At 38.6% G+C, this 144,179-nt stretch overlaps 2 protein-coding genes across 3 annotated transcripts; both read left to right on the top strand.

The window, feature by feature from the left end:
* Positions 1–8,385: 8,385 nt before the first annotated feature.
* WWC3 (WWC family member 3) lies at positions 8,386–78,474 on the top strand. Its single transcript, XM_063305081.1, has 23 exons — positions 8,386–8,878; positions 25,247–25,356; positions 26,746–26,949; positions 36,702–36,778; positions 37,485–37,564; positions 37,989–38,118; positions 41,053–41,202; positions 49,581–49,654; positions 52,965–53,207; positions 54,478–54,567; positions 57,188–57,750; positions 62,811–62,931; positions 64,632–64,706; positions 65,565–65,651; positions 66,631–66,823; positions 67,168–67,335; positions 67,896–68,047; positions 69,738–69,894; positions 70,113–70,277; positions 71,476–71,568; positions 73,189–73,419; positions 74,407–74,534; positions 75,924–78,474. The coding sequence occupies exons 1-23, from the start codon at positions 8,604–8,606 to the stop codon at positions 75,988–75,990; spliced, it is 3,633 nt and encodes a 1,210-aa protein (XP_063161151.1). The 5' UTR covers positions 8,386–8,603; the 3' UTR covers positions 75,991–78,474.
* A 9,085-nt stretch (positions 78,475–87,559) lies between these two features.
* Positions 87,560–119,197, top strand: CLCN4 (chloride voltage-gated channel 4). Of its 2 annotated transcripts, XM_063305082.1 has the most exons (13): positions 87,560–87,648; positions 89,224–89,307; positions 94,418–94,569; positions 96,708–96,807; positions 98,293–98,480; positions 100,548–100,670; positions 100,963–101,169; positions 101,273–101,353; positions 103,568–104,113; positions 108,328–108,514; positions 111,314–111,706; positions 114,389–114,605; positions 118,920–119,197. In XM_063305082.1, the coding sequence occupies exons 3-13, from the start codon at positions 94,426–94,428 to the stop codon at positions 119,008–119,010; spliced, it is 2,277 nt and encodes a 758-aa protein (XP_063161152.1). In that variant the 5' UTR covers positions 87,560–87,648; positions 89,224–89,307; positions 94,418–94,425; the 3' UTR covers positions 119,011–119,197. The 2 variants fall into 2 exon arrangements, with proteins under 2 accessions (XP_063161152.1, XP_063161153.1); XM_063305083.1 differs by lacking the exon at positions 89,224–89,307.
* Positions 119,198–144,179: the final 24,982 nt, after the last annotated feature.

Raw genomic sequence — 144,179 nt, forward strand, 5'->3', positions numbered from 1 at the left:
TCGACTTGGACTACAAAAGGCTTGGTGGGGTCGGGGTGTTGTAGAACTGGTTCTGCTGTAAATAGGCTTTTGAGGTGATCAAAAGCCCTTTGGCAGTCAGGAGTCCAGTTCAGGAGCGCTCCCGGGTTTCGTGCCTTGCCCTTTGTGTGGAGTAAATTGGTTAGGGGCAAAACAATATCTGCTAGTCCCTGGATAAATCCCCTGTAAAAATTCGTAAATCCGAGGAAACTTTGTAGTTGCCTCCTAGTGCGTGGGTGCTCCCATGCCAGGATGGCCTGGACTTTTCCAGGGTCCATTTTGATGCCCCTCTCAGAGATTCTGTAGCCCAGATAATCTATCTGCGATTTGTGAAACTCGCACTTAGAGAGCTTGGCAAATAGCTCTGCTTTGCGGAGTTTCCTGAGTACTTGCTTAACCAAGCATCCGTGCTCCTTTTCAGTCTCAGAGTATATCAACACAACGTCTAAGTAGACGAGTAGCCCCTTGAACAAGTGGTCGTGCAAGACCTCGTTAATCAATTGCATAAATACCCCTGGTGCCCCTGCCAAACCAAATGGTAACACCTTGTATTGGAATGAACCCAGAGGGCAATTGAAAGCCGTCTTCCACTCATCCCCCTCCCATATACATATGCGGAAATAGGCTTCTCGCAAGTCCAGTTTGGAAAATATTTTGCCCTTTGTCAGATGTGCTAATATGTCTTTGATCAGGGGTAAAGGGTATTTGTTTGATATGGAAGCCGCATTCAATCCATGGTAGTCTGTACAGAGCCTTAATGTCCCATCCTTTTTTCCCTGAAGAGGGCTGGGGCTCCAACTGGCGAGTTTGCGGGCTCGATGAAGCCTCGCGCTAAATTCTTGTCCACGAACTCCCGCAATGCTGCCAGCTCCTTCTGGGTCATTGCATAAATTTTGGGCTTTGGTAAAGGTGTGTTGGGGACCAGTTCTATTGCACAGTCCGTCTTTCTGTGGGGTGGGAGTTTGTCTGCTTCTTTCTCCCTGAACACATCTGCAAACTCCACGTACCTGTTTGGCAAGCCTTCCAGGGCCGCTGCCTCCAGGTGTGTTGTTGTAGACGCCGCCCTCCCCACCGCAGCACGGGGAACTCGATCCCCTGTAGGCGCTTGGTAGAAGCCGTCTGAAAACGTGATTGTCCTGGTTTCCCAATTCATGTATGGGTTCCGTCGTACCAACCACAGAATGCCCAGGATGATTAAGGGTTGGCCCACCGGTGCCACGACAAATTGCAGTCTCTCCCGGTGGCTGCCGAGCTGCAGCGCCACTTCGTCGGTGTATTGGGTGAGTGGGCCCCCTCCCGCAGCTGAGCCATCCAACTGGGTGAATACTATGTGGTGCTGAAGTGGATAGCAGCGGAGCTTTAAATCGGCTGCCAGGTCCGGGTGCATTAGGCACGTGGAACAGCCCGAGTCGATTAGGGCCCAAACTTTGATAGACTTCAGTTGGGACTTTAATTTAACTTTGACGTACAGGGTGGGGCAGTTGGCACTCACCCAGATGTTGCTGCGCCGGTTCTCTTCCCTCACCTGCCCTCTGGCGCTTCCTAGGGCAGGCGGCTGGCGTTTTCCGCTGGCTCTTCTTTGTCGCTCTCCTCCTCTTCAATGGAGTAAGGTAAAGCTTTTACTCCTGTCTCTCCACTGGCCGCTGGCATCTTTTTGGGCGTTGCTGGTGGTTTGCCTGGCGGTTTTCTTGGTCTGTCGGTTGCCTTTGTGTTCGGGCAGGCTGCCACTTTGTGGTCCTCTTTCCCGCATCGAAGGCACTGCTCCTTGGCGAACCGTCGCTCCCTCTCCTCCCTCCAGGATTGGGGTGCTGGTCTCACCGGTCCGGGCGCGGTTCAGGGTCCCTTTGCCGTCGTTGCTTGTTGCACCGTCCTCTTGGCTTGCAGGAAGGTTTCCTGGGCATTTTCCGCCTTACCGGCCAGCCGTATCCACTCAATGAGAGTGTTTGGGTCGTCTCTGCATAATGCCCACCTCAGAACGCTCAAGTTCAGACCCTCTTTGAAGCGTTCAATTAGGGTAGACTGTGACCAGTCCTCTACCTTTCCAGCCAGTGCTTGAAATTCCATGGCATAATCTGCCACAGAACATTGTCCTTGGCTGATTCCCCTTAGGGATCTTTTTGCTCTCTCCTTCTCTAAGGGATCTCTAAAGTGTAGATCCAGCGCCCAGAGAAACTCGTCGACGTAATCGAGTTCTGGGGCATCTGCCTGGCATAGCTGTACATACCAGTCAGCCGCCCTTCCTTTGAGTTTGTTCGCTATGGCATTGATTTTGCCTTTTTCTGAACGGAAATATGGTCCATATTCTTCCATATAATTTTTTGCGTTTGTGAGGAAGAACGATAGTGTGGCTGGGTCTCCGTCGAACTTGACCCCGAGGTCTTTCACTCCCGCTCCTGGTGGGCTCCAACTCACATCTGGGCATCTGGGCATGCCTCGGGCTGCTGGGGTTCTCTGGTCTCGGTGTGGGGATTCTGTTGGCCAGGCTCCGGGCGGCGTTGCCTCCGTCTTGTGCCGGCTCCAGCCTCGTCCCAATCGTCGCGTCTCCAGGGTGGGTGGGGGGGGAAGATGGCCACCTGGCTGGTTCTGCACGGTGAGCTCTGCCCGGCGCTGCCTCAGCTTCCAGCGATCTCCGTCCTCACCCCAGTCATCGCATCTCAGAGATTGGAGGGGGGTGTGTGTGATGAGCTTCTGGTGCCTGGCTCCGGCTCACCCCTTCCTCAGGCTTCCCATCCGACCGCCAATCTTAGGAGCAGCTGTTTGATGGACTCCAGCCTTGATTCCACTGTGTTGAGCCGCTCATCTGTCTGGAAGCCCCCGTGGTCCGTCCGCTCCGGCGCCTTCCCTCAGCTCCTGAGGTTGTTGGGGACAGCTGTTCCCGCGGCTCCTTAGGCGCCCCGAACGTTCCGGGCAGGGATCCTGCCGTCTTGTCCAGGGTGACCCACTCGCCCTGCAACTCTCTGGTGGCTTCGAGAGTCCTGCTTCTCCCGGTCTCCTCCTCCTCCGACTTTGATCCCGAACCCTCCTGGGCTTCATGCCATCTTGGAGTAGGGTGCTTACCGATCGCTTGTGCCGCAGAGTCAGGTGACCTGTCACCGGTCCTCGGGTAGCTACCTCTTCGTGGGTTGATTCTTTCCATCGCCAACTTGGGTCCCTGGTGCTGGCGGGAAATTTTTTTTTCGATTCCCGTCTTTCTGTGATGGTTGCCTTGCTCCCAAAAAGACACGGACTCACTTAGATAGGGCTAAGGATTTCCGGTTTAATGAGAACAGAGTGCATACACACAAAAAGACGGGAATGAGCACATGGCGTGCGGGGTACCCCGTAAATACCCACGGTGTGGACCTGGCCCTTCTCCACCCCCATTGTCCCACAGTCTGGATCTGGATTCTTGATGGGTGATCGGGGTGCGATACCGGGGTCTAGATGGGCGATCAGGATGATTATCGCTGATCTCCTCTGTCTCCTTCCCGTGTCCGGTGCAGGTGTGTCCCCCGGGGTAATGCAGAGATGTCTGGGGGATATGATGATGGCTTCTCTGGTCAGGGCAAAGGTATGTCTCCTTTGTCCTTGTAATTGCGTTTGTGTTTGAGTGTTTAAGGGATTAGGATGATTCCTTCCTCCTTCCTTCCCTTATCCTGAAAGGCATGTTCCCTGTTGTGATGCATGATTGCATGGCAACGGGGGACATGACAAGATGAGACTCCCAGGTCGGAAGATGGTCAAAATGCTACTGGGGAGGAACAGAGGATGAGTTCAACTAGCTCCAGACATGATGACGCAGCTAGCTCAAAGCCGAAAGGACAGCTAGCGGCCAACGGTGCTGGTGATGAATGGCGAATCCGATGTTCTAAGGATCAACACACCATTGGAAGCTGGAATGTAAGATCTATGAGCCAGGGCAAATTGGATGTGGTTATTGGTGAGATGTCAAGATTAAAGATAGACATTTTGGGCATCAGTGAACTGAAATGGACTGGAATGGGTCACTTCACATCAAATGACCACCAGATCTACTACTGTGGACAAGAGGACCACAGAAGAAATGGAGTAGCCTTCATAATTAATAGTAGAGTGGCTAAAGGAGTGCTTGGATACAATCCAAAACACAATAGAATGATCTCAATTCAAATTCAGGGCAAACCATCTAACATCACAGTGATCCAATATACGCCCCAACCACAGATGCTGAAGAAGCTGAAGTAGAGCAGTTCTATGAGGATCTGCAGCACCTACTGGACAACATGCCTAAAAGAGATGTTATTTTCAAAACAGGAGACTGGAATGCTAAGGTGGGCAGTCAAATGACACCTGGAATTACAGGTAAGCATGGCCTGGGAGAACAAAATGGAGCAGGACATAGGCTGATAGAATTTTGCCAAGACAACTCACTCTGCATAACAAACACTCTCTTCCAGCCACCTAAGAGACGGCTTTATACACGGACTTCACCAGATGGACAACGCCGAACTCAGATTGACTATATCCTTTGCAGCCAAAGGTGGTGGACATCTATGCATTCGGTAAAAACAAGACCTGGAGCTGACTGTAGTTCAGATCATGAACTTCTTATTGCACAATTTAGGATCAGACTAAAGAGATTAGGGAAGACCCACAGATCAGCTAGATATGAGCTCACTAATATTCCTAAGGAATATGCAGTGGAGGTGAAGAATCGATTTAAGGGACTGGACATAGTAGATAGGGTGCCGGAAGAACTATGGACAGAAGTTCGCAACATTGTTCAGGAGGCGGCAACAAAATAATCCCAAAGAAAGAGAAAACCAAGAAGGCAAAATGGCTGTCTGCTGAGACACTAGAAGTAGCCCAAGAAAGAAGGAAAGCAAAAGGCAACAGTGATAGGGGGAAATATGCCCAATTAAATGCAAAATTCCAGAGGTTAGCCAGAAGAGATAAGGAATTATTTTTAAACAAGCAATGCGTGGAAGTGGAAGAAGACAATAGAATAGGAAGGACAAGAGACCTCTTCCAGAAAATTAGAAACATCGGAGGTAAATTCCAGGCAAAAATGGGTATGATCAAAAACAAAGATGGCAAGCACCTAACAGAAGAAGAGATCAAGAAAAGGTGGCAAGAATATATGGAAGACCTGTATAGGAAGGATAACAATATTGGGTAGCTTTGACAGTGTGGTCAGTGAGCTAGACCCAGACATCCTGGAGAGTGAGGTTGAATGGGCCTTAAGAAGCATTGCTAATAACAAGGCAGCAGGAGGTGACAGCATCCCAGCTGAACTGTTCAAAATCTTGCAAGATGATGCTGTCAAGGTAATGCATGCTATATGACAGCAAATTTGGAAAACACAGGAATAGCCATCAGATTGGAAAAAATCAACTTATATCTCCATACCAAAAGGAAACACTAAAGAATGTTCAAATTATCAAACAGTGGCACTCATTTCATGTGCCAGTAAGGTAATGCTCAAGATCCAGCAATTCATGGAGTGAGAATTGCCAGATGTACAAGCTGGGTTTAGAAAAGGCAGAGGAACTAGGGACCAAATTGCCAATATCCGCTGGATAATGGAAAAAGCCAGGGAGTTTCAGAAAAACATCTATTTCTGTTTTATTGACTATTCTAAAGCCTTTGACTGTGTGGACCATAACAAATTGTGGCAAGTTCTTAGTGGTATGGGGATACCAAGTCATCTTGTATGCCTCCTGAAGAATCTGTATAACGACCAAGTAGCAACAGTAAGAACAGACCACGGAACAACGGACTGGTTTAAGATTGGGAAAGGAGTACGGCAGGGCTGTATACTCTCACCCTACCTATTCAACTTGTATGCAGAACACATCATGCGACAAGCTGGGCTTGAGGAATCCAAGGCTGGAGTTAAAATCTCTGGAAGAAACATTAACAATCTCAGATATGCAGATGATACCACTTTGATGGCTGAAAGCGAAGAAGAACTGAGGAGCCTTATGATGAAGGTGAAAGAAGAAAGTGCAAAAGCTGGCCTGCAGCTACCTCAAAAAACCTCAAAAACCTCAAAAAAACCAAGATTATGGCAACCAGCTTGATTGATAACTGGCAAATACAGGAAGAAAACGTAGAGGCGGTGAAAGACTTTGCATTTCTAGGTGCGAAGATTACTGCAGATGCTGACTGCAGTCAGGAAATCAGAAGATGTTTAATCCTTGGGAGAAGAGCAATGACAAATCTCGATAAAATAGTTAGAGCAGAGACATCACACTGACAACAAAGGTCTGCATAGTTAAAGCAATGGTATTCCCAGTAGTAACATATGGCTGCGAGAGCTGGACCATAAGGAAGGCTGAGAGAAGGAAGATAGATGCTTTGGAACTGTGGTGTTGGAGGAAAATTCTGAGAGTGCCTTGGACTGCAAGAAGATCAAACCAGTCCATCCTCCAGGAAATAAAGCCAGACTGCTCACTTGAGGGAATGATATTAAAGGCAAAACTGAAATACTTTGGCCACATCATGAGAAGACAGAACACCCTGGAGAAGATGCTGAGTGGAGTGGAGGGCAAAAGGAAGCGGGGCCAACCAAGGGCAAGATGGATGGATGATATTCTAGAGGTGATGGACTCATCCCTGGGGGAGCTGGGGGTGTTCTGGCGTGGGCTGGTCCATGAAGTCACGAAGAGTCGGAAACGACTGAGCGAATAAACAACAACAACTGCAGAATTAGGAGCAATTATCCAGTTTTGTACCCTTCCGTGATTGTATACATGCATACAACCTTGAAGGTTGCAAGTTCAAGACCCGAGCACTGAGTGACGGACGGAGCTCCCACACTCGCCCCAGCTCTTGCCAGCCTAGCAATTTAAAAACGTGCAAATGTATGTAGTTAAATAGGCACCGCTTCGGCGGGAAGAAAACAGCCTTCCGTGACTGTCATGCTGGCCACATGACCGTGGAAGCGTCTTCTGGCTTTGGCCATGAAATGGAGATGAGCACCGCCCCCTAGTGTCAGACATGACTAAAGGGGAACCTTTACCTTTTATACAACCTTTAAATATAGGGTGAATAAGTAACTATCACGAAGGATAGCCTTTTCTGACTAATAATATGTAGAACGCTTTAGAGATACTGTTACACAGGTTTTGTTATTTATTCGTTTAGTCGCTTCCGACTCTTCGTGACTTCATGGACCAGCCCACGCCAGAGCTTCCTGTCGGTCAACACCCCCAGCTCCCCTAGGGACGAGTCCATCAAGTCTCAAAAAAACAGAATTCCGCTTAATTTCTTTCACAAAGGATCCAAAATAAGTTATTACTACAAGAGAAAGGGATTAAATCCATCATGCATTTAACCAAATTGCTTCCCCAAAAAGGAACAACCAATGAGTCTTCAAGAAATAAAAGTGGAAGCTGTAGTAATTTCATTGTTAAGCGTATAATCCTGAGTGCACTGAGTTAAAATAAATTCCACTAAACTGATTGCTAACTAAATATGCTAAAAATGCGATATAAAGGAGTTTGTATCTCCGGAATAAACGATATAAAGGGGTTTATATGCTAAAAATGCGATATAAAGGAATTTGTGTCTCCGGAATAAACGATATAAAGGGGTTTTTATTAACTGAGGTCATGACTCTTGCAAGTCTCACAGCTTCATTTACAGATCCCCGGCAACCTTCTTTTGCCTTCAGTATCTTTAAAGCGCACCGCACCTTAAACCAGTCGGACTCGTTAGCGGCACTCTTTCCACGTGACTTATACAGGGTACACCTTCGATTAAGAGGATGCCAGTATCTTGTAAGGTTCAGAAATGTACCTCTGCTTGCATATACAGCTAGGAAAGCGGGTTATTTAACAACCGCTCCGCTCTGCTTTCGTCCTGAAAGAAAACCCGGATTCTCTTTTATCTTTTTAAAGTTCCGTCCTTTCCATCATCGCTGCGGTCTCAAGGCCGGAGTTAGGAGCCGACTCGAGGAAACTTTTCATTCCGCCCCCAGCCCCACGTCTCGCTTTTTCCTTCCGAGGGAGCCTCCCCAGCTCCCCAGCTTGACCGGGAAACCGAGAAGGATTCCAGGCGGGCCTCCCGAAGCAGCAAGAGAAGGGGCGGAGTGGAGGCGGGCAGGCGGCGGGGGGAGGGCTGAGTTCTCGGGACTAGGGAGGGAGCGAAGGAAGATGGCGGGGCGGGCGCCGGCGGGATGGGAGCCGACGGGACTGCGAAATTGAGCCGCTAGGGGAGACCGCTCTCGCAGGCAGGCAGGAAGGAAGGGCGGGAAGCTCGCGGTGGCGGCGGCGGCGGCGGCTGCCGCTTCCTCGGACGGGGCCAGCGCCAGGGCCGATTTGAAGGGGCAGCCGGGGAGGCGGCGGCGGCGGCGGCTGGGCTGGTCCCGGGGCTCGAGCGGGGGTGGAGGCGGGTGGGCGAGCGAGAGAATGGTGAATCCGGAGCGGCGGCGCTGCTGCTGCTGCAGCCGGAGCTGCCTGGTTGTGGCTTCACGCGGCTGGGCCGCGCGCTAGTCAGGGCTGGAGGCGGCGGCGGCCCGGGGCACTCGGAGCCCCGCGGCCGAAGAGCGGCTGCTGAAGGGAGAGCGCTTGCCGCCGAGGCTGCGGCCCGGGAGCGGCGGCGGCGGCGGCAGAGGCAGAGCCATGCCGTGGCTCAGCGGAGGACGGAGACGGCGGCAGCAGCAGCAACAGCAGCAGCAGCAGCAGGCGGCGGCGGCGGCCCCGGGAGGACAAGGGACGGGACCGCCGCCTGTCGTGCCCGCTGCAGTGGTCGGAGGTGGAGGCAGCGGGCCGCGGGGCCGGGAGAGCTCGGAATTGCCTTTGCCCTCTGGTTGGGAGGAGGCGAGGGACTACGACGGGCGCGTCTTTTACATCGACCACAACACCCGGCAGACTTCGTGGATCGACCCCAGGGACAGGTCAGAAAGGCTGGGGGAAATGCCTCCCCTTTGAAGTCGTAGCATTTGGCGTCCTTGGCTCCCATTCTTCCCCTCCCTCCCTTTCCTTCCTGGAGCTTTGCGTCCTGACCCTGCCCTGCTTTCACACAACGGGGCCTGTGATATTTGTAAGAAGGAAAGGTTCCAGCATCCCGGGCCTGGAGTCTGACACCCCCTGCTTTGCTTTCTTGAACGGGTCTGAGTTCCCGTTTTAGTTTGAGAAAGGAGAGATCGAGCCGGCTCTCAAAGAAGTTAACTTTAGAAATAGACTTTTTTTTTTTGACCCTAGGTTCGTGTAAGATCATTTCCGCAAGCTTCGCAGTACGGGATGAACATCCCCAATTCCTGGATAACAAAACTCCATTTTGTCCTCCATCGTTCTCTTTAACCTGAATGAGATGGCCAGTTCTTTATTCAAGGCTAGTACAACAGGATTTGCGCTTTAACTGCAGTTCTTAACAGATCTGAAAATAGGAGCAGATACTTCCATGTATTGCTTTCTAGGACAGCACCTCTTGATTTTGCTGACTAGAAAGCAAAATCCTCCCTTTGTTATCAGTATCCCAGTGACATTGACAATGTATTACTTTATACTGTAGATTGATTTCTCTCCAGTGTACTTCATGGAAAATATTTTTACAATATCAAGTATTGTAGACTTTACATGAAATCTGAAATATTGCTAAATAATTCTAAGTGTCCTCTTAAAACTCTAGGTATGCATTAAAATTGGTATCAGCCTCATGTACACATCTTTATGAGCATAAGTCTGTATGTGTTTTATCACTGCAGAATTATTATAATAATGAAAATCAGGATGATGTCTACGATAATATATCTGATTGTTTTATGGGAAATTTTGGTTTTCAAACTTTGAACAGTTTAAGCAAACAAACAAATAAATCTCCTGTTAAGGCAGTAATTCTGTCCTTACACAGAAAAGGAGTTGGGTCATTTAAATGTACTGTCTAAACTTGCTAGGTCTATCTGTACTAATGACAGAGGAACCCAAAGCACATTTTCTTTGCATTTGTCAACTTTTTATTTATTGGCTTTGGATGTCAGAAAACTGCTAAGAGCCACTGACTAAATATTTAATATGAATCTAGGTATTCAAGCTGCATGTCAGCTTTTTTTTTAATGAACTGTAATTGCTTGGTTTTCTATGCCTAAAAATTGAACCTAATTACACACCAGATCATTTTAGTATTAATAGCACAATGTTACATTAACATGTTCCATGTTAATTTTCCATATTATAGAAATACTATTTAAATGATGTTATAATTTTAACATGACAATGTAAGTGGTGAAATTATCCATTGTTTGTTTTTATAGTTTTTCATATTAATATTGAAAACACATATGTAGTTCATAAAAAAGGTTAGAAAACCTGCTTGTAAGTCATAGGTGAGTTTTTATAGGTTCAGGAGTTTGTCCTTTGTGTTAAACATTTTGTTTCTTTCTAGTGATTTTGGAGAACAACATCCCTAGTTGTCACTAGGATCTCCAAGTAGTTAGGGTGAAGGGATGAAGTTATGGTTCCTGTAGAGTATGCTAATGAATTTTTAATATGCTTTCAGGGACCATGTGGAATTGATATAAGCTGAGCATGTACAGGGACATTTGATACACAAATCTTTTTTGGAAAGGCTTTGTAAGGATTTATCTAGTATGGTTGCATTCTTATCCAGTCTGGTGTTCTTTATGTGTATGATGGTGTTGCTGGTTGGAAATGGTTGGGAATTGTAGTCATAGTATAGCTGAATGACACTAGATGGAGAAAAGCTGTGTCTTGTGATCAAAATGAGAAATGTAACAAGTCATCTATATGTTCTTACCTTTTTAATATGCTTATTGAGCATTATGCTATTAAGTTTGCTTGACTATAGTTTAGAAATTAACTTGGAGGAGTGGTCTTTACAAAGAACCTCCTACCACATTTCCACTCGGTTAATATTAAGGCTGGTTAGATGTTCCTGGCCTCATTCTCCTTTTTCCAATCAATAGGACAACCTTGTGTCTGATCCACGTCAGGACTGGAAAACAGTTGGTGCTTAGGACTTAACAGCAGTCCAAGGTCTATAATTATTACAATGGTCTTTGGCAGATTCTAAGTCCTGAACATGTGGTGCATGCCAAGAATGTGATTAGGATAAGAAGGGTGTTTTCAAAGGAAATTGTGTATCCCATGTCTATGCCGAATTTACAATTTGGACAGTCTGCAAAATATCAGTATGTTTGGCTGCCAGGACAATAATTTAGAAATTACAAAATTTGGTTGCTGGGATGAGAGTGGGCATGGGATTTGACATGTGGCAGCTTGGATTCGTGTGCTATATTGTAAAAAAAAAATTGCATTGGGGAATTATTCTCTTGCTCTTAAAAAATTGGCAAATAAATATTAGGACTACTACTTTAAGATTATGTATGTCCTTTGATTTAGTGCAAGTGACTGATGTTGTTCAAAGATGTGTGACTGTATAAACACATGTATTTTAAAAAAAACCCGAACTTTTGTTAGTATTCTGTGGGTTTATGAAAGAAGAAATATTTGTTCTCATATAATGAACTATGCTTTCAAGACTACACAGCTTGGATATTAGCCACCAGTAACTTGCCAGAAATAATTATGAAATGTTAAATAATTGCCATAAATATTTGTTGTGAGTTTGTTAAAGAACGTTACAAAATATGTATAATTCCAGTTTGTATACTTTAATGAAGGAATAAGGCTAGCTAACTTCCAGTAATTTTAACATTTCAAAACAGTCCTTTCATAATATTTTTGTATCTAATACATAATTAAGTTTCATAAATTTTGTCTGCAATCAAAAGTATAACATTAGTTTAAGTGTGCCTAAGAATTGGAATAAGAAATTTACTTTGAATAGTAGGGTTTGCCGTGTCTATAATATTGAAAGCAGTTTGCCATGTGACATAGGGGACTGATATTTGAGAAATATAATTCAAAGATGTGCATAAGTAGTTGCATATTTCGTGATTTCTGCCAAATATGACATATTTACAAAATATTGTCAATATTCTGTTTTTCAAAGCTATAAATATATACCAATTTCAGAAACTATTTATAGATTCATAATATTGTATACCTTAAAAGGTGTGAAGACCAAGTACATCTTGGTCACCATCTTCCAAGTACATCAATCAACTAGAAAACCTAAAAATTTCAGATGGCAGTACTAATTTTTTAAAAAATCGCATCTTCTGTTCTCATACAAGAAATTATTTAAAAAGCTTACAAAACATAATGACACACAGCATGCAAAATAAAAGCAAAAATGAACACATTTAATAGTTAAGCAATAGCAAATACTTCTTTACCTTCATTTGGTGGTAGAACACTAGTGAAGAGAAAAAAGCTTAATCTTTTGCAGAAGAGCCTTCCATATGAGGATTTCTGCAAAGAAACCTCTTACATGTTGCTGCTGATTATGCAGAGAAGATTGAGAAGGGAAGCAGCAGTTGATCTGATGTGGGAGCATGTATTTGAGCAACACCTGATTTTGCCTGTTGAGTTTTACTCTTGTTACAGGTGAGGTGAAGGAACCTACAGTATGTTAAAAACACATACCTTGACTACTTGGAAATCAACTTTCTTTGAAGCACTTGTGTATATATTTTGAAGCCTAAGTTTGCTATCACAAGGTATAGAAAAGAGGAAGTTATCAGAATACTTACTTGTACAACCAAAGTAAGTTTCCCTCTGTAGGCATAGATGTGTACAATCTATGGGCTTAGAACCAAATTGCCACTGAATTACATTTTGAATATGATAAAAAGGGAATATTATTAAGGAAGTAGAAAAGAATAATTCTATTTAATTAAATATCAATTAATTTAAAATTACAATTAATTTTTCTCCTGGCTTTATGATGTTTCAGAATTCACTGCATTCCTCTCAGGCTATCTGCAGCCAACAGCGTGAAATATATTGCACACCTCTCTTTTAGTTGAAGTGTATCATATTGAATAGGTATAAGTATGAGTTCATACTGAGATGCTTTGGGAATAGTATGAACGTTTCCATCCATATTTTAATTTGAGGCAAGTAGTCTGCAAAAGTATATTATTACATCTGTTCACTTAAAAGCTGCACAATGCAAGTAGCCAAGAAATTTTTACAGATTCATCATCCTGTATTGGTCATTTGTGACCAAGTACTTCTTCTAAAAACATATGTAGAATAAACAACAAAGCTTCTTCTGTACTTGATCACAGTGAGGTAGTTTGCATGCTTCAGCATGCTCTGTGTAGAAGGCTTTAATGTAGCCCATAATTAAGATAGCTATATTTGTGGGGTTGTGTATTGATAAATTAATCCTAATTTGGCTCTTGCAATATAGTATAACAGTCCTGTTTCAGGCTCTGGGATGCAAACTGTAGGTATCGGTTGGGTGGGAGATTTTTTAAAGTTCAGTTGGATATATTATCAGCATATACTGAACATACAGAGAAACACTAAATGGGTGCAGATTTCATCATAACCCTGAAGTCAGCAATTAATTCAAATCACTTAACCATTGTAATTTAGAATAGCAAATTCAAGCTGGTACAGAAAAATTGTTGAAGAAATTTAATATTTACTCAGGTTGTAATCCATTTAAATTTTGGATATTATCACCTCTTTGTAATTTTAGTTGTTATTACTCTTATATAGAAGAGTATATAGACCAATAGATAGACTATTGCAAGGCGCTCTACACGGGGCCACCTTCAAAGAGTATCTGGAAGCTTCAGCTGGTCCAGAATGCAGCCACGTGGGCTATTCTTGGCACCCCTAGATTGGCACATATAACACCTTTACTGTGCGAGCTGCACTGTGTGCCAGTTTGCTTCTGGTCCAATTCAAGGTGTTGGTTATCACGTTTAAAGCCCTACATGGCATGGGGCCAGGTTATCTGATGAACCGTCTCATCCCCATAACATTGACCCGCCCCACCCGATCATGCAGAGAGGTCATGTTACGGACCCCCGTCTGTAAGAGAATTTCATCTGGCAGGGTCCAGGAAGCGGGCCTTCTCTGCAGTGGCCCCCGCCCTTTGGAACATCTTGCCCCCGGAGGTGAGGCAGGTCCCTTCACTCCTGACCTTCCAGAAAGCCCTGAAGACCTGGTTCTGTCGTCTCGCTTGGGGCGGGCAGGTGGGTAGCCATTCTTGGGGGTGGCTCGCGCCTTAGAGCCCCTCCCACTGGATTGGAAGGCTGCACTCTGAACCTCACTCAAAATGTTAGGTTGTTTTATAAATGTATTTTAATTTTGTCTTAAATTTTATTTCGTTTATTATCTATTAAGATAGATTTATAAACATTCACTGAGCACTCTACTTGTACTGGTCTATGACTGTAGGAAATTGATATTGAATTGAATTAATATTTACTGAGCTACTTTGAACTTGCTGGTCTTTATGGGAAATATTTTATGTGCACAAACTGCATCTATAGATTTCAGTGGATAAGTGGATGGGTAACAAAATAGGAAGCACTTCGTATAATTCTTTTTAAAGCTACAGTATAATACCATTTTATACAGTCCATATGAAGTTACTTTTTCTTAATACTTGATACTTCTATTAGTATGCTAAGACATGGCAGGTAATATTACCTGATGTTGCCATTTCGGTGAGCTTTGGCATCTTGGTAACTACTGTATTATACAGAAAAGTGAAATACATATATTAATTATACATCATTAAAGTTCTTTGGGGGGAGTTTTTTTAGCTGAGACATGCGTTTACAGGTTGTTTTGACAAATCTGTCTTTGCTTCTGTAGTAAGACATTAATGCACTACCTGAATGAGATGTAATTTAATTTAACTACTTGAGTTACCTGCTTTAGAATTTTATATACCTTACATGTCCATTTGGCAGCCTTTGCAAAATGTCAGAAGAAATTTGCAAAATAATTTTAAATACATTTTATATTTACTATTTATTTAGGTGACAGTGAAATGAATTCAAGTCTAGGTGACTCATGAACAAATGCATCATTGTAACCTGTCCTTAGTAGTACATGTGCAGCTCTCCCAAATACATTCCAGTAATTTCTTTGATCCCATCCACTTACCTTATCTGCTGCCTAATTCTTTTATTACCTTTAACCTTGCCAGACAGACACACACACACACACACACACGGCCATCATTCATTCCCATAACATGCTCTAAGTATGAGACTTTCTTCTTCTAGTCATTTTTCGGGGAGTTAAGGTTTTCTTTGGCTCAGGAGTTTTTGATGCTTATAGTACTATTAATAACCATGTCCAAGTCCTTAATATAAGGTATCCCCTCTTTTTCTTGCTGTGGCTTGGTGTCTAGCTTTCATAGTTATATGGAAAAGTTTAGGTGTCCCTGGTCAAACTGTATCTGTAAGTGAAGAGAAGCAGACACAAACTCTGTATGGTATACAGTTAAACCCAACATATTTCTGCATATTTATATTCATGCTTACTATTTATGTTGAATTGTTTACAGATTCCAAATAAGAAAACAGTGACTATGGCAGGTATAGAAGTTTGGATGCCTTTCAAGCAGTATCCTGGATGATCTCTTGTGGGATGTAATGAGTCTTAAATGTTGACTTTCCTTTTCTGCCAGTTATTTTTCTATTAAGTATTATTAAATGTTATATACCTACAAAATACACCTAGCTAGCCATGTATAATAACTGCTGCCAGGATATTTTATGTTTCTTACTGGAAATCACATCTAATTCCTTCATTAACAGAATTAAATTAAATAATTAAACTATGGGGGTATGCATTAAAGTCCAAAATAACTTCATACATGAAAAACAAGTCTGTGGAAAATACTACCAATTCCTTCTATCTCACTCCACATAAATTAGTTTCTAGTAAAAGTACACAAATCCTATGAAAAAGATATAGCATGTGGATGAAATAAACGTATTCAAACTATTAATGTAGCCATATCTTTTTCAGGCCCATGTGCATGCACAGAGACAGTCAGCAAGGAGCAACTTATGATGCTAGTCCCAATCTGGAAAAAAGATTCACCTACTTAAATGAATCAAAAAAGGAACATTATAAACAGTTCCGCATGTTGTGAAGAATGTCTTTTGAAGGATTTGTACAGTCCCATTTCAGACTTCTAGAGTATTAGTATTCTATCCAATTGTGACTGTTTAAAAATCTGATAGGTCCTTCCCAGTCATCATAGTCATTAATTAAGTTATATTAGGTGGCAATGCCCAATTTCTCCTTTTTGCCAAAACTTTTGAAGAAGTTGAGAAAATCACTCAGCAATCCTTGATAATCATGTTGGTTTACTATGCATTTTCCTTGCAATACTGTATTATGTTTAAAAAATCAAATTGATTCAGTTCCTTCTGTTAGCTGATAAGTTTACTGTAGAATTACACTGGGAAACTGAAGTGTATCAGGGTATTTAAAACAGTAGGAAATCGCCTTACCTGAAAATGTAGCACAACAAAAAGCTTTCAAAATCTCCAACATTAAACGGTATTAAAATCTATATTTACAGTACTTTTCCTAATAGACTAACAGTGTCATTTGAATTTATATACTAAGACTGAATATGGATGTATAAAACACATGCTTATCTTTTTTTTAAGTCTATATTAAATTTATATTTGTAACATGGATGTTAAGTAAGCAACTTTCATCAAGTCAACATGGGAAGCTTAAAAATTTGGCTATTTATTAATTAATGAATGAATTATAACTTCATGGCTGCCCGATTCCAAATGACACTGGGCAACTTATATAAAAGAAGCAAGAAAAAAAGAAATAGATCATAAGCATCCAGAAGGCATAGTCTGTGGATTTACAAAACATTGTAAAGGGGTTCAACCGCCTCTCTGTCCCAAGGCCTGGGAGAACAGCCAAGGTTTTAATGACTTTCTGAATGTCATCAGGGAGTGACTGTACAGATTTTCAGAGGGCAGGTGCTTCGACAGAGGAAGCAAGTTTCCTGGGTCCCAATAGTTGGCATTGCTTTATCAAAAGAACCTGAAGTGTGCCCACTCTGCCTGATCTCACTAGAAGGGCAGAAACAATTGCAGTTATGTGGTCCCTTAAATAGCCAGGTCCTATGCCACGACTTTATTGGTAATAACCAGCACCTTCAATTACACCTGAGAGCCAACTGATAACCCATTCAGCTTCCAATACAGTAATGTCACATGGGCATAGAATGGCATGACCATCTCTTCCTGTGCTGCTGCATTCTCGACCAACTAAAGCTTCGACATGGTTTTCAAGGGCAGCTCCTTGTACAGTGCATTGCAATAATCCATTTGTGAGGTTGAGTAACTAACTGAAGGGCCTCCAGACTGGATAGCTAGTTTGGTGTAGTGGCAAAAGTGCTGGGCTAGAAACCAGAAGACTGAGTTCTGGTCCTCCCTGAGGCATGAAAGCTGGCTGGGTGACTTTGAGCCAGTTGCTCTCTCTTAGCCGAACCCACAGGATTGTTGTTGAAAGGAAAATAGAAGGTAGGAATATTAGGTATATATGAATTGACCACAAAAATAAAGGTGGGAGATAGTGTGCGCGTGCATGTATGTGTGTATGTTTGTATATGTTTGTGTACACAGCTGCCACCTGCTCTTTGAAACAGAGCTGTGAATCCAAGACAACTCATAAGCTGGAATGATAGAAAGTCCTCAGAACCGGTAAGTGCAAATAGCCACAGCCATTCAATCATAGTAGGATTGAGCCTGAGTATATTCCTCCCCCATCAGACCTGCACAGCCTCTGGACACTGGGACAGAATCTTGACATCATCCCTTGGTCAGCCCAGAGTTAGCTGGGAGTCATCAGCATACAGATGATACCTGACTTTGAACCAACAAAAAACTTCACCTACTGGTTTCATGTAGATGTTAAACAAAAAGCAGCAGAGAATTGAAACCTGATGGACCTCACAAATAAGGGGTTGCAAGCTTGATCTCTCCTGCCTATTTAACATGAACTGGGATCAGCCACAAAGAAAGGAGGAGCCCCCTGATCCCCATCCCCACAGCCAATCCAGAAAGATGCCTGATTGATGGTATCAAAAGCCCATGAGAGATCAAGGAGCACTTAGGATGGATGCACTCTTCCCAACCTGGCTCTGCCAAAGTCCTCAATGTGTGACTATGCTATCTCTGTACTGTACTTGTCAACAACCTTTCCTAAAGAACTGTTGTGGTTAAGTTGATCCAGAAAAATTCCAAAATGCAGTTTATAATACTTTTAGGATCAACTTAAATGATATAAAATACCATGTAAGTTTTAGAATTCTTTAGACTCCTTCAACAGGCAACCCTCCAGATGTGAGCTCATCAGTAAATCACTGGTCTCCAAACATGTAACCCTTAAATCAGCTTTCAGCTACATTCAGAAACTCAGCTAGATTAAAATCTTTAGAGAAGAATGAAGTTTTAAACATACTAGTTGATTGGCCACTGCAGTGCAGCATACTCATGGACAATCTGTACTTCAGAGTTTAAACTTTACACTTCCAAGGTAAGAGCACTTGGTGGGTTCCATAGGAGGTGCAGTGAGATATGCTGACAATGACTCTCTCCAGCATGGCAACCACTGGTTCCCAGTTCATCAGCTTCATCCCTTACAGGAATATTACAAATTCAGGGAATGAGGAAGCAAAAAAGTTAAGACTTGATGTTAATGGTGTGTTTGGTTGCATTGTGTGTAGGTTGTGCTTGTTACTCTGTTATATTAGTATGTGACCAGATTATGGGATTCCAAATGTAGTGTTTACCACAAAAATATTATAATATTTCTATATTATAAAGAGACATATATAAAAATAATTATTGAATGGCATTTAGGTATAGTGCTGCCAATTATTGTAAGCTTTTGCAGGTACAGAACTGCTAGTTCTTTACCATTCAAGCTGTAATGTGTAATTCAGAAAAAGGAGTTGATGTCAAAGCCTAAATGTTTTTTAAGACTGTTTTTTCATTCTGATCCTTTAAAAATACAAACATGGGAAGTTGATATATTAAATAAACACTCCTAGAGCTTGGAAACTACAGAGGAAATAATAAGGGGAAATGGAAATGTCTATTTTTAACAATGATGCTTGGATTGGGGAGAATGGAGCTGCTGGTTGTGGAAAAAGTGCCTTAACACTGTATTGTATGAAATTGTCTTAAATCTTCTACCTGTGGAAATTAGAATGTTGATTATAAATGACTACTTGATGATCTCTACATCAACAGTTAGAAGTTATAATATTTCTTTGAAGAATGTAATTCATATAGAAATGGCAGAGAATTTAGAATTTTGTCATATTGGAAGAAATTAGGATTCTTTTTTAATAATGGAGATACATGTACAGCATGCTAGTATTACATGTGAGTCAGAAGACCTGTTAAACGTGTTCTGAAAATCTCTCACTTCTTGCTGTTGTGCTGTTAATTGTTGTGAACATGTGCTTAAAAGTAATGGAATACAAAACATTTTGAATTTATTTCTAATTGGAAACACCCTGTTTCGAGTTAGAAAGTTATTTCAGTTTCACAGCAGCTGTTTCATATTTGAACTGAGTTGTTTCAATTATTTTGTAATTGTGTTTTGAGCTTGAAACACTTGCAAACAATAGAATCAGCCCATTTTGAATTAAACAGAACTTGGTCTGAGTATGAAACAACTGTTTCAGATTTGAAGTGGGGTATTTCAATTTTAAAATATTTTACCACCCATACTTGTAGTAGTATCACCATTTTAGAAGGCACAAATAGGTGGGCTGGTTTGGGTGAAGTGTTGCGACTCAGCGCTACTAAGTCAGCACCATTTTTTCTTAAAAAAACAAACAAACTAATTTTTCTTAATGTAGCACATCTAAAACTTGTCATTGGTAAACAGTTGTTATAAGTAATATTGTAAATTACTAAATTAAACTTGTAATTGTCTGGAATAATTAAATATTTTATCAACATAGACTACCCTGTTCAAACGATTTATTTTTTTAATGATTCCATTCCTATAGCTTTATAAGTTAAAACATTAATATGTTTAATGCTAATAATTTGTATTATGATAATGTTAATATAAAATAGAATAAAACAGCAAGAAACATAAGAATCAGGGCAAATCAAGATACATAAGTCACATCCGTTTTTTGCACCAAGGTCTAGCTGATTATACTATAGCCAACTAACATAACTTCATTCCTATTTAAACTTCAGTATTTTCAGTTATGTCGAGAAAAAGCTCAGGTTTCTGTTGGTTGAAACTGGATCAGTGGTTTTATAGCTAAGCCCAATCTTTGCTGTTCAAACGTTATAATAGGAGAATATGCGATACTGCATCTATATGTCTCGGTTGAGGATTCTATTGAGTCTGTAAGGAGAGCAACAATTACTGGAGAAAATTGCCCAAATTTTAAAGATGATATAAATAAAATAACAGCAAGCATACCAGAACTCACTTTTCTTATATGATATCAAAATAACACCATGGCTGAATTTCCAAACTACAGGTACTTCTAGATCTCTGGTATACTCACTTCTTGAATCTGTCAATATTTGGAACTTATTTGGCAAGAAAATGAGGGAGGCCTTCTTGACAGCTGATTCCAAGCTTTGAAACTTTCTGCAAGTGAAACTATGCTAGTTCCCTATCACTTATGCTTCTGTCAAAAGACAAAAACATTTTTATTTCAACAAACCTTTGCTGTTTAAATGGACTTTTTCTGCTGGTTTGAAGCAGGCTAAATGTTTTTCTATTTTAATCAATGTATATTTCATTATATTTGTGTTTGATTTGTGTTATTTTAATTAGAATTATATTTCTTATTGTATTGTTAATCACTTTGAGTTCCAGTCTTGGTGGAAAGCTACAATATAAATTCAGTAAATATATCAATTTTCTTCAAGTAGGTTTGGAAATCTTACTGTGCTATGGAGGGATCCCTACTGGTGTAACACTTAAAACATTTAAGCATTGTTTAAAAAATGAAACATGGGTGCTTTTGTTACTTGTTTGTATAGTATAGTACTGTTTGGAAGAAATATGGAATAAGATATGTATGTGAAATAATGAACATATATCCACGTGGGGATACGTATTCTGAAATTTTGGAGAAGTTTGGTTAGGACAATAGAAAATGTGCCTAGCTAGGTTATAGCTACAAAAAGGTAAGTAAGTCATATAACACTTTCAGTACTATAATTTGACTTCTGAACTTCCAGCAGTAAGCAGCTTTTCTTCTGAACTTTGCGAAACAACTTAAATCCTTTATCCATGTTTCATTTTATGATCATTTTCAAAGTTTAATATAGAGTATTGATAGTTTCAGAAATGTGAGGCAAGTAAGTATGAAATTCAAAATCTGACGTTATTGTCGAGGCATATCTCTACGTGAAAGATAAATATGCAGCCACAAATGTTTTCTAATATAAAAAGACATAGTATTAGGTTTTGGCCATTTGCTCCTTTATTAAAAATCTGAATGTAATGTACAATTATCACTAAATAACGCTAATTTTTCTATTTTACTATATATGATCATCTGTAGAAATTGGTGACAGTGTAGTTTAATGCTCTATTTTGATTGGATTTAAGTAATCTGAAGCCATATGTTTGTATTTGCGTTCATGAGAGAATGTAATGAAGACATACTCAGAGTTGTTGCATTCATTCATTCATACATTCATTCATTCATTTATTTTGTCTGCCGCCCATCTCATGCACTATGACTCTGGGCGGCTTACAAATAATAAAAATGGTGGCAATCAATATAAATACATAAAAGTTATAAATACAAGTATAAAATATAAAATTCAAGATGGGAAGATCTTAACCTTGGCACCCTCATGGGGCCAACCATCCCAATGAATAGCTGTCCCCTCTCCCATCCCAGGCCAGATGGCATATACATGTTTTTACTTCCTTCCAAAAGGCCGGGAGAGTGGGGACCTGTCTTACCCCCGGGGGTAGCTTGTTCCAAATGGCGGGTGCTACAGCAGAAAAGGCCCTCTTCCTGAACTCCACAAGGTCCATAACATGCCCTCTCTGCCTGACTGGGTGGGATGAGTGAATGTAACAAAGTCAAGGTCCCTCAGGTAACCTGGACCCCTAAAACCATGTAGGGCTTTAAAGGTGATAACCAACACCTTGTATTGGACCCGGAAGCAAACCAGCACCCATTGCAGCTCGTGCAACAATGATGTTATATGTGCCCTTCTAGGGGCTCCCAAAACTGCTCATATGGCCGCATTTTGCACCAGCTGTAGCTTCCGGATACTCTTCAAGGGTAGCCCCATGTACAGCGCATTGCAGTAGTCTATGTGGGATATGACTGTTCAAAGGGACTCCCGATCCAGGAAAGGGTGCACAACTTTGTGTTGTGCAAAGGCTCCCCCGGCCACGACTGCCACCTGCTCTTTGAGGAGTAGTCGTGAGTCCAGGAGAACCCCCAGGTTCTGCACCGGGTCTGTCTGGGGCAGTGCAACCCCATCTAGAACCAAAGATTGTAAATTCCCAGATACCTTGGAGCCCCCAACCCACAGCCCGTCTGTCTTACCAGGGTTCAGCTGAAGCCTGTTTTTCCCCATCCAAACCCTTACAGCCTCCAGGCACTGCCAAAGGGTGGCAACAGCATCACTTAAGTCACCCGGGGTAGAGATGTATAATTGAGTATCATCAGGATATTGATGATACTTCACCCTGTGGTGGCAGATGATCTCACCCAGCGGTTTCATGTAGATGTTAAGGAGCGGAGAGAGCACTGAACCCTGCGGCTTTCCCAAGACATAATCTTCCTAAGTTGTCTGTTTTGTTGTGTCACTTTAGAACTTCTTAATCAATTTTTTCTTTAAAAGTGATTTTCAATGTAATCCTAGGAAACAGTTTATTTTTCTGCATTTTTCTACATCAAGAAAGATCTAAATGTTGTTTGTTAGCTTCCAATCAATATTTCTGCTACTGCAGTTGCCCTTCTGTGAAAGAAATATGCTAAGTTTATAAAAGTCCTCTAAGTTTAAAATAGTTGAGTTGCTTCCTTTTTCAGAAACTTGACATCAATTCTATATATAATGTTTTACTGAGGAGAGTACTGAAAAAAACTTTGCACATACCAACAAGCTGGAATTGCTATGAATTCCTATGTTTTCTGCTGTTGGTGTGTGGGGTGCATAGATCTTTAGACATGTGTAGTCACACTTCCTCTTTTTATATATGTAGATCAGTTGTATATAAGAAAGAGAGACTTCACATTTTTTTTGGCAGGCTATATGAATGCCTGGAAGTTCACTGTACATATATCTTGTATCTAAAAGGTGTGCTAGATTTTTCAGAGAGTGCCTGCAAGATGCAGTTTACCCTATAGATACAATATATAGGTTCTGTTTATTTGTTAATTAATCTCATAGTTGAGGGTTGGATAATACACAGCAGATTGTTTAGGATATAGAGATGGAGCCAGAAGAATATGCATTTTAATATGCCATATATTGGAGGATAGATGATAGAACTGAAGAGAAAATGATCAAAGTCGTATTGTACTGGAGTGAAAACAGAACAAGCAAAGTAGCTAGGAAGAAGAAAGTGGACCATGATGAGAACAAAGCAAAGATTTAAATGCTGGGGAGAAAAAAAAGCAAAATCAGGAGAGATTGAAAAATACGTTTGCTGGGAGAGAATTGGATATAGAACCAGAGGTATATGGGGAGTTGGAACCAGGAATCAGATGAGACCACAGATTACAGATTTAGATTCAAGGGGACACATGTGATTTGGATTGTGCACAGGCCAGAATGTAGCATGTGTCAGAAACACCTTAAAGCAACTGTGTCTTTTCCTGTAGTTCAGCAGCAGCTATGGATGGGAATGACACATTTCTTTAAGGGGTTTCCAACAGGTGCCCACACGTGTTCCGAATCGCATCTCTCCCTTTGAATCTGAAACTTAAGCTTTCAGATGAACTTTGAACTGCTAGTAGGCAAATACTATGAAAGACTGCCCTTGCTTCCTTACCACTTGTTCCAAAAGAAAGTTTAATGGGGTAATTTGTGTTTCTTTTTTGTGTTTATGAGAGCTAAAGATAGGAGTGTGATAATAAGATACTGCCTACCATCTAAATCTGTGGCAGTAGATGTAAGTATGCTTGTATGTTTAATGCAGTCACATTTCTGTTACTATTAGGGAGGAAAAACAAACTTTAGTAGTGAAGTTTTCGTTTCTAGTTTCAATACAATATTAAACTTTTAAAATTAAACCACATGTGTTTCCTGCATTATTAACTAAAATTGTTTTAGTTTTAATGGGATTTTATTCGAATTTTATTGTATATTTATTTGAATTTTATTGTATATTTATTCTGTATTGTAAACCGCCCAGAGTCCCTCCGGTTGGAGGAGATGGGCGGTGACAAATTTGATAAATAAATCTGAAAATGTAACAGCTCTGTTAATCATATATGTCAAGTCTGTTGTCATAAAGGTGCTATTATATTTTAGATTTGAAGTTGTTTGGGATTTTTAATGTGTGAAATTTGGAAGCTTTCTAAAACCTGCATTTTTAAAAGTTCTTAAGCACACAATCCAAAATGTTCTTTTTGGAAGGAATTAAGAGATCAAAGTATTTCTACTCTCTGGAAACCAGTTATGCAAGCAAAGGAGCCAAGAACGGATAGAGTTGTGTTATACCACATCAGTGTCCCAGCCAATCTAGAGAAATATCCTGGTACCATACTAAATTTGACCAGCTTTGAGTAATTTGAGGCATGTTGGACCCAGTAGTAGTACTAAAAAAGCATCCTGTACCTCTTTCCAGTAGAAGTGGTTAGATTTAACTGGCTGATATTAGCTCAGTTAGGCTTTGACCAGTGTCTTTGTTATAATTGGGCTACCTGGCTGTGGTTCTATGTAATAAGCATTATTGAACATATCAGGAATTACATTATTAATGTAGATAAAAAGATGTGTCTTTTTTTCCCTAGACTTCTGCATGAAACAAATCCAACTCCTTGAATATTGATTATTTTTTCTAAAATGTATTTTTAGTAGTGATTATTTTCAATACAGCTGTTTTCATTTAGGAAAAACTGGCAGGACTTCCAGCACAACCTTTTTGTTAAGGAAAACAGAACTACATGCCATGATAAGTAAATTGATAAAATCATTATCTAAAAGGAAAACTAGTTACTTTTGTCCTTCAGTGCATTTTCAAATTTCTTCCTATTTGAAATTGATTTACTTTATCCTATGTGAAAAGCTTTGGAATTTAAAAGGTAGTCAAGTCCTTAATTATAATTATCAATAGTACGATATAGGCAACCCCAATGATAATTTAATTAAAGGCTGCGTGTTTGAACTCTGTTTGTCTTTTTATAATACTTGTAGAATTACCAAGCCATTAACTTTTGCTGACTGTGTTGGTGATGAACTACCCTTAGGATGGGAAACTGTTTATGATCAACAGATTGGTGTTTATTACATGGACCATATAAATCGTGAGTAGCAGGTTTTGTTTTTAAGTTACTGTCACACAGTTATAAACTCAGACTTGGATCCTAAATATTCATTCACATATAGTGAAATCAGAATTGGGCAAGGGTGAAAGATATAATAAAAATATAAAGTTGTTCCTATGGTGGATACTGTTTCTACAGTATGAAAAATATACATAATTTCCATGGGTTCAGGATCATCTTTGCATAACTTGTTACAGAGATTCCTGTCATAGTTTCTTTTCTTAGAGATGCTCTGAATGTGAATTTTCCTGAAGTCCTGCCTTACATCTATATAATTAACCTTTAAACCCAAAGATATTCTTTCTGATTTTTAAATATATTTTATGCAGCTTAGCCACATAAACACTAAAAGTGTGTCTGGGTAAATGGAGTCTTAAAGATGTAAGAGGAATCAAAGTACACCCTTTCTCCTCTTTTCAGTGAGGACTGGTATTAGGAGTAGTCTGGATGAAAAGCACTCCAGGTCTGACTGATGAGTGTGTTCAATTGGCAGTTTTGTTTCCCTTTAATAAATACTTTATGTTTAAAAAGGTTTGTTCCAAAGCTGTCTCCTTCTGAATTATGAGTTCACAGAGTACAGTTGTTACACCCTCTTAAGAGTGGGCCAGCAGTCTGGGCCAAAAAGTAAGTAGCTGCAGGGTATATAATTGATCAGTATTCCTTGCTGTTTTCTACTTAAATATTTGGAAAATTATGGGCCTCTTTCACATTTCATGCATAAATTAAATGGACTTGGACAGTTCTGTTTCAGCTTTGAAAGTCAGCAAAAGCCTTGAGCAAATCAGTGACTGAGTTTGAATATGATAATAACTTCCCCCTCCTAACGTCTGACTTGACCATGAGACAATGTGCAGCATCCAATTCAGTTTTCAAATAGTTGCAGTTTGTCGTATCTAAACAACTTCGTAAGAAAAAGGCAGTTTTAAATTGAAAATCATGGTCATGGCTTGTTTAGATATAATATATTTATAATTAACTATGTTTTCCAGTTCGGACAAGATAAGAAATTATAGTTAGTTACAAAAGATGGCAGATATTCTAGTCTCTTCAAGGTTGAGCCAAAGGGTAAGAAATGGAGCAGGTTTATGGCAGCAGTGCTAAATTATGTCTAATTGTTAAGTTTGATCCAGACCATTATCAATACAGCATTACACACTGTATAGCTTGGTTACAAAGTACATTATTTTTAAGTCCTAGTAGAGTGGATAGAATACAGTTTTTTAAAGTTTAAATTAAAAGTTAGTATAGTTTTAGACATTATTTGTATTTATTTTTAATAGGAATTTGATTCACTTGCATGATATATGAATTGTATGTCCCTGTGTTTTTTCATTTACCATGTTGGAACATTTTTTTCCCTCTAATCAGAACTCACACAAATTGAGGACCCAAGAGAGCAATGGAGAAGAGAGCAGGAGCGCATGCTAAAGGAATATTTAATTGTTGCCCAGGAAGCACTTAATGCCAAAAAGGAAATTTATCAAATTAAACAACAGCGATTTGAGCTAGCACAAGAAGAATATCAGCAGTTGAATAAAATGTGTGAGGATGACAGTCACTCATACACAAGCAGTAAGTTGCATTTCCTCTTCAAATAATACAAATTAGCATGTTAGGATTTCATATATTTTAGCTGGATTAAAAATCCCAAAACTCCAAAAATGGTTCTTGGACTGCGGATCCCTTAAAAAACAAAAGGTAAAACTATTATTCTTCCGCTGCTCAGGAAGAACGGTTCTGTTGCTCAGAAAAAATGGAAGATTTTCTCTTTTTAAAAACAAATCTCTGCATGCTTTGTGGAATTAGAACCTAGTTCTTTGCTTGTATTATTTTGCTTTCAAGGGATATAAAATAATTTACGACATTATAACTTAAGGGTTGTGCATCAGCGGAACAATATTACTATGTTTGATAGCTACCTGCAATTATTTATTTATTCATTTATTTGATAACAGTTTTATTTTAATGAATTTTACTTTAACAATCCCAGAATGTTAGCCCTTACCTGAAGAAACTTGCAAAATAAAGGACCAATCTAAATTTCATGTGGAGATTGGGATGGTGTCTCACAGTATTTTTGTTTAATGCAAAGCTAGTATAAGATATACTGTTGGTAACACTGGTCTACTGGTATTGAATACCAATAGAGGGACTATTGGTCATCTTTATACAGTATAGTAACTGAGAATCATGCTTTATTTATATCATACCTTTTCTTCAGGAACTCATGATGTCTAGCATGGTAGCTAGCATGGGGAGTCAACCATTGAGTTTGTATGGCTGAGCGTACACTTGAACATGGATCCTTCCAGTTATAGTCCAGCACCTTAAATGCTAGCTCTCTGGCTTGCTACAGTGGCTGGTATACATTGCTCTGAGTGTATCTCTTTTTCATGAAAACAAGCACAGCTAACAAAGTAGGAATGACTCTGTAGTTTCTTTTAGAAATCCTTCAGAATCCCAGCTTCTTTATTAGTTTATTCTAAGCGAAACAATAGAGAAATACAGGCATTTATTTTAGCAAGTCTCCTTGATCAAACTTATCACCAACTTTTGAAACTAACTTGAAATGAACACTGCTTCCTTATGGACACACTATCATGCCAACAAGAACATGTGATAAATATAATAACATTCTGATATTTACTTTCTGGAATTCAGCATGTGATATTATTAGTTTTTATTTAGTTTAAAAATGGATTTTATCCAGACCAGGTGAACTAAAATTAAGTTAAACTACTGAAATATTTTGGAGAGTTAGTAATTGGTATTCTATGTCTCAATTAACACATTTGCTGTTAATCCAACCCAGTTGTGGAAGTTTAGAGGTATGGTTTATGCATCATTTAAGCAGGGGATACTTATATAGAAAATACTGTGCATATTCCCTTTTTTAATTTTGGTAAATGTTAACAATACATCTAAAATTTCATCACTGTCTTCTTTTTGTGTAGCAGATAGCATGTTCCACTTACAGTATCTACTAAACAATGCTTAAGGCCGTTGTTCATTCAATAATGAGCTTGAAATATAAATGGGAATTTCAAGTCTATTGCTAGCAAAATAAATAAACATTTTATATAGAATCTAAAAGTCAAGAATTTAAAAAGTTATTATGACTAGGTTCTTGGAAATCCTATTACATTTGTAAATACAGATTAGTGTGTTCAGTGTAGATGAAAATGAAAGAGAAATGCCACATATTTCAAGTGGGTGGGTGGTTTAAATAATTCAAGAATATAATTTCCAACTCAAAAATGAAAACTTATTCAATCTTGAGACAAAATTGTAGGAATATCTGAATCTTACAGGATCTTAAAAAAAGCAATAGATTAGTGGCATTTCTATTATATTTTATTTCTTTAATGGTAGTGTACGATTTTTTCTGTGCTTGTGCTGCAGCTTTTTAGATAACTTAAATTTATATTTTAAAAGCAAAATACTTAATGGTATGATTCATTCAGTTTTAAAGCATATTTTTCCCCAGTTCTATCACTTTTTCCCTAAACCTGTTTTTTTAGCAATTATTGTTGTCTTTTCCAAGGGCACTTTTTTACTTATTTCACAGAAATATTGAAATACCAAGGTTTATCTTCCCTTAATTTGATTGGATTGCTCCAAACCCCTTTTCAGTCTAGAAAAATAACTTTTTAACAACAGCATTAACTTAAACAAAATAAGTTTCACTACACAGTTGCAAATACTCATTTACTTTTAGCTGTTCTGAAAATGCCAATATAAAATGCGATTTTTTTACTAACATTATATTTTAAATTTCATTTTTAATAAATTAGTCTTGATCTACGTCTGTTTACCCAGAAGAGCATCACACTGAACTCAGCAGGTTTTACTCCACATTTGGTGTGCATAAGATTGGATTTTTTACTAGATTTTTTTCTTAAAGGTTAACTTCTACTACTTGCAATGCAATATTGCAGCTATGAAAAACTTTTCTAATTATATGTTGCTATAGAGATCATAATTATTTGAACTTTCGTATCCCAGATAACATGAAATAAGAATCCTTAAATCTTCTCTTTTTTCACATATAGTTGTCATGAACTTGCTCTGTTCAAGGGTATAATTACTCTGATTAAGGATGTAGTTGGCATTTGCAGAAATTTTGGGGGGAGGCAGGGGTGAGATAAAACTGCAAAGTAGGATATGATTGTAGTTTATGAATGGAGAATATACTGCTACACTTCTTTTTTTCTTGTATGTGTGCTTTGCTTAGTGTCATATGACAGAGCATAGTACTACACTTTCAGGAATGCACTGATGACTTTGGATGTCTTTTGCCAGACTACATGGTTGAAAAATTTGACAGTATAATCTGATTTGTCATGAAAAAGGCTCCATGTTCTATAATAGTAATTTGTGGTACTGCTTTATTCCAGTTTGTCCATTTAGCTTGGTATTATCTGAATTGACTGGAAGCAGACCCTGGGATTCCTAACCCTAATTCAGGAGACAAGGAATTAAGCCTGGGATCTTTTAAATGCAAAGCAGAAGCTCTGTCCATGAGCTACAGATAGATAGGAATTCAGATAATGCGGTTAAACTGGTCAAGATGTCAGTGGCACGGTTCAAATTCCATGCAGATGGATCAAATGCAGATTAAAGATCTAAAAAAGCTGCATAAAGAGAGCCTTTGGATCCATATATTTCTCTACTAGTGTTGTAATATCACCACTTGGTCTATAATAGATCTTCCTGGCCTAAATCCTGCCAGTTCTTCAGCTAGGATAGTGTTATCTTCAACCCAGTCATAGAACTTCTCCAGTAAATGTTTAGCATAGATTTTGCTTTTTGTATTCAAAAGACTGATTGGATGATAGTTGGACGGATTTTTCTTCTGTCCTTTTTTATAGATTGGCCTTATGATGGCGGTGCCTTAGCCTCTTGGGATGTGAATGGTATTGTCAATAAATGTGAAAAGTCCTGTGAGAATTGTCTAATATTCTAGACTGGATGAAGAAAAATAAATTGTTGCTTAATTCTTGTTAGTGTCATGCGCTGCCTACCTTTGAATAATGCTCAGACACTGGTTCGGTGGATCCGGCTCTGGTTTATTCACAGCGCAGGTACAGCATCGGGAAAAAAGCTGAGAGTGACAGGAGCGCGCCGGTGCGGGGTTTAAATACCCCGCTCCGGTCAGCGCCCCCTCACTCGCGGCCACGTCACCCCCCTTTGTCCAATACGTTGCCCTGCCGGTGGGTGAGGGGTTGCGAGGCCCCGCTGGCGTTCCGGGATCGCCCATCATCGGGTTTTCTATTCATCCGGTGATTGCTGTCAGCTGGGCGATCTCCGTTGTATTAGCGCTGATGGCTTGGGTGTGCTCCGTGATCCGTTTAGCTATTGTTTATTGGCCGTTAGTCGTTGTGAGTTGATGGCTACTTATCTTGAGCCCCTTCTCCTGTTTCCTTGCTATTGTCATGTGTGCCATTGCGCTGATGACTTCAGCTCAACGGCACTCATGACAGTTAGGTAATGCTCTTGTTTGGTCAAAAGGTGCTTCAGAGAATTGCTATTTTGTTGGGAGTCAGGATAAAATTGAAGAAATATATACATTTCCTAATTACATTTAACTATGCAATGGCATTCAGTCTAGTTTGTACTTCATTCCCCTTTCTAGATAACATCCAAAAAGCCTGGAGGTCACATAGAATCAGAAGGAGTCTGGTAGCGTCTTTTCAGATTAACCAATTTTATTAAAAGGTATATACTTTTGTGAACTACAGCTCGCTTCATGAGATGTAATTGTAACTGTAGTTTGTAAAAACAAGCCCCCTGATTTTTGATTACCATATGGCTTTCCTCCTAGAATGTTTGCAGTACATGAGAAAACCATTTCTGAAAGGGTGCCTCCATGCAATAGTGCTTCAGCACTAAGACTTACATTAAGAATAGGATATCTCACCCAGGGACCTGCTGGACCCAAAAGAAACATTTACAGCCTTGTTTAACACTGCAAGTGCAAGATACCCCTGACCCCTTCAGGCTTTAATATATTGTGTTGTTACTGAAATCAACTTCAATTCTTCTCCCACTACATTCTTCTAAAAAAGGAAAAGTCCTAATATATCAGAAGATCAGATAACAACACCCGATTGCACAATTGTTAAAAATGATTTATTCTGTCTCAAGGGGGTGCAGATCTTAGAGGGAGAGAAAAATCATACAGCTGTAGCTGAGAGCTGCTAAATCAGTCTTCCTGAGGTTATAGAGCCACCTAACACCCTATGAGACATAAAAGTGCTGGATTACCTTGTGAAGTTACAGTTTCTCCGGCACTATGCTGCTACTTTGGTGTTTGTATAGCAATGCTGTACGCTATTTGTACGAGCAGACAAGATAGCTCTTTTAAAAAGTAGAAAACAAAAAGTTAAAAAATAAGAACTGGGTTAGAAATGTGACAGACCCATATCTTTAGAAAACTGCTACCCATTCCATCAAAATTGGGGGATTTCTAAAGTGTTGTTTTGTGTGAAACACTTTTGCCCATGGCAGAGTCATCAGTACAAATGGGGCAGCTGCAGCAGCTATTGTAACGGCTCTCTGGCACCAAGTCCCTTCTTCACTGCCAAATATGATGGATCATCTTGCTACTGCCTTAGCTCAGACTAAATCGTTTATCTTAGTGAGAGTACTTCCCCTCTGACTGAATTGGGATTTTTTTTTTTTTGATATAAGCCTCAATACTGAGGAGGGCTGCAAAGTGGGTAACACTTTATTGATCCAAGCCAGTCCAGACTTGTACAACTATGCTAATGTTGAGAGAGAACTTTTAAAATTCTTTCAGACAAGTAAGAGCTGACCATGAGATTTGCTGTCTTCAATAGGATAAGCATTTAATGTTAGAATATACTACAGAACTCCAGTTCTGGTGCAGGATATGGCTGAAGTGAAGTTAGCATGTCACTGAACTGGTCTGTTAAACTGTGTGATGAGATATCGTATGAATTGGTGTTACAGGGTATCCTTGACACACAGCAATTAAATTAATCCGGATCTGTTTACGCATTGATGCTATGCTTAAGGAGTTGTGGGTGAGCACAGATGGAATGGGAAGACACCACTACTCTCTCCTATTCCCTTTTTTATCCCCTTCTGTTTGCTCACTGGAGACTTTAGTGATTGAATCATTCCAGAGCCAGTAGAACTCTAGTCTGTCCAGAAGTGGAACCATCACACATAGGACCTATACTCACCCTGTGGAGAGTCCATCCACTTCAGGCAGGGGTAATCAGCTAAGCTGACTTAAATATTGAAGTTGTGGGGGTGGAATTTGCTAGCAAAAGCCCTACCCAGCTTTGATAAGGATCTATGCCAGGATATGACATGGCCCCAGTCACCAAGGGCTCTAAGCCTGAGACAACCAAAAAATAAGTGGTGCCCAGACTTGTGGAGCAGCTCATTCACAGTCATCCAGTCATACTTAAAACCCAACATGGTGCCAGAATCTAGCTGTAGGTTCTAATAGACTTTGGTGTAGCTGGTAATTTAATAGAATCATCCACCACATGTAAATGTACCCTTTATATTGAGTTTGTTCACCATCCTGTCTTATTTAAAACAATTGGTGGTCAGCTTATATGCTTGGGCCCAATCACTGAACTTACAAAACTACTGCAACTTGATATCAGCAACAAACCAAATACATTCTCATGTTTTAGCTTCTCAAACTTTTCAGGAGTCCTGGGAATGACCTGGCTTCAGGCTCACAATCCGTATATTCCATGGGACCGTAATGACGTCACCTTTGACTCCATGGAAGATTTGTAGTCTGCAAGGAGTCAGACACTCATCAATCAGAGTTTCATAGGAGGAGGGCCTCCAACCTTGTCATCCAAATATTTGAAGTATGCAGATGTGGGGTTGGAAGAGTCAGACCGTATCCCTCTCCATTGAAATAATGATTGCACAAACTTATCCCTGGATAAGTGTGGATAACAATCAGCTTTGTTATACCAAGTGTTTGAGACACAGTTGGGTAGCCTGAAAATGTGTCTGTCTGTCTGTCTGTCTGTCTGTCTGTCTCTCTCTCTCTCTCTCTCTCTGTGTGTGTGTGTGAGAGAGAGAGAGAGAGAGAATCTACAGAAATGATTTATCTACTTATTTTCTTCTGCCAGTACATCTACCTTTTGGTCAAAAAGGAGGGCATGTTGTCTGATTTCTTAATCCCTCCAAACATTATGGATCACTGTTGGTTTTTTCTTGATCTCAAAGATCTTAGAATGGCAATAGAAATAACAAGTTTTACTTATAACTCAGGCCTCAGGGGACTTAGCAATCACCACTATGGGAAATTTGAATACACAAATTGCATTTAATTATCTTTCATTATCAAACTGCCCTTGTTCAGAAATTTGTTAATCTTATTTTCTATGATTTTCTCTACAAGTTTTTTGATTGTCTCTTTGGCTGACCTGCTCATGTATTCTGAGAACCCTTTTCAATTGGGATCAGTTCTTCAAAATCTCCACAAATTTAACCTTTGAATTAGAGGAATTTACTTTTAATCTGCCTATATTGGCTTATTTGGAATATTGCTTCTCATTTGACAGTATACAGTTATAGAGTATATACCCAAAGAACAATTTGTTATGACTTGTGAGTCTCTCCCCACACTTCCAAGGACATATAGCAATTTTCAGTTTTGGCCAACTTTTTCCATAAATTTATTCCAATACTCTCTTCACCCATTTATTCAATTTATTAAGAATAGCATCTCCTTTCAGTAGAATTTCAAAGCCTAACAAACCTTTAATTGACTCATGCAAGCTTCCAGTTCCTAGCCTGTTCCCAGTCATCCTGCCCCTTCACCAAGGGAAGTATGCCACTTCAGTCTGCTCTGATTTCCAGACTTCATCTTCCTGTACATTTCATTCTTGCCTGTCTCTCACCCACCAGATAAAACTGTGACATTTTTAAGGAGGAGTTTTGAGCTATCAAGGATGTCTTTTCACATCTACTGTATTGCACGTTACATCCAGTAGATGTTTGGACAGATCACAAAAACATGAAACATCTATAGAAGCTTGTTCTACATCCTGTTAGGTGGACACAATTTTTTTCTTGTTTTGATTTTTGGATTTCTTACATCCCAAGCACACATTGCAAGCAGGCTGTTGTGTTTTCATACAATCTAAAATAACTTGTGCCTTATGGCCCTTCTTGGGCTTCCATTCCTTCCTTGAAATTTCAGAGACTGTTTCCTCCCTGAGACAGTCTTGGGGACAGGAGGAAATTTTTGCTTTAATGAACTAGCAGGGCCTGCAGTTAATGGAATGCTTCTGGAATCCTCTAATTTGAGTATTGGATAGCTTTGACCATCACCCACAGTCTGATGAGCTGATTGGACTAGTGCCATCTTGGGGCAGTATCTTCATTGCTATGTTAATTTTCAGCAAGACAAATTGGATGGATCACTGCCTGTCATGGAATTTGTTATAAACGCTTTACGCATTCATCCACTCATTAGTCACCCTTTGTGACTACCTGTGGATGAACTTTTCCCCCCCACTTTCTCACCTATGCCTGTCCTGGAAGCCTCCCAATTCCTTCAGGAGCTTCAGGCAGCTCAGTGCCTTGTTCACATACCATGGCTTTCTACAAGTGTCCTGCTGATTGCTATCACCAGGAATCCTTTCCTGGATGCCATGAGAAATGGTCTTTTGGTTTCTATCAAGCATATCCTATCTACATAGCCATACAACCTAGATACTAAATTTAATGGACCATTCCCTTTTGGCATGGGTCAGTCTGGTGGCCTTTCACTTGCATCTTCTTGGTGTGCTGAAGATACATCAGTTTTCCATAATCATCACTGGTTCAGGAACAACATCCCAGGGCCTAGCACACCTCGACTATCCTTCCTATATTGGTGGATAGTAAGAAGCTTGAAATGGAGCAAATTTTCAATTCTCAGTGCAAGAGGGGCTGGATGGATTATTTAAGATACGTTTGACACTAGAATTCCCCTTGGTAGGAATGTGGATAATGTCAAAAAGCAGCTCTTCTTAGTACAGACCATAGAAGGTGTAAACAGGGTTTCCCTTAAACTGTAGAAAAGATGGAAAGGAAAAGAATCAAAATTGTCAGAGGCAGCAGTTGTAAATAACTTCACTTCTAGTGTTATAGTTAAGTTAGTGTGAAGATGGATTCCTAGCTATCGAGTTGAATTTAGTTTCTGGAAAGGTTCTTTATGTTTGAACCTGGTCAGGGGAGCCTGACAATGAGCATGCTCTCAATCCTTTATAAGTTACTTACTTTTGTAAATAAATTTCTGCAGTGAAGATAGATTTATATGCTAGTTTGATTTTTTCAGAAATAAACATCTGAGAGCTGAGCCAGCAATTGTGACAGATATAGAAGCAGTCCCAGTCCATGAATTACATATGAACTGTTGTGCCTGAGCAGTTTATTTATCCTTGTCCCATTTGAATGAATAATTATATTTATTTAAATCATATCCTTTCAGTAAAGATTTCCTTGATTGTTCAGTAAGTAAAATACAGAAATGAGTTATTGGATTTGAATATATTTAGTTTGAATAAATCTAGGTTTAGTACGATTTCAGGGTTGTTTATTTGATAAATATCACTTTAAGATGATTTCTCCCCCTTTATATTAATTTAACAAAAGTACTTTGTGGAAATCCTGTCACGTTATAGTATATATAAAATGCCCAGTAAATAAAATTGTATGTTTTCTACTTCTGAACCTGTTTACTGAAAAGTGGAATTTTGGAAGATAATGGATTTTTTTTTTCTTTGCTATACATATTCAAATATATTGTTATGTAAGTTTCCAGTATAGTTTAATTTTGTTCTGGGTGCCACTATTTTTATTATTTTTCATTAAGTTTATATCTTCTTATAATCTTCTTATACAATACAGTATTTTGAATTGATTTTCCTATTTTTTTCTACTTTTTATGTTGACAAAATTAACAAAATATATACAATAAAATTTGTTTTCTGGAAGTCTTCATTGGTGGACATTATTACAAGTACTACTCTTCATGTTTTTGCTTAACTCAGAAAAAATAACTTATTTCCCCTTCCTTACTGTTTATGTTACAAAATGCTAGTTTGTAATTCTTTATTGTAAAATAAATAATAACACTGTATGTCCTGATTAACAGTGGACTTAGTTTTTAGTTGAAATCATATTTTTAGATGAACAGATTATGTGCTGTCACCTTAGTAATAGCAAAATAAGAGATTCCTGTGAAACATGGAGTGAAAGATCCACGTCTTGTGCTTGCTAGGAACTTTTTCTAAAGTTTACCTTGACGCTGATCTTTTCTGTTTGTTCAGCATTTTCTGGATTTTCAGCCAACACAAAATACAACCCATCTCAGATTAAAGCAGAAATAGCAAGTCGACGTGATAGAGTGAGTAACTTTTTAAAAAAATACTGTACATTAAAAGTAATTATTTAAATTCATATAATGCCTCACTAGGAGGACTGCTTACTCTGAAGAACTGGTGTAATATTCACATCAATATTACACCAGAGTTCTACTTTTGCTCAAGAAGTACATAATAAATACTGGAAGTAATTAAGCCATTATATTGCCTTGAGTGATTTTTATTTATGGTAGCATTTTGAGAAACAATTGTAATTTAGGATGGAGAGGGGTAATTTAAGAAAGTGTGTCATTTATGATAGTAATGCTAATATTTTAGTTAATTGTTTTATATTTTATACCCTAAATTGCTAGTTACTGGTTGTAAATTTTATGGTTGTAGGTTATCTTGTACTGATCTATGACTGAAATAAAGAATTTATTATTTATTAATATAACATGACATAATAACACAGACTGAATATCTTAATGTAACATTGATGTTCATGGCAGTGCCCATACACACTCTGAAATCCAATTGCAAATTACACTGTACATTTGAAGAAGTATAATGCTATTAAGTTTTTCTGTCTAATTAGCTAATTGCAGTTAAGGACAGAAAGCTCATAGCATAATGTCAGACCCAACAGCCCTCTATTATGAAACTGAAATATGATCATCACCTGAACTGTCAATTGCAATAATTTGTTTGGTTGCTTGTGCAATTATTTCTTCATGGTTTTATCTCAAGCTTTCTAGATTAAAGAGAGAATTAACACAGATGAAGCAGGAACTACAGTACAAAGAGAAAGGAGTAGAAACACTACAAAAGTAAGTTGAAATATTAAAAGGACAGGGCTGTTGTTTATTTTAATGTTTTATAATGTAGATAACAACAAAAAGATGTTAAAATAATGCTGTTTTTATATCTTATCCTATTTTCCCTTCCTATGGCATCTGGGCATTGTATTCTTTATACGGAATTATACAGAACAGTAGCTGGCATAGATCCTTTTTTTTTTTCCCCCACTTATTCTTTCCCCTCTATCTATAGAAGGGTTGGGAGGGCAATGCCTCACCTAATTTGATGTAAATGGCCAAGTGGAAGAAGCTTTTATTACTGGCCAAATCCAATACTACTTGTGACCACCCAGCAGAAAAAAGGAAAAAATTCTTAATATCAGACTGCACGGTTTATTTGAGATTCAGTATTACCAAAAGTGAGTAAACTTCCTGGTGTATTTTTGTATATTAGGATTGATCGGAAGATGTCAAATGCTCATATGAATTATAAACTGGATGAAGCCCAAGCAATAATGAATGAACTTCGAAGCATCAGGAAAGCCATATGTATGGGTGAGAGAGAAAGGCAAGACTTAATGCAAGTAAGAAGTAAATAATAATATTTATGGTTTTATAGTGCCTGCTAACTCTTATGAGTAAAAGGATGTCCGTTTTCTTAACCAGCAAGAGAAAAGAAATATGAATCACTATATCTTGTTATTCAGTGATTCTTAGTGTATTGAAGCATGAAAATATGTAATCTATTTCATATTCTTGTAATTCATAGGCATTGATGTTGGTTTTTAAACTGACTCTTATTCAGGCTTTATCTTGGTTATAACCGTAAAGTTCCCAAATTCTCTCCTCATACCTATAATAGCTAACCATATGCAACTCTTAGACCACAGTTTACAGTAGCTATCCCGACTATAGGAAAAGCAAAGATATTTTGCAGACCAGATTCTTCTTTAATTCATCTAGAAGGGCAGTCAAAGTAATCTCCGTATCACATATCTAATGCAAGAACTGGATTGAAATGAAGGAATTATTATGAGCTATGGCTTTGGTTTACAGATCTACTATAATTTCATAGTGGCTCTGGAAGAGACACATTTTTCTTTCTCCCATGTCTCCTTCCTTGAAGATAATGCTGACCTCATGATAATTGTAAAGTTTGATAAGATAAACGCTGAAAACAACTTAACTTTGAAAGTGACCAATTATTGTTTACGTTAAAAAGTCACATATATGTATCTCTATATGTAGACAATTAACTAAATTCTTAAGTCATTATCCATTACCATACTGTTTGTCATACAGCCTTGCAGCTTATGAACATGATTGTATGTTCAACATTCTGATCATTTAGAAGTGGGCAGTGTATTAAATCATATTAATTATTTGCCATGACTACAAGATGTATATTGACATTTTAAAGTATAAAAGCAAAAAATGGTTTTAGAATGATGAATATATTAAAATGTTCATTTTTCCAAAAAGAAAAATTCGTGATTTTTTTTAAAGAAATACTACTTTAATGCTAGTCTTGGAATAGATGGACAGCATTCATTCTAATTAAAAACCTACTTATTATAAAGTTTAATGATAGTTATTTCAGGCTACTTGGCTGAAAAGTATAAACCAGGATAGAAGGGTTGGTCAAAACTTAAATTATAGTATGATGGTTAAAATGTAATTGATGGAAAAATACTGTCATTTTTCTAGTTAAATTCAAAGGAGCAATTCAGATTTTTTAAAATGATCTCTGAACTTAGGAATTGTCCATACTTGCATCGTTAACACACAATAAACTTATTTTGAAAATATTATATCTCTATGCTGTCTGTATAAAAGGGACTAGCAGCAGAGTTGCAATAGATGGATATCCTAAACTGAAGTATAAAATCTTATATTTTATTGAGGCAGTGCACCACTTAACTTTATACAATATTGGGAATCTAGTAAGCATATTAGTAAAATGAGTTGTAATTCATTTGTCTTTTTTGCTTGGTTGATATAAAAAAAGCAAAAGGAAGGCAAACATCATGTATATACATGTTTGTATGTAGGCAAGCTGTATATAAAACATATATTTTGTATATACTTAGTTGATTAAGATGAGAAAAAGAAATATAACAGTAATTTTATTTTCGAAAATAAAAATGACATTTACATTAAGCTGTTTCTTGGAGCTGTAAAGGAATAGAAAAGGAATGTTACAGACTTTCCGGAGAGAAGATGGAGAGAAACAGAATTTTTTTTCCTTTGCTGGTTCAAGTAATTTTCTTGTTATGTTAAGAAAATCAAGTTATTTGCAAGATGAATGACCTATTTCAAACCTGTAGAGTCCTGGCTAAAGGGACAAATAGAGTGACAGTTAGGGTTCCTTTAACAAAAATATGCTTAAGTTTAGGGAAGTGCAAGGGAAGACCTACAAGGAGTAATTTTGACAAAATATTGGTTTTTTCTCTCTAAAGTCTATAAGGTACTGTCTAAGTCTCCTCACTTTAAACCAATGTTTGTCAACCTCAGCAACTTTAAGATACATGAACTTCAACTCCCAGAAATCCCCAGTCGGAAATGCTGGCTGGGGAATGCTGGAAGCTGAAGTCTACACATCTTAAGTTGCTAAGGTTGAGAAACACTGCTTTAAACATTTGAACATTTGAGAAGACCTGTTCTTCCATCTACCATTTTGTTCCCCTTTTCATTGGTACTGTTGCATTCTGTGCAGCAGGGAAGTTCATTGGTTTTGTTCATGTTTTATTATATGTATTAATTTATTTTTTAAATTTTCATTAGTGAATGGTATTCTAGACAGTTAATAATAGCAAAAATATAGAGTTAACATTTAAAACGTTTAAAAATAAAATGTAATTTTACAGAATCCATCCAAATCAACATGAATTCAATTCATACACCGAGTGTTTTCCTGGATTGAAAATAAAAACAAAACAATTCTTTAGTGTTAGAAATCAGGAGGCTACGTTTTTAAAAAGTTATAAATTAATCTTTCTTCAGTTTGGTTTTGGAAGAATAATCTGCTTAAAACCAAAGTTCTGTATATATAGATGCAGGCATTGAAGTTGGTACAATAAGAAAGGGTGGGTTTTTTTATTGAAAAAATACGTTTCGCTTTTACAACAGTTAAATATACTATAGAAGTGCTTAAGTGAGCTGTAGACCACTGCTGTCTACCACCTGTCTATCCCTATTGGATGGCAGTTGCCTCAGATTAAGAAATAGAAGCAATCTTCATAGGTAGTTAATCATATTATGTTTACTGCTTAGTTTCAATTTTATCAATTGCTATTCTTATGTTTATGGTCTTAGGAGCTATTTAAAAAGGTCAGAATTCTATTCAACATTTCTTTAAGCTTCTTCTATGTAAGGATTGTGTTCTGTGTTATTTCCATACCTAAGGAAAATTTTGTGAACAATATTTTATTAATAAAATATTAATAAATATTAATTATTACACTACAAGGATGTTCTTTTTATACAGTTGTTTTTCTTAATGTTCCTTTTCTTTTAAGAGTCTGGCCAAACTGACAGATGGATTCAGAAATAGTTGTTGCATTACAGAATCTTTGCATGATCTTCAGCATAATTCTGGCTCTTTCAGTGATTCCAGCCTATCTCAACCATATTGTGATGCTTGTTCTCAAACTGACATCATTGGCGAGGTATACTATATAAATTCAATGTACTATGTTTTCTGTGAAAAAGATGTGATTATTATTGTATTAAGAGATGTAGATACTGTTGTATTGCATTAAAATACATTTTAATTGAACCAAAATAGCATTTAATACATATTAATGCAAATAAGAAAAAACTTGTTTTATTCTCTTGAAGTGAAAGGTAATTTAGAGATCTGAGTGATCCCATTCATGTCCAGCTTACACACTGCTTATAAATTTCAATCATGCTGAACTGCCTTTTTAAAAAAATCGATAAACTAAGGTTCTAATACAGACAGATTTATCCAATTCACATTTTTAAACACAATAATCAAATTAACAGTAATTTATTTTGAAGCTGTCACATGCTGGAATTGATACTGATTCCTTATTTCCTGTACTGATTTTTCGTGAATGAATCTCAATCCCTTTTTTCAGTCTTGTGCACTTTAATCTGCATAGTTCTTCTTCAGCTCTTTCTCAGTTCTTCTATGCATTCCTTGCAAAATGGGGATAATCCAGAAAGATAGCTTTATAGTGTATGTGGCAAGGTTAGTGCTGGATACATATATGAGTTTACTTATTGGGAATAGTTACTTCTATCTGTCTGGCATCTGCTCCTCATAAAAGTAGTTATATAAAAGAATTTTAGGTACACAGGTATTGTTCAATCTGCAATATTTCTCCAATATAAAGTACTACAATATTCTAATATATCATAGGCACAAAGGCATTAACTAAAAAGGAAGCACAAAAATCAAAATAAAATGCTTATCTTTTCAGGTTTCCTTAATAGTAGCATTGGGGAAATCAGTTTGGCAAACAACTACTACATTTTGAGAAACAAAACCACAGAAGTGAGAAAGAAACCCTTTCTCTGCAGTTTTCTCCTTAATATGCATGTGTACATACATTTGGTTGCTTGTTTGATTGATTTAGGTGCCCCCTGAATATTCCCTTACGTTAAGATCACTGAGAAATTTGTTTTCTTCTGATTGAAAACAGGTTGGATATAGTTCCAGTGGATCCGCAACATTTCCTCCCATTGCTGGTGCTGGAGTTCTGAGGGACAAACCAGTCCTGAAGGCTTCAGGGAGGCTGACAGGAGATCTGTAATGGAATTCCACCTCCTAGGTTGGGTTTCTGAAGATCCAGCATATTCAGTGGCCTTTAGAAATCATCCTTGGGGGTTCTAAAACTACTTGCGCAGCCACATTCTGAACCAGCTGTAGCTTACGGATGCTCTTGAAGGGTAGCCACATGTAGGGCGCATTGCAATAGTCTATGTGGGATATGACTAGGGCATGAGTGACTGACCGGAGGGACTCCCAATCCAGGAAGCAGCATAGCTGGCGCACAACACAAAGTTGGGAAAAGTCTCCCCTGGCCACGGCTGCCACCTGCTCTTTGAGCAGGAGCTGTGAGTCCAGGAGAACCCCAGGTTTCACACTGGATCTGTCTGGGGCAGTGCAACCCCATCCAGAACCAAAGATGGTAAGTTCCCGGATGCCAGGGAGCCCCCAACCCGCAGCCACTCCATCTTACCAGGGTTAAGCTGAAGCCTGTTATTCCCCATCCAGACCCCTACGGCCTCCAGGCCCCGAGAGAGGGTAGCCACAGCATCACTTAAGTCACCTGGGAAGGAGATGTATAGATGGGTATCATCAGCATATTGATGATACCTCATTCCATGGGGACAGATGATCTCACCCAGCAGTTTCATGTATATATTAAGGAGCAGAGAGAGTACTGAACCCTGCGGCATCCTGCAAAGGAGGGGCCGTGGGCTGGATCTCTCGCTCCCTATCAACACGAATTGGGACCAGCCCTGGAGGAAGGAGGTGAATCAGTGCAAAACCATGCCACCCACCCCGAACACCCTGAGCTAACCCAAAAGGATACCATGGTTGATGGTATAGAAAGCCACTGAGAGGTCAAGAAGAGCAAGGATGGATGCACTGCTCCCATCCTGCTCCCCCCAGAGATCATCGAAAAGTGTAACCAATGGTGTTTCCATCCCATATATGGGCCTGAAACCCAACTGAAAAGGGTCCAGATAATCTGTTTCATCCAGGATCCTTTGAAGTTGTAACGCAACCACTTTCTCAACCACCTTCCCTAAAAAGGGAGGTGGGAGACCGGATGAAAATTGTCCAGTATGGTGGGATCCAGCGATAGTTTCTTGAGGAGGAGGTGCACCAGTGCCTCTTTAAATGTTGTCGGAAACCCTCCCTCAAGGACTATGACTGCATGGTCAAAGCTTCTCTTTTTTATAAGCAGCACACATGCAACATACTTAAAGATGGGCAGGGCTTCAGTTGCACACTCCCAGCCTCCATATTGACTGTTTTGACCCTCTCCCATGCAGACCTTCCTATGTACTAAGCAGGACTTGTTCTTTCATAGTGGTTTAGACCCACAAGCTTTTGTGAATCAAGAATCAAAAAAGGCCATTGAGCCAAATCCCTCCCCAGTGCAGGACATAAATTCAAATAAAAACATCCAAGGCAGTTAGGTATCTGGCTTCCACTTGAAGATATTGAATGGAGGGAACCTTGTCTGGGTACTTACCTCTTCTCTGGGTAATTGGTTCCATTGTCAAACTGCTTGTACTGTTAGGAATTTTTTTTCCCTAACATTCAGTTAGAAAATGTCTTTCTGTAACTTATAGCCTTTATTCTCTGTTTTGCCCTCTGGAATGAAAAAGAACAGGTTTTGACCTTTTCTGTGGCATATTTTCATGTATCTGAAGAGTGCTATCAGTCATCTTTTCTCAAGGCTAAACGTACCCAGTTATTTTAATGTCTCTTAATAGGACTTAATTTCTAGTCCCCTGATCATTCTCACTGTTCTTATGAGAGCTAATTTCCCTGAATCCTCCTTAACGGATTAGAACCAAATACAGTACTAAAATGGGATTGCTTCCCATGATTTAGACGTTATACTTTTGTGGATACAGTGTAAAAATGCATTTGCTTTTTTTTTTTTACTGTCGTATCACTTTGCTGATTACACTATGTAACAGAAGGACGTGTCATCCAGAATGGTGTTTGTTGTTTATTCGTTTAGTTGCTTCCGACTCTTTGTGACTTCATGGACAAGCTCACGCCAGAGCTTCCTGTCGGTCATCAAAACCCCCAGCTCCCCCAGGGACGGGTCCGTCACCTCTAGAATATCATCCATCCACCTTGCCCTTGGTCGGTCCCTCTTCCTTTTGCCCTCCACTCTCCCTAGCATCAGCATCTTCTCCAGGGTGTCCTGTCTTCTCATGATGTGGCCAAAGTATTTCAGTTTTGCCTTTAATATTTCCTCAAGTGAGCAGTCTGGCTTTATTTCCTGGAGGATGGACTGGTTTGATCTTCTTGCAGTCCAAGGCACTCTCAGAATTTTCCTCCAACACCACAGTTCAAAAGCATCTATCTTCCTTCTCTCAGCTTTCCTTATGGTCCAGCTCTCGCAGCCCTATGTTACTACGGGGAACACCATTGCTTTAACTATGCGGACCTTTGTTGTCAGTGTGATGTCTCTGCTCTTAACTATTTTACCGTGATTTGTCATTGCTCTTCTCCCAAGGATTAAGTGTCTTCTGATTTCCTGACTGCAGTCAGCATCTGCAGTAATCTTCACACCTAGAAATATAAAATCTTTCACTGCTTCTGCATTTTCTCCCTCTATTTGCCAGTTATCAATCAAGCTGGTTGCCATAATCTTGGTTTTTTTGAGGTTTAGCTGCAAGGCAGCTTTTGCACTTTCTTCTTTCACCTTCATCATAAGGCTCCTCAGTTCCTCTTCGCTTTCAGCCATCAAAGTGGTATAATCTGCATATCTGAGATTGTTAATGTTTCTTCCAGCGATTTTAACTCCAGCCTTGGATTCCTCAAGCCCAGCATGTCGCATGATGTGTTCTGCGTACAAGTTGAATAGGTAGGGTGAGAGTATACAGCCCTGCTGTACTCCTTTCCCAATCTTAAACCAGTCCGTTGTTTCATGGTCTGTTCTTACTGTTGCTACTTGGTCGTTATACAGGTTCTTCAGGAGGCAGACAATATGACTTGGTATCCCCATACCACTAAGAACTTGCCACAATTTGTTATGGTCCACACAGTCAAAGGCTTTAGAATAGTCAATAAAACAGAAATAGATGTTTTTCTGAAACTTCCTGGCCTTTTCCATTATCCATCGGATATTGGCAATTTGGTCCCTAGTTCCTCTGCCTTTTCTAAACCCAGCTTGTACATCTGGCAATTCTCGCTCCATGAATTGCTGAAGTCTACCTTGCAGGATCTTGAGCATTACCTTACTGGCATGTGAAATGAGTGCCACTGTTCGATAGTTTGAACATTCTTTAGTGTTTCCTTTTTTTAGTATGGAGATATAAGTTGGTTTTTTCCAATCTGATGGCCATTCTTGTGTTTTCCAAATTTGCTGGCATATAGCATGCATTACCTTGACAGCATCATCTCACAAGATTTTGAACAGTTCAGCTGGGATGCCGTTGTCTCCTGCTGCCTTGTTATTAGCAATGCTTCTTAAGGCCCCTTCAACCTCACTCTCCAGGATGTCTGGCTCTAGCTCACTGACCACACCGTCAAAGCTATCCCTGATATTGTTATCCTTCCTATACAGGTGTTCTGTATATTCTTGCCACCTTTTCTTGATCTCTTCTTCTTCTGTTAGGTCCTTGCCATCTTTGTTTTTGATCATACCCATCTTTGCCTGGAATTTACCTCCGATGTTTCTAATTTTCTGGAAGAGGTCTCTTGTCCTTCCTATTCTATTGTCTTCTTCCACTTGCGCATTGCTTGTTTAAAAATAATTCCTTATCTCTTCTGGCTAACCTCTGGAATTTTGCATTTAATTGGGCATATCTCCCCTTATCACTGTTGCCTTTTGCTTTCCTTCTTTCTTGGGCTACTTCTAGTGTCTCAGCAGACAGCCATTTTGCCTTCTTGGTTTTCTCTTCCTTTGGGATGTATTTTGTTGCCGCCTCCTGAACAATGTTGCGAACTTCTGTCCATAGTTCTTCTGGGACCCTGTCTACTAAGTCCAGTCCCTTAAATCGATTCTTCACCTCCACTGCATATTCCTTAGGAATATTAGTGAGCTCATATCTAGCTGATCTGTGGGTCTTCCCTAATCTCTTTAGTCTGATCCTAAATTGTGCAAGAAGAAGTTCGTGATCGGAACTACAGTCAGCTCCAGCTCTTGTTTTTACCGACTATATAGATGTCCGCCACCTTTGGCTGCAAAGGATGTAGTCAATCTGATTTCGGTGTTGTTCATCTGGTGAAGTCCATGTATAAAGCCGTCTCTTAGGTGGCTGGAAGAGAGTGTTTGTTATGCAGAGTGAATTGTCTTGGCAAAATTCTATCAGCCTATGTCCTGCTTCGTTTTGTTCTCCCAGGCCATGCTTACCTGTAATTCCAGGTGTCATTTGACTGCCCACCTTAGCATTCCAGTCTCCTGTTATGAAAATAATATCTCTTTTAGGCGTGTTGTCCAGTAGGTGCTGCAGATCCTCATAGAACCGCTGTACCTCAGCTTCTTCAGCATCTGTGGTTGGGGCGTATATTTGGATCACTGTGATGTTAGATGGCTTGCCCTGAATTCGAATTGAGATCATTCTGTCGTTTTTTGGATTGTATCCAAGCACTGCTTTAATCACTTTACTATTAATTATGAAGGCTACTCCATTTCTTCTGTGGTCCTCTTGTCCACAGTAGTAGATCTGATGGTCATTTGATGTGAAGTGGCCCGTTCCAGTCCATTTCAGTTCACTGACACCCAAAATGTCTATCTTTAATCTTGACATCTCACCAATAACTACATCCAATTTGCCCTGGCTCATAGATCTTACATTCCAGGTTCCAATGGTGTGTTGATCCTTAGAACATCGGATTTGCCGTTCACCACCAGCACTGTTGGCCGCTAGCCGTCCTTTCGGCTTTGAGCTAGCTGCGTCATCACATCTGGGGCTAGTTGAACTCATCCTCTGTTCCTCCCTAGTAGCATTTTGACCATCTTCCGACCTGGCAGTCTCTCTTCCGATGGTATACCGACATATCTCTGTTTGTACTGATCCATTTAGTTTTCACGGCAAGTATAGTGGGGTGGGTTGCCATTACCTTCCCCAGGGATCGCATTTAGTCTGACCTCTCTGTTGTGAGCTTCCCATCTTGGGTGGCCCTTCACGGTTTAGCTCATGGCATCATTGAGGTGCTCAAGCTCCAGCACCACAACAAGGTAACGATCCTTTGCTGAAGATCCAGAGTGGTAACATATGATAAATAATAAATAACATTTATATATTTATCAAAGAATGCCTTCATACGGAAGTGAAATTATCATCCAGATTCCATTTCCTGCATCAGATTTCTGCTCAGTCTCGTCACTTTATGATGAAACCTCAGGCCTTAATATTCCAGAGAGAGCAAGCCAGTTTGGTCTAGTGGTTAAGGCAATGGTCTAGAAACCAGGAAACAGAGTTCTAGTTCCGCCTTAGGCATGAAAGCTGGCTTGGTGACCTTGGGCCAGTCACGCTCTCTCAGCCCAACTCACCTAACAGGGTTGTTGTTGTGGGGAAAATAGGAGGAGGAAGGAGTATTAGGTACGTTTGCTGCCTTGAGTTATTTATAAAAATAATAAAGGCGGGATAAAATTTAAATAAATCATGTTCCACTGGGAAATCATGAAGGCAAGAACGAAGGGTCAGAATTTAAGGTTGACACTCACTGAAACATATTTTTAATGTGTTCTAAATTTTTAAAGTTAGATGAATCGAATACTGAAGGAAATAGCTGATTATCTATCTAGTCTAATCCTTGTACTATCTTTGAGAAATCTTAGAAAAATAGTTAAGTGTCAGATCGTGGGAGGACAGTCCTTATCTTCAGTCTATAAACCAATTAGTCTCTCATTGGTATTTGACAAAAATTCTATAGTAGTTAATAAAAAAGCATTATGAAAATAATACAGGAATTACCAGAAATCAAAATGGGTTTATCAAGAAGAAATCTTGACAGATGAATCATCTCATTTTTTGATTGTATAACATCCTTAACAGTTTGTAGGAATGCTGTATAAATAATATATCTTGACTTTAACAAGAGCAAGTACTCTCTTCCTCAATCTCTTGGTGTATGTATTCCATAATTCCTTCCTTTGGGGCTACTTGCATCTCCTCCCATTCTTCTTCAAACCTCTCAAAGAAATCTCTCACCTTTTGGACTGAATTAAGTCAGAATCTGCTGTTTAAAAGTTAAAATCACTCCTTCCAGTTTGCCCCATCAGAATGGTATCTCCTTCTGTTTGTCAGTCAAGAAGGTATATTCTTAGCTTAGTATTAAAATGTATTAAAAGAAAAATCTTCACCAGGTTCCTCTGGAACTTTCATAGATCAAACTTTTGGCAGGATTTTTGTTTTTGATTCTTTTTCAGTCTATATAGTTACTTCTTTACTTTTACTTTAATCCCTCTCATGGAATGAAGGAACACTTACCGGTCTTCTGCTTAGAAGATCTCTGTAACTTGTAGAATTTCTCTGTTCCAAACATGCGCTAGAAAGTGGAGTTTTGGGTAAACCCAGTGTCCTTTAGCAGGCTGTGCTTGAGGCTGTGAGCTTGGTTTTTTCTCCTGTGGCTCCCCAGTGCTCGACTTGCAAATCATCTGTGTTGCAGAGTGCTGGAAAGCATTTGGCCTGAGAGATCAGAAAAAAACACACCAGGCATTTATATAAAAATAAATGTATTTAAAGAAAGCATAAAACATAAACAGTTTCCAGATCCAGATCCTTGGATAGGCAAGTCTTTAAATACAGAGAATCATATTTTACAAGCTCATGCACACGCACACATGCAGAACAGGAAAGAGAGGCTGCAGAGCTGGGCTGGAAGAGAGGGTGCAACAAGAAACAGAAACTGAAACTTCTGGTAGCAAGTCCAGGCAAGTTCCCCCAGGCAATCAGCAGCTTTTGCTTATTTGGTCATCCACACCCAAACCTGAGGTCAGTTAAGTCTGACCTTCTCGCCCTGCCTAAGTGATTTGTTACCATGGTAACCAGGCTACCTGGCATCTCTGTGAATTGCTCCTTACACAACAAAAAATACCAACGATCTGCAGGGTCCTCCTGGATTCTGCTGGTTTCCTCGTGAGGAGCTGCCTTCCAAAGCACAAGTGGGTGACCTCATGGCTTGTCCTTATCTGGAGAGCTGATCCGGCTTGCCGCCTGGATGTCAGTCTCCACCTTGGTGTTGTCCCCGCTGTTTGGGGACACGTTAGTCTGCTATCTGCTCCACTCAGAAGTCCATCCCTTAATTATATTTCATCTCAAGCTGTAATTCTTTTTCTGAGTACTGTTTCTTGTTTTTCTTTCTTCACAAAAGCTTGGATTGGAGGATATAACAAGATATCCAGACAAAATGAAATTGATCTGGCAGTATGAAGAGACAAAAAAAAGGTAAACATTTTAACATCACAAATAGTCTGTCAGTAGGGGTTTTGCATATGTGTGACTAGATATTTAGCATAGTTTACTAATCTGAAGAGTCACTGAGTCCTATTGAACTCTGCATATTTAAGATTAGGCAAACTAAAAGTTATACAGAAAATAAATTTAGATAAGAAATTATGTGCTAATTCCTTGGTTTGCCAAAACTTTTATGTTATAAAGAAAACAATATTAAAGTGGTATTATGGATTGCTTTACATTTTGGCTATAGCTTTCGAGGTAACAGATCTCTGTAGATCTTGATAGATGGAAAAGAAAAGCTAACCACGTTGTACTGAAGGAATGTGGGAATCACATGTTACAAACTGAAAAAATATATCTACTTGCACTGAATCCTTGACACACTTTTGCCTGGAATAGACACCAATTAACATTTTGTTAGAAGGTTACTCAGTTGGGTACCAGTCCTGTTAATATGTGTAGTATGTTATGTAGAAAAGATAGAGTATCCAAAATGCATATATTAGGCAGGTAGTCTGCACCAAATTGGAAAAAATAATATTCTGAACTTGAAATGAAAGCCTCATTTGAAACAATCCATTTAAGTGTTTCAGGAGTTCCTTGTGAAAGAGCAAAGGTCAAAATGTTTTGATTGTTCCAACAAAGGAAATTTTCATACTGGGCCTACAAAAATAGCTTGTAACAAAACTTGAAACATAGGATTCTTGGTCCAGGGTTGGAAGGGCTATTTCATGCTCAGAATGTTTTCATACCCCTAACCTATGGCAGATGTTGCCATGTTCATTTCTTTATAATTACACTGGTAATTTAATACCCATTGATACAGGTAGTTTCCATCACACATTCCAGAAGTGCATGTCTAAGCAAAATTTCAGTTAACATTGAAGTGTCAGTTGACAGGAAAATATACTTCCTGTTAGTTTCCAAAGTCCTTAAGCTAGAAAATGCTGAACTTTTCATGTGAAAAGAACAAAATAGGAACCATCCGAGATAATAAGTATGAAAGGTAGATGAAGATTTATCCTAAACAAATTAATACATTTTGCACTAATTTGAAATAGTAAATATTTGTATATTTTGTAAACCTGGTGGTGTTTTTCTGCCAGGACATAATCAGATATATTTATATTTATATTTTCATTCTGACTGGAAAAAAATATTCCTAATTGTAGCTTTATATTTATCTCTTTCATCTGTTCACAAATTTTTCATCTGTCCACAAATTCTATTCCCACAAATGTATAGCAAGGTCTTCAAACTTTAAATTAAAGCACTAAGACACATTTGTTTCTCGTAGGTTATCTCAGTAGTCACATTCTTCATTTATCATGCATTCCTTTCCTTTGGCTTGTTGGCATTCTGTACAGCTTTTGTCTCCACAAAGTATTTCTATGTTCAGCCTAACTTTGCTCATGAAACTCTACTAAAGTTGTACAGTGTGGGTGTAGGAATGTGCTGTGTTTGGTCTAAAGCTGAAGTTGACAAAATTAAAGTGTTACAGTACATTAAAAATATTTTCACCAGGCTCCTCATATAGATAAAGTGGCGAGAAAGCCAAGTATATATGTTACCATTTCAGCCGGCATATTCTTACACAAAATATATTTTTGTCTGTGACTACTTTTCACTGGAGAACCTACTTCACATGGTAGGTTCAAAATATAAGGATACTTTGTTACCCATTTTAGGATGTAAGTGGAATCTTAAAATTATACTTCATCTTAACCCAAAAAATGAAAATAAAATATGAGAACTTTCTTTTTCCTAGGTTGTAATAATGCAAATGCAAAAATAATATTTGGGACATAACAGGATATACAAAGAAATAGGCTTAGCAACACATTTATGGCATGCTCAGATATACAGAAAAGGCTTGAAAAAATAGTCATAATAACATACACTCCTGGTAAAGAGAATACCATACTATACCATATAATTCTGCTTGCAACTTGTGCTTCAAAACTGTTCCAGTCCAAGGGAAGAAATAATAACAAGCAATATAGATGCCTTTAATTGTGCAAATTAATAAGAAAATATTCACATCTGGCTAGAAAAATCCACAATGTCTATACATTACAGAAAATAATGCTTATGTATGCTTGCTAGTAATGTTTCAAATATTTTTTATTCTCTAAAACAATGGGCACTCGTTTTTACCTAGGTGATACTGTGAAATAAACTTGAAGGTTTGTTGATGTGGACAGAAACATACCTAGCTAGAGTATACATTAAAAGCTTTTGGTTGGAAACTGGATAAATACTACAAATAAGTTTTGTGATGTTGTTGCTTCCTTGACAGAAAATTAAACACCCCCCCCCACACACAGAGAGAGATATGAAAAACCCTCCATTTTTATAGCTGTATGTGTTCATTTTTAGCCTTTCACCACTCTAATATCTCCCTCCCTCCCTCCCTAAAATTACCTTGATAAATGTGATAATGTCATGAGTAAGGATGGCGAGCAGGGGGCTCCCATCCAGGCTGTAAAGCGCATGCGTAGCACTGAGGAATTAGGTAGCCATTCCAAGAGACACAGATCGGGCCCGCCTTAGCCTTTGGGGTTTATATGTCTGGGTTTTTCCCACGCTTCTTCAGTTTGTTAGGATTTTCTGTTATGTAGCAGTAATAAAACACTAGAGACCTATTCCTTGTCTCAGCGTGGTTCCTGGCTGTTAGGACAGATACTATGTATAATTTTTAATAACATTTCCAGTTTACTCTTTAGTCTATCTGGCCATTTGTGACACAGAATTTTGTTTTTAAATGGTTGAAGAACCGGGACTTAATTATTGCTTAGCAAAGAACATTGTGCAACAGATATCTTTCCCATAGCCATGCTTGCACATTATTACCATCATGTTCAAGAACTCTCCTTCCTATCTTTTCTACTGCTGCTTTGGTGCAGCCATAAGATCAAATTTTTCAGTTCCATTTTGATACAGTTAAGTTTGTACTCTGGCAAACTCTTTGGCGTTAAAAACAAACAAAAAACACAGAAGTGGAGATTGAGAATAAGGAAGATTCCAGAGATAGTGATATTGATGTGTTCAAGAAGATGACATGGGTCCTTCCAATCAAATTCTGAAGATACCTCTATACCTTTAACTATATTGAAAGTTCACGTGATTCAAGGTTATCATGGGTTTTCAAGCCATTTGTTACGTTATATATAGATTTTATTTTCATATCAATGCATTTCAAGTAACTCCTTCCATATCAAAAGCATATGCCTCTGTAGAGATTTTTTGGGCTTTTCTTCGTTGGTACATTAACTTTCCCTGTCCCTTTATAATTAAGGGTTCTCAGAATACAGCAACAGTTGGCTTTACAGGATCATGAATCTTGGCCAGGAATGGTGGAGGCTGACAGAGATCATCTTCAGCTTATTAAAGAAAAAGAGGCTCTCTTACAAGAACTGCAGCTTATAAGTCAACAGCAGCGTTCACCAGAAGATCTGGAACACATAGAGGAGGAAAAAAGGCGCTTAGAGGAGGATATCCAGCAGGCTCGGGCTACTTCTTCTCATGGTGCTGCAGAAAGGTTTGAGAATGAATTGCTTTTGTTATATGATTATTAATGCTAGTATAGCTACTTAATGAAGGCAAGAAAATCTAGCAGACATCAGCCATACAGAAGTTTATGGATCCCTTCTAGCTGGGTTTAGGCCCAGATATGGGGTCGTTGGTTGCATTTGTGTATGACCTCTGGAGAGAGTGCGATGCAGTTGAACACCTAACCTTGCTCTCCTTGATCTCTCAGTGGCCTTCAGTACCATCAACCATGGCATCCTTTTGAACCTGCTCCAAGGATTAGAGTTGGGAATACAGTGTTATGCTGATTCTCTTTTTCTGAGATCAGAATCAGTTCTGGTCAGTATTAATAGGTGGGAGAGGTCTGCCCAATGGCCTCTGTTACCTGGGGTGCCTCAGGATTTGACTTTCTCCCCATTCCTCTTTAACCTCTACATGAAACAAGTGGTTGAGGTTGTTTGATAGCACAGGGTAAAGTATTATCAGCATGCTGATAATGCTCTGCTATATATCTCCACCACAGATGGCCAAGTGACGCTGGGGAGGTTCTGTCTTGGTGGCTGGAGGCAACAGAATCTGGATACAGAATAACAGGCTTAAGCCCAACCCAGCAAGACAGAATGGCTTTGGGTGTTAGGGCCTCCTGGATCTGGTGATTTTTCATCCTTAGTTCTGGATGGGGTTTTGCTACCCCAAGGTGGCAGATAAGCAGGTAGCAGCCATGGCTCAGGGGCCTTTGCACAGCTTTGTATTGTGCACCAATTGTTCTGATAATTTTCAATAGAAAACTAAAGAAAAAAGGTATATTACGCATATAGGTAGCTTCATCCTACCTTAATCTGTCAAAGCAAACCTAAAAGCTAAATACCCCAGAAAATAAAAATGAAAAAAATGACCTTCCCATTTGCTTGATATCATGATTTCATTGCCCTGGTTGCCAAAACTTACAGTAAAAAAAGAAAGTAGATCTCCAGTGCAATCCCTGCTCCACCCACTTGTACTTTCCTGTACTCTAGTATATTTAAGGTGTACATATATAATAATCATCCTATAGTCTACATGTGTTTCACACAGTACAATGTATTGGCAATGTAATAAATAATAATAATAATAGTAATAATAAATAACATGCCTATATATAGAGTATGTGAAAGTTAAGAAATCAGGAAGCCATTTACAAAAGCCTTAAATGAGTTTTTTGCTACATAGTTTTCTAAGTAAGAAGTATTTTATATAGTAACTATGTTTGAATAGTAAGGAGAAAATTTACTTTATTTTAGGATACTGTTACAGGAGAAGAAGAATTGTTTGCTCATGCAGTTGGAAGAAGCAACTCGTTTAAGTTCCTATTTATGCTCACAATTGAAAAGGTTAGTATATTGGAGAAATTGACTGATATATTAGAAAGAAATCACAATGAGGATGGACCAATGTAACTAATTTTTCATTGTTTCTAAAAATATGCTGGTTTACTCCATCAGGATGGCATTTAGGGCTGGACATCACAGATTGTCCTTTTCTCTCCCTAATCTAACCCCTTTTCCCTCTGAGCTTCAGTGGAAATAGAATACTTTTATAAGCTTAATTCTTAAACATTGAAGGGGCAGATCATAAAAAGGAGGAAAAACATCACTCTCTTCCATAGTAGATTTTTACTTATGGAGTATGTAGGATCTGAGTACTATGATTGTTCAAGTATTCCTATACAACAAAACAAAATAGAATTAAATGTGGATTTTTTTGTTATATTAAACAAAGCAGGATTGGTTCCTTTTTTTCCCTCCCAATTTACTGCTATAGCAAAGAAATTAAAACCTGTTAATTGACCATTCCTTCTGGTTATTTCATCTCTGCCTTTTTGCTAGCTGTTCATTTATTAATGGTAATTATTTTTAATGTAGCTAGACTCTTAATTGTATTGTATAATAGGACTGTGCAAAGCATTAAAATGTTTTACCTAGCGTGCTAGCACAAGGAACCTCCCTCCCCCCCAAAAAAAACTCAAAATTGTAAAAGCAGTTGTGGTCTTTAGAATCTGGAAACAGTTTTCAAAGCAGCCTTGTGAGCTTTCCATGGATGTGGCTCCTTTAGCACTTAAAGGAGGTATGCTTGGCTAACATACTTTGCAGAACATATTTCTGAATGCTTTGCCTGAGCTTTCTCCTTTTTAAAATATCTATTATGTTTTCTAAAACTTCATTCATTCATTCATTCATTAATTCATTCATTCATTCATTCCGGGGTTTATGATGATTTTTCCAGGCCAAGGTTTATTGCCTCAGAGCCATACTTTCCAAAATATATTGGCTGTTGAAGTGTGATACTTTCCAGATCCAAAGGGCTCCATTCCAACTTACACTTAAAATTACAAATCAATAGGTGCCTTGTCTTCTACATTGATCGTACCAAAGTCTTTCTCTTGCTTCAGTAACTAATTATTTACTATGAAGGAAAGATATGTGGTCTCCCTTTTCTTCTTAATATTTCTCCACTGGGTCGTTTAACTATGTTACCTTCTTACCTCTTTACAAACTTACCTGTACCACCTGATGTTTGGAGTCATTCCACAAGAGCTATGGTGATTTCAACAGTGTTTGTGCAAAGTAGAGATTTGGTCCACATCTTCCACATTTATTAGACATTATGGTGGGTAAAGCATTAGAAGGACGTTTGACATGTGCTGGCATAAGCAAAGGATCTCTCCTTGAAGTTTTGAAGCAGCCACTGCATCTGGGTGGCTCAGTGGAGTTCTTCCACTGCGACAGATAGTGAAGCTACTGTGACTGCACATACATGCAGAAAAAACTTAGGAAGACCCCACAGAACGAACTATGCTAACCCTTTTGGAGGGCATGAATACTTCACTGCTTGAAAGAAGGACATGTGGATCTAGATCTTTTATATAGTTCTATCTGGATATGTAGATTAAAGTAGATGCCAACTTTGCTTTACTCCTTTTGTTCAGTATTTGCTTTAATCCCTTCATGATAGCACAGCCTCTTGCCACAATCATGGCAGATGGCTTTTCTCCAGTATGTGCAATACATAGATAGCATGAAGAATAAGCTGCTTACCTATCTGTACCTACGCTTCCTTGAGTGGGCATGTGTGCTTTTGCAAGCCACCCCTGTCCTTCGCTACATGTTCTGAGGCATGATTGTCCAGGTTCTGAGTACTGAGTACCTTAACTACATTTAGGGGGTAAAAGTCTCAGCCAGAGAGTGTGTTCCATAAATTTGATCTTTGCAGGCACAAAGGCATATGTATGAATACATAGACAACCTCACGTAAGCAACCTATTATTCTTACATTAAGGAAATATATGAGCAGCTCTTGCTATATGTGTATGTGACTTGGGAAAAAGTATACTTTGCAATTAAATTTATATGGCCACCCAACTCACACCCAGTGAGTCCAGGTGGCTTACAGATTTAAAATCCACAATATAAAAAACCCATCAACCACCCCATCCCCTGTGGCGGCTGCAAACACAATCAGATCAACCACTTCAACGGCTCCGATCGTGCAGACCCCTTCAAGTCAGAATTGCAAACCTTGCTTTGATTATAATTTGGAACTCTGTTTTTGAAGGACAAAGGTCAAATCACAGATTACAGTCACAGATGGAATGGGAGAAGAGGAGCTACAGGAGATACAAAGTGACAAAAGAATGTGTGAACTCAAGGCTGTCTAATATAATGCAGAAATCAACTCATTTTGTATAGTCTTTGGTTCTGTTATTTATATTTGTAACAAGTCTTAGTCCTTCATTGTAATTAATTTCTCCGTGTCTGGTTTTATTTTTTTACTGATGTTATTCATATGATAATAGATAAAATGAGAAAGGAAAACCATAGAGTTTTTCTTTGCAAAGCCTGCACATAGGAGTATATATTGACTATTGATTCAGCTAGTGGTCAGGCAAAAAGTCCGTATTTTGAACTTACATTTCTGAATGCACACTTAATACGTATATCTGTTGTATTCCAGCTTATCTGCCAGTTCTTTGACAATATCTTCTGGCAGCAGTCGAGGATCATTGGCATCTAGTCGTGGGTCATTGGCATCCAGCAGAGGCTCTCTTAGTTCTGTTAGTTTCACAGACATCTATGGTCTTCCTCAGTATGAGAAATCTGATACTGCTGTTGAATATGGGCATCATATGCGATATGATCCAGTTTCAGTGGATTCTCATAACAAAGATGTACAGTATCATGAGTCGATTGGATCTCCTGCTAGCGGTAAACAACGAAGATCTGTAGATACTCCTCTGTCTTTGGCATCATTGTCATCAAGGTCATCCCTTTCTTCACTATCACCTCCAAGTTCACCCCTGGACACTCCCTTCCTATCTGCTTCTCGGGATTCTCCGTTAGTCCACAGGCCAGAAGGGTATGAAGAAGTAACACACACAGGTGCCTCAGAAGTACTTCCAGCGCAGGGCTCTGTTTTGGGTGAAGATAAGGGACAAGAAATAGTGGCATCTAAGGCTACTGAATATTCCACAAGAAATGAAGCAGGGCTTCAAGTTATCAATATTCCAAATTCTGGTGGTAAGTTAATTTTTAGCCATTTATATTTTGTTTTGCTGAACCTTATAAACACAGTGAATGCATGATTGATAACTCATGCTTACAGAAACACTAAAGAATTTCAATACCAGATATAAACAAAACTAAATATATATAGGATAGTTGTCACAAGGCAGACAGCAGCTTATCTAAAAAAAATACAGTTAAATTGTTGCACACTTTTTACTTTAGAGGAGAAAGGCTGAATGAAAATGTGACCAGTTAGTATGCCTACTGTTGCAGTTGTTAAGTAAACATTAAATTATTATAATAAGTCTTAAGCAAATTAAATGTTTTGCTGGCTTGTTATACATTTTAGCTTTTTAATTTAATTTGTGGGGTTCATATGCTAAAGTTCTTCCTCTCTATTTTTGAAACTGAATGGAGGAAAATAGTTTAAGTCCTACTGGATTATAGGACAAGTTAGTTGTAGTTAGAAATGTGTAAAACATTTTTTGCTTTGAAACTCATATGCAGTGTTCTGAGCCTGAAAAAAAGAAGACATTCATTCATTCATTCATTCAGTTTTTATCCCATCGCAATCACTCGCCTCTCAGTGTTTACAGCATCATTAAATACAATGGCAGTGTTAAAACAGCACACAGTTCAAATTGCAAAACCAAAACTAAATAGGAAAGAAAAACAATAAAGATGCAGGAAACAAGAGTCACAGAAGATGTTACTGAACGGTTCTTTGAAAAAGCTCCATTTTTAATAACTTCCTAAAAGCTACAGTGGACAGGGCCCATTCCACAGTGTCAGCACTGCTGTGGAGAAGCAGCACCTTCTAGCTCTGGCTTCCCTGATCCCCTGAAAAAGGGGGACAACATTTTTGTGCTCTTAACTGGCTGGGATGAATCTGATTGGAAAAGGCAATTTTCTAGGTATCCAGGTGCCAAACTATGAAAGGCTTTATAGGTTAACATCAGCACTTTAAACTGTACTCAGAACTGAACCAGCGACCAGTGCAGGGCCCATGATACTGGTTTAATGTGCTCCCAGCCAGTTAAAACATGGGCCACCACATTCTGGACTAGCTGACTTTCTCAGTAGTTTTTAAAGGCAGCTGATGTAAAGCACTTTGCAGTAGCCTGTGTGGGTGGTGATGAGAGCACAAGTTCCTGTTGCTAGGTCTCGCACAGTTAAGGACATAATTGGGCTCCCCAGTTGCCACCTTCATGAGTCTAGAAGGATCGCCAACTCACCAACCTGGTTCTGGACAGGTATTCTCTGCCTGTCAAGGAATAACAATGGCACTAAAGGAGAACCATCAAGTACTAGCTACTGTGCATGTTTTCTTATTTTCTCTTAACTAACTAGGCTCTGAAACTTCAGCTGCCAAATTTAACTAGTGATAATACTGGCGCTAAAAAGAACCCTGGATGGAACAACATAGTATATTTATTCCAACCCCAGTGAAAGCATTTACCATTTCAAGTGTTCTGACTGTTCCAGTTGCTCTGATTGTGCCTTTTAGGAAGATTGCTTATTTTCATTTTTTTCCATCCTAGAGGGGAGTGTAGTTTGAGGGGAACACAGTAGTTGAGTTCATGTCCCAAGAAAGCTGCTTTATACAGCCACTTTTGCTATAAACTGGCCAATTATTTCCATAACTGTTGTATTTCTTTTAGTACAATTTTTACCAGCTTTGCTGCATTATAATACAGCATTTTATTTTTCAATGTTATTTGCTAGTGATTTTTTACTTATTTTTTAAAAAAACGTTTACTATTTTATCTAGTGTGAGGACAGGATAATTTTTTAAAAATGAAATATGTAGACTTGACTGTCTCATGCCCATGTGGTTGGGTTGCTTAGGCATTTCACATTTTCCATTTCCCACATTGCTGGTTTTAATATTTAAAGGTTAGGGAAATAAATGAACAGCACTGTTGTTGCTTTTAAACTTAGTGCACAGACTATAAAATGTCTGCCATCTAGTGGTGGAATATCATGAAATATGCTCAATTTCTGAAATAATTCACTTGATCTTCTTTCATATATAATTATTAAATAGTAAGTAATTATTTAAATAACAGAGAGATAGGTATCCCAACTTTCACTGAAGTTACCTGTTTGTATTTCTCTGCTCCATGGTACAAGGAAATAATAATTATTAGTAGAAATTTATTTTCCTTTTTTATTTTTTCAGTAATTTTTTTCAACAATTGTTTTCTATTTTCATATATTTTAAACATGACAAAAATATTGTTTTGATTGCAGTGTGTATTGAAAGTATCGTAAGTCTGCATTCTTAGGTTGACAAAAATGATTGCATTAAAATAATTGGTGCCTATTTTCCAGCAAATAAATATATTATTGTACATTTTTATTAAATCAATGAGGTTTAGGTGCTTCATTTATTATTTGTACATTATTTGTTTGAGATTTTGTTCCAGAAAGAACATTTCTCTTGTACTGTAGACTATTAGCTCTGATTAATAAAGTTTGGAAACTACTGTTGAATCTAATCTTCAACTTTAATTTTTTTTGCCGAGTTGCAGAATTTCAGGAGATGCTTAATTTTGTGGGGTTTTTTTTTAATGAAAATGTCAGATTTGACAAACTGGTTTTGCTTTTCACTTAAATTATTCCTTTATTTTGTTCCTTATGTGGCACAACAGAAAAAAATGCTGTAAGTGACTCTAGATTTTCTCTTTTTCTCCTGCCTGTAAAGCTCATGTATATTTGTAGAGTTTTGATTTTGTTCTGCATGTTTAAAGGTCAGAATACTTTTCATGATTTCATTAAAAAAATTCCTGTGAGTAACTGTTGGTTCCTAGCGCCTTAGGGTTAACAGTGATGTAGTGATAAATTTTGAAATAGAGTAGCTGATAGCAATCAGTATTGTTCTGTGTTTAAGGATCATCCCAGATTTAGGCATACAACCTAATAACAGCAGTTGTAATATTTAGCAGAATGGGATCAACTGAAAAAAACGTGGAGTTCTACTTCCTTGGATTACAACTTCACTTTACCTTCGGGTATTAGCTACATGTTCTCTTATTTGATATTAACTAACTAGGTTTTGTTCTTAAACTTCAGCTGCCCTTCCATATTTACTTCAGATCAGGTGGCAGCATTTAGCCAACACTGGCTGGCCGCAAGAAGCTAATATAGTTTAGGCTTGGTTCTTGGATATAAAACTACCAGTTAACCCCAGAACTGTAGGGTTGGATTGGGAACTGTGAAAACAAGCTGTGAAAACAGCACAAAAGAGTTTCACTACATTAATTTATCCATGTTGTCACAAAGAGTAAAGATCATTTCAAAAGAGTCTTTACTACTTAATCCCTTTTTTTAGAATGAAGCTTATTTTAATAGTCAATAAAATATTTAAAATTGGGAAGATAGGAACTGCATAAAATGACATATTCTCCTCAATGAAAATCTGTTTCTGTCATTTGAATAAGAAACATGTCTTAACTTGTTGGCAACAACAATGTTACAAAATTGAAACAAGATAGCAATATTTCATATTATTTTCTTTAATACTTTAGGCTAGGTAAACACCAGAATATCATATTAGTAGAAGTTGATTCTCAGTATTAGAGCATGCCTCTTATTAAAAACATACAGGAATCACTTTGAAAATAAAGACACAAGAAATTTTGTATGGCAGGCAAACAAAATAAATAAAATTGTATTACAAAAAATCTCAAGTTCTTATACTTTCTTACTGTAGATAAACAAAATCTTATATTTAAAAAGCCCAGTAATATGAAGTAATTATATATAATTTATTTATAGAAATAAACCATTTTAATATATTCCTTATAATACCTTTCCAGAATGGGAAGCTAAACGGAGTTCGGTTTGGCTAGTACTTGGATAGGGATTGCCCAAGAGAACTAGGGTTGTAGGCTAGACTAGGAAGTCAAACATCCTAAAAGAATAAAATGACAAAATACTTCCTTTGTTTGTGTTGTGCAGTATATCAAAAGTTTGCTTACTGTTTTGTTACTGATCTTAAAAATACATGGCAGTTTTTTATGGCATAATTATTTTCATGCAAGTTTCAACAAAATCATGCACCATGGAAATACTTAAAATTATAATTGGCATATGATGATCTGGTTAAAGTAAAGGGGTATAGGTAAAGATGGCTTTAAGAACACACATCAGTAACCATAATTGAATTGAAACAAATGCACATTATTTAATTACTTTCAAATTATACGGGAGTCATACTTTTGGTGTTTGATTTCACTAGCTGGTCCCTATTAATGTGCTGCACGTATATAGTTGGCATTACTAGCTTGCTAAAGGGTTCATGGGTCATTTGTTCTCGGCCATTGGCTGAATTATTATTGTGCTGTCTGCTTTGATTTCCATTCATTGCCAAACTGAATATAAATCTAAGATAAGCCATGAGTTATTTTAGATTTTTTTATCTGGTTAGCGAGGGGAGAATTCATAGGCAGATAACACAATAAGCATTAATCAATCCATTAGCAGTCATCAGAGACACATAAAGGATTGTGAGAATGTGTTGGATAGTTTATGTCATCTGAATGCATCCAGTTATCCTCTATATACCAGTGGACTATACCCATGTTAAATGGTTAACGGTACAATTTATAAATATATTCTTTATGTCTGGCTTTAGTAACATACATTATCTGTTCAGCTTGGAGTGAATTGTATGAATAGTCATGCAAGCATGTGCTCAGCTCTCAGTTAAAATTATTCAGTTCTAAAAGTTGGTTTGGATCAGGCCAGTGTGCGTTGAAAGATTTCAATACGAGTATGACACGTTTAATATATTTGTATTAGTAAATTGGAAGGAATGTTGTTTTGTTTTGTTTACAGACATGAAAACAGTTCTAGTTCTCCCTTACGTATGTAGACTGGCTGGGTGAATTTGAGCCGGTCACTCTGTCTCAGCTCAACTTACCTGACAGGGTTGTTGATGAAGGGAAAATAGGAGGAGGAAGCATTATGTATATTGCCTTTATGTTGTACAAATAAAAATGAGATATAAATCCAATAAATAAATAAACCTTCAGTGTAACTTGTCTTTGCTGTTTTCCATGTTATAGCTGTGACCCTACGTGAAGATAGCACTAGAAGAATGGAAAGGAGATCCAGGCGAGTCTCAGCATGTCTGTCCAATTATTCACTGGCTAGTGACAGTGGCGTGTTTGAAGCTTTAAGCAAAAGGTCAGGTTGTACAAATGTGTATAAATTGGAATTATACTTAATTCCCCTTAAAAGTCTCAAAAATACTTGATGAAGATCTTTTTATCTTCTACTGGGTAGGATTAATCGACATACTACTAAAACTCTCATGTCTGTTTGTAACCTTCAGTTGGGCAAAATGGTACATCATAGGGCAAAAATTTTTGAATCAAGCTACCTCGAATGGGCTAACTTAAAAGAATGTGTCCAAAATCTGGGACCCATTGTTCCCATGGGATTGAAATTTGGCAAAGTTGTGGCCACCATGCCTTCTGACTACACTTCCCAGAAACCCATAGGTTACATGGCACAAGGAAAGATGGGAGGGACGTGCCCCTGCCCTCTTTCCTTGCTCACTCTGTCCCCTGTGCCCAATTCACTGGCGTCAAGTCCTGACAGGTAGGCAGTGATTGGCTGCTTTGGAACCGATGGTGAAATTTGAAATCTCTTAACAGCAGTGGGCAGTGAGGGAGCAACTTGGATGCCCGCTGGTGAAGTAGGGCTGGCTAGGGGGCGCCAGCAGTTGATGGGTGAACCCTCCTCCTCCCTGGAGGGAGGGGACCCTTGGGGACACACTGGGATGGGTAGCAGGGGTGCAGTTTTCCTCACGGTCGATGGATTCCTTTGTTCCAACCCCGACCAGGAAAGTGGCAGGCAGTTCCGTGGGTCAGATGAAGAGGAGCAGGAGTGATTTCCAACACTCCTTGCCAGCTTCTCACAAGCAAAGTCAATGGGGAAGCTGGCAGGAAGTCAGAAGTCGTTCCTGCTTCCACTGCTTTTTTGCCCACCGTGGACATTCTGCTTTTCTGTTTAGGTAAGGAAATATCTCTGAAAGGATAACCCAACAGGTGATGATTGTCTAGTGGCTAATAAAAATCTTTTAGCAGAGTAGGTTTTTTTAATCTAGTTCTTACTATGATGTTGGTTGTTAACCGAGCTTAGTAACTGCAAACAAATACATACTTTTTCTCTTTTTTATGCTACATAAGAGACATTTTGAAATTCATTTTTGAATATTTCTAAGCTTTAAAAATGGGTAGAAATTAGAAAGGGAGAAAAGGAAATGAATTAACGGGAGAAGAGAAGAATAGCAGCTGAAACTTAGAAGAAAATTTATGAGAGGGTAAGGAAACATTGTCTTGGATCCATAGAGATTTTAGTAATGTTGGATCCTTGTAGTTTTTAGTCCTACTGTGCTCATGTACCAGCATAAAAACTTTATAACAAAATACAGCTATAATAGACCAGAATGCTACATATTAGTAGATAGAATTTAAGCAATTCTGCTTTGAATAGAAAATGCAGTCGTTTGAAAAGGACCTTGAGGATATTACAAGTATCTTCACTTTTATAACTGGGAACAGAACATGCCCCAATTTTTGATGGTTGTCCATTCTTGCATATCTGGGCATAAACATACTGATTTTGTTTTGTTTTGTTTTCAGAATAATCATATGTTCTGATGCTGGTAAATAAGGTTTAGACATTAAGTTAATCAAATGTGGACTTCCTGTATATCATTGAATTCAACAGCTTCTTTGAAATTTAAGTTTGATGAACATTTGACACATGATATAGAAAGCAGAGGCTGTGGTGTTTTTCATACTTATTAGCTAGTATTATTTATGATGATAGAGTACTACTGTAATGCTAAGTGATTAATTTTTAAAATTCTTATATAGAAATGAAGATGTTGAAGAATCGCTTTATAATGATAGTGTCAGTAACGAAGAGCCCAAAATGCAAGTTGGATTTCTGTGAGTATTTTTCTGTGCCTTAGTCAGTACTTATCATATGCCAAAATAGGCAACTTTCAGGGGCACTTGTGTGTAGTGAATGTACAACTTCTTGGCTATTTTGTCATTAGTATTTTAATTTTGTTCACAAAAAGGGAGTATGAGGCTGTAAGAAAATCCCCAGCTAGCACAAAATAGTACATTCAGAATTTATGGCTCATCACATAAACACTATTTTTAAATGGCCAAATTAATCAATTCCCCAGATTTGTGAGAATGAACTAGAATTCCTCCTAAGGTCTGCTAGATCAGACACTTCTGCTAAAATGAAGAATAATTTTAAATTAAATCAGTAGTTCTAGGTTGTTGTAGTTTTATCTGCTTCTATCATTTTAACTGTTGGAGGAAAATTCTGAGAGTGCCTTGGACTGCAAGAAGATCAAACCAGTCCATCCTCCAGGAAATAAAGCCAGACTGCTCACTTGAGGGAATTGTATTAAAGGCAAAAATGAAATACTTTGGCCACATAATGAGAAGACAGAACACCCTGGGAGAAGATGCTGATGCTAGGGAGAGTGGAAGGCAAAAGGAAGAGGGGCTGACCAAGGGCAAGGTGGATGGATGATATTCTAGAGGTGACGGACTCGTCCCTGGGGGAGCTGGGGGTGTTGACGACTGACAGGAAGCTCTGGCGTGGGCTGGTCCATGAAGTCACAAAGAGTCGGAAGCGACTAAACGAATAAACAACAACAAAATCATTTTAACAATAGTATTGCTCGTAAATGTATTATATATCAGTTAAATAAAAACAAAAATATGCCTATATAGCTTCATGTTTGAGAATAAAATGGCAGTTAATTGGTTATCTTTTTTTTCCAGGCATGACAGTGGAAGTGAATGTCTTCTTGTCCATGTGTTGCAGCTAAAGAATTTTACTGGCTTTGCCATGAAAGAAGGCTGTAGAATGTATGTTGAGATCTGTACATTATTCTAGCACTGTCTTTTTAATCTTATCAAATGTCAAGACACTGTACTAATTATGTGCCATCAAGCAACTATGTAGATAGATTTCCTCCAGGACAATTTGTCTTCAACCTGGCCTTTCAGGTCTACCAACAGTAACCACTGTAACTGAGTCTATGCACCTTGCTGCTGATCATCCACTTCTCTTTCTTTCCACCTTTTCCAGAATTATAGACTTCTCCAGAGAGCTGGGTCTTCACATAGTGTGTCCAAAGTGTGATAATTGGAGACTGGTCATTTGTGCCTCAGAACTCTGGACTGATTTGTTTGATGATATATGTATGTTTTCTTGGCTGTTCATGGTATTCTTGGAAGTCTTCTCCACCTCCAAAGTTCAAAAGCATCAATATTCTTTCTTTCCTGCTTTTTAAAAGCCCACAAGTACAATATATCTGACTTATTTGTAGTTTGGGATAATGCTGATTTACTTTTTGATTGACGTTATTAAACATGAAAATTAATATTTGAAGGGGAAAAGTGATTGAATAAGTCATTTATGTCCAGTTTTATGCCTAAACATGCAGCTGACAGCCTGATTTAACAAGAACACACCTCTAATTCTAAAGAATTAGATTCAGTAAAATATATAAATCCCCCCACCAAATTTTTTTGTACATATGTAACAATAAATATCCGAAATCTGAATGTTAGACAAAATCTCCAAAATTGCGGAGGCTGGTTATAGATGTTAGTATTAGTTACACTTGCCTAAAAAGTAACTACTTTAAACACTCATCTGGATTGTCAGCATTCATATTGACCATCCTGAATATAGTTGCTTTAGCGCATGCAAAAGACTAACAGCCCTTTGCAGTGCAATGCTGTAACGAGGAGCATCTTGGAAGATAAAAATTAAATGTATTTACCAATTTCACATATTTTACTGATACTTTTACTACTTCTGAGTTCTTCTTTCTTTCAGACATGTGAGAATATACTTACCATCTGTCGAGTCGGGCACAACAACCACGTATTGCTCTAAGGCTTTAGAATTCCAGACTCCGTTAATATTTAATGAAGTCTTTCAAATTCCTGTACAATCAAGTATCTTAAAACTCAAAGCGCTGCAACTTTACATTTGTTCACTTGGTCAGCACCAACAAGAGGAATTATTGGTAAGAGATTCCTTTCCTTGAAATGCTCTAGAATGGTCAGAACAAGCCATTTCAGACTTGAAACAAAGGTTTCAAACTTAAGATAGAGTTCTTTTGAGCTGGAAACTTTTTGCATTGAAAATGTTTAACATAGCCCTAACAAACTAGTGGAAAATCAAAGCTCATTTATCAGAAGTGATGTAAGATATCGTCTGCAGAAATGTGTAGGAAATGGGACTACTCATGTGGAACGTGATGAGTACTCCTTGAATACTGAAGCTGATGTTTTCTGTTATAACAAGTAGCTTTGAAATAGAAATGTTTTCTATGATACATTGACACATTTTGCATTGATATGTTCACAGGGCATTGCTCAGATCAGCCTAGCTAACTATGAGAGTTCTAGTGAGATGCAGCTTTGCTGGTATCCTGTTCAGACCTTCATTGGTTCAGATTGTGAACAAAAAAAAGACCAACCTAAGCGTGAAGAAAGTGCTTCTCACTCTATTGAAAATAAAAATATAATGAAAATGGTATAGTCATATATAATTTTTCTTGTGTTTCTATGTTTATGTGATACTTGATACTAAAGGAGGATATGTCTGAAATGCTAGATAAATGAGGCAATTGATAAAAAGCTGCATTGGTGAAACTTCTTTATTATCAGTGGAACTGTTTAACTGGCATTGATCTGCTGGTCATGCTAAAAGTGTGAGTATGTTCTGTCTATGCATCCATTTTGATTTGTCTGGTTATGTTTAGGTTATTTTGAACTGTATGAATCATTCCACATGCTATACAGTATTTGAGATCTGAATTTAAGAAAATACTGCCTGTTTGTTCTGGAAACAATGTAGAACAATGAACAATACCGCAGAAAAGGGTACCTTTTGGAATTCACTATGAAATGGTACCCTTTAGTTGAGAGAATTTCCCAACCAAAGTGTAGAATATATTGTATATTAGCTAATTCTAGGACTACTTCGTTATGTATGAACTCAATCCTTGTTATTGTGCTTTGAAAATATTAATTCCAGTTTGTCTGTTAAATAAAATAGGAATAATTTGATCTGAACTTTCCTTTCTTCTCTAGGATGCTGTGACTGTCCTTTTAGCTAGGACCACAGCTCAGCTGGAAGCTGTGGAGAGAGAGCTTGCAGAGGAGAGAGTAAAATTGGAGTACACAGAAGAGGAAATACTGCAGATGGAACAAAAGGAAGATCAAGGGGAAGCTGTGTCAGAGAGGTACCTTTTATAGTGAAAGATGCATACAATAAGAACATGCAGAAGTTGGAGGGCCGTGTATGTCCACCTCTGGTGTCCTAATGCTAATTCCATTTCTGATGCTTGACATTCTGAGCTGAATCCTGAGTATATTCACCTAACAGTACTATTAAGTTTCCTCCTTATTGTAGGAAGGACTTTAAGCATATTTAGTTGAAACAGACTTAAATGTTTTAGCCTTTGTGCTGAATTTGAGGCATACACAAGCACATACTCCTTTCTAAGCCAACATGCACTCATGCACATGCTTGAACAAGACTTAAACACAGAATAAATAACATTCCATACATCTGAAAGATGGTATATGCAAGCAGTAGATAGTTCTTATCTATGAACATAAAGAAGCCATCCTAGTGATTTGATTCCAAATCTGAAGAGTCTAGTGATAAAGATTACATATTTGCTAGGACTATGATGCAGTAAAAATACAATATAAAACCATTTTATTATGTTTCATTTTGGAATTGGTGTTCATAGTGTCACAAGAAGCTAGACGAGCAACAGCAATGGGCTTTTCACTATTTAAATTATAGTATTTCTGGTTTCAGGAGGGGCTGATACAAATAAATGTTAAAAATTTACGGACAATAATACAGTAAAATCTAAACACACTAAATGAAAATATTAATTACTAGAGTAACATTTGGTTGTATTTATTTAACTGATACAATCATATTGCATTGGTACTTTGCCATCCGCACTGCATGTTTATTCAGTGTAAAAGGGCCTGAGAACTTTCATATACACAACAGCAGTCTTCCTCAACCTTTTGATCCTGGAGAAGCCTTTGAAATATTTTTTCAGGCCTGGGGGAACCCCTGCACAGTCAGACTCAAATATAGGCCAGAAGTTACAAAATTATTATATTCGTTTCATGTGTAGGCCTGTATATATGCATTAACAATGTTCTTAAGCAAAAAATAAAGAATGAAACTTACTTCTTTAATGTAAAGTTGCCTGAATTTGAAATAATTTTTTAAATAAATTATGATCTCCTAGGGACCCCCTAGTGACCCCCTGTGGAACTCTAGGATTCCACGGAACCCTGGTTGAGAAACCCTGCACAACAGTAACAAAGTTCAATGTCAGTAGTAGAATATAACTGTTATCTTCAGAATATACAGTAGTATGTTAATGTCTGTTTCTGTTCTGTCTGGGTGTTTCCTTTCCATATAAGGTATTGGTTCCTCTTCCTTCTCTGGGATTATATTTCTCTGTAGCTGTCATTGTTTTGTTTTGTTTTGACCTCTTTCAAGTGCTGGGTTTAATTGTAAAACTGTAAATGATTTTGGTTACCCAAAAAAGTCTACCTACCTGACCCTCTCTCCCCAGTTATTAAGACTGTGGTTACAAAAGGTAAGGTCTTTTCAGTTATGGTGACCATCAGTTAAACACCTTCCTAAAAAATATTTATATTTGTGTTGTTTATTTTCTGCATTCAGCTGACTGATTTATTTTATTATACTATATATAAATCTTATTTTCTCTTATATATAAATGCATGGGTTTTTTTATTCCTTGCCTGCTGATTTTAAATTGTTTGGATATTCTGTTTTTCTTTAAACTACCTGTATAACTTAAAGATCAGACCACCAGTTACTGGTTTTCATAAAATAAATAACATAATAAAACAGTTTTATTTCTGCTGCAGAAGCTGGCAAGCAGAATCAGTTGACAGTGGATGTAGTAATTGCATGCAGTCCAGTCATCACCTGGAGTCCTATTGTGGTGAATCACTGCAGATTCCTGTGTTTGCATCTCAAACAGATCAGTATATTTCTGGAAAAGTTCAGGGACCACCTTTAAAGGCAAGTAAATATAACAGTTTTTCCTAAATCTTTATGGGGCTTGGTCTGGGATTTTTTATTTAAATCATGAATGTGTATTTTCTTCTTTTTAGGAAAGAAAGCATTATGAGTTTGATTTTTACTATGAGTAGTTAATGGACTGATACTTAAAATTATTCCCCAAAGTAATTGTGCTTTCTTTGCAAAGAAAAGTATTGAGATTTTGATTCTTACTGTAGGTGGATAAGGAAACCAATACAGAAGATCTTTTCCCTGAAGAAATGGTTTTGCCTCATAAAAACAGACTTGGCCGTCGATCCCGTGGTTCTGCATTTGTTCGTAATAATACTATTGTTCGCTCACAGACATTTTCACCTGGTGCACGAAGTCAGTACGTTTGCCGAGTGAGTAGAAATTTCATAACAAAAGTCATCTGGAATGCTAAATAATTCTGTCTAAAAGATTTTCAGGACCTTTTTCCCATTAATGAACACAAGCCATGGCTACTTAGAAAAGTTGTCTGACAGAAGGTACTGCATTCATTAGCTTCAAACTGCCATTCAATTTGTATCTGAAAAAAAGTGGATTTCATTTTCTTTTCTCTATAGACACATCTGACTTTCTCACATCATTTTCTTTTCTCTATAGACACATCTCACATAGTATATGTGAAATGTTATGAACTGTGATTACAACAATGAACTTACTATATGTTCATTGGAATATCTGGATACTCATTAAGATTTGAACAAGTCAGTGTATAGTAGTGTGCTACCATCTGCATGCTTGCGCTTTCTAGCTCGTATCAGCCCTTACTAGAATGGTGAAGGATAATGCCATCACAGATTTGTCAAAATCTGGATTGTCTTATATTAGATAGTGGTTTTTTTACACTAAGTACATTCTTCTGAAGAGAAGCACAGAACATAACTGAGTTAACAAGTATGTATATATTTATTTGTTATATTTATATCCATATATTCAATGTTCAGCTGATCACATATTACTATCATTTGTTTTTTGAAGATGCTGTATTTGTATATTCTATTTATACACTTGTGAGAATATTATTTAATTAGGACACCCATAGCACAAGCTACACTACAGGTACATTTTGTCTATATTTTGCCCATTATGGCCAACTGCCTATACTCACTCTGCCATTTGAGGATTTTTACTGTTGTCACAAGCATTGCTTTGATGATGAAGTTTTTCATGGGAAAGTAATGGCAGGCTGCTTCTGAAAATGCCATTCCATAATTGTGCCATACATACAGGACAGAAATCGTTTTTCCTCAACTGATCAAGGAAAGGGGTTTCTACAGATAAGGGAAGACTTAGATATGGGCAAAGTTGCATCCATTTCTAGTTCAATTACTTCATTAATTTTTAATTAGTTTTTGGAAAAAATACTGAATTATTGTTGCTATTGATGAGTCATTAGCAGAAGATGCAAGAATTATAAAACTAAGATTTACATCAGATTATCTCCAAAAGGAATCGTTTCAAATTAAGGTGGGTAACTATAATAAAATTATTGTCTGTACTACGTTAACTTGATTTAATATTGAATATAATGGGTGTTTTATTTCTTTCTGTCAGCTATATCGTAGTGATAGTGACAGTTCCACCCTGCAAAGAAAGTCACCTTTTATACGGAATACTTTGGAAAGGCGTACGCTGCGTTATAAGCAGGTATAGTCAGAATAAATTTATGAATGTCATACAAATGCTGAATTTTCACTTTTTCACCATTAAAAATTCTGTTTAATAGCCTGATGTAATAAATGTGATAGATTGTGTCACTGTAATTAATCATAAAAATGGCTTGCAATAAGGTTGTTTATCTACATGTTGATGTGTTTTATTTGTCTCATATAATCCCTTTCATTGTTGATTCTGTTCTAACATTTTTATTATATATTTGACTAGATTTTTTATTACGTTTTGTAAATTACCCTGGCATTGTCAATAATAATAATAACCACATCTTTTTATTGGATTGATATATATTTTAATGTATATTTGGTAGCTAGATAATGTCTTGATTAATATTAGCATCAAGAAGATGCAAAGAGTCTCTTACTTAACTGCATGAAGAAGCTAGCTCTTTAACATTTTTGGTAATATCAGTGTTTCTTACAGAATTCATCTGGCAATTTGTAAGCCAAAGAAATATTTCTTATATGTCCAGTGAGGATGTCTAACAGCCATACTGGATAAACAGAGAGGAGTTACAGATTGAAGAAAGCTGATTCAGACATTATGCCAAATATGATTAATCAGACAATAATATGTCTGTCTGTCTAATGAAAACATAGATTACAAGTAGGGATACGAAGGGTTGTGTTTTTTCTATATCCTTTTGTTTTCTGAAAAATTGTGGAATAATATTGCATAAATGGTTAAGATGAAATATTCATACCAAATTAGAAATCAAAGAGGAATGGGTAAAGATTATAGGCAGACTTTCAGTTTTTAGAAGGCACAAAATAATTAAAAGATAAATAGAAACTGAAACTAATAGTGGATAATAGCTCAGATTAAAAAAAACCTGATTAACTGATTTTAAAATTTCTCTGATACAGGGCACTGTGTACTTTGAACCTTGTTTCCTTTTCCATTCTCATTTTTTTACTATAATGTTGACAACTTCTGTTTTCAGAATTGAACCTTTTGTCTCCCGGTTTCTCCTAAAAGTCAGACATTAAAAATGCTTCATTTCAGAAAGTGTATCAACTTGAAGTAAAAAAATAAAAACATGAGTAATAATACGTATCAGTAACTTTAAAATTACCATTTGGATTAACTTATCAATTTTATACGTTAACCATTTTATGAACAAATCAAGTAATACATTGATTTATTTTGTAAAATGTAATATTTCAGTTTTTCTGAAATTTCCATTTGCCTCCTGAATGAAGAATAGTTTTCTTCCACTGCTTCAACATTTCTTAAAATTTAATTCCCGCAATTTTATGATAAATTCTTGTTGGCTTTAACTGGGATTGTGTCAGTGCAAATGTAAAAGTATAAAAGCAAACTAAGAAAAAAGGAAATAATTCTTAATGTAAAATCTGGTAGAAAGAATATGTGCCAGCGCCTAATTGTGCAAACATGGTTTGAAAGTTGTCCCATTTCACCTACAAGGGAACAATTTCTGCATCAACACAACTGAACCCTTTTTTTCCCCTGCTATTTTTGCTCACCTGTCACCATTTTGCAACAGTTGTATACCTGTGAAATTGTTTAGAGCCTTGTAGTTCTTCCTAAGAACATTAGAGACTTATTGCTATAATTTTTATGTTATTACAGCATTCATGTAGATCATCTTTGGCTGATCTCATGGAAAGGACTTCACTAGACCTGGAGCTGGATCTTCAGGCATCAAGAACAAGGCAGAGACACTTAAATGAGGAATTATCTATTCTAAGAGAGTTGCGGCAGCGCCTGGAGGATGCCCAGCTTGGTGGTCAAACTGATCTGCCTCACTGGGTCATTCGTGATGAACGATTCCGAAACTTGCTGAAGGAAGCAGAAAGGCAGGTATGGAATCATGCAATCATCTGAACATTAATACAGCTTGTTACTCACCTGAAGATATGGGCTTGGAGGGAAAGATATTTTACTCCATTTTTGAAATAAATGGGAAAAGTAACTAGCTATTGAATGTCAAACTGAAAAAGAAATAGATATAATTAAAAGTCTACTAATGTTGACTTGTTTCAAGCTGACATTGAATCTAGAAAACATGGAGGCACTGTTGGTAAGAAGAAGCTTAACTTGGGGTTTGAAGTGAAGCTGGTTTTGGTTGAGGTTGCACTCCCCCAGAAAGAGTAGTTTACAGTTTTGGAATGTTCCAGGAACCACCAACTGTCATTACATTTGAACATGGCAGCTATGTTTCCAATTGCATTTGCATAACTACAGCTAGTACACCAAACATGGTCCTTCCTCAACCAGTCTGACCTAGCCATGGTTATACAGATCTTGTTTTGCAACATGCTTTACCTGATGCTGCCCTTCCAAAATGTCTGAAATGGTACAAGGTAACAGTGAGCAAGGCACAGGGATCACATGATACTTGTACCAAAAGATATGCACTTGTTGTGAGTAGTTTACTGAGAAAAATTTAAGGTGCTGGTGTTGACCTACAAACTTCATAGCAACTTAGATCTTTATTATTTGAGGGACTGCTGCTCCCACTATGAACCAGCCTAGTTACTTAAGCCAGTAGGAGAAGCTGATACCACTACTGTCAGAAGCCAAACCATCTTGGATGCTTCTCTGTGTAAGTCCCAGGCTACAGGATGCACTCTGTAAGGAAACTGGCAAAAAGAGTCCTCTTTTGCCGATGTTTGTAATTATACTGATTTTTTTTAAAAATGGATTGCATTGATTTTATGGGGCAATGTTTTATATTTCATATATTTGTTTAAATGATTGTAAGCTATACCTGGAGTATTTATTATACAAAGAGAAATTTGGGGTATAAATTCAATAAATAAACAAATAAATAAATTGCTTTCTTAGACAAGGCAAACAAAATTTGAGCATCGTCAACAACAAGCAGCTGAAAAATTGCTTAAAAAAGCTTCCAAAGAGGTATATCAGCTGCGTGGTCAAAATCAAAAGCAACCTCTTCAAGTGCAGACTTTTCGGTAAGATATTAAGAATGGTTTAATTATTTCAAAAGTATTTAAATAAACCAATAGTTATGGTCATCAAATTCACTGAAAAGAGAAATCATTTGTTTTATTTCTTCTGCACATACTATTTCCTTCTGTACATAGCCTTTATGACAAGGATTTTAATAATAAAGAGTGAGCGATGAACAGTTAAAAGACTTTCCATTTATAGTCCAAAGTGATTAAGCCCAAATATGAGTTCCTACCTTAGCGATCACTAGGCCTAAGAAAAAACACAGACCCTCCCTTAATCACAGGAATAATAAAAACAGATCTAAAACATTCTGAGTACAGCTCTTGTCATACATGCTACATTTTCACATTTGGCCGTACTATATTTCTGCTTTTAGGTATAAGCAGATAAAGTATATAAAATCAAATTTATATAAAAAGATAGAGCTACAAGAACTAATGAATCTGAAATGTTTGAAATAAATATTTGGCTAATGATATTTTTACATAAACAAAGAATATATACATGTGCATGCGTGCACATATGCATGCGTGCGCACACACACCCTTATTTATATCTTACATTTCATGCAGGATTCAAAGTGATGTATATAAAACTCCCTCTGCTAATTTTTCTCCACAATAGTCCAGTCAGGTGCTTTAGGCACAGAGAGAGAATGACTGGCCCAAAGTCATCCAGTGGTCCACCCGTGCTCCTAGTCCAGTACTAAATCCATTGGCTTTGATACAGATGCACACACACTGAGATAAAGATGAACCATAAAAAAGTAGCTGTAGGGAGGGCATTTGGCAATTTGAACTGTATTTTATTTTCATTTTGCATTCATGAACCCTGAATTCTTAAAGCCTCATAGATTGCAGATATTTAATTATGCAAATGTACTGGGTACAGTTTCTGAGGTAATTCAGATTGCTTCCAGTGGGGCTATGCAGTTACTTGTAAGGGAATGATTCAGGATGTGTGGGTACTCATATAAAGCACCTCTTTTTAAATGTTAACTTTTTCTAGGCTTATGTGGCCATGTCCGGAGCTGGTCTTGGGTGTTTTCCCCTGCCTGTGTGTACACAGCCCCTTTAGTTTTTTTCCCGCAGTGAAGCACCATCCCAATATCCAGTTTGTCCAAGATAAGTTAACATCCCTGCCTAAAGTCACGGACAGGGTGGATGCTCCCTTATCTGGTCCCTTTGGTGGATTTACAGATCTGCTGTAGAGAGCTAGGGGATCTAATAGGAGAGGTTTGAAAGTGCAAAAGAGTTATAAGGAAAAATACAACAACATTTTGCACAGTCGGAATCCACTTGAATGATGCTGTATTCTGCACATAGTTTGTTAAATGAGCTAAAATGAGTACTGAAATAGTTGTACAATCTTTTTCCCACATACGACAGGGAGAAGATGGCATTCTTTACAAGGCCAAGGATCAACGTACCACCTCTGCCAGCTGATGATGTATAACATGTTATTCTGTAAAACATGAAGTATTTATCTGCCTTTTCTTATTTTAAAATGAAGTTATTAAACTACTTAAGTTTATTTTTTAAAAAATGTGCGAAGATTATTAATATACACATTTTGTAAAAAAAATATAGAAAAACATATACACACACAGACACCTCACACACACAGATAGACAGACTTATACACATATATTTTTTAATAGTGACTGCAGCAAGGCTTGGGTTTTCCTTGTTGTGAAACTGACTTCTCTGAAAACAACTTATTTTTTATTAAAAAAGAAAAAAGACTATCATGTCAGAGTGTGTAAGTTTTTTGTTTTTGTTTTTTGCTGTTTTATTTGATTTTAAAGGCTGGAAGGCAGAAACAAGGTGAGTTCAGGCAAATTCACTGTATCGTAATTTATTTATAGTAATGTGTTTTCCTTGAAGGAAAATATTTACTTTAAGATGTATTTTAAATGACATAAATTTTGTTACTTGGTATTTGTCATACAGTAGAATGGAAACATTGAGCTGGTTTTGTTTCTGATAGCTGAACTGAAAATGCTCTAAATTTGTTACTTTTTAAATCAGCTTTACTATCTGCATCTTACAACATAACATGTATTTCTGGCACTGTGTAGCTACATATCATTTGCAATTTTCTTTTTTTTAAAAGTGAAAATGTTACTGAAACATTGCAGAGTGTGACTGCATGTTCTTATTGTGCACTAGTAGATTGTTTTTATTTTATTTGTGTCAGGTGTATCTGTTATTTTAAGTAGTTTTTTGGTTTAACGAGGGAAGGAAGAAGGTGACAGATCTCTCTTTAGCTGTTGTTTTAGGAAAATGTTTTTCAGTGTACAATATGAATAATATGTGGACAGTTTCACTGTTTGTTCTGGAAATCAGTCTGAACCTCATTTAGGAAAAACTTTCAAATATCATAGGACTGTCATTTCCATACATTTCCTATTAAGTATTGCATTCCAGATTTCACTATTTCACCAAAGCTTAAATTCTTGCTGAATCCAAGTATGCAGAAAAGGACATCAATGTTATCTGTCTTTCAAACTCAGTGCCCTCCAGCTATATTAGATTTGATCTCCCATAATCTTTAAGCAGCATGGCCAAGAGTGGTATGTTTATGCCTAGATAGAACCAGTCTGGAGGAGGTTGTGACACACAGACCATTGAATTAATGCATCTCAGGAAAATGATGTGAATTCTGGCAGTGTTTAATCATATCTTTATTGTATGCAATAAAACATCCAAATTGTCTAAAATTTTCAGTTCTGAACCATTAACAGACATCACTTTTATACATTCAGATTTTCCCATTTTTTTAATGAAAAGATAAAAGCTTATTTGTTCATTTTAAAGACAAGGCTTTTCAGAATTCATATCTGCTGCTATACAAAATTGTGTAACTATGTGGACTGTGGATTATTCCTAGAATTAAGACTAATATTCCGCAAAACTGCCACTGTTCCAATAATAGCACATTTGTTACATGTTTTTATGTTCAAATTCTTAAATGGCCTTTTCTTTTTCTTGGTTACTGCTTTACATTTTCTTTATTATAGCTAATTTTTCTCAAAATACGGAAATTACAATCCCAATTTTTATAACAGTGGCAGCTTTTTCTGCCCTTAAGTTTCATGTGAATTTTAAATACTGTTCCTTCCCAGTGTTAATAGTGTTTTTAGCTGTTCAGTGGTGCAAACTCTCAAAAAGAACTGAGATAATTTCACTCAACTTAAGGTAATATTTTTAAGATTTTAAAAATATGAGCTAAAACAGTTCAATATCATCTTCAGTTAGGCACCATTGCTTTGCAAGAAAAATCCTTTTAGGGTTTTTTATAGTTAAGGGTCTGTCACCTTAAATTCCTGAGAAAGCCACTTTTTATGTCTTGCAATATATGAAATGTTTATTATGTTGTTATATTCAGCTTCAGTTACCCAAATAATATGCTCTTATATAATATAAAAATCTACTTTGGGGGGGATGTTAATAAGAATTGCAATTTTAATATAGGACACTATAAAGTCAAAATTTTGTTTTGGTTAAAAATCAAACAATGATGTAAGGAAGCCAAAAAACAAAGAAAATTGTTAACCCCAGAATAAATCAACACTATCTGTCGAGTCTGGAATTTGTGCTTCATGTTAAAATCATGAAACAGTAACCATTAAATTGTATTCTGTAGAGCTGGGCTTTGAGATGATTACAGTATTATAAACCCTATATTGGGCACATTTTAAAGTCCGGATTAAAGGGAGTTGAGCACTGCTGGAAAATCAGCAGCTGTCTTTATTGCAGTCATTAACCAGCACAGTGCTGAAAAATAAGAGCCACTAAATTCATTGGCCTAATATGATATCTGTAAGCATACTATGGTGACATAAACCTGTTAATATGAACTGTGTAAAATCAAATAATCCCCAATGTATGTTGTAAGCTTTTCCATTGATTGGCTTAATTAAAATGATAAAATTTGGTGCTGCCATCTAGTGAATCTCTTATGGGTGTGATAGTAGATTGAAAACGTGTTTGAAAAAAGTTATCCCCAAAACATACAGGAATAAATGGGTGGAACTGGATTAGAAGGGTAATGAAGTGCTTAAAAAGTTAAAATTCTTAAAAATTGTTTTATACATTAGTTGCTATAAAACTCAGTATTTTTTGCAAGCTATCATGGGCTAATCTTACGTTGCTGCATAATTTAATATATTTGGCCTCAAATGCATTTGAAAAACATAGCTGAGAAAGGGCTATCTTGTTTATTTTTGCTCTGAAGAGGAGTTGTCACTTCTCATGAACAGCACTGCCTGTCACCTGTGTCATACGAATTGTTTGTATGCATAAAGAGCAGTCAGTATAAATATTTTGTCATCTGTTATGACAAATTATGACCAGCTTTTGTGTGTGTTATGGATGGAATACATGGTATAGCTCTGTATTTGGACAGAAAATGTATTGAGGGATCCCAGATAGAAAGATGCTAGTGGGTTATAGTTGTAGTCACTATGCAGTATACATTCAGTATTTGTTTGGGGGGAATAAGAATATGACTGCCCATATGAATACTGTTACAGTATGTTATCCTCTACAGTATTCATTCCTTAATGTTGTCATTGTTTCTGAAAGATTGTGTCATTTGTATTTGAAAAGTATTCTGCGAAATTAATAAAAAAAACCCTTGATATAAAGTCTTCAACTTGTGCATTTATTTTACAATTAACTAGTATTAGGATTAATTTTACGTTATGTTTATACAGTTATTAAGAATTTGAAAATGCAGAACAAGTGATCATATGAAGAATTTGAAAATGCAGAACAAGTGATCATATGAAGAATTTTACTTATTTTGTATTAGCTACATTAAATTTTTGTTGTTGGTATTCCAAAGTGCACATTAGGTCTTGACAACTTATACACATACATACTATATGTACATACATACAGATGGTTGTCACATTACTTATAAAAACACTTTGTGCCCTCATGTCCCTCATTTTTTATAATGTCAGCCATTCTGCCTTGTGAAGGCCACTTCTTGGTCCCTTTAGTTGATTGGTAAGTATAGGTAGGAAGGAAGGTGTGCTGAGCTCTTTGTCAAGATGATGTTTATACACTGCTGTTGTTACTGTACAGTAATATACCTCTTTTTGAATTGCTGAATGACCACATCTTTTTTCCAGGCACACACAAATATTTTAGAAGCTATCTCCAGCTACTTCACATGTGGATACAGTCAAGGCAAGTTTCCAAAGCAATCATGTCAGGCAAGCAAAAGACATGGCTGTTTTAATTATTCAGAGAAAAGTTATATGTTCATATTTCAGCGCATTATGGAGTTTTTTTTATTATTCTGATGGTTTTAATCACTTGTTGTAAACCGCCCAGAGGCCTCCAACGGGAGGAGATGGGCGGGGATAAATTAGATAAAATAAATAAATGCACAAAATGTTTCATACAGCGCTAATTTTTTGTCCAATCTGGCATGGCAATATATTGACTTCACAGATAAAGTTCAACATCAGTTATGGAAGTACATGATCGGGATTTTCTATTATTAGAATTAAGAGTAATCTTCTATGGAAAGGCTGTCCAAAGATCCCTGCCCAAAGTTAAGATTTCTTTCTAAATATTTATTCTTATACCATGTGGGCTATAAATGGTTCTAGCTGCTAACATGTTCCAGATTCAGTTTCTCCTAAATGTGGAATATGTGGTTGATGATACTGCAATTTGTAGGGTTTCTCCTCCCAAGATAGCATCAGGGACAGTACCTGGTACAGTGTGAGATAAGGATAGGGGTATGAAGAGATAAGAGGTAAGAGTTGTTTGGTGGCTTAGTTTGAATCGGGGGGGGGGAGATATAGTTGGAAGGATTTGGAGGGTTAGAAGGTTTTGGAAAGCCACCAGTATGGCAAGGCTTGCCAGGCCAATAGAGGAAGTTGTGTAGTTAAGCAACCAGGAAGATGGGGGAAGGAATGCAGATTGGAAGTGAAGCTGAACAACAGTGGTGGTAATGTAGGGGTTAGGTACTGGCCAGAGAGTGGCCAGTTGGAGCCAGACAGGCAACAATAGTCATGGCAACAGCCAAGTAAACAGGGTGGCTGTTACTGTGGCCATTTTTGGACTTACTTGCTGAGCACCAATGGGAAATGGAGCCCTGATGGACTGGTTATTATGGTGGTTTTGGGGTGGCAACAGAACCAGCTAAGCAATTATAGAGAGCCATGGATGTGGCTTTGAAGGAAATACTCAGAAGCTGTTACAGAAACAACTAGGACAGCAGCATTCCTTCAGCCATGGGAAAGTAGATAGTGTTAGGAAGAGACTTAGGCTAACTCCTCCCTGACTCAGTGGTTGTAGAGGATAAGGAAAATGATCTTGACGGGAATATGCAAGAACAGGCAAAAGGGGCTGAAACATTAAGTCCAGAGCAATGATACAACATTTGGAAATGGCTGAGGCAGATACTTCCCTAATTCACTGGAGTGTAAAAACAGAAAGGGGGTACAGTATTACCAGACTTGCAAGATTCTGTTGTTTCAGCCCATCTCAATAAAAGTAGTTTAGCCTTCCTGTGGAGTCGAATTCCTGATCTTGTCTACTTTGTAGGACTAACCAGCAGAATTAGGCAACCACTGCATCCAGGACCCTGGACTGGATTTGAAGTGGCAGTGGTAACAATGGTGGAGTGGAAGTGGGGGGTGGGTGCAATATTTTCCATCTCCCAGACCTACAACTAAGGGGTAAGGTGCAGAGTCAGGCAAGTTCCAAGGGAGTGATGTTTTGTAGAACATCAGTCTGGATCGAGACCTTCCAGGAAGAAGATGGCTTCCCTGATGAAGTGATCAATTTGAGGAACTAAGTGGATTGGTTGAAAGTGGTGAGGTCAAACATTTTAAGTTCCTGAGTATCTGCCTGGATAGTTCAGCCACAGAGCTGCCTGAAAAGTGGCTGGTCAGCAGAGAGTGGAGCGTGGGGCATTCAGATTATTAGAAGTGGGGATAGAGTAGGACCACACCTAGTGGTGGCATGTATTGTGGGACTTTGATTAGTGGGATATGGTTTCCTGGAACTTCCTGTCATGCCAGTGCCTTAGATATGGCTGCTATATGATATCATGATATCCTGCTGCTGCCTGGTGGGGGAGGGATTATTCTCAATCTACAGTAGGGCAGCCCTTGGGTGAAAGTTAAGTGGAGTGACAATGGCCTGGTTCACACTGCAAGTGAGTCAAGCAAGTACGTAGTGTCCAGGACTGGCAAGAGACATTCCATGTACTATACTACATATACATAATATAGGATTAGAATGTATTGGAGGTTGTTGGAAATTGGGATGTGTTGTGGGGGGTATGGGAACTGGCCAGGTTAGGTGAGCAAGAAGATTGTAATAAGAGGGTGGAGAGTACAGCTGCTATATCCTGGTAGAGCGGGGGGGGAGACCGCTCACCCAACGGACCGAGCTGGTCACCCTGACAATGGGCACCCACAAGGAATCAATAAGCTTTGTGGTTACCCAAATAGGAAGACCCATGTATTGGGGTGTCCCGTGGCTAACACACAATAACCCCAGCATCAACTGGAGAACACGTACCATCCAGTTCAAGGATGGCATCTACCAGGCACCGGCACCAGACAAACCACCCACTCCGACAGTGGGGAGGGCTGAGGCTGTCGCCCAGGACAACGACCCCCCCCCCCAGAAGGACTGCCAGAACAATATGCCGAATTCACAGACGTCTTCGGTGAGGAGGAGGCGGACCAACTACCCCCCCATCGTAAGACGGACTGCTCAATTGAACTGCTCCCAGACGTCCCCTTACCCAAACCCAAGATCTACCCCATGACCCAGAGAGAACTAGCAGCCCTCCGGGAATTCCTAGACAAGAACCTTGCCAGGGGCTTCATAGAGCCAGCAAACTCGCCGGTCAGAGCACCCGTCCTATTTCAGGAAAAGAAGGACGGCACCTTAAGACTATGCACCGATTACCACGGATTAAATTCCGCATCCCTATCCAATAAATACCCGCTACCCCTGGTGAAGGACATGCTTGCCCACCTGTCAAAGGGCTGGGTGTTCTCCAAACTTGACCTCCGCGAGGCATACTACAGAATCCGAATCAAGGTAGGGGACGAGTGGAAAACAGCATTCAACTGTCCCCTGGGCTCCTTTCAATATAAGGTACTGCCATTTGGGTTGGCGGGGGCCCTGGGGGTTTTCATGCAACTTATAAACGAGGTGCTGCATGAGCACCTGTTCAAGGGTGTGCTGGTGTACCTCGATGATGTCCTCATATACACGAGGACACAGAAGGAACACGAAAAGTTGGTGAGGCAAGTCCTCACCAACCTGAGAAAAGCTAAACTCTACGCTAAGTTGTCCAAGTGCGAATTCCACAAATCGCGCTTGGACTACCTAGGGTACAGAATTTCTGATAAAGGCGTAGAAATGGACCCCGCGAAGGTCCAGGCAGTTTTGAATTGGGAACGCCCACGCACCAGGCGCCAACTTCAAAGCTTCCTCGGGTTCGCTAATTTCTATAGGTCCTTCGCCAGGGGGTTCGCGGAAATAGCCCTCCCCTTAACAGATTTACTCAAAACCAAGGGAGTCAGGGAGACGCGCAAAGTAAAAAACCCAGGGGCCGTACTCAATTGGACTCCAGCCTGTCAAACGGCGTTTGACAGGCTGAAAGTGCTGTTTACAGCGGAGCCAATTCTTGCGCACCCGGACCCCGAACGACCATTTGTGGTGCAGGCGGACGCCTCTGACTTTTCCATAGGTGCCATCCTGCTGCAAAAGGACTCCGCAGGAATCCTCAAGCCATGCGCCTACCTCTCAAAGAAATTCTCAGAGACGGAGAGGCGCTGGCATGTATGGGAGAAGGAGGCGTTTGCAGTAAAAGCAGCACTGGAGGCTTGGCGTCACCTTCTAGAAGGGACAACCTGCCCGTTTGAGGTCTGGACAGACCACTGCAACCTCGAGGCGCTTCGGACGCCCTGACGCCTCAGCCCCAAACAAATAAGATGGGCTCAATTCTTCAGCTGGTTTAACTTCAAACTGAAGTTCATACCAGGCAAGAAGAACTTCCTGGCAGACGCGCTCTCCCGACTGCCCCAGGACGCGGAGCCCATCTCCGACATAGTAGGGACGGTACTTTCCGAGTCCCAGCTGGGCATGGCGGCGATCACCCGGGGCCGCACTCAAAGACAACCCACCCCCACCACACAAACGACTGTGAGCCAACCCGCCACCAGACGCAGACAACCAAAACTACCGGGGGGGATACAGGCAGACCTCATAACTGCATTAAAAACTGACCCCTGGCTCCTCGCCAACCCCAGCAAGGTGACTATGGATCAGGACCTAGCATGGGGGGAGGGCAGACTATACGTACCCGACTCGCAACGGCAGGCGATCCTCAACAGATCGCATGACAGCAAGCAGGCGGGACATTTTGGCTTCTTAAAAACCCTGCACCTGACTCGGAGGCAATTCTGGTGGCCCTCACTCAGAAGGGACGTCAAGGCGTACATGGCACCCTGCCCAGTGCGCGCGATGGCCAAACGACCGACAAGCAAACCTCAGGGACTACTGCAACCCGTAGCGGAGCCCTCCCACCCTTGGGAGGAAATCTCCATGGACTTCATAGTCGACCTACCGCCCAGCCAAAAGAAAACAACCATTTGGGTGGTAAAAGACTACTTTTATAAACAGGTGCATTTCATCCCCTGTGCATCAATCCTGTCAGCCCAACAGCTGGCAAAACTGTTCCTGGTACATGTGTACAGGTTACATGGATGCCCCTCCTGCTTGGTGACCGATAGGGGCACACAATTCACCTTGAGGTTTTGGCGGGCTTTTTAAAAACTGATCGGTACCCAACAAGCCCTATCAACAGCCTGGCATCCCCAGACAGACGGCGCCACAGAGATACTTAACGCCACGCTGGAACAATTCCTCCGCTCCTACATCAATTATCACCAAGACGACTGGGTCGACCTACTCCCGTTTGCAGAGGTCGCCTACAACAACGCAATACACATAAGCATGGGGAAAACCCCATTCGAGGTGGTGTCAGGTCGCGAGTTCGTCCCCATCCCGGAACTGCCACAACCCCCATCCCCCCCAACGGCCGCATGTGATTGGGGAAAGAGGATAGCAGACTCCTGGCTGGTCATCACAGACGTGCTTAAAGAAGTGCAGACAGCCTACAAAGAACAAGCAGACAAGCACCGGCGACAGCAACCAACATTCCAGGTAGGAGATACGGTCTATCTCTCTACCAAATTCATAAAATCACCGCAACCCTCAAAGAAACTGGGCCCCAAGTACATCGGGCCATTCTGGGTGGCACAAATAGTTAACCCAGTCACGGTATGCCTGGACCTGCCACACAATTTAAAGAGGCTGCACCCAGTATTTCATTGCAGCCTACTAAAGCCGGCAAGTCCCGCCCGGTGGCACCCACGCACGCCCCCCCCACCCCCCCGGTGATGATAGACGGACAGCAACACTTCGAAGTTAAAGAGGTGCTCGACTCGCGCAAGCAGCGGGGCTCCCTTCACTACCTTGTGAAGTGGAAACACTTCCTACACCCGGAATGGGTCGCTGCCTGCCACGTCAAGGTGCCCGACCTGGTTCGCACATTCCACACTGCTTACCCCGCTAAACCCGCGGCTTAACCTTCCGAAAGGGGGGCAGTATGTCATGATCACTGTTGCGATGATTATGACAGCACAACGACTCTCATAACAATACAAGGAAAGGGGTGCCAAAGGATTAAAGGATAAGCAACTGATTAACAAAAGAGTGCAACAGACACCGGCAACAAAGTAACGACTCCAGCCGGAAAAGCAGATAGGAAAGATACAATGTTGCAAAGAATGACATTGACAACGCCCGACCACGTGGCACGCCCGAACTGTCAAGAAAAGCACGAACATTATCGCCTGGCTTAAACTCATCACCGGCCGGAGGAAACGATTAAGGAAATGCCAGGGGCATCCAGAGGGGGCTCCGCGACCCCTCACCCACCGGCAACAGGACACTCGGGGCTCGGGGCACACCCAGGGTAAGGAGGGGTGGAGCGCTGACCGGCGTGAGCTATTTAAATCCCGTTCCGGCGCATTCCACTCTCAGCTTTTTTCCTAAGGCATGCATCCTATGCTCAAATAAAATCAGAACCTAAACTCCCAACTAGCGTCTGTGTTTTATTGAGTAGCAGGCAGAGCCTGACACTTGAGTCTTGACTCCATTGGGCAGGATCTACAGTGGTGATTGGGACAATCACCAAGTTACAGTATCTGGATGTACTTTTGGGGAAGCGGATAAGTTACTCTAAAGGATGACTTCTACCACCTGTGGTCTAGACCCTTGTCCTTCATGGCTTCTTTGTATAATGGAAGGGGTTTATTCTGTGGATCTGGAAGATTGTTGTCATGTTCACTGTTTCAATGTGCCTGGTACATCGTAAACTTCACATGTCATTTGCTACTCCCGTATTTGATTTGTAACACTTCACGTGTCAGTTGTTAATTGTGTGTTTGATTTGCAGGGAAGGGAGGCTTCCATACCCTGGACCGTTATCTCTGGGCTGAGGGAATGGAATGTGTTTGGGTTTTCTCAAATGTTCAAGGTTGCTTTCCCAGGGATGGTGAAGACAGTTACTGGCACCTGGGGGGTGGTGGTGGTTAGAACGGCCAGGTGGGGGGAGGTCTTACGTTTTGAGCCGAGGGTTCTTAATTTGTATTTGGCGCGCTTTTGCTCATTCTCAGCTTTCTCTGTACTTGCATACTAATCCTTCAATAAACCAGATTTCCTAGAGTCTACTGGTGAGCCTGGTTTTGTTAGGTTAGGCAACCATTACATAAAGCTGAGAATCCTTAAACCCTTACTGCTAACCTCCATCCAGAGCAATCTGTGAGGAACCAGAGTTAGCAATGACTGAGCCTACTCCTTTCTCGGGGGAGAGCGAGTATTCAGATGCTGGGGAGCCGGATTCCACGGCTAAAAGAGGTGGGAGAGAGCCCACTCCGGAGTCGGAGGACCTGTCGGGGGTGTCGAGTCCCAGTCCTGCGATCCACAAGGCTGTGAAGTCCAAAGTGGTGAAGAAGGCGGAGGAGGTGCTGACCGAACAGGTGATGTGGGATGAGGAGCAGGGACCCCTACCAGGGACGTCAAAGACGTCTTGGAAGCCGGGGTACCCACTGTCCCCGAATGTGACCATGGCCGGTGAGAGAGGGTCGGAGGACTCTGCAACCCCCGTGAAAGCACAAGGTTGGGACGCCAGGTTGCAATCCCTAGAGGCAATGGTGCTGAAAATATCGTTGGCTTTGTGGGACCCAGTCGGGGAGAGAAGGGAGCACCACTCCCGACAGTCGTCCCCCTCTCCTCCCCCCTCCCCGGGTGCGAGGATGAAAGGTCGGAGGAGACATCGGGCGGGTATCAGCTTGATCACATCAGTAATCCATGGGACTCGGTAACTCAGGCCCCATAGACTCTAAGGCTGCTATTGCAAATGTTCTTCACACTTTGCATTCCATTTCTCTCTGGCTCCATTGGTGACAATGTCCCCACTTCCAATACATAATGGCCCAAGTATGATGGTAGTCCTGGAAAACTTTTTTATGATGTAAGGTAATTGTTAGTGTTAAGGTATCACAAGCCTCTTCTTGAATATAAAATCTCAGGAAATACAAATAGGCCCTACTTCTCTTTTTCTTTTTTTTCCTGGAGAATCATGAAACAATCCCAAATAAAAATAGGTTTGGATGTGAACGTGTCACATTTCAGCAAATACCATTTAGTTTCATAGCCACTCTTCTATTACTCTAAGCAATGAAAATTAAATTGTTCTGGGCAGGAATGCTTTTTAATTCAAAGCATTTCCTTCCCTCCCTCCTTCCCTTCTTTCCTTTTCATTGCAGCAAGCTCTGAAGATGTAGGAACATTTGATAACCTGCTTAATCCTGAAGGAGCTGAAGCCAGCTTCTTCCCTGTCTGCCTGCCTCTCTAGCCGTTCTCTAATGTAGCATGCAGTCATTTGACTAGCTGCTTCCTCTATGTGACATCACTGCCTTTGCAGACATACCAGCGAAGAAAGGAAGCTGACAGGATCTTTGGGGCAGAACTAAATGATGTTGCATTGCGGGTAAGAGAAGACCATGCTCTGTTCTATTATTTTTCGGGCTTTGCATGGGCATTATTCTGAAATCAACCATTGTCCAGAAGGGCTTTAAAAATAAATTCTAAAGCTAATTATAGGCCTTCACAAATAAGAAGGCAGCAGGTGGAGAGGCTGTTTGCTGGGTCTCCAGAAATTCTGATGGGAGGTTCAAAAACAATGCTGTTAAATGGGATCTTAAAGCTGACAAAGACAATTGTCAGCACATACTATTTGCCCTTTTTAGTATGCAGGAAGCTTTATTTCATTCCATCCAAACAGCTGAGTGGGTAGGAAACAATTGTGTTAGGATGCATGAATTGGCTTTTTGCAACATACCAGGTTATCAGAGAATATTGGTTTTAAGAGAAACATAGCTCCAGATTTCTGGCATAATTGATGTGGAAATTCAATTTAATTTATTTATGGGGAGCTGGTTGTGCACCCGTAACTGCAAAAAATCTTCCTGAACTGAATGGCGTGCTGATTCTTTTGCCTAAGGAAATGTTAAATTGCTTTTTTTATGATTTCTTCCTTTTAGTAATTAAGTAATTCAAGAAGTGTGTTTCATGATCAGTTTATGTGGAAGGATATAAGCATTAGAGTGCTTGGGGATATTTTTATAATGAAGAATGAGATAATATGCAACCTGGTATTTGTTAGAATGGATTGAATAAAAAAATAACTGTAAGAAAGTAATAAAGAGTTCTCAATTTCTATACCATTTAAAAGGCCATGGTGAAATCTGTCTCTGCATAAAGAAAAAGAATTACTTGTTGAGGTTCAGTTAAAAAGGCAGGCATTTCTCTAATCATTTTGCATATTTTGTCAAAAAAGAATTTTCAGATGTAGGGCTCTTTTTACTACAAGCAAAAAATGACCGTGCTTTATTTCCTTTCCAAAAAAACCCTATAGTTTAAGGTTTCAAGCAGAGTGAAACTTAAGTCATTTAAAAATCTTGAGTCACAGGTTTAAAAAATAATTTCCATTTTTATTTTCTGAAAAAAATTCTATTATATGTCTAATGTTGGACAGCTGAAGCAGACCCCTCTGCCACTCCTGCTAAATTCCCTTTTACTACGAAGATTGTGAGGACAATCCTAAGTAAGCCTGGGATTTGTCTCAATCGTGATATCACATTGTATAGATACAATTTTCGTTCAATTCTGCACAAGAAAGGATTACTGTGTTGCATATGCTGTGGATTGCATGGCAAAGAAGATAATTTGAAGCAGTTGACAAACAAAAATTGTGCTTATTTTTAAGCACACATCTGAAACATATTTAATATGTCATTTAAGAAAAAAATAATTTTTCTTTCAGGAATACCACAATAATTCAATCTGTAAAAGTTAACAATTAGTACACAGTTATTAATCTGATATATCCACTCAAGAACAAATATGCTTTAATAACTCCACAGAGACATTAAATGAACATTAAAACAGCAGGAATAATAAAAATGGCATTCTCTCTCTATTGAAAAAAACACTTTGATTCGTTGTACTTCATACCATTTAATGAGTTTTTCTCAGCCTTCCTTTGGATTGTTTTTCTATTTAGTATTGTGTTATTGTACTTTGAGCAAAAATTTAAGAAGAATGGAAAATTTCCATAACTGCAAGGCAGTGTGCATTCTTCTATGAGGTGAGTCTCAGGTTCGTAGCTAGGTAGGTAGGGTGCTAGTTAAGACTGGCAAAAAACACCCTGTTCCCAGATAAAATTTTGAAAAGCCACTGCCAGTGTGAGTATGATACCACACCATCTGACTTGAACTAGACCAATTTCCTATCTTTCTGAAAAAGCATTGTTTTGTAAACCCAGAGGTGCTGTTCAGAAGACCTGAATAAAACAGCCTCATAATACATCCCATACATGATTATCCCTAAATGTTAGTCACAATTATCACATGAACCTGCCAAGAGGCTATGTTTATCATCTCACTTGTATTCTGCCACTAAGGAATGTTCTGGTCCTTATTTACTATCACTGGGGTGAATGAGATTCAATTTCCAGCGTAACTCAGAAGCTACTGAGAGGGTTGTTTGAGGCTGTTTAGTGGACTGTGCTAGAAAGTCTGGGTAGGCAGGTTATAAGTGTGTTTAGATCCAAATTTAAGAGTTGGGGTTGACCTTTAAAATCCTGAATAGTGATCGAAGTGAGTGCATCAGACACATGTTCTATTCTAATCTTCAGAGATCCTGTACCATTCCAGTTGGCTCATATTAAAAATAAGGCATTCTCAGTGGTGGCCCTATCCCATGGAAATAACTTTTAATATGATGTTTGATCCTTTAGAGGAATTTTTTTAAAGTAGATGTTACAGTTGCTATGGAAAAAGGAACTGTCTATGTTCTAACCTGCATTTTTCCAGCAGGTTTGTTTTAAATCAATTAATTTGTGAGTTTATGTAATTTATCATATTGTATGAAAAGCAAGCAAGAAACATTTTTTTACAATTAAAGATTATTGTAAAACATCCGAACACTGCCTAAGACAATTTAGTAGAAAGCCTTTGTATTATAAAACTACAGATATTTTGATAAGAATTTTCCTAATCTATTTTAATTCAAGCAGGCTTTTCACAAAGGTTTGTTAAGAAAGCAAATAGTTTGTTAAGCAACTATTTCACTCCTTTGTTGTTTATTTGTTCAGTCGCTTCTGACTCTTCGTGACTTCATGGACCAGCCCACGCCAGAGCTTCCTGTCGGTCGTACACCCCCAGCTCCCCCAGGGACAAGTACGTCACCTCTAGAATATCATCCATCCATCTTGCCCTTGGTCGCCCCCTCTTCCTTTTGCCCTCCACTCTCCCTAGCATCAGCATCTTCTCCAGGGTGTCCTGTCTTCTCATGATGTGGCCCAAGTATTTCAGTTTTGTCTTTAATATCATTCCCTCAAGTGAGCAGTCTGGCTTTATTTCCTGGAGGATGGACTGGTTTGATCTTCTTGCAGTCCAAGGCACTCTCAGAATTTTCCTCCAATACCACAGTTCCAAAGCATCGATCTTCCTTCTCTCAGCCTTCCTTATGGTCCAGCTCTCGCAGCCCTATGTTACTACTGAGAACACCATTGCTTTAGCTATGCGGACCTTTGTTGTCAGTGTGATGTCTCTGCTCTTTTTTATCGAGATTTGTCATTGCTCTTCTCCCAAGGATTAAGCGTCTTCTGATTTCCTGACTGCAGTCAGCATCTGCAGTAATCTTTGCACCTAGAAATGCAAAGTCTTTCACTGCCTCTATGTTTTCTCCCTCTATTTGCTAGTTATCAATCAAGCCGGTTGCCATAATCTTGGTTTTTTTGAGGTTTAGCTGCAGGCCAGCTTTTGCACTTTCTTCTTTCACCTTCATCATAGGGCTCCTCAGTTCCTCTTCGCTTTCAGCCATCAAAGTGGTATCATCTGCATATCTGAGATAGTTAATGTTTCTTCCAGTGATTTTAACTCCAGCCTTGGATTCCTCAAGCTCAGCACATCGCATGATGTGTTCTGCGTACAAGTTGAATAGGTAGGGTGAGAGTATACAGCCCTGCCGTACTCCTTTCCCAATCTTAAACCAGTCCGTTGTTCCGTGGTCTGTTCTTACTGTTGCTACTTGGTGGTTATACAGATTCCTCAGGAGGCAGACAAGATGACTTGGTATCCCCATACCGCTAAGAACTTGCCACAATTTGTTATGGCCCACACAGTCAAAGGCTTTAGAATAGTCAATAAAACAGAAATAGATGTTTTTCTGAAACTCCCTGGCTTTTTCCATTATCCAGTGGATACTGGCAATTTGGTCCCTACTTCCTCTGCCTTTTCTAAACCCAGCTTGTACATCTGGCAATTCTCGCTCCATGAATTGCTGAAGTCTACCTTGCAGGATCTTGAGCATTACCATACGGCATGTGAAATGAGTGCCACTGTTTGATAGTTTGAACATTCTTTAGTGTTTCCCTTTTTTGGTATGGGGATATAAGTTGATTTTTTCCAATCTGATGGCCATTCCTGTGTTTTCCAAATTTGCTGGCATATAGCATGCATTACCTTGACAGCATCATCTTGCAAGATTTTGAACAATTCAGTTGGGATACTGTCATCTCCTGCTGCCTTGTTATTAGCGATGCTTCTTAAGGCCCCTTCAACCTCACCCTTCAGGATGTCTGGGTCTAGCTCACTGACCACACAGTCAAAGCTATCCCCGATACTGTTGTCCTGTCTATACAGGTCTTCCGTATATTCTTGCCACCTTTTCTTGATCTCTTCTTCTTCTGTTAGGTCCTTGCCATCTTTGTTTTTGATCATACCCATTTTTGCCTGGAATTTACCTCCAATGTTTCTAAGTTTCTGGAAGAGATCTCTTGTCCTTCCTATTCTATTGTCTTCTTCCACTTCCGCGCATTGCTTGTTTAAAAATAATTCCTTATCTCTTCTGGCTAACCTCTGGAATTTTGCATTTAATTGGGCATATTTCCCCCTGTCACTGTTGCCTTTTGCTTTCCTTCTTTCTTGGGCTACTTCTAGTGTCTCAGCAGACAGGCATTTTGCCTTCTTGGTTTTCTCTTTCTTTGGGATGTATTTTGTTGCCGCATCCTGAACAATGTTGCGAACTTCTGTCCATAGTTCTTTCGGGACCCTATCTGCTAAGTCCAGTCCCTTAAATCTATTCTTCACCTCCACTGCATATTCCTTAGGATTATTAGTGAGCTCATATCTAGCTGATCTGTGGGTCTTCCCTAATCTCTTTAGTCTGATCCTAAATTGTGCAAGAAGAAGTTCGTGATCGGAACTACAGTCAGCTCCAGGTCTTGTTTTTACGGACTGTATAGATGTCCACCACCTTTGGCTGCAAAGGATGTAGTCAGTCTGATTTCGGTGTTGTCCATCTGGTGAAGTCCATGTATAAAACCGTCTCTTAGGTTGTTGGAAGAGAGTATTTGTTATGCAGAGTGAGTTATCTTGGCAAAATTCTATCAGCCTATGTGCTGCTTCGTTTTGTTCTCCGAGGCCATGCTTACCTGTAATTCCAGGTGTCATTTGACTGCCCACCTTAGCATTCCAGTCTCCCATGATGAAAATAACATCTCTTTTAGGCGTATTGCCCAGTAGGTGCTGCAGATCCTCATAGAACTGCTTTACCTCAGCTTCTTCAGCATCTGTGGTTGGGGCGTATATTTGGATCACTGTGATGTTAGATGGCTTGCCCAGAATTCGAATTGAGATCATTCTATCGTTTTTTGGAATGTATCCAAGCACTGCTTTAGCCACTTTACTATTAATTATGAAGGCTACTCCATTTCTTCTGTGGTCCTCTTGTCCACAGTAGTAGATCTGGTGGTCATTTGATGTGAAGTGGCCCATTCCAGTCCATTTTAGTTCACTGACGCCCAAAATGTCTATCTTTAATCTTGACATCTCACCAATAACCACATCCATTTTGCCCTGGCTCATAGATCTTACATTCCAGGTTCCAATGGTGTGTTGATCCTTAGAACATCGGATTCGCATTCACCACCAGCACCGTCGGCCGCTAGCCGTCCTTTCGGCTTTGAGCTAGCTGCGTCATCACGTCTTGGGCTAGTTGAACTCATCCTCTGTTCCTCCCCAGTAGCATTTTGACCATCTTCCGACCTGGGGGTCTCATCTTCCAATGGTATACCTACATATCTCTGGTTGTACTGATCCATTTAGTTTTCACGGCAAGAATACTGGGGTGGGTTGCCATTACCTTCCCCAGGGATTGCATTTAGTTTGACCTCTCTGTCATGACCTTCCCGTCTTGGGTAGCCCTTCACATTTTAGCTCATGGCATCATTGAGATGCTCAAGCTCCAGCACCATGACTTTGTGTGAATTATGGAGCTGCAAAAATACTAGCTGGAAACATAGGAGAAAGTGTTTTTTTCAACCTTTGTATTGACGTAGAAAGATACGTACTGATTGCATTCAAAGAGTAAAAGAAATCTCCAACAGTGTTGAAACAAGAATTATTTATGGTTCAAACTGTGCTTCTTTGATTTAAGAAGGATTTTGAATTAAACTGAGAAATAGAGAGAGAAAACCTTTAACACCATTGGTATTGGGCTGAATTGTTGCCCTTAGATTATCTAGCAAAAATACAGAACCCTTTCAAGGACAAGGGCTTGATCATGTACTGCCTTTGTGAATCTTGTTTACTTCTCAGACTGCCCTAAAATTGTTTTCTGTCATGTAAAATTAACATACACATAAACTTTCTTTAAAAATGGTAAATGTTGCAAAATGTGAAGTGCAATTTGTGCACACATGCAGATCAGGAAAGCCACTGAAATACACAGCTTCCCAACAATTGTAGATGACTTAAAAACAGCTTTGGCCTTTTCTGATGTATCTTTCCTATTGGAAATTCTGAGCTATCGTGTAAAATCTTAGAAAATATGAAGCTGCTATATCAGTAATTTCTCTGATTCCATTAGTGAGGGCATATGGTTATCCCTTCGATTTCTTGTTAAATATATTTGTAGTTCTTAGTAGTTTACCAAGGATTACTCTGGACATCTTAAAATAAATTGGCTATTGGAGAATTCTTAACCTCATCTTTCAAGTTCTTATTGAGCCAATAAACCTGTATGTGAGGCATGCTTTATGATATTGCAAGCAATTTCTTCAGCTTATACTTCCTTCTTCTTTTCTGCACTTTGCAGGAAAGTGCTCGATGAGTATGTAAGTATGATGCAGAAGAAATGCTAATGTCTTAATTTTGAACACATAACTTTCTCCTTTGTTTTTCGTTTTATAGGGTCTAATATGGTTAATGCAGGAAATATGAATGGTTCTGGAAATCTGATGGATTTTTTGGATGAACCTTTCCCTGATGTTGGCACTTATGAAGACTTTCATACCATTGATTGGTTAAGGGAGAAATCTCGGGATACAGACAGACATAGAAAGGTAAGTGAAAAAGACAAACACTCCATGTAGCCGTTTAAAGTGATCAGTTTTCAGTTTTATCCCATTAATAGTTATAAACCTGAAATGATTATAGAAGTATGGTGGGAAACTGATTTAAGGAACTGACCATCTCATAGAACGCGTATTTCCAGCTTTACTTCTAGATGAGTATGACTACTCAAAATGGTCATTCTCAGAAATAATGGCTTTTATATTTCTTGCTTATAGATTCTTTGTCCTCTAAGTAAAAAACTTAGAAGCAATTGAGCAGTGCAATCTAAAATAAAGCCTTATCAAACATTAGTATAAGAAATGTCTGAGGTGATATTAGAGATGTGTTGGTTAAGGACATTAATGTGCATGTTCTTATCTCTGCAGATGATGCTGTTGCTGGTTAAGAACAGAATTATTTGTAGTTAGCATTAAATAACTATATGATGCAACAAGGGGTATAGATCTAAAATTAATGTATCAGAAACCAAGGTAGTTGTGGAAAAATGGATTGAACAGATGTAAGATATACGTAAGTGTTAAAAGTAAAGGAAATAGACACACTTACTCACCTTGATAGAATATATACCAAAGAGGGGAAATTGGATAGAAAAACTTTAAGACATTAAATTCTGATAGAAAGATAAGTAGCTTGTCGTCTGTTGAAAGGAATTAATGTTTGCTGAAAAGCAAAAAAAGGCTTTGGATAAGAGAATGCTTTTGCCTACTTTGTTATATGGAAGTCAGAGTTGGGTGTCAGGAAAGATGGTGTCAATTGAATGTAGTGGGAATAGGTTACTTCAGCGTGGGTTGTAAACAAGAAGAGATGATAATAATAATAATAATAATTATTATTATTAAACTTATATGCCACCTGACTCTCAATGACTCTGGGCAGCTCACCACAATCAAACAAAGAAAATACAATAAAACATAAAAAATAAAGAAAAAAGATGACAAGCATGATGAAGTGAGGGGTCTCACTCTCCCAAGCTGAGTGAATGAAGATCAAGTCATAATATAATTGTATGTAAAAGAGTAAATGGATCTAAAGAAAGGAAATACTGAGAAAGTTTTGATTTGGTGAAATGATGATATTCTCAAAGTCAGAGAGGAGAAAAGTTTAAAGAACAAAAGGCATATGGACTTGATGTGAGCAAGGATAGTTTGCAAGCTAGAAAAGTATAAACACATATAGTGAATGGTATTTTTGTATACTAGTTTTAGCAGCATTGCCTTTCTTTTTCCTTATCGTATGCCTTTAATTTCTTTAGCTTACTATTTTTCATTCCTTTTATGCACTCTGCATAACATTGCTTAAGAAAAAAACATTATGGGCTATATGAATATTTGATATGGGTTATTGCCAGAACATTTATCTGAGGTCAAATATATATTTATATACTGTATACATATACTTTGTATAAAAAGAGCCAACAATTGGCTACAGTTCCATTTTTGGAGAAGAAAGTTAAAGAATTATTGTTTGTATATCCCATCTATCTCCTGACTGATCTTTGATGTCTTTTAAATATGAATTTAATAAGTTTCATGCTTACAGAACAGAATTTGTATTACATGACAGTAGACAAAGATATTGAGAAAAGAGAAAGAACTCTGGTAAATCATTAGCCTTCAGACTTAAACAAGAAATGTAATATTGTCTCCTCTGTGATATAAATAGGATTCCAGATTAATCAACAGATTTTAAATGTTATTCTACATTGTGTAGTTATAATTATTATACATATAGGTTTTATATGGATAGATCATTTTCCCCCAAAATGTCAGTATTCCACACTTACTGCAGGGAAGAATTAACCTTAATTTAACGTTTTCTCTTAATAAATTGCAACTACAATTAAATCTGGATAATTAGGAAATATTCCTAGCCGGGATCACTTTGATGGAATATGCTTTGTTCATGCTCATATCCTTTGCAAATCACCTCTTCCAAATGCTTAGCCAGCTCTATTTTATATCTTGCATATTTATGTTAGGTTTATATATATATATATATATCAAATTGGTCACCGTCCATCTCCTCCCACCAGTGGGACTCTGGGCAGTTATTTGAATATATGGTGCTATACTTCATGAAATATAAACATTGCAGATTTTTCAATTAAATAGTATCTTTTTTCCAGATTACAAATAAAAGCAAGGAGTCTCTATGGGACTTCATCAAAAGTTTATTGGATGCCTGGTCAGGATGGGTAGTGATGCTTCTTATAGGACTGCTGGCAGGTAATTTCAGACAAATGTTAACTCATGTTTGCTTATTACAAAGTTGTGCTCTGTGGAGACAGCTGTTTATGCTGGGTATAGAAATGTGATATCTTCCATTTCAGCATTTGTCTAAATAATATTTTTGTTTTGGGATATGTGAAATGCAAGATATACTGTATAGGTAGAACATTGACAATAGCAGCAAAGGAAATAATACTGTTTATAATTTGAAATAGGGAATAACAATTGTGATACAGAATTTCAAAACTTATTTTAGTCCCAAATAGAACTAGTTCTACTACTACTACTACTACTACTGACAATTTCCTGTTTAATTGATAATGATTTGCAATTCTTGATAAAGATAAAAGATATTGTAGTAAGTGAGAAATTAACTAAGCTGCTAATTTAGATGACGTTGTGGCTTATTATCTCCAAACACATTTGCTTCACCATTAAGAGCAGTGTATAAAGTTCTGAGAAATGATTAGAATTGTGGAACTAAAAAGCAATCGTTGCAATTATAAATCAAATAAAATTAATAACTCTGTACATCAACTGGTGCTTTTTGTTATGAATAAGCAACAAAAGTTCTTCTAGTGTTAGACTGAGTGAAAAATGTAATTGGAGCCATGCATAGTTCATGAAGCAATATGATTTTTATTCAGGAAGAGCTCTTACAAAGTGGTCACTAAAAATGCTATTTCAGTATGTCTTGCCACCAGATACCACTTGGTGTCACTGTCGCACTATGTTATTTTAAAAAAACTGCCAACTATGTGGAATGAAAAGAGAAAAATATTACAATGATAAAATGGGAGGCATAAAAAAGCATATGTATTTATATTACAATATAAGCCAATTATAAATATTTCATACTATATATTTATAGTATTTTTATTGAATCATTGCCTTTTTTAGGTCTGTGTATTGAAACTAACAGGTATACACATTGCTTACTTCTTCATCTGGTGGCCTTATCCTGCTGTGAAATCTGGTCAATAATCCCAAACCCAACTTTGACTTCATCAATTTCACTTGCTCATGGAATGGTCTAGACAAGAACATATTTGCTTGTTTTTTAAACTTATTATTGTCTAGACTAATAATTGTATGTGGGTAATTAGGGTGCCTGTTTAAAAGTTTTTAGAAGTGAGCCAAGAAAAGCAACTGGTTTTTTAGGAGAAATATTACATTGCATAATAAAGTGCATAGAAAGATGCAAGGGAATAATTTTCATCTTTTGTTTGGCCAGATTTCCTTCACCCACTGTTGTGGGTGCTAATATGTGAGATAAATGCTCTTAAAAACACCCTGTAGCTATGAGATAGACAGTCCTCCTAACCTCTTATTTTGGTGTCCACAGGGTAACTCAATATGGAGTTAAGTATGGATCCAACTCATATTCAAGAGACACTTCAGAAGAGCACATGCAAAATCTGACTTATTCCTTAGGCTCTATAGTTTGGGTCTTTCTTTAACATCTGTTTCTCTCCCTGTTAGGCACATTAGCTGGAGTTATAGATTTAGCAGTGGACTGGATGACTGATTTGAAAGAAGGAGTCTGTTTAGTAGCCTTTTGGTATAGTCATGAGCAGTGTTGCTGGACATCTAATGAAACTACCTTTGAGGACAGGGACAAATGTCCTCAGTGGCAAAAATGGTCTGAACTTCTAGTTAACCAGTCTGAGGTATGGTTATAATTTTCCTGTAATTTTCACACTATTTGTTTAACATTTTAACATGGCATTGTCAAAAAAGCTGAAAAGAGCTTAGTGTAATTTCAGAAATATTTACAGAAGGAAGCACAAAAGCTCTTGTTTGACTACATGTTCAAAAGAAAACAGGGTTTGCAACATTCCTGAAATATGTAGGAAAGATTAGAGAAATTGAGTTGATAAATATACCAACTTTCTCTTGCAATCCAAATAATTATATTACATACATATTTATTTTTGTATATGACTGCTTGTTCTTCCTCCAAGAGCTATGGATATTATTTTCCCCTCCTGTTTACCCTAATAAGACATCTACAAAGTAGATCAGACTGAGTAGTAGTCTGATATGGTTCATGATCAAATGGAGATTTGATACCAAGGCTCCCCAAAGGATTTTAAGAGAAGAAATATAAGCATTAATCTTCACAGAGGATTAATGCACCCATATTGCCTGGGGTCACCATATATGGGCTGCAGAAATCTGGACCATTCCTAGATGGCAGCAAAGAGATACAGTAGTCCTTTAGTAATCATCTGGAGTTTTGCAGCCCATATAGGGTAGTTCTAATATTGGATCTTATTAGGCCAAAAACAAGAATTACACCACTGATTTTGGTGGTTCTATCTATCATTTATCTATCATCTGTCTGCCTGTCTGTCTGTCTATCTATCTGTCATCTATCTATCAACTATCTATATGTGTATCATTAATTTTATGTCTGTTTTTAATTTTATAGTAGTTTGTTTAGATAGTTGCCTCAGGGTTAACTGATGATGGTTCATAAGAGGAACACATGCATACCTACATAAATTTAGTTTAGCATTATGTCATCACTGTCTCAGGATACCTGTAAGTCCAAAATGTTGCTTATATGTTCATATTTCTTAATATATATGTGGTAAAATTGAGAGGAATGTTCATTGGCTTCATCTCCACGCATTTATTTACAGAGGAAAGAATGCGTATTGAAGCTATTCTCAAATCACACTCTTACAGACACTAATTTTCAAACACAGTTCATCCTGTGAAGGAATAAAGATTATTGTCATAGCTGTCTCTTATTTAAAACTATGCAAAGACAGCTGTAGCAATAAGAATTACTCAGGGAATCAAAGCATCAAAATAGATGCCATTCATCTATGTTTTGGGTTTGAATAAGCAAAGCCAGATGTCAAAATTAGCAGAAGAGTCTTCAGTCATTCATCATTCTTGCAATAGGTGAGAGATTAAGTGGGAAACCTAAATTTGTTACAGCAACAATTTTTTATTATTTGGCCAGACCTTCTGTCCTAAAATTCAAAATTTCTTGTGCCCGTGTGAAATGCCATTCCTTTCAGTGCCCCAAAAGCATCTTATTAAATGTTCAAAAAGCATTGTAAATGTTGAGCAATGGATTATACTTATTTAAAACAACTCACCAGTCTACTATTTTACAGCCTTAATTTTTTTCCTCCCCTCTTTTGTCTAAACCTTAACTTTTGCTCTCTAACTTTACCAGGGAACACAATTTTTAAAAAAGCAAAAGTGATTTGAAATGAAAGAGCCTAAAATGAGATATTTCAGCTTTTACTCCCAGCTCATTTAAAACTGTTTTAACTTGCCTGGCCCTCCTAACTTACAGCTGTATATTACTTCTGCAGTGCTCCAGACCCCAGTGATCAATGTTTTCTGTAATGCATTTGGAAAGGTGTGTTTGCCTTGTGTGTTTTTTGAAATAGGTTTTGCATTTTCCATATAAATTTCCTTATTGAGATCCCATGTTGAAGACATGCAGCTAAAAACTGTAGCTGTTTACCTGGGAGTAAGTCCTCTGACTTCAAAAGGACTTTTCAAATAGATATGCATCAGATTGCAAACTTAAAGGAAGATATTTGTGTGGCTGAATAAGCAGAATATGTAAACTGTACTGTACAAATCTTATAACTCAGCCGATGGAGAGATCCTGCCTCATACCTCCCTTGCTTATATACAGAAAGAAACATGCCCCTTTTTGGATTGACTTAACAATGATTGGTTCTTGTTTCTTTCCCCTTTCTTAGGGTGTGACTGCTTATATTCTAAATTACTTCCTATACATATTGTGGGCACTGTTGTTTGCTTTCCTGGCTGTGTCCCTGGTCAGAGTATTTGCTCCTTATGCCTGTGGATCTGGAATTCCAGAGGTAATAACTTCTTGCCAGATTGGTATATACTTTGGCACTGGGAGAAGGGGGAATAATTTTCTACATTGCAACACTTCAGGCAAATTCAGTCTGAAGTCCTGCTAAAGGAGATGGAAGTAGAAAAAGGAAAGGAAATGTTAACATTAAAGGTGGCCACCTGATACGTGTTTTTCAGCAGGGAATATTCACATATCTTGAAAAGGCAGGAGAATTGCTGACCTGTCTAGACTTCCTAGTAGTTTCACAAAAATCTGACCAGTCCACTTTTGTTCTTCTTTATCTTTTCTTCCAGATAAAGACCATCTTGAGTGGATTCATTATTCGAGGATACCTGGGCAAGTGGACACTCTTAATCAAAACCGTAACCTTAGTTCTGGTGGTATCCTCAGGACTTAGCCTTGGCAAAGAAGGGCCTCTTGTGCATGTAGCCTGCTGCTGTGGCAACTGCTTTAGCAGCCTCTTCTCCAAGTACAGCAAGAACGAAGGAAAAAGGAGAGAGGTACTACTAGTTTCCCAATTTTCTCCATTCACCTCACCTCACCTAAGATTCTATGGATATTTGCCACAGAAACCTAATTTGTGATTCAATGTTTCTATATTAGGTGCTGTCAGCTGCAGCTGCTGCTGGTGTCTCTGTTGCCTTTGGCGCACCCATTGGGGGTGTCCTTTTTAGTTTAGAAGAGGTAAGAAGTATTTTAATGTTGTCGTAAGTTGAAAGTAAATGCTTTGTAGGGCATATTTTATTGGTAGCTGTCCCTGTATTGTTTCACTTTAGACAGTGTGCGGCAGTCGGTACTCAGGGGAGAGAAGTCATTACAGAGAGAATGGAGATAGGAGACATCTCTGAGCTGAGCTCTTTCCTTGTGACTAGAGGCTGAATAAAATATTTTGGTACTGCTGCTCCTATGCTTGCAAGGCCTTACAACAATTGAAAACATCCCTAAAAGTAGGCTTTATCTCCTTCCTTTAATCTAGTGTTAGGTACTGAGGTAGCTTTTGATAGGAAAGATCTGTGAAGTAAGAGTATCCAGAAACAGTTTTTCTCTTTTATCTGCAGTCTAAACAGATAAGTAGTGACCACAATGGGGACTGACAACGTGGGTGTTAAGTGAAGCATTTGCTAAGTGAAACGGTGACTCTGCTTATGATCTTACTTCAGCTTTGCTTTGCTTTACAGACCTGCAAAGGTTGTAAATGTAAGGATTGGTCATAAAGTTACTTCTTCATCACCGTTGTAACTGCAAATGGTTGCTAACAAGGCAGTCACTAAATGAAAACTACCTGAGTTACTCAATTGTAATCTTTCTGATTTCCTTGAGCCCTTCTCTGCAGGAAGATACACTATTAAACCTGTTGCTTGCTTATTTATTTAAAATAATTCTTTGGCTGCCCTGGAAGATCAAGTCATTTACGAGGGTGTATAAAGAACAAAATGAAATACCTCAAGATACATGCAAAACATCCAGTCTTGGTATCGTAGAAACCAGTAACATAGCAACAGTGTTGTTAAGGAAGGATAACTTGCCACAGATAGAATATTGGTGGGTGTGGGGGGACCCAGCCATACTATAGGTAGAAGTGACTGCACAGTAGATATTTGGTATCTTGAAAAGGCAACAATTTGTTACATATTTAATATTCAGTTATTTTATTAAATGTGCATACAGATGCACTTTCTGTTCATTTGATCTTTAAAACAAACTAATGAGAGAGGTTGGGCTCAGGCATTGTGAATGATCAAAGTGACCTAGGGAACTGTGCTACTGAGTGGAGAGTTGATACTGGGACACACTGGTTTCACTTCAGTACTTTAGCAACTTCATCACAGTGCTTTTATTGGGACTATGAGGAAAAAGCATTTGTGGGTTTGTTTTTTTCCCTAGTGCCAACTTGGCTACTGACTATGGACAAGTGCCATTTGGTTATGTTGCAGATATATCCAGATAATATATTCCACATAACAGTCTTTTTTGTGATACTAAATAATGAATAACTAGGACTGTGCAATTTTATCAGGATGACATTTTGGCTAAGGGGATAAGCTATAGACCAGAAATTTTAGTCTTGTATCACTTTAACCACTACACATTAGTTGCCTTCAAGCAAACCATTATTTTGAGCCTCAAGTTGTTATCTTCAGCATGAGAGATAGTTTTCACCTATGTTTCACCTACTTTTTAAAAAGATTACTAAAAGAAAAAAGAGTGCTCTGAGAACTCCAAATTTGAAGTTGTGCAAATTCTAAGTTAGGAACAAATTTGTTCTTGTTTTATTTCTTGTTTTTGTAGGAACATAATCCAAAGCTACTAGTTTCCAGGAAGTAAGCAAGCCAGATGGAAAATAATGATGATAAGGAACAGAGCTAATTGTCTTTTGCAGTCCATGAACAACAGTACATGCTAAGATGACTTTCCTACGAAAGTGCATATCAATTTCAGAGTAGTATCAGACCAACCTTTATGTGATTACTAATAAAAACTGTGAGAAATGAACAATTATGTAAACTTATATGATGAAATATAAGTATGCAATTTTGTATAATGCTTTACCCACATCCCCAATTCACTAAATGGATACTGTGTACCTGTAGAATTTTACAAAGCTGGCTGAGTATTGTTGTGCATTTATGCATTGGGGGTTTTCGATAGCAATGGTTGTGGGATCCTAGTATCACCTGAAAATGTGGAAGTGGCTACATTACCTCTACTTGTGTAACTCTACATAATATATGTGAAGTCAAGATAGTATAATCTTTCATCCCTTTAACCCTTTGAAATCCTCTCCTTGGACTGCATCTTAATAAACGCATGATAATATATCATTTCCACAAATATCTGAAAAGGAAAAACCTTTGAAAGAATTGGAGATAATTACTGATTGCTTCTATTTTCTCCCAGGTGAGTTATTATTTCCCCTTGAAGACTCTCTGGAGATCCTTCTTTGCTGCACTTGTTGCAGCCTTTACCCTGAGATCTATCAATCCATTTGGAAACAGCCGCCTCGTCCTCTTTTATGTGGAGTATCACACACCTTGGTACATGGCTGAACTTTTCCCTTTCATCTTGCTTGGAGTTTTTGGAGGGTTGTGGGGGACACTTTTCATTCGATGCAACATTGCATGGTGCAGGAGGCGTAAAACTACTAGGCTTGGAAAGTATCCAGTCTTAGAGGTCATTGCAGTAACTGCAATAACTGCCATTATTGCCTATCCCAACCCTTATACACGAAGGAGCACTAGTGAGCTCATCTCTGAACTGTTCAATGACTGTGGAGCATTGGAATCATCACAGCTCTGTGACTACATAAATGATCCCAACATGACTAGACCTGTGGATGATATTCCTGACAGACCAGCTGGTACAGGAGTATACATGGCTATGTGGCAACTAGCCCTGGCTCTGGTTTTTAAAATCATCATTACCATATTCACTTTTGGCATGAAGGTAAGTTGAAAAATCAAATATAGTTCAAGAAATGTTGTGGCCACCTAGAATCTGATTCACTGAAGCAAATATGCCATTATCCAAGTAAAACTAAGGGGATGATTGCACTAAAAAAGATATGTGTCTGATTCAGTGATAGAGCATGCTCTACATAACCAAAATCTCCAAAAAGACGCTATCTTCTAGCTAGTGACTATAACACCAAGCTAGAGTGTGTTCAGTGGCAAAAGGAGGGGGGGGCAAATGATGCCAGGGGCATAATGACATCATCATGCAAATGAAGGAATCATATCTAATGCAAGTAGGTAAGTTGTGTCATTTGTATGATGATGTCATGACACACACATTGTCAATCTGTCATCAAAGCGGCTTGTTATGAACACCGCTGTCTGTGTTCTAATTTCAGAACAGTTCCTTTTTCGGGAGCATCACTTAAGTGAATAGAAGCAGCTGAAATATGTTCCTGTTTTATTTTTAGAATAGCCTAATGATTAAGACTTTGACTTGATTTGTTAAAGCTACACATTTAATGTTTATAACTGTTCTATTATTTTCTCTGAATGTATTTATTTATTATATTCCTTCTACTGCACCTTGCACTCTAGTTTAATTTGTTATCTCCTAGAGACCATTCTACCTTATGCAAACAAATTAATGTGGTATGGTTATAGAGCTCTTAAAGTAATAAATACGTAAGAATATATGAAGCTGCTATGAACCATACTAAGCGTATTAGTCAGTCTTGGCTAAAATTGGCTCTCCAGGTCATTACCAACCATACCTTGAGAGTGAACCTAAGATTTTTTTTTAAAAAAAAAATGTAATTACATTTATTCTGCTTGTAAGGCTCTACATTCCTTAATTAGAGACTAAAGGTAGAATAAGTTTTCCTTCTAATCTTGTAGATTTCTTGATTGAGGTGAGGTGGTAGTTTACAGATAACAAAGCCCATCAGCTAAATAATGTAACATTTATCTGCATTTATACTGGAATTTTTGAAGGGGCAGAAGGTTTGAATACTAGTTGCTTACAGTTTCCTAAAATCTCTGGATTAAAATGAGAGTTTTAGGGCTATTGACAGGAAGTGCAATTGTTGCATTAACAGTTTTTTAAAGATCTTTTTATTGTTATAAAAATGAAATACAAAGGAAAAAAGTCTACATTAAATAGTAACAATTGAATAACACAGCGAAACAGCTACTAAGCATAAATAAAAACATTATGGGAAATTTTTCTAGTAACACATTCTCTTTTCTTCCATTTGTTTCCCAATCACTGATCACAATTTAGATATTTATACTTTACATTGAACATTAAAGATTATTGCTAGTATCTGTTTAAATAGTTTCATCTATTATTTTTTTATCACCCTCAAACCGTTTTTTCCTAGAAACCAGATTCCAAATGTCTAACTTTGCCCTGCTGTGTAATGTGTAGTTTACATAGGAGACATCCTTGCTTAAATTTGGTTAGTCTTCCGTTATGGATATATGCAGTCAATTTTGCCATTGCTGCATATTCTCCAATTTCAGTCTCCCAGTGTGATACCTCCCGCAAGGCTTCTCTTTTCCAGTGTTCTGCCATATTCTTGTAGCTGTCAGCATATATCTCAGTAAATTGTGATATTTTTCATTTATGTTTTCTGGGTTATATCTCATAAAATGTTTGTGGTTTTAGTTCAAATTTTATTTTTAGGGTTTTCTGAATATTTTGGTGTATTTCATTCCAGTACTCTTGAATTTTTTTACATACCACCATAAATGATAAAATGTTCCTTCTTTGTTATGGCATTTCCACATTTATTGTTGTATAGTTTGTCTGTCTTGGTAATTATTGACTGAGCTATATACTGTCTTTAAAACATTTTGTAGCAAATTTCCCTTAAGCTTGAATAACTTGAAATATTTATCATTTTTCCCCATAATTTTCCCATTATTGTACTGTGGTTGTTATATGTATTATATACTGTATATATGTCCTAATAAGTGATCTTGGTTATTGTATAAATGTTTTAAATTCTGTATCTTTCTCAAAATCCCTCCTTCTTTCTTGAGATCACTTTTTATTCTTCCAGCTATTTGTAATTACATCAACCATGATAAATTCCTATCTTCACTGAGCAGTTCTTGCTGTGTCTTTGGTCAGCTGGGCAATGTTAAATGACAGCCTAATCAGCTGTCACTGGCAAGCATTTTATTTTTGTACTAAATGATGTCTAGAGAGTCCACGTTTTAGCAGAATTTAAAATCATGCAGACATTAATTGTTGACAGTACATTAATCTCTAGTAGTTGCTTTTTAATATGATTGATTACTACTTGTTTTTTTAGGGCTTTTTATTTTTGCCATTATTTTGTTTTCAAGCAGAATTGTCACCCACAAATTTCATAAACTTGTAGGGCAAGTATTAGAAATGTTGGAAGAACAGTGTAGATATTATCAAATTATTTAAGGTGCTGGACCTGATTACTAAAAATGTGCTATGTGCTATCAGTTGCTAGTTGTAAATGGTTTAAACAGGTTGGAACTGAGATTATTTGACACTAAACAAATTCATCTACAGATCACCACTGGGATCCACAGTCACTCAAGGTTCATCAAAATGACAAAGCATGCATTGTGATGTAATAAAACAAGTACCACCTTGATAATGTCATAGTACATTGCAAGGTTGTGATGGATATTTTGTCATTTATTTATTATTTATTAAACAAATTTATATGGCCACCCAACTCACACACAGTGACTTGGGGAAGCTTATAAAATTAAAATCCACAATATAAAAAACCTATCAACCCCCCATCACCTGTGACGACTACAGACACAATCAAATCAGCCACTTGTTCAGCTCCATGTCAACCATCATATGCCTCATGCTCCCCCTGTGGACATCTATGTGCAGCATACTTTTTTTCTGCCTATGTCCAAAAATAGATTTCAAAATATGCAATTTTAACAAATTGTGATTGGGGAATGAGTGATACTTCTATTTTACCTTTTTCTGGCTACTGCTTTAAAAACTGGTGTGTTGAATATACTTCAGGCAAGGAAAGCAGTAATTTAATTAATTTACATAATTCTTGACAAGCTGGGATACTTCCTGATTTCACCTGTGAAAATCAGGCTTTTGTTAATGTTTTCATTCACATTTGTTTTCATTCAAATTGCATTTGACATGTAATTTTTATCCTCTCCAAATTATACAGAGGGTTGTAACTGAGTTATAAAGTACCTCAAGTGACAGTAGCTTATTTTTATATACTTTAAACAGATAATATTGTAATCTTTCTACATATAATACACAAATTGTAATCAGAGTGTACCAAGGGAGAATAAAAACGTCCACCTACTTTGAGATATAAATTTGGGATAGATTCATTAATTACTGTAAATTGAATTAGGTTGAACATTTTAAATTAGTCTTAAATGTATTAAGTTTTTTGAAATTTGGATAAATCCTGTCTTCAGAGCAAGAAAATGTTGAACAATGAAATTACAAATAATTAGAAGTGTGCTCGACGATTTCTACAGTTTGAATTTTTTAATGAATGCATAATAAAAATAGAAGTACTGAAATATAAGATTGGTAATATTGTGGAATTATGGAATGCGGTTAAGATAATAAATCTGAGAATTATCTAAGATTTCAGATAATCTTGGACTAATGGCTTCCCACATCTACAGCAATATGATGGTTCCCTTGCTTGCCATAGTGATTGGGAGAGGCTTTTAATAATAAGTGAGAAAGAAAAATAACCTCTATAGGGCCATTAGACCTTGCTTGACACCAATTCTAAGAGAATATGGTGCAAAAACAGTTCAGTATTTATTCCTTTCCTAATACCACTGATGGGAAGGGACATCAAGCAAATTAAAACTCTATCTTTTTCATGCTTCTTCATATGTTGTCTGTTCTGTTCTGTTCTTGTTTGATTAAAAAGAGCACATTGCCCATGGCAAAAGTGATACCAACCCTGGAAAATAGCCAAGGAGTTAAGAAATAAAGGTCTCTACAGTGAACAAAAATGATGGAGTTCTCTGAAGTAGTAATGACATTTAGTAGGAAGATATTGGTAGACATGTGAAATATTTTATTAAATCTAATAAATGTAATAGATTTATATTTAAAGTAAAATTTGAAATCACCATTAAAGTATGTGCAATTAAGCTGTGCTTGTGAGAAACTGGTGGTAACCTCACTTTATGTTATTTGAGATCCCTTCAGGTCTCTTTATACCCAGTATGGCTGTAGGAGCAATAGCTGGTAGAATAGTTGGAATAGGTGTGGAACAGTTGGCCTACCATCATCATGACTGGATCATCTTCAGAAACTGGTGTAGACCAGGAGCTGACTGTGTTACTCCAGGACTTTATGCAATGGTGGGAGCTGCTGCTTGCTTAGGTACAGTGTGTTATTCCTTTACTTTAACTGTTGTTCTATTTGCATCCCTAAGTTGTTCTGTTTGCATCCCTAAGTTTTGCAGTTTAAAAATGGCTATTGTACCTAAAATTAGGTATTATCACATATGTATTTTATTATTGTATTTTATTTATTTTCTTTTTGGTATTAGACTCTGTATTTTATTTTATTTTATTTATTGATAAGGTCACAGGACTAATCAATTAATAAACTACTACTACTACTACCTAAAAATTAGATTATGGCATCATTTCACAAGTGATAGTATTATTAAGCAAGATGTTTTAACAATAGAATGTATTAATATTATAAAACCAAACATAAGCATAAAATAGTTTAGTATAAATATGATTATTTTAGTATACGTCCAAAGGAATCTATCTCTAGAACAGGAAGAGGAAGGAGTACTAGGTATGTTCACTGCCTTAAGTTATTTATAAAAATAATAAAGGCAAGATAAAAAAATCTTTTATATCTCTGTCTCTATTTCTGTCTCTATCTCTATTTATTTATCCATCCATAATCAAACAAATAGAAATTATTGTTTGGCTTCATAGCCAACTGTGATTGATTTAATAAAATTTATAAGACTATCTAGATTGATAAATACATGATATAACTTCTTAACAAAGTGTTATCTCAGATTTTGTCAGCTTTTTCTTTTCAAATGCTAAAAACGTCTTTGTATATGCAAATTAATAGATCTATGTGTAAATGTGTATAAACATTTACATGTTTTATTTCTAGTAGTCACCAAAATATAAGGTGATTTATTTAAGATCCTTAAAATAGGGTAATATAGTGTAATAACTTTTATTTCAGCCTACATGGCAAATAATATAGTCTATAGGGATGCCATCTTGAGCAGATACTACCTATCCCTTAATGCCAAAGGAGAAAATTCATTACTTCTAGGATGATGCAACGAAGAACTACTATTGTAACAAGCATATGTTAACTTTCAGAAGGTTAGTTTTTAACAGATTAAATATATCTATTCAAATAAGAACAAAAAATGGCTTTATATCATTTATAACACTTTCTACTCTCCCACTGTTTTTTTGGAATCTTCATATGTTCTTCAAGTTATAAATTTTTTCAGAAAGATCTTGGTGTTGACAGCAAAAGAATAGAATTCCTGCCATTCCCTTAAAGATTGCTGGGTAATGTGACCCCCATGATAATTATACAATCCTTTTCCCCATTTCCCCTCCTGCCCCCTACTCAAATATCTATTATATTCAAGGCCCCTATGAAATAAGTGGCTTATAATAAATATTGAACAAAAGTTGTTAGATCTCATTTTTTAAAATTTGATCATGCTTGTGATTAGCTCCAACAAGGAGATTCTTGAAGAATGTTTTGAATGCTATCATTTGTAAAGTGGAACCTACAAAGTTGGTATGTGTAATACTAGAGATATTTGGTAATTATTTATTCCTAAAGGGACTTAAATAAGTTTATTAAATAAGAAGTATTAGATCTTCCCTTCCCTTCCCTTCTAACAGCTGAAAACTGTCACAACAAACTTGTAAGATAGGTTGAGCCCAGAATCACCCATTGAACTATATGTTGAGTGGTAAGAAAGTTTCCCCTTTTAAATCCAAAACCTTGACTGTTAAACTATACAGGTATTCCTCGCTTAACAAGCATTCATTCAGTGACAAACAAATGGTACTTACACCTGGTCTTTAAAGTTATGGCCGTTGTGTTGCCCCCATGGTCCCATGATCAAAATTCAGGTGCTTCACTTACAACTGCAGGGGCTCTTCAACTCCCCCGACCCCTATAACCCCAGGGGCTCTTCAAGTCCACCTGTCTCTTCCTCATCTCTGCCCTTTTGGCTGCCCTGCACAATGGCACTCAGCAGCAACAGCTGTGGCATAGGACTTGAGGCGGTGCTCCTCAGTGCCATGGTGGCCAGCTGAGATTGCTGAAGGCCCCAGGCCTCTACTTCAGCCCTAGTGCTGCCACCGAGGAGTGGCACTGTGCAGGGCAGTCCAAAGGTCAGAGATGCGGGAAGATAGGCAGATAGGGGAAGAGGAGGCAGAGGAAGCAGTCACTTACCTTACTGAGGGTCAGCTGAGATGGACCAAGCAGGAATGGCTTGGATCGGGGTGGGTCCTTGCCTAACAACTGGTGGGATTCGGTTAATGATGGCAACGGTGACTGCTGGGTTAGCTGTCACTAAGTGATGCAGTCACGTGATGTTGTACTTTATGACCTTAGCGAGGGAAATTCCAGTCCCAACTACCATAGTAACTCGAGGACTACCTGTACTGATTACAAAAACAAAGTCTGACTTTTTTGCTTTAGCATAATCTGGGTCTAATTTTTCCTTTTAGAATGTGCTATTCTTACATATTTAAAAATTGTCTTTCCTTTATCTGGTGTACTTTAAAATAGTTTGATTATTGTTTAATTTTTATTTATTCATGTCTAAATTCATTCATCTAGAAATGCCTTAAAAGGCAAATATGAAGTATTTGAACTAACTAAATAAAATTGCTTTTGCCAAAACTTAATTCATAAACTCTTGGAATGAAAGAACCATATCCATATGGGGATGAGGAAATCCAAGGCTATATGAATGATTATAATGAATGATGCCCCTGCTACCATGTAGTACAATTGCAGAGCTGCCTTTGATCCCATGGTGATTTGGTTAATGGAAAAATGTTGTTAACATTGTAATTGATTCCACTTGAGAAACCACATGTCAGGTTGCAAAAAATCAGTGATTTCTATAACAACCTTGCTGTCATTTCTTTCTCTTGACAGGTGGAGTTACCAGAATGACAGTCTCTCTTGTCGTGATCATGTTTGAATTAACAGGAGGACTAGAGTATATTGTGCCTCTTATGGCTGCAGCTGTTACTAGCAAGTGGGTTGCTGATGCCTTTGGCAAAGAAGGGATCTATGAGGCACATATCCATTTGAATGGCTATCCATTTCTGGATGTAAAGGATGAATTTACCCACAGAACACTGGCTACTGATGTTATGAGGCCCAGGCGTGGAGAACCTCCTCTTTCTGTCTTGACCCAAGACAGTATGACTGTGGAAGATGTGGAGACATTAATCAAGGAAACAGACTACAATGGCTTTCCTGTGGTTGTTTCTAAAGAGCGTCTTATTGGCTTTGCACAGAGACGAGACTTGATTCTTGCAATAAGTGAGTTGCATCTGTTTCATGTAGATGTGATTAGTTTTATGTGCGGCCTAGAAGAAAGTTAGATAAGGAATGAGCTTAAAAGAAAAGATCCCAGTAACATGTCTTCTCAAGTCTATGCATTTATTTTTCCCTTTGAAAATTAGCCTTTAGAAAATGATTGATTCTTTTAGGAATAACAGAATGTGTTTTTTCTTGTTACTTTTTGTAACGAGAACATTATTGCAATATATGTTAATAATTGTACTAAGACAGAAATAGGTTAAATTTCTATATGACTCTTCTATCTTCCTTCTCTTATTCTAGTATACATCTTATTCTAGTATACATCTTCAAGCTGTATACATTCTAGTGTACAAGTTCAAGCTGGACTGTAGCAAATTGATGCACAGAGGAAGGTGGCATAGATGAAAGCAAACACACTGCAATTGCAAAACTGGACATAGTTACCATAAGAAGTCAAAACAAAAGTTAATAATTTATATAAAATGTAATAAATTACATGCAGGCTTGAAGGCTGGTTGGAAGATGATAGTAGCTTGGGATTTGGCAGTTTTAATTTCATGGCTGTTACAAAAGATGAGTTTAAGGGAGACATAATACAGTACAGCTCAAATATGTTAGAAATTGACACGGTTCTGTTGTTAGCAGTTAAGAGTTGGTTTCAGCTTCCTGACTGATGGAAATTAGTTCAAAGAGAGAGAGAGAAAGACTTGCACTGACAAACTCTTCTGAAGATTAGCATCAAGCAAGAGGAAATATTATTAGCATTAGTTAGCCTTTGTTTTTGAACAGAGGATATTTTTAGAAAGCCTATTAGTGATCTGGAGGTTTCAGCACATGTACACACTGGAAATCAAAGAAAAAGGTCGGAAAGGGAAATGGCTGCATTCTTCAGCAATAATCGTGTAGAAGATTGCTATGCACACATTAGAGAGGAAAGGCAATCATAATAACGATAATATATGCTTCAATTAGCTGAAAGATATATGTCAATACCGAGCTTAATGAGTATAATTGAAAAGTCAAATAGGCACTTTCCTAAAATAAGGTTTAAACTGATTAAGTTCACCCATTGGCAACCACTTTGGGAATTTGACATTTAACTCTATTCAATAATCACAGTGCTAACCCAACAACAAGCCACAGTATGGTTTCATGTTATCTATGCTACAATTAGACTTTGTAATCCTTTGCCAATTTCCCTTTTTCATTCCTTCCTGAGTCAGATTCCCTTCTATGTTCAAACAAATTAGTTTGCTGTTTTATCCAAATGAGGTTAACAATAGTTTGCTCTTCAATCAGATTTTATTCCTTCATTCAATTTACATGACTGCCCAACTTGCAAATGTGACTTTAAAAGGCTTTTCTGTGTCTGGTTTGGTTATTATGAGAAACAATAGTTTGCTGAAATAACAGTTGAATGGTGTGAAAGAAGGGTTGTGGGATTCTGGTGTAAGTCTCTTCAGTGCCCCTACAAGATATTGCTTTTATACACCTTTCACAACAGATGAAGTCCCTTGAAAGGGTTAGGGGTAAACTTTGGTGTCCATAGGTTCTACATTTTTCAGTTAAAAAGATTAAGGCATATGCTCCAGGTCCCCTGTATTGAACAATGTCATCTGGTGGGACCTAGGAGGTGGGCCTCCCCTCAAGATCGAGACGATCCCTACTCACTTAGCTTCAGGAAGGCTGTGAAAGCCTGGCTTTCCCCTCAGGCACTGGGCCACAATGGGAGTTGAGCCCAGACATGTGTATTTTGGATAGGAATGTTTTAGCACCTTGGTTGTGTGTCCTGGTTTTAATTTTGTGGAGTTTTGTTATTTTTGTATGTTGTTTTGAGCACTCAGGGTTGTATGGTAGCAGCCACATAAATCTTTTAAATACGTAAAGACATTTTTATTTATTCCTGTGAAGTTGTGGCCACATAACACTTCAAAAAGCCTTTGAGGAGCCCCTTGCTATCTGCTGCCATATTGAGTGCAGCAGAAAAGTGCTATTAAATTATACTGTCACCATGGAAACTACAGCTATGCAGTGATCCAGCTTCAAAGGGCAAAAAGTGATTCAGAATGTCATTTGACACCTTAAACAAAATGCATTCTCCTTGGGCTTGTGCAACAGCTATAAATGCAGCTGCGCAAGCCAGGAGAAGTTAGAGGTTCTTGAAGGAGTTACCAACACCTTCTAGATGAGTACCCTGCTTGCTCTGAAACACCTACCCTGTGTAGCCTTAAGGTAAATAGCTGGATTTGTGGCCAGTGGAAGCAGAAAGGCAGCAATCGACCTCATGTTTTCTCTTTTCCTCCCATTAAAGGAATTCATATCAGTTAATGTCTGCAACAGAAACAAAGCGATCTTTGCTTTTTTCTGGGTCTTTGTAGTTGTGTGAATGCATGCGGCTGGATCTCTGTAGGCCTGAACCTTATGCCCTCAGTCATGAAAAGGTGCTGATCATATAGTATAATGCTGCATTCTAGAGAAATTATTCTATATCAGGGCAAGTACAAAAGGGAGCTGGGATAAATCTGGCATCAGCATTAGTGTGTCGGGACTGTTATACAGATGCCCTTCATAGCAATCCTGATCTTGCATGAACTATTAAAGGATCATCAGAAAAAAGTATCTATTTCTCTCAGAGATGGGTGTACAATAGTCCTTATGTGTCTGACTTTTCTCGTACAGAAAATGCAAGGCAGCGCCAGGATGGTGTGGTAAGCAATTCTATTGTATATTTCACTGAAGAGCCTCCAGAGGTCCCTGCCAATAGCCCTCATATGCTGAAGCTCCGGCGCATTTTGAATCTGAGCCCCTTCACTGTCACGGACCACACACCAATGGAAACAGTGGTAGACATTTTCCGAAAACTTGGACTCAGGCAGTGTCTTGTCACACGCAGTGGGTAAGTGTATAAATTATTTTTGTTTTTAAAAGTATACTATGTCTGTTGAAGGGCAGGGAATTATTCTCTGGAAGAAATAATTCCAATTTTCCACAGATACATGTAATGTTAGATCTGGAAGTTTGATTACAGGGGATTCAAGTTTGAGTTTTTAAAAAATAGCAATGCAATTTTTGAAAAATAAGTTAAAACTAGACTGAAATAAAAAAGGTACAGGTTACATTTCAACTTCATAATTTTTCAGCAATAGCAGCTGGTGCAATACAGAGATGGGTGGGTGATTTTTTTTTCACCCTATACCAGTTATATTAAAACAAGAACTTAAGGAAGTGATACCATTGAAATATGAACTTGAGAATAATGAATTTCCCAAGTTGTTAGCTAATAATGCTTTTTAAAATGTACCCTACCCTCTGGCTCATAGCAGTATATCTTATTTTTGCTCTGTTGACTTAGAGCAGAATTTATAATTTATAAATTTATAATACATGTACGTAATTAAATTTCATATGTAGGTCAAGCCAAATATGTATTATTTTTAATCTAGTGGAAAAAAAACACAATATATCACTGTTGGGGAGTAATGCCAGCAGAATGCAATTGCTAACAAAGCATTTTAGCTTTTAGCCAGACTTACAGTAAATGTGCCTCAAACACTTATGGAAATCCCTGCATGAATGACACATCAAGGGAATTAACCAATGGAGGTTTCATTTTCTACAAACTGAAAGTCCATGGGATTTACAAACCTGTAAGAAGGTAAGGAATGAAAAATAAGAGACAGACGCTAACTCAGCTAACTCAAGTGAAACGGCGGCCTTGTAAAGAATGTGGAATATGTCCTTAAAAGCTCAAACAATATGCTGCTATGATGAAAACCAAGTTGTGGTGATGGAAATGCTGAAGTACCTACTCTATCTGTAAAGAACATTTGCAAGGTTAGAGGAATATTTAGTGCTTTTCCCAACTTCCTCATTGGCCAAAAAGCAGGCAGATTCTGGTTGATAAGCAGAATTCATATACTGATACTTATAGGTGCAAAACTTATGAATCTCCCCTGATAGTTTCCATATCATCAGTACAATTTAATTTAATTTAAATTAATGAGAATGTATTTGCCTTATACTATTCTAATAATATGGAAACTGTTGGGGAGGGGGGATTCATAAGTATAATTTGATTTAACTTAAATTAATGAGAATGTATTGCCTTATACTCAGAAGTGACTAAATGCCTGAAACATAGTGATCTTGATCTAGAACATTTAAAGATGCTGCAAACATAGCAGTATTCTTTAGTTAGAAGTAAGTGAAGGGGAAGGAGGAAAGGCTATCCATTTGTTTAGATCAATAAGTATTATATCTAGTGTATTTTTTTTAGAAATTAGATATACAAAATCTTGAGTTTTCAGGACAAAAACTCAGCAAAATCTAGTTTTATCCAAATAATATTGGATTATGGTTAAAGTTCAAGGTAGAAAGAAGCCTATAATAAATATTTTAAAATATATTATTTAAAGTATTGTTTACTTTCTGAAACTTTTTACTTTAGGATGTTGTATAACAAACAATAATTGCATATATTCAATAAAAATAAATGACCAGACTCCACAACAATGAATTTATAAGATATCAAAATATAGGTAGTCCTTGAGTTACAACCATTTGTTCAGCGACTCTTTGAAGTTACGGCAGCACTGAATGAATGGTACTTATGCCCGGTCCCAAAGTTACAGCCGTTGCAGGGCCCCTGCAGTCACGTGATCAAAATTTGGGTGCTTGGCAGCCCGCCTTCACTTACAACTGCAGGGGTACTTCAGCTCTCCCCACCTGCATATATCCCCCCAATCTCTGCCCTTTTGGCCACCCTGAACAGTGGCACTCCTCGGCAGGAGCACTAGAGCTTAAGTAGAAGGCTGGGGCCTCTCAGTGTCCCATTCCCCCCGGGCCTCTACTTCCACCCCAGTGCCACCACTGTTGAGGAGTGCCCGCTCAAGCCCTGCGCCATGACCAGCCACCTCAGTGCCACAGTGCAAAGCCCCACCACCCTGTGTTCCACAGGCCCTGCTGTGCCCAGCTGATCTTCTCCATCTTCCTGCCACTGCTGATGAGGCACACCCAGCCTGGTTCTATGTGAGTCAGCTGCTGACTGCACCATGCCTTCTTCCTGAGGCCATTCTCACTGTTCTCCAAATAGTGCACTCCATTCTTGGGATGCTTTGGAAGGCCTCAGAAGCTTTCTGAAGTCTTTTCAAAGCATTGCAAGAATGGGGTGTGCTATTTGGAGAATGGTGGGTGTGCCACTCTCACAATGCTTTGGAAGGCCTCAGAAGATTTCTGAAGACTTTCCAAAGCATCATGGAAAGCTTTCGGAAAGCTTCTGAGGCCTTCCTAAGCATTTGGAGAATGGTGTGAGTGGCCTTGGGAAGAACGCCTGGCACTGCCAGCAGCTGCCTTGTATAGGGCCAGGCCAGGTATGCTTTAGCAGCAGCAGAGGAAGATGGCTAAGTTCAGCTGGTCACGGCAGGGCCTGCAGAGTGCAGGGCAGCAGGGGCTTTGCACTGTGGCACTGGGGTGGCTGGCTGCGGCATGGGGCTTGAGGCAGCACTCCTCAGCGGCAGCAGCACTGGGGCTGAAGTTTAGGCCCAGAGCAGTGGCAACTGGCTGAGACTGCTGAAGGCCCCGGGTTTCTGCCTCATCCCCAGTGCGGCTAGCACTGCCAGTGCCACTGAGGAGTACCACTGTGCAGGGTGGTCAAAAGGTCAGAGTTCAAGGGGAGATAGGCAGGTGGAGGGAGTTCAAGGGGAGGCAGAGAAGGCAGTCCCTTATCTTACCGAGCCTTGGGGCTGTAAGAGACTGAGCTGGGAATGGCTTGGATCAGGGTGGGTCCTTGCCTAACAACTGGTGAGATTTGGTTAACAATGGCAACAGGGAGTGCTGGGATTGCTGTTGCTAGGCAGTGCATTCACATGATGTTTCACCTAATGAGCATATTGCTTAGAGACGTAAATTCCAGTCCCAACTGCCGTCATAACTCAAGGACTACCTGTATCTAGTTAAACTAAAACACTTTTTCTGGTGTCTGTACTGGTGCTTACCAAGCTTTCTTAGGGAAATCATTCAGTGGGCTGAGGGCTGTTGCTGAAAAACTCTTCACTAAAACAGCTTTTTAAAGGAACCCCAATGTTTCATAACTGCACTAAAAATAATTGCAAATAGAAATATTTGTTGAAATGATTCCCGGTAACTTGCAGTATTTAGTACTATGCATAGGACATACTGTGATATTTTTTTAAGAAGAAAAACAATTCTCCAAACGTCGTGTCACTATCATATCTTTGGTGCTGTGATAATAGAATATCTATCCTCCTTTTCTGTTTTTCCAATCCTTTGAGAAATGAAAAGGAATGATTATCTTTTACACTGCATTACTTAAGTGTAGATAAAAAATAGAATTTTTAGAACTATATGGTCAATTATTTGAAGCACTGGACTATTATAATTAGCACTGATTATTCAAAGGGTTTTGTTATCACAGTAACTTAGTAAGACTATGTTACATATAGTTAAGATTAGCTCTGCTATTTTTTTTTTACTTGTATTTTTATACCAATTGTTCTTCTCTTTTCTTAGTAGCCATAGCAACCTCCCTGTAAAATAGTTAATAAACTCATGATTTGGGACTGATAGAATGAACAGATATTTGAATGCTTGCACCCTTTTACATTCTAGCATATTTGGGAGAGAAGGGGGAGAGAGTATCATTCAGTGGTTTTGCAGGAAGCTTTCTTTAAATGTGATGCATTGGCATTCAGGTCACAGTTCAGAAGCCTTTGCCTTCCAGCCATTTGCAATACTTTGATGTACTGGTCTCTTTATGCCTCAGACTGAATTTCTTCTGCTTTGGCCTGGAGGGTCCCAACAGTTTTTGCAAATGGTTTCGGAGAGATGATGTCAAGAGGGACAAGTTCTCGCCTGCCCAAGAAACAGCCTTAACTAAGTGCATTGAGGAATGCAGCTGAATTGAATATGGCATCTTTATCCCTTTGCCAAAGGCAGAGAAAAATATAATGAAAGCTCTGTGCTCATAAAAGCAATGCATTGTGTGAATTTTCTTCTGTTCATTAATGAAAATCATTCTTTTTAAAAAATTCCCACTTCTTGGTTTTTAAAGAAGGGAGGAGTGGGGTGTCTTTCTAAAACTATTTGATTCTTTTCTGTTGTAAGTTTTGCCTGCAGCAGAATTTGAAAAATGAACAAGACAACGCGAATGATTAATCACAATTTTCCTTTCTTTTCTCCCCTTCTTCTCTAGGAGGCTTCTGGGAATTATAACCAAAAAAGACGTGTTGAGGCATATGGCTCAAATGGCAAATCAAGATCCTGAATCCATCATGTTTAACTAGGCTGTTCCCAGCAGAGAGGCCAGAATCTAAAGGCAAAAGATTCTTATTGAACTGATATAAAGGAGTTTGAATAGCTCTTCATTTTTTATTAAAATAAAATTTAAATAAACGGAACTATGTTAAGGGCAGAACCAAAGGAAGATTATAATAGATTGAACATTTGAGTTAAGTTTGGTAAAGGATTTCAAAAATTCCATTCAGCTGTGGTCTTTCAACTACGTTTCCTGGGCACTGTTTCTCTTGTCATAAAAACAGTCATTATTATGGCAAGTTTTCTGTCCAACTGCCCTGCCTACTACATCCCATAATGTAAATGACATTTGCCTCATGATTTGGGGTATCATCATACCTTTAAATTTTTGTTTCCACTATGGGTGTTGAAAACCTAATGAGGGCAGAAAACTACATGATGTGTAGTTTTACATATGAAATAGAACAGACTAGGGCTGTGCATGTGTATAAATAGAACAGACTATTTATGGGGAAATGGAATTGTACTGTAGTTCGAAATGTTTGGCAAACGTCAGGTTATCGGTTTATGGTTTAGTAATTGGATTTAAAAACTAAATTGAATTAATCAGTTAATTAAATAATTATATAAAAGGCATAGACTTACCATAGACTAGATAGAGATTATATAAATCATGTTTACAAAGACGTGGGAGCAGAGAGAAGCAATAGCAACTTGATAAAAGATACTAAAAATAGCAAGCATACAGTATGTATGCCTACAATATAGTCAAAAATGCAAAATGTTGTCTTCATTGCACATGCCCTATTTCATATTTCTTAAATTTCTATTTGTGTTCCCAAGTTAGGTTATTTTCTAAAACTGTATACTTTTGTGAAGAATTGTCTTGTTTTTACTATTTTGCAGAAGTTCATAGATACAGTAGAAGTAAAGGTGTACTTAGTTAACTTTCAGTGCTATTGTTCAGTCTGAGCTCTCCTATTCATTTTTAATATAATGAAATAATCAGAAATTGTATTTTTTTTTAATGGTGAATTTTTCTTCTTGTTGTGTTCCCACGCATGGGCAAGATGTGATGTAGAGCACATAATGTTATATGTTTTCCAGGATAACTGACATGTGAAATTGGAACCCTTGCTGCATATTTTTGTCAAAAAGTATTTCAAACAATAAGCTTCAGTATTCCTAGACAAAAATTGTTTTTTGCTTAAAGGAAAAACCCTTACCAACTTTTTAAAAAAGTATTCATTCTTATGTTGCATATCTATTTTACATCTCAAATAGATTTTACAGTACAAAATACTTTGTAAGCCATCTCAGAATCAATTTAGTTAATTCCTACGAGTTAAAAACAGTGCAAACAAGTTTGAAGTTTGGACATCAATATGAAAAATATTATATTTGCTATAGATAATGTTCATATTACGTGTCTCAGGTATACAAGTTAAATGAGACTATGTCAAAAGGATTTTTGGGATACTCAGTTATTACCAGTTCCTGGAAGAAATATGGTGAAATGGAACTCCAGGAAGCATCAAGATGGTTTCCAAGCTTGTAACCTCACTAACATTAATACATACTCAATTTTATGTGGTTTGTTGATAGATTTATTGACTGTTACGTACACAACATTTACTTCCTTTGTGAGCATGTTCGATATTTTGCCAAAAGATTAACCAACTGACATATCCATGGTTCTAGATGCCTAGAAAACCCATTTGGGTATTAACCTGCTCATGGCAACATGGTATTGATTTTAAGATTCATTAATATATGGCAGCCTGGACACATGGAGCAAAGTGTATTTAGCCTATTGTTACCCAATTTTAGAGATTGGGATAAAAATAATTCAAATAATTCCCAGGATTTTTCCAGATTGATAGTGGAGATTTACCTTTAGAGAAGAACACCAGAGAATATGTACTATGTTTTATTAAAAAATGAGAACAATAAAATTTGGAAAATAATAAAATTTAGCCAACTTTTCAAGTTATTAAACCATCCCTACCCTTTAATACAAAGAAGTAGCTCTTCTGGGAAAAAGTGTGTGAATTTGAATGAGTGCTTGGAGGTAAAATGTAGCATTTTGTGGCACAGCATCACCAAGCCACAATGCAGCCATTTTAGAACTGTATTTTAATTTGTTTTGATTGTTATCAAAATATGTCACATAATTAAACAGGGTGTGATAAAGTTTTCTCAACCAAAGTGTGCATTCAGAGAAAAAGGCAGTGGAATCAATGACTGGAAGATTGTGGCTGCCTCTTTTTAGTTTATTTTGCCTTTTCTAAATAATCGTCTTATTAAGTGTGCAACAATTGTGGTACAGTGGTTTCTGTACCATATAATGTAACCCCCCAATCTTTGAGGAGAATATTTTATTTGAAATACCAGAAATTTATATTTCTGATATCATATCCCAGATATGCTTATGTGACAAATGCTTGTCAGTTGCCAAAAATAATTAAATTAATAAAAGTTTTTATAAAGCTTTTTATTTATGTTGTTCAGTAAGCCTGTGGAGAATCAAAGCAAAGCTTTAGCAGCCCAGATATGAAATGGTTGCTATTCTTGTAATGTAAAGTAAATCCCACTGAATTCAATTATCGTGAGACTATGGTGCAAAGGATTACTTTAGTCATTCCTTTACTGTATTTAATCCTACAAACTATGATTCTGTCAATTGCATCTTATGACGTGGGATCCCTTGTATTCAGTGTGGCTGTTTACTCCCAGGCAAGGATGGATACCAAACTATGAATGGAAATATGGCTAAGAGAGAAATCATAGCCTTCTTATCAATCTACAGTTTAGTGCAACTGTGTTGGAATGGGAGTTGAGACCCTTGATGATAATATATAAATCCAATGTAAGTGAGCAATAGATTTTTGAAAAATTGTACCACATCAAAGAAAAGAAGTATCTTCTCTAAGAATGTGATTTCTTATTTTTTCAGCTTAGGTTATTTTGTCCACATCTCTGTGGCTTGTAAATGTGATATTGTCCTAGTGCTGGAAACATATCGGCTAATTAGGTGACTTTTTCTGTTCTTCATTTTTTATAGTTTTCACTTTTTCAAAATTTGTCTATACTTTTGTTGAAAAGGGACAAGAGACACCTAAAAGGGACAGTATTATTATGTAAGGTAAGCAAATTTCCATATCTTCATTACTGGAATTTGCTGTCTAGTCATGCACAACAAAGGTGATGTAGCTGCCCACTGTCTTTGCTGCTTTTTTCTTATTAGGCCTTTGTTGCTGCTGCTGCTGTTGCTATCACTTCCATAAAGCAGATGCCACACACTGTAATATTTCATGGTGCCAGTGATAGATATTGTCTCTCTTCCTTCTCCATATCAGAAAGTAATGAAAGAGCTAGAAAGCTAATAGTTGCTTTCTCTGCATTATTATAACCTATACCTCAAAAATACAAATAATTTCTGCTACATGTTTTGCAGAATATGAATTAATAAGCCTTTGTGCTATCTTGCTGGCTATAATCCTGTTTGTTCATTTTGCAGCTCATTCATTAAGGAGAAAGCCACATCCAGATGTTAAACTCACCACTTTGGCCTTTTGTTTGTGTAATGTAGTAACATTGAAAGGACAGAATGAAATTTGTGTACATCGGATTTCAGTGAACAGCCTGGTAATATCAACCACTTTCAAATGGATAGAGAAAATTAAAGGACAATGCAATACACTAATCCTGCTGAGATGAACGAGGGTCACAGATTCAAGACGGTCTTATTTTAAAACAGAACCCTCATTGCCCTCATATATTCACAGAGCCATATAAATGGTAAATAGTAAAACACTATGCAATGTGAAATAGCTCAAACACTGAGAAAATGAAATTAAAATGGGACTTTTTGGCTTGACATTCTCTTACCACATTTCATTCCTCACCTATTTTCAAGACAGCATGAAAAGAAATACAGTGTAGTGCAGATCTCAGTGCAATTTTCTCAACTGTAGGCATGAAAACTCAAGGGGACTTTCAAGATGTGATTCTATCATTCAAATGCAGAAGCCAACAGAAGGTCCAAAACCAAAAAGCATATACATTTAACCCCTTGCATGCTCAAGAACATTTGTTATTGTCATCCTTTCTTTCATGAGTTTAATATACTGTACAACCATGGATTCAAACATGTCAGAGCAGATAAGAAGTTATTGTTGGCCTTGAGCAGAAACAATTATAAACCTTTGTCAATACCAGCTGTAATAACCCTATTGTTTGTCCTGTACATGAATACAAAGGGAAAGTTTTTTTTAAAAAAAAAAATCTAAATGCATTAGGACAAAATAAAAGCCATAGCCTTAAAAAATAAGACTGGACTGGACTGGAGTGTTTTTCAAAATTGTTCCATAAAGTACAGTAGAATCTCAGTTAGCCAGAATTCAAGCAACTGGCACTCTCAAGCAACTGGCACAAAAATGAAGAAATAATACATTAAATAAAAACTTAAATTTAAATAAAATCAATTTTTAATGGAAAGAATTCCACTAAAGTTTAAACTTGGTGTGCCATGCTGCACCGATCCAATCCCACCCCACAGCAGAAAGGCAAGCCCAAACCTGGCCCTCTCCACCATACCAATCTGATCCCCCTTAGCAGAAAGGCAAGTCCAAATCTGGTGTTCTGCACCACACCACACCACATCATGCCAACCCAACCCCCCCCCCCAGCAGAAAGGCAAATTCAAACCTGGTGCACTGCGCTGCGCTGCACCAATCCCCCTCCAGCAGAAAGGCAATGTCCTGTTCAGACTATGAGACGGCCAGGCAGAGCTACTAATAAAATGCTTTATTGAACAAACCATTTACAATCATAAAAGTTCTTGCAATAGATTAGAGCATGTAATTCAATCAAGTCCACCCAGGTGGCAAAGGACACCCAGGCAACACTGCAGAGTCAGATGGAGGCAAGGCAGCAAGACAGAACTTGGACAATCCTTGGTTCAAAGTTGCAAGACTGTAAGGAACTGTGGTGCGTGGCAAAGGAGAGATGGGACAATCAGGTAGGTGCCCTGGCACACAGGCTAGATCCAGCTGACACACAAAGGCTTGTGTGATGAGGCTTGGCTGGAGTATCTCGGCAGTGCTTGGTTCTGGAAGTAAGACTGGACTGGACTGGAGTGTTCAGGCAAGGCTGCGAACTGGAGGCAAGGCTGAGCTGGACTGCAGCATTCTGGCAAGGCTGAGGTCTGGAGGCACACCTGGATCATGCTGGAGCGAAACGATGAGGCTTGGAGCTGGATGCAAGGCTATGCTCAGCGGAGATGGCAGAGAGAGACTCTATTGGAGCAATCTGTGCAGACGGAGGTTCCACGAAGGCAGAAGGCGCTGGTGCTGGTTCCACACTGGCTACAGGCAAGGCTTCTGACACTGGTAAGGATTCCCCCGCAGATGCTGTGAACTCAGAGGAGTGGCTGTCTCCGGCAGCTTGCTCTTGGCACACCTGCCGTTTTATTTGCTCCTTTTCATGCCGTTTTCCCTTACTGGCCAGTCACGCTTCTTTTTCTTTCACACGCTTCTCTGCTCTCCTCTCTCGAGCACTGATTGGAGGCTTCAAATCATCTCCTGTGATTTCTCCCGCTCTGCTGAATCACTTCCTGGTTTAGATTCCTCAAGTCCTTGCTGATAAGTTTGATTTTCCCCTTCTGACTCCGAGTAAGTTTTGTATTCAGAGTCAGAAGCAGGCTGAAACCTCACAGGCAAGTCCAAACCCACCTTTTTAAAAGTAAGCCCAAACCTACCTCTCTGCCAGAAAGGGATCGGCCGATCCATCTCTAGCAGAAAAGCAAGTCCAAGCCTGGCACACCTATGTTTAATAGTAACCCTCAAGCAATCAGAAACTACATTTATCCGGCATCTACCAATCCCCATGGGTGCCAGTTAACCGAGATTCTACTGTATATGGAAGGTAAAACAAAGGAGGAAAAAGAGAAGGAAGTGTGACAGTCCTGACTGCATTATATCACTAGGCTGTAGGATCTGTGGTGGGACAATATTATCAATGAATACTCCTTCAACCACTCCAAACCCTTCAGAGTGGCTACCAGCTTGATTCTATCATGCTATGGCTACATTACAGAAGTCCGCTGAAGAAATGCAATATAGGGAAATGAGGAATATCCGGTATCAATTGTTCCCATTAAAAACAGGCTCTCCCGCAAGCCAGAGGAACAGAGCTTAAGTTCCTAATATAACAACATTACAGGGAATGTTGCAGATGTCAAAAGATAAAGTAGCCTTTCGTCGTCTGGGAGGTGCCAAGGGACGGAAGAAATATACAGAGTTTGATATAGCAGGTCTCTCTATCATGAAAATCAGGAGTCAGGTAGCACCTTTTCTGACTAACACATTTCAACATAAATCATACGCTTTTAATAAATGTTAATGTTAACGTAAGTGTTAATGAAGTACGGTAGTCAGAAAAGACTCTTGATTTTTGGCTCCCATAGACTAACACTGTTCCAACAATGTATCATGAAAAGTGTTGCAGTAGTAGATAAAGCATCCTGTTAGCGGGCTGAAAATATCACCTAGAAAACTTCATAATCAGACATTTCTTGATACACAGCTAATGTTTCCTTCAGTCCAGCACTTAATTTTCAAAAGAAAATTTCATATTGGTTGCTAGGAAATTATCATATTGTAGGTTTCCATTAATGAGAATTGACTACCTTATGGAGACTGGGGCTGAAAAGCTGATTGTTATCACAGCAGCTTGAGTCCACTAGGTGGCATGCAAATACCCTAGATAAGAATGTCTATGCCTCTCTCTCTCACATACACACACATTATTCATTTTCTAGATAACTTCTTAGGCAATGACATTATTTATATATTGTAAAATGAAGGTATAATCATCATGAGATATCTTTATTTTAGTGTGATTATGACAAAGGAAAGTCAATAGAGAACGTTGATTCTTTGGAAAAGTTAGCAATGGCATTTTAAAATATGCATTCTGTTTATGACAAGAAATGACTTGAAGAAAGAGAAGCATAAAACCCTAGAACTATATATAAGTTTCACCCCATTTTTTTCAGCAACTTTTTTGTACAATATGTACCTTATTATATTTATGTGTGTGTGTCTGTCTGTCTCTGTCTGTCCTATCTCCCTCTCTCTTTCTCTGACACCCCCCCCCCCCCAATCATCTATCTCTCTTGCCTGCCTACCTGCCCACTGGGAATGTCTCCAAGGAAGTTTCATGATGCAAAAAAAGTTTGTGTTCAGGATCATTCAGCAACTTATTAAGGCTTTTAAGTTCAGTGTCCGTGTCACTGAAGTAAAAAGATCGAACATCTTTCTTGGCCTGTTAGCCATATGAAATGAATGGTGTAGCCTTTCTGAATCCTGTTTAGTATGACTTCTTTTTTGATTATTTGACTTTTCCAAGTAAATTAACCATTAACTGTGTAACAATTCTTATATTTATTTATGCACATGCAGTTTCTGCTGCATATGCATATCTCAAAGGGTCTATGAACTAGGTACTTTTCCAACTCTGGAAGTACAAAATAGACTCCAGTAAGATAGATCTGATATTGTATACATTTAGGAGCACCATTTAGAGAAGGAACTGGCAATCTTCCCACTGGGCAGGCTAGAAGCTGAAGTTCCACTGAAGTTCAGCAATATCTGGAGAGGATAAGTAGCCATCTTCTAAAATCAATTGGGATGATAGGACAAGAGGGAAGAAGTCACAACCATATATCCAAGCCTAATCAATTAGATCTGCTGCAACACTAGGCTTGCAAGACATTACCATTTGGGTTCTTGAAAGGAGGGAGAATTTATCTGCCTCAGGGTTCTATTTCTGCCTGAAGCAGGTATTTTATGCCACAGACTGATAGCTCCCATAGCATAAAATACTTTTCCTGTTGAGCATTAACTTGTTGGAGCAAGGTCACTTTAGATAGGAAAACAGAGGTTGAATGAAACCCACCTATGCCATGCTGTTACCACATATCAAGTGGAATCTGGGCTGGAGATATGTGCATCAGTTTAAATTGTTCTATGCCATACCATGCACCCTCTTTTTAAAAAAGGAACATCTGCAGTTGTCATAGGGCTTTTAGAATGATTGCTTGTTTAATAGACTTTGGTATGCCTTGGTATATTCTTTTGCACACAGATATTACTACTATACATTGCACAGTGATTTTGTCTGTTCTACAACTTTCCCTTGCAGTTTATTAATTGTTTCCCCATTTTTAATGTTTTTAGTAACTTTATAAATAATACTTCAAAACTACAAGCTCTTTCCAAGTAACAACTAATTTTTATGGAACAATTCAAACTGCTTTTCCAACAAATGAAAAATGATCAGCAATGGTCTTTGCTTACTACTGTCATCTGTGTTTATGTGGCAGAGTCTGCTTAGAGAGATCAGGGTATTTCATGTAAAAAAATTAAAATCCATAGTACTTTACACTAAATTTTTGCCTTACTGGACATATTACTGGATAATAGTGTTGTTCTGCCTATTAGAAGCTTAATATCTCCCATTTCACCTCAGTTAAAAAGCATGTAAATCTGCATTTTCCATCAAATACTGATGGTGGGTTCTGTGAAGACTCTGGAAACACAAAAACGGGGCTTGAAGTTGCCTCTCATGGGCTTGGGTTGCTTGTTTCAACTCTCTGAATCACAAATGCTTGGAGAACTCTTATTGTACCACTATTAAAATAGTACAAGAGAGGAAAGACAAGCCTTATTCAATTGCAGCAGTAGCACTGATTTTATCTTCTGATTTTGAGAGTTGCCATAAAATCTGAAATGCAGCAAAGATTTAGGTATGAACAGAGTGTATATGCCAGTTTTTATACAGAATGCAATGTTCTGGCACTCTGAAAGGAAAAAAAAAAGGAAGCCATCAGGATGGACCATCAGAATGAACACTTGGATTAACATTTAAAAAGGCAAGTGATTCCAGCTTTTCAAACTGAGTTGGTATCAAGGACAGCTAGACAGAATCCTTTAAATGTGCATAAAATTGATCTGTGATTCCTGTTACACATTAAGCTGATGTCGCTAACCATACAAACACGTTGAGGGTTTAAGTTTTCAGACTGGTTCTCTGCTTTAGATACTGCATGGGTGTGTGAGAGCTTATTCTTTTGCGGTAACCTCTCTCCCCTAGTTGTTATATAAAACCTAGTTTGAACACTGTCTGTCAATGCCTTGAAAAGCTCTTGCAGCAAAGATTACTTTAAAATTCTCACTGACAGACAATGAATTTCTTTCAAACTGGCTTGCTCTGCTTGAAGTCTGGAGTCATCTTCCAGATCTAGAGTGACAGTCAGTGAACAAAGATTAAAATGTCAGCACATGCCCTATGCCTGACAGTGAATGAACTCCCTTTGGATTGATCAAATCTGATAATACATATCCTGAAGAGTTTATCTTCTTCTGTGGATAAAGAAAATTGGGCATGCAGAGTGGAGGGAAAACAAATATTCTTCATTCTGGAAATGCATGTGTGCTAGTCCCTACAAAATATTTTGTGTAGCTGTGGAGAATTTGTTTGTAACATGATGCTATTAATCAGAACAGAATTTATGTGGAAACACATGACTGGGAAATCTGAAAAGACAAGCTGGTTTTTGTTAAAACAGCCAGTTGTGCATTATAGGGACAAACGCCTCTGCCCATTCTGTTGGGCAGCCCAAAACGAAAAAAAATGGCCATGCAGAGTGACTGAAGGGGAGGGATATTCCCAAAACAGCCTAAAGTGGCCGATTCAGTGTATTTCAAGCCGTGAGTGAATCAGCAACCAAATGTTCCTGGAAGTGTACCACATTATATCCTTGGCAAAGATTGTGCTGGGAGAAGAGGAAATCCTGCTTTAAAACATGAAGAGCTAAGAATAACTTTAAGCTGCCTGAGCCATGGGCTGGGAATGAGACAATGGGTTCATCCTCATATCCCACTAGCCGTTGCATGAACATCACCACCTTCTGTTTTTATGACGTATGCTCATGATATTGCCTTCATCTCATCCACAGCCCACATCTGAGGCAGTTTAGAAAGATCTGCCCTCTCAATGTGCCACAACAGCTCCCTCCCTCTTACCCCCTACCCCCCACCCCCACAATGTTCTTCTTGCCTGCAACTGCTCAGCTAGGCTATTCTTGGACTGATGGATGACCTCCCCCAGCATTTTCATGTAGATGTTAAAAGGAGGGAAAGGGCATAGAGCCCCGAGGTACCCCACAAACGAGGAGCTGAAGGTACATCCTTCTCTCCCCTCAACATCAACACTGCCTGGAACCAGCTTCAGAGAAAGGAGGAGAATCACTGTAGTATGGTGCCCCCAATTCCCAAACTCCACAGCAGGTCTAGAAGGATGCTGCAACTGATAGCATTGAAAGACACTGAGAGATCAAGGAGCACAAGGGTGGCCCCACACCCCCACCTGAGTTCTGTTAGAGGTCACCAGCAAGTGTGACCAATGCCGACTAATGTAAAAAGCAAGTTCAACGAAAAATAAAAATATTAAGGTGTGATAACAGGGGACAATATTGCAACAGAGAATTTGAAAAACATTTGAAAAATAAAGGCATAAAACATTAAGTTATAATCTTGGATAAAATGGGGTTGCAAAAAGAAAGAATCAAAGCTTACTAAGCACAATGAAATCTCTTCTGTTGAAGTAAGGTTACTAGATAATTTTTTGTGAAGAAGCACTTAACACTGCTACTTATCTGCAAAACTGTTTAGCAACAAAGGGTGTAGATGAAACCTCATATGAGTTACGGAATGAAAGCTAACCCAATCTGCCATACCTAAAGGTATTTGGATGCAATGCTTATACATATATAAGGCTTATGCATATATCCCTAAAGAAAAAAGGAAGAAAATAAAATACACAACTCAATTAAAAATCACTCTGGGCTATCAAATAGGAACAGAAGGCTACAAGGTTTGGACTTAAAAACTAGAAAAGTAAAGTACTACTCATTTTAATGAAGAATAACCCCAAATGAGCTGTAATATTTAGGTATTAGTGCAAACCAGACTAGTTTTATCAGTAGCACCTGGATATCCACCCACGAAAACCCCAATAGGAAGATGAAGTCAGGTGAATCTAAAGGTACCTCAGGATAAAAGATAGAGTCTACATGTTGTTATAAAAAATGTTAAGAATTCTTCTCTCAGGTTAGATAAGGAAAACATCTAATTAGAATATGAAAATATATTAAGTTCCATTTGAGAATTCCCAGTGCTGACATAATTGCAAGGCTTTTAATCTCTCCAACAAACCTCCCTTAAACAAGAACTGTGCTGACATAGCTAAATTTGGTGCTACCACATGTGAAGCTACTTTAAATAAACAGCTTATCCTGTGGAATGGCCTTAGTGCAAGTCTGTTTGTAACAAAGGTATATGCCAGTTTTCTTGAAGGTAAACAGGGAGTTTCATGTATAAATTCAAAGGAACATAGTTTATTTCTCACAGAATACTATTTTTATCCTTATAGGATATGCCACATCCTAGTGCTCTGTATTCACAGCTGTTAAATTATACATGTCAGCACTGGGAATTCTCAAATGGAACTTAATATATTTTCATATTCTAATTAGATGTTTTCCTTATCTAACCTGAGAGAAGAATTCTTAACATTTTTATAACAACATGTAGACTCTATCTTTTATCCTGAAGTACCTTTAGATTCACCTGACTTTATTTTTTATGTACATGAGTACTGAACAATCTTTTGGTAAAGGACTCTACATTACATGGAGTGAGGTATATCCTTCACATGGTGTATACTAAGAGACCAGAAGTAGTGGAGATGTCTTGAAGGACAAAGACAAATTTGCTGTCCAGCCTGCGCTGAACCTCCTAAGTTAGACTTCAATGCTTAGTTGTAATAGAAGATGTTCATCCATCTCCAGGTAAAGGTAAAGGTTTCCCTTGACATTAAGTCCAATCGTGTTCGACTCTACGGGGCGGTGCTCATCTCCGTTTCAAAGCTGAAGAGCCGGCATTTGTCCGTAGACACTTCCGTGGTCATGTGGCCGGCATGACTAAATGGAACACCATTACCTGCCCGCCAAAGTGGTACCTATTAATTTACTCACATTTGCATGTTTTCGAACTGCTAGGTTGGCAGGAGAATCCATCTCTACGCTGAAGTATAATTCAACTGCAAGTCCAGGAGACTTCTGAGATGTGCTATCTAGTCCATTGTTTCAGAAAGACAAAGGTCTTGAAAATGCCTGTTTGTAATGTTTTATTGCCCTTCCCTAACATTGTTTCAAAAGACAGCTGCTTCCACATCAGATTTCTTAAACAGTCACAATGAGATGCAAGTGAAGTAGATTAATTTTCTTCCTGAATTTGTTAACATATAAGAGTAAGCATTTATCTTGATAAGAGTTTCATTATAATTTAAATATTCCCCAAAGCGTATCAGATTTCTTTTCATTATAATCAATTTATTCATGTTTATAAAAGCTGTTTATCGACTTGGGGTTAATTTAAAAATTCACTGGCAGATTTTTACCAGTTCCCCAGTAAAATACAATTATAACAGGCTACCGCTAGAGAGGCTGCACCACTTGACCCACTCTACTCTATCTGGTAAGTTCTTAGCCCTTTTATAAGGATGTCTCCCTCCGTTTGCACATGACAAAAAAACAGGAAGATGTGCTTTCCATCTTTATGCCCAAAGCCAGAAATCATAAACTTAAAAAATCTCTTGCTGATCCTAACAATGCATGTAACTAAGCAGTCCTGCATGAGGAGAAGGGAAGAAAACAATTACACATTTTAAAAAAAATCTAAACAAAATCAACACAGTTGACCTAATTGAAGTAATAGCATACACCTGATTGAATGAGATCATGGGTTTTGGCACATGTTCAGATTTCATTGCAGAGAGAATGATTGCAGAGAGAAAACTGGAGTATATTGCTTGGATGTTATTAAGCAAGGAGGCAGGCCTTCCTTGTTGCTGCTACTTGCTCACATGCTTGCTTTTCTTGAGCACTATCTTCATTTTACAGAATACAGAAGATAAATGAAACCTTCTTCTGTGGCATGACTGACAGCTGCTTTGCCCAATCAAGCAAAATGCTCCATCTCTGATATCCTGGGCCTAACCAGCAAATCAGGTAATCATGTAGCCACCAAACTCCCTCCCTAATGACCTTGTGGTTGAATGAAAAAGGTGCCGGTTAGCTTTCACCAGGTATGCCATTGCATATGAAGGACTACATGGGAACGGCTTTTAGGGGAAGCAAAATATGGATTTCATCTATTTAGGCCACTTACTCTGGAGTCCATTTATCAATTGTTCTAGGTAGCACTGTTATACCATACCAAAAATTGGAAGGTTGTCATGTTAGCTATGCAGTCCCTTGATAATAACCCTGGAATTATATTGTGCCTGTAAATTTTTAATGCTATACAAGTAAAATTAGTACTGGGGGCCTGTTATATTTTACATTAGTAATTTATTTTACAAATAAATATTAAAATATAAAATACGATTAAATTATTGCTCCATGTATGTAATCTATTTACTTATTTTATTCATCTACCACTATAGATAAATTATGTGCCATCAAGTCATTTTTGATTCCTAGTGACCACAAAGATAGATTTTTTCCATGATGATCTATCCCTAACCTGTTCTTTCAGTCTCCCAATGGTGCATTCAATGCCACTATAGCTGAGTCCATCCATCTTGCTGTTGGTCTTCTTCTTCTTCTCTTTCCTTCCACCTTTCCCAGCATTAGAACATTTTCCAGAGAACTGGGTCCTTGCGTAATGTATTCAAAGTAGGATAATTTGGGCCTGGTCATTTTTGCCTCAAGTGGGTTGATTTGTTTGATGATCCATTGGTTTGTTTTCTTGGATGTCCATGGTATTCTCAGAAGTCTTCTCCAACACCAGAGTTTAAAAGCATAAATACTCTTGGACTTCTTTAAAGTCCAACTTTTGCTTCCATAGAGTGTCACTTTTACTGGTACTCTACATTAGTATCAGTTTTTGATAAAAAATCCTATATGAATTCTTAGCTACCCTAAGGGATACCTATGCATTGGAAAGGGAATATTTTTTTCTAGCAGCATAATGTGCTTCTGAATATATCATTATGTATTAACCAAAATTAGAGCTCACATTTCGTCTAAGATTAGGTTGGGAAACATGGCTAGAGTTTTCATATTTTATTCATATAACTATTTTGTGTTCTGGATTAGACTGAGCTGAGAAAAAGAGGAGGAGGGAACTGATTTAAGGTTACCCACTTAGTTTCATGGACCAGTTAGAATCCAGATCCTATGAATCCACGTCAAGCATTGAACCACAACTGAATTTTGCACTACTTCAGAGATTATTAATCTATAATAGAAAAATCAAATGTGAAAATGTTTATATGCTTACACATACATTCTGTGTATGCTATTTAATGAATAAAGTGAACTGTATTTTCAAACACCTTTGAATTTCACTGTAGGGGGTTTGAATCTCCTGAGAGAAATCTCTAATCTTCAGAAAGTGAAAGGTCAGTATATTAAAATAAATATCTTTAAGGGCTACCATCTCTCTTGATAAAAGGGGAATCTGTTTTGTAGATGAATGGCAGATAAACACTCTATGTGAAAAGGCATGACACTAGGGCATTTGTAATGAGCTCAAGATGATTGTTTTGAAGCAATTGTTCCAATTCTCGTCTGCTATGGAGAAGGGAAGGAATGAGTGTTTCTTCCTGCGCAGCACAATTAAGCTGCCAGCCATCTCTGGAGACAAGAGAGACCTCATCTTTCATACAAACTAATTTGGGGATGTCATTTAACTCAGTGTGCTTGACATCAAATAAACTGAGGAATGGCAAATGTTGTTTAGGATACACGTCCCACATGGTAGCATCATTAAAAGGAGATCAATTCCAGATTATGACCAGAGGTTATATGAAAATTGTAAAAAAAAATATATAAAACTATAGGAAATAACTAGTTGCTTATTGATTGTCTTCAGACTGTGTTCAAGAGAAGACTGTAGTTAGCTCAAAAGTTTTTTTATTAGAGGTGCAATATTTTGAGAAGCATAGAAACAAATGTGTTTAAAATAAAAATTCTGTTATTTCAGAGTAGAAGACTGAATAACAGTTATATGGAAGGCCAGTATATATGAACCGGATGGTCCAAATCAGCTGTAATGATCTTGGATACATCAGCTGTGAACTCCTGTCATCTTTCTCACTGCCTTCCCACACATGCCTTGCTTAAAGTATGACTTACTGAAGCCAGTTCTATACAATTGAGAAAATTCTGATTTAATTTCTATTATCATTATGATTATTAAATGTGCATTATAAAATCCTTTCAGAATCCAGTGGATTACAACAACCAGCTGTATAATATAAAACCTCAACTACATTAGCCTCCTAATTTCAAAACATCGTAATTCAAAAAATTACTTATAGCAGTACAATAAAAGCAATATAACACAAATTATACATTGCAAAATTCCTCAGTGCAAGTTCATGAACAATCAACCCTCAAAGGCCCTACAGAAAAGTTAGATTCTCAGAAGCTTCCACAAGGCTATCACTGAGGTGCCAATGTAGCTTTGTGGGAGGTTGGTGCAGAGAATTGGCCCCATGTTGGAGAAACAGAGCTTCATGTCCTCATCTCATGAAATCAGACTATTGGGACTGGATGCCAGGTTGGGTTAGTAGCTTATTTTACTGGTTTTGAATTTTAAGTATTATATTTTAAACCACTGGATGTCACTTGCAGCATGGTGATATATGTCCTGTGCCTGACTGCCTAACTTGTATTTTTTGTATTTTTTAAACTTTTCCCCTTTGCAGAATTCCCCCCCCCCCTGCAGAGGGCAGACATTGCCTAAACAAGCTATCTGTTCTAGAGCTGCTCTTCAAGTGCAGCACTTCCCTAAAAGGTGCTAGCTGCAGGTTAATTAGCACCCTTGGCCAGCTTGGGCTGCTATATGAAATTGACAAAGACTCTGATCAGTTTCATCCTAAAGGTTTTCTTAAGTGGGGTTGAAGCTGCCAGCTTGCTAAGCAAGCAGCCAGCACCAAGGCATTCCCTTCAATGTGTATTCTCCCATTGTGTACTTGCTTACTTTCTTGTAATCTCTTCTTCTTTAATGAATGTAAATACAAACATTAATTTCCCTTGCTAGTTATCCCAGGACCGAGGTGAGTCGAGTTCTGGAACCTGAATCTTTCCTGCCATTAGGGCTCACCCAGCTGTTTGGGGTTATATCTTCCTGACACTGTAAGTATTTTGGGGTGATTTCTTAATAAACCTGTTTTAAGATTTATCACCATCCTGGCATCTCTGTTAGTGTTTTCTTTCTTTGATATCCAACCTGCAAATCCTAAATTAAGTGTTGACACACAGATGAATGGAAACAATATGTAAAAACAATAAACAAAGAAATAAAACCCATTTTCCTGGTTTCTCAGAGAACTACTGTATATTCAAACAATCTATCATCAAATGCTACGTCTATCCACAAGAAGTATTGTGGGATAAGAAAGAAGGACATTATTCATGCTTTGTGATACATCTGGAGAAAAAAAGTTGAAGCACCTGAAGAAAAAACAAATCTTGCTGACCATTAAGCACAAGGAATGTTCTAGTGCACTTTGGCATTATGTGGTGGCCAATGGCACAGGAAATGTTGGTTGGTGGAAGGAAGAATGGATTTAGTTAAATATCAACATATCCAAGAAGTCAAAGTTTACCATTAGCAAAGAAACAGACACAAAAAAGAGGTTGAATATTTCAGGAAGACAACTATCCAAGACATATCTCCAAGTCAAGCATGAAGTACTTAAAGGACAGGAAGATAAAGATTTTGCAATGCCCTTCATAGTTCCCAGACTTGAATACAATTGAAAATCTGTGAAGAGATCTCAAGCTTGCAGTGCATGCAAGGTGACTCAAGAGTATTTCTCAGCTAGAAACATTCCACAAAGAAGAGTGGGAGGAAATTCCGAAAGGAAGAACAGAGAATTAACCAAGAAATGTTTGCAAGTGATTATGTAAGGATTGCCTATTCTAAAACAGTATCAGACTCACAGGCAAGATTCAAGGATATCTGATTTATTAAAGAACAGTAAGCAGGATCACAAAGAAAGCTGAGAATGATGAAAGCACACCAAATTCAAACTAAAAACCCTCAGTGCAAATGAAATCCCTGCCCCCGTAGAATCTTCTCAAGTTCACAATCCCAGGTGCTCCTAACGGTTTCTGATGGTCTGCAGGAAAAGGCCTTGAACAGATAACATAACCCAAACACATTCCATTGTACTGAATTCAGATACAGAGCTTGGTACAAGGTTCACAGCAGCTCCCTCCCAAACAGAAACGCGCATTAGCACCATGGTATGTGAAACATTACGATATATAAACTGCATTGAAACAGTGAACATGACATACTGCCCCCCCAAAATAAAGAATACATTAAGCAGCAGGCTTCAAAGGGTAAACAAGGTGGAAACGGCAAACTAAATCAGGAGCATTAGCATGGTGGGCAGACACCCATTCAGGATGAGGAAAGTGTTTCCATCGGACCAGATACTGAAGGGTGCCTTGAAGCTTGTGAGAATCAACGATGTCCTTGACTTCAAAGTGTTGTTGGCCATCAATCATAATTGGAGTGGGAGGAGGAGGTTGAGGGTGCCAATGTGGTGAGTGGTGCACAGGCTTAAGCAAGCTGCAATGGAAAACAGGGTGCGTTTTAAATTGTGAGGCAGTTCCAATTTAACAGTGACTGGATTGACAAGACCAACAATAGGAAAAGGACCAATGAATTTGGGAACAAGTTTTTTAGAGGGTTGAGGTGATTTGATAAATTTAGTAGATAGATACGCCTGATCCCCAACTTTGAAGTCATGTTGTAAATGGCGATGCTTATCAGTTTGAGACTTGTAAGCAGCCTGGGCATCAGCCAAAGCTTGTTGAATTACCAGCCAGGAATCAGACAGTTTAACAGCCCAGTCAGATGCAGAACATGTTTGGGAAGGGGGCTGTGGCAGTTCAGGGATGGGAACAAAGTCGTGACCGGAGACCACACGAAAAGGGATTTGTCTGGTACTTTGATGCACAGCATTGTTGTAAGCAACTTCAGCAAAAGGTAATAAGTCCACCCAATCGTCCTGATGGTAGTTAATGTACGCTCTAAGAAACTGTTCAAGAGTGGTGTTTAAAATCTCAGTAGAACTGTCAGTTTCCAGATGGGACGATGTGGACAGGGCTTGTTTGGTGCCAATCAATTTTAAAAATGATTTCCAAAATTGGGAAGTAAACTGTGTCCCGCAGTCACTGACCAAACGGGAGGGACTACCATGGAGGTGGTAGATGTGGAGTAGAAACAGGCACGCCAATTGTGGGGCTGATGGAATGGATGCACATGGAATGAAATGAGCTTGTTTAGAGAAAAAATCTTTTACCACCCAAATGACAGTTTTCTTCTGACTGGGAGGTAAGTCTACAATGAAATCTATAGAAATCTCATCCCAGGGGCGGGATGGACTGGCCACTGGCTGTAAAAGCCCCTGTGGTTTCCCCCCTTTTCGTTTTGACATGGCACAAACAGGACAGGAAGCAACATAGTCTTTTACATCACGTCTTAAGGCTGGCCACCAAAATTGATGGTGAACCAAATGCAAGGTTTTGGCAAAACCAAAGTGTCCAGCAAGTTTATCATCATGGGAATGTTGGCAGATTGCTAGGAAAGCCTTTAGCCAGGAAAGATCAGAAAAGTCACACACCAGGCATTTCTATAAAAATAATTTTATTTACAGAAAGCAAAACATCTTTAAAGCCTTCTGCATTCTTGCAGGCTCTCAGTGAGGGCTGCTTAACTCAACTCTACATGCCTACACAAAAGGGAAACAGAAACTAAAACAAGTCCAGGCAAGTTCTTCCCCCCAGGTGCAAAAATTAACATCCGAAAAGGAGACAATTAAATTCAACCTCTTCACCTGGCCAAAATGATTAGTTACCATAGTAACCTTAATCTGTAGTAGAAAACATTAACACTCCCCTTTTTATACTACAGAATACGATGCAAACCAATTTGCTTTGTTAACTCTTTGTGTCTTGGTACAGCAAGAGGTTTGGTTAAAATATCAGCAATCATGTCTTTTGATTCACAATATTTTAACATTATTTCTCCTTTGCTTATCATATCTTTGATATATTGATATCTAATATCGATATGTTTTGTCCTATTTTTGCAGGCTTCAGATTTTGCCATAGCAATGCAAGCTTGATTATCCTCATAAACAGTTATAGGCTGGTTCACTTCCATGCCTATGTCTTTTAACAAATGTTTAAACCATATAATCTCATTACAGGTTTGTGTTAGAGAATAAAACTCTGCTTCTGCAGTGGAAAGAGCAACAAGTGTTTGTTTTCTAGAATGCCAGCCTAAGCTAGATCCAGCAAATTGAATTAAAATCCCAGAAGTGGATTTCCTGTCACTGACATCTGCTCCCCAGTCAGAATCGGCAAAACCCTGCAATTTCTCCGTTCTAGAGGCATTTAGCTTCAGGCAATAATTCTTTGTTCCTTGCAAATACTTCATTAACCTCTTCAATGCTGCTTTTCCCGTAGATGTAGGCTTCTCTACCTGTCTACTTAAAATGGCCACAGAATTTGAGATATCTGGGCGAGAATGATTTGCAATGTACAGTAAACTTCCAATTGCAGATCTATATTTCTCTGCCTCAGTTGAGTTTCTCCTATATCTTTCTGAAAATCTGTTATCATTGGAGTAGAGACTGGTTTACAGTCTTGCATACTAAAATCCACTAGGAGCTTTTGAATTTTACTACGTTGGTTTAACAGAAAGCTACCATCCTTCTCCCTGTGTATTTCCAAACCTAGGTAATTTGTTACAATTCCAAGGCTTTTTAATATGAAATGGCTTTTCATGCAGGCTTCAAAATCAAGCCTTTGTTTTTCTGTTGCTGTGAACAGCAGCAAATCATCAACATAAATGCACAGATACATACAGCCTTGTTTGTCTTTCTTCATATATACACATGGATCTGCTTTTCCTTTTTCAAAACCAAAATTCTGCAGTTTTTCATCTAATTTTTGGTTCCAGGATCTAGCAGCTTGTTTTAACCCATAGATTGACTTCTGCAGTTCACAGACTAGATTCTCCTCTTTTTCATAGCCAGGGGGTTGCTGCATATATAATTTGTGGTCTAAATCACCATAGAGAAATGCAGTTTGAATGTCATAGTAGTGAACTGACATTCCTTTGAGTGCAGCAATTTTTAACAGTAAGCTAATTGATTCACCTTTAGTAACTGGTGCAAAAGTCTTGTCAAAGTCTAAATCTTTCCTTTGAGTGAACCCTTTTGCAACTAACCTTGCTTTATATTTTTGGATTTTGCCATCAGCATCCCTTTTCAGTTTGAAAACCCATCTACAACCTATACAGCATTCATTGGGAGGTAGATTTACCAGTTTCCATGTTTTATTTTCTTTCAAAGATGCTAATTCCTGTTGCATGGCAGAATGCCAATTTTGTGCAATCTCAGGTGGTAAAGCATTCACTTGTTCTAAAGACTCAGGTTCTGTGAATATGTGAAAAGCCTTTACTGTTTCAGCCTGAAAACGTGTTGGAGGAATGCCTTTATTACTCCTCTGAGATCTGCGAGGTAATACAGGGCTTAAATTTTGACTCCTATCACTTTCCTGAGAAGCATCTGTCTCATCAGACAGATCTTCAGTTTGCTTTTCTGGTTTAACATCCTCATCAGGCAAAAGATCACCATCAGCAAGTCCTTGGTGTTCTCTTGTGGTGGTCAGATCAACTGGAGAGCTAGAGTTTAATCTCCCCCAGTTTTGTTCAGCAAAAGAAGCGCTTTTGCTAATTATCAATTTCTCTCCCATTATGAACCTGTAGCTCCTTTGGCTTTGTTCATAGTCAACAAAGATGGCTTTCTTTGTTGTGGGGCCTCCTTTCCTTCTCTGTTGTTTTGGAATATGAACCCATGCAGTGCTACCAAACACTCTCAGATGGTTTACCTTTGTTTTCACACCATAAAACAAATGGAATGGAGTGTCCTGAATCACAGAGTTATACAATCTGTTTTGTACATAACAGGCAGTAGATATTGCCTCTCCCCAATACTTAAAGGATAAATGTGAATCTTTAAACATGCATTCCATCGCATTTTGCAAGGTTCTGCTCTTTCTTTCAGCAATACCATTTTGCTGAGGGGTGTAAGGGTTAGAAAGAGTTTGTTCTATCCCCTTTTCCACTAGGAACCTTTTGAATTTGTGAGGAAGGTACTCTCCTCCTCTATCACATTGGAATGCAGATACAGGCCTAGGGAATTTTCCATTTGCCCATGTCACAAAACTTTTAAATTTCTCAAATGCCTCATCTTTATGTTTTAAGATGTAGATAAATGTGTATCTTGAGAAATCATCAATGATGGTCATTGCATACCTTGCTTGTCCAAGACTTGGAGCAAAAGGACCAATAATGTCAGAGTGTACAATTTCCAAAGGTCTAGTTGTAACTCTGTCACTGTGCTTACTCACAGGAGCTTTTAGTGTTTTGCATTCTTTGCAAACTACACAGTCTAAGTATTTATCACAGGGTTTTATCTTTAGGTCAGCACACAGCTGTGGCATTTGTGCTATATGCTTGAAATTAGCATGACCAAGGTGTACACATTGGTCATGATATGGAGTGTTGCCAACTGCAGCCTTGCAGCTTGGCTTCCTTGCATTTTGCACAATGTACAAGGAGTCTTTTAATATACCAGTAGCACACAATTTCCCATTTTTACGTATCTCACAACCATTTTTCTTAAATGTTATGATATACCCTGTTGCAGCCAATTGTGCCACAGATAAAAGGTCTGATTGTAAATCTGGCACATACAACACACCTTTTACAGTTTCTCCCAAGCAGGATAAATACAAGTCACCTTGTCCCATAATTTTGGTCACAGACCCATCAGCCAAAGATACACTTTGTCTTTCAGTTTTAGACAGTGACACAAAAGAGCTTTTACAATTACATAAATGACAATTGGCCCCAGAATCTAACACCCATACATCAGAATTACCCTTCTCAGCAACCTGTGCAATTTGGGTTTTCTGAAGAGCCTTCTTCTGTGTTGCCCTTGTGTTCTTCTTCTCTGTCTTTCTACTCTTGGGTCTCAAGGCACAGTCTTTCTGCAAATGTCCAGCTGAACCACAAGTGAAGCATCGCTGGCTGGCTAGTGCTGTGGCCTCAGCTTCCTTTCCCTTCTTTTCCCTTGCTTTCTGGTACTGCAGCTTTCCAGAAGAGATGGGGGGGGGGATCTTTCCTCTCTTCTCCCATTCAGTGAGTAAGTGCTGTGTAACATACGATGGGGTGAGGTCTGTGATTTGGCTGGTGGCTTTCTCGCTTGATCCCCAGCCTTGGCTTTTGGGCAATCAGCTGCTCAATGGCCCTCCTTTCCTCATCTGAGGCACTGACCCCTCGCATAGCGCCGATCTCTCTCCTCATCCCAGGCTCTATGTCATGTTCACCGTTTCAATGTGCTTGGTACATCGTAACGATTCACATGTCATTTGCCTGATACGTGTTTACTCTCGGGAGAGGGGAAGATTCCTCATCAGGGAGGTGTTATCTGTTGGCCGCTGGATTAGAATGTATTTGGGTTATCTCATGTGTTCAAGGTTGCTTTCCCAGGATGTGTGGAAAACAGTTACCAGCACCGGGGAGGGGGGTGGTTGCTATGGCTGGTAGGGGGGAGGGATCACATTTGGAGCCGAGGGTTTTTAGTTTGTATTTGGCATGCTTTTAGTCATTCTCAGCTTTCTCTGTATCTGCCATGATTTCCCTAATAAATCAGATTTCATTTAAGTAACCTCTTGTGAGTCTGAGTGTTTGGGATAGGCAACCATTACATAAAGCTGAGAAACCAAAACTTCAAATCCCACTGGCCCCTATCCAGGGAAAGACAGGTTCTTTCGATCCTGTGAGGGAGCGTGCTGGTGATGGCTGATCCAAATGTGCTACTCATGGAGAGTGATGGGTCAAGTGAAGGAGAGCCCGACTCTACCATGATGCGCCCCGACAGACCCCCCCTGGGAGAACTCTCAGCGATTCAGGAGGAGGCGAGTTTGGGGTCTGAAGGCGAAGCTACAGGCATGAAGACCGCACCAGAGACCACGGTCACGACCCTGGGTGAACTGGTCACCTGGGACAACAGTCGTGGGGACTTCTCAGAGGCAAGGGGTTCATCCTGGAGGCAGAGATACCCGCTGTCCCCAACGGTGGTACAGGTGCCGCCGAGGGGGGACTTCCCCACTCCAGACCGAATTCAGGTGCTAGAGTTGAAGATGGACTCTCTGGAGCTCATTCTGCAGAAAATGAGCATGGACCTGAGTTCGCTGAAAGAGGTGCGGGAGGGGTCAAGCCAGTGGCATTCAACCCCTTCCTCCCAGGCACAGTCCCCGGAACGGAGAAGGGGAGCTCGCCTGAGAGAGGGGGACCGGGCTCCCAGGGTGGAACTAGTGTCACCGCCTGTCCCTGAGCGGAGGCAGCCGGGAGCTGTCAAAGCAGCTGAACCGCTAGTGGGGGGGCACGGCCCGCCGGGCGGAGGACTGAGGGACTTTTCTGTCAAGTTTGACGGAGACCCGACAAAACTCTTGTTCTTCCTGACGAATGCCAAGGCGTACATGGAAGAGTGGGGGTCACTTTTTCGCTCGGAAAAAGCAAAAATCATCACCATTACCACCAAGCTTAAGGGGAGGGCAGCGGACTGGTATGTACAGATGTGCCAGTTGGAAGCCCCTGAACTGGAGAAATTTGATGAATTCCTCTGGGCCCTACAGCACCATTTTGAAGATCCACTAGCTAAGGAGCGGGCAAAGCGTGCCTTGAAAGAGCTCAAGCAGGGATCGAGAACCGTGGCTGACTACGCGCTGGAGTTTAAAGCGCTAGCGGGGAAGGTGGAAGATTGGTCGCAGGCAACTGTAATAGAGTTGTTCAAAGAAGGTTTAAACACCGAAGTGCTGCGCTGGTCACTGGGGCGAGATGATCCTGACAGCTTGTACGGGTGGATCCAGCTCGCTGAAAAGGCTGAGCATGCCCACGAGGTGTTTGCACAGAGACGGGCGACGAAGTCAGGGCGAGATGGAAAACCCACCTGCCCTTCGGGCTCCTTTGGAAGATCCGGACAACGTTCGTGGGAAGAGGAGAAGGAGCGCCGTTACGCAAAGGGGCAATGCCTGCGCTGCGGCAAGGAGGGGCACCGTGCGGCGGCGTGCCCACGGGTGAAGGGCGAGGACCGGCAGGGAAAGTCAATGGCGAAGTCCCCCTCTCTGCTGAGGAAGATGAAAGCAGCAGTGGCTGACAGCGAGCTGGAAAGCGTGCCGTTCTACGGGGACGAGGGTGAACCGGAATTGCTGCAGCCGGCGGGAAACGCCAGCCACCTGCTCTAAAGGGCGCCGCAGGGCAGGTGGTAGAGGAGGGGCGCGAGCCTGTGTCGGTGAGTGGCAACTATCGCATTCTCACTGTGAAAGTAAAGTTGAGATCCCGCTCAAAGACGATAGAAGTGTGGGCGATAATCGATTCTGGGTGCTCACGGTGCTTAATGCATCCCGACGTGGTAGCTGCCTTGGAGTTGCCCACCTTTCCGTTGCAATGACCCATAGCTTTCACCCAATTGGACGGATCCATGGCAGGGGGCAAACCGGTCACGCATTTCACCGGTTTGGTAGCCTTGCAAATGGGTAGCCACCGGGAGGGGTTGTCATTTGTAGTGGCTCCGGTGGGGGGTCCTTTGGTCGTTTTGGGTGTCCCATGGTTGGTCCAACAAAATCCGCAGATAAATTGGGTCTATCGAACTGTAACCTTTAGGGACGGATTTTATCAAGCACCAGAGGGAAACGAAGCCCCAGAGGAGGTGGTGGGGATAGCGGCAGCTGCAACTCCACAGTACCCAACCCCTCCTCTTGAGGGTCTACTGGAGGAATACCGTGCATTTGCTGATGTGTTTGGGGAGAAAGAAGCGGATCAACTTTCCCCCCATCGGAAAACTGACTGTGCCATTGAGCTGGTGCCTAACACCCAATTGCCTAAGCCAAAGATTTACTCAATGACTCAGAAGGAACTAACTTTGCTACGGGAGTTTGTGGACAAAAACTTGGCAAGAGGGTTCA

Source organism: Candoia aspera, chromosome 5 (genome assembly GCF_035149785.1).
Source record: "Candoia aspera isolate rCanAsp1 chromosome 5, rCanAsp1.hap2, whole genome shotgun sequence".
In the NCBI taxonomy this organism is placed as follows: domain Eukaryota; kingdom Metazoa; phylum Chordata; class Lepidosauria; order Squamata; family Boidae; genus Candoia; species Candoia aspera.

Coding starts and splice junctions, on each gene's coding strand:
- CLCN4 (XM_063305082.1), top strand. CDS start 94,426: ATGGTTAATGCAGGAAATATGAATGGTTCTGGAAATCTGATGGATTTT. Junction 100,671..100,962: donor GTGGATCTGGAATTCCAGAG/GTAATAACTTCT, acceptor CTTTTCTTCCAG/ATAAAGACCATCTTGAGTGG. Junction 101,354..103,567: donor TCCTTTTTAGTTTAGAAGAG/GTAAGAAGTATT, acceptor ATTTTCTCCCAG/GTGAGTTATTATTTCCCCTT.
- WWC3 (XM_063305081.1), top strand. CDS start 8,604: ATGCCGTGGCTCAGCGGAGGACGGAGACGGCGGCAGCAGCAGCAACAG. Junction 53,208..54,477: donor TCTCATGGTGCTGCAGAAAG/GTTTGAGAATGA, acceptor ACTTTATTTTAG/GATACTGTTACAGGAGAAGA. Junction 66,824..67,167: donor ACCAACAAGAGGAATTATTG/GTAAGAGATTCC, acceptor ATATGTTCACAG/GGCATTGCTCAGATCAGCCT.